Source organism: Sturnira hondurensis, unplaced genomic scaffold, assembly GCF_014824575.4.
Source record: "Sturnira hondurensis isolate 20B ecotype Veracruz unplaced genomic scaffold, ASM1482457v3 Scaffold0007406, whole genome shotgun sequence".
Classification (NCBI taxonomy): Eukaryota; Metazoa; Chordata; class Mammalia; order Chiroptera; family Phyllostomidae; genus Sturnira; species Sturnira hondurensis.
In genome coordinates this window covers 17910954-18019062 of record NW_028080037.1, presented here as the reverse complement: position 1 = coordinate 18019062, position 108109 = coordinate 17910954, and the positions used below count along the sequence as shown (strand labels likewise).

Below are 108109 nucleotides of genomic sequence, written 5' to 3'. Positions count from 1 at the left end.
CTAACGACCTAAATGCCTTATATCTTCCGTGCTGGTGGCAGCAAAAAATGTCCCCAGTGAGTTAGTGTTGGTCACCAGTTGTGCTAAAAGAGCAAATGGCTGGCCAAAGGGTGCAGAGGGGAGGACTCAGCCCACCTCCCGGGGGCCACAATCACAGTACAAGCTCTGAGGCGCTCGTTTCAGGTGCAGTAATGCTCATGCTCCCCTTCAGCCCAACGTTCTGGGAACAACAGTCCTCACGTTTACAGTGCTTCTTGATGCGCTATAAAGACTACATCACAATTACCCATGTTTCCAAGGCTTCCATTGCGGAAAGCAGTTGCCTGAGCAAGTGGCCAATACGGTGAGAGGCTTGTGAGTCTCGCATCACAGCACACCTGGCCCTTGAGGGCCAGAGGAGAAAGGCAGGTACTGTGTGCCCTTGGGGCCCTTCAGCTAAACCACTTGCAAATGCCCCATTTATAAATGACTGAGGGGGGAAAGCTCAAGAACGCGTTAGAGGTGCCCCAGAGCTCTGTTTTCAGAAGTTCCCATGTGAGGTGAAGGCCCACAAGCTGTGTCTCATCCCCTAGACAGACTCTCCCAGGATTCAACTTACTCTAGTCCTACCTATCAGCTCTTCCCAGACCCAATTTCGACAAAGACTCACAGAAAAAAGGAGATGACCCAAGTCTGAACCAGACCCAGGAGCTCATGGGTTGATGGGGGTGAGGCTATTGTTGGTGGAGGAAAGCCACACATCAGTGAGGATACAGTTTGCCCAAATGGCCTAGAGACAGCTGAGGGGTTCACCAGCTGTCTATCACAAGCCTTCACTGAGCACATCACACAGTGCCCCCTGCTGGCCACCAAGCCCACATCCTCCAGGCTCTGTGCTAGCACTAAGCACATGGACAGTGTCCTTTTTGTACTGTAACTATTCCTGGTGTCATTGTCCAAGACAACAGAGTGAGGAGAGGCCTCAGTCGGTCCACCACTGGAACAGTAATGCTCTCACACTGGGATTTTTTAATCTTTTAAAAAAGGATTTTATTTATTTATAGGGAAAGGGGAAGGGAGAGAGAAACAGAGGAAAAGAAACATCAGTGTATGGTTGCCTCTCACATGGCCCCAACTGCGGGCCTGCCCTGCAACCCAGGCATGTGCCCTGACTGGGAATTGAACTAGCGACCCTTTGATTCACAGCCCATGCTCAATCCACTGAGCTACACCATCCAGGGCTGAATTTTGTATCTTGATAAAAACTGTTTTTGCCCAAAATGTCAATCTCTGGTTACTACCACCCTGCAACTCCAACTTTGCCTGCACATGTACGTGAAAAGACAGAAGAGTGCAAACCAGAACATACATATGGGGAAATAACACTGTGTGCATGTCAAGGGGTGCAGGGAAATGGAGCCAAAGAAACCTCAAAAACGTTGGTGTATAGGTTTGGATCTGTACAGTGAGTCAGGTGATCTCTTTGGCAGATTGCAAGAAAGGGCCCTCAGGTCAGAGGTCAGGGCAGGTGCCAAGGCCAAAGAAAGAGTAGAGGCTGGTCACTAGTGACCCTGGTGGTTGGCTACCTGAGGTCAGAGAGGTGGACCCTCTCAGCATGTGAATCCAGCTCTTCCAACTGGAATGCAAAAGGAAAATATAGAAAAATATATGTATCCCCTTAGTTAAACTTGGTATTCCTTTTTACCATTTTTAGTGGACGTTAATATGCCTATCTTTAATTTGCTACAAATATATTCACAATGATGTTACCTGTATACATTTGCCAGTCGTGTAAATCCCATCATTTTCACTCATATTATTTTCAGTACTCCTGAATAGCATACATTACTGTCACTTGGAACCCCACCCTTGTCTCCCCCAGGGGCAGTCAAGTGGTGTTCTCTGAGGTCCCCACAGGCAGGATGAGGACGGGGAGCTCAGGGTTTTGGTCTCATTCCCTCACTGGCCTGGAGTTCTGTGTGACCAGGGAGGGTGCTGTCCCACACTGAGCAGTAGTGCTCAGCCTCAGCATCAGGCTGGAGCCCAGAGATGGTTGGGGAGACCACACTGCCTCTCCTAGAGCCAGAGAATTGGCTATTATTATTATTATTATTCATTTGGAGATCCAAAGAAAGAATTTTGAACTACAGAAAACCACAGAACCAAGCTGCTTATTTTAAAACCAGTAAAACCTCAAGAAAAATGGAGTAGAGCTCCCAGATTTCTGCTAGAATTATTCAGGCTTCTGCTGAATAATTCATAGTTTATCACCTGACTCCACTAATGTCCCTCCTCAGGGGGACACAGATGCAAAGTCCCCAAAAGTGAGCAAAGTGCTTGCAGCTTTCTTAGGGTCCATCCAACTAGGAGTGGCCACACACCATCTATCCGTGGTTAGCCCCACAGCACCCCCTGCTGGTCCACGTGGAACTGCCTTAACTGGGTGACCAGAGGTGGCAGGAGATTGTGGTACCTGGCAGCTGTAGAAGGTGGTGCAGTGCAGAAGGCCAGACAGAGGAAACGAGAGAGAGACTTGGCCGGGATGGGGGAGGGATCTCTATGGGCTACCCTAGGGATTTGAGACTTTGTTTACTTGACATGGAAGACTTTAAACATGGCAGTAACGTTTTCAGGTTTTTATATTGGAAAGTTTTTGTTTAATGGCATAACTTAGAGAAACCCAGTGAGGGGAGAGGGTGGTTCTGTGTAAGTGTCCATGGCGTGGAAAGCAAGAGGAAAGGAGTTTGAAAAGCAGTTAGGAGTAGACTCTGCTCGGCTGTTGAGCACATGGATCTGGCAGGTGAGAAAGAAAAAGGGGCTCAACATCGCTAATTCTCAGGGAAACGCCCATCAAAGCCACCATGAGATATTACCCTATACCTGTTACGACGACTATTATCAAAAAGGCAAGACATACGTGTTGGTGAGAATGTAGAGAGAAGGAAGTTCTAGTGCCCTCTTGGTGGGCATGTAAATTGATACAGTCATTATGGAAAACAGTGTGGAGGATCCTCAAACCATTAGAAGTTGCCCTGGTTGGTGTGGCTCAGTGGGTTGAGAGCTGGCTTGTGAACCAAGTAGACTCTTGTTCAATTCCCAGTTAGGACACATGCCCGGATTGCAGGCCAGGTCCCCAGGGGAGGGTGTGTGAGAGGCAACCACACATTGATGTTTCTCCCCCTCTCTTTCTGTCTCCCTTCCCTTCCATCTAAAAATATATAAATACAATCTTTAAAAGAAAAAATTAGAAGTTGACCTACCATATGATTCAGTGATCCCATGTGAAGATACATACTTAAAGGCAACAAAATCAGTATCTTAAACATTTTTCTGCACTCCTGTGCTCGTAACAGCATCATTCACAATAGCCAAGGTATGAAAACAGTAAATGTGTGATGGCAGCTGAATGGGTGAAGAAAAAGTGGCAACATGCACATACACCATGCAATTTTATTAAGCCTTAAAAAAGCCCTTCCATTGTAAAAACATGAATAAAGCAAAAGGACATTATGCTAAGTGAAATAAGCCAGACACAGAAGGACAAATCCTGCACAATCTAATAGAGTCATCTCTCCCGAATCCTCACTCAACCTGGTCAAATCTTATAGACCCTGTCTTTCCACATGGTGACTACCCCACTCTCACCCCGCTTCTGGTCTTACACCCCTCATTCTCACACTCCACTTACACAATCACTGACCACTGGAGGGCCAGGGTCTCAGAGCTTCAGAGAAAAGGTTTACACTGCGGCGGTGGGGCGGGGGGGGGGGGGGGGGGGGGNTGGGGGGGGGGGGGGGGGGGGGGGGGGGGGCACGGAATATGAGACAGAAAACTGTACTTGAACAAGGATTAAATAAAAATAAAAAAATTTTTAAAAGAAAAGGTTTAAAGGCCCTGTGCCCAGGAGCTGGTGCTGGTAGTGTGCCCCGCCTGCTGGAGGCTGATTATACAAGGAAAGAGCCAGCCTGGGAACAGGGAAAGCACCGCCAGCAGCCATGGCCAGCACGTTAAGCCCCAGCACCATGACTGGGACCCCGAGCCCTCTTGAGATGTCAGAGCGCATCCAAAACACTGCTGACATCTCCGTCATTGTCGTCTACTTCGTGGTAGTGATGGCCCTTGGGCTGGGGGTACGTAGGAACCCAACATGGACTTAGGGAAGGCATGTGGCTTAGGGGTAAAACATCGAAGGGAGGAAAAGGCGTGATGTGACGAAGCAGAAAGAACATCAGCAGCTGTCACAGACTTCATGGCCCTTCTCTCAGAATCCTTTTCTTGTGTGTGACATCAGTAACGCTCACACTGAATTAGTTTCTTCTCCCAACAGGCCCCTTGTGTGAACGGGGCCAGCGCCGGGGAACTTCGGGCTTAACTTGCTCAGCGTCTCCAGCCTGAGGCCTGTTCTTTTTCCCATCTCGCTTCTTTTATTTTCCTGTGTTATTTGCTCACTCTCTAACCTAGTTGAGCTGGACACTCAGTTCCCTGGTGCTCATTCTTCCTTTTAGTGGTGCGTTTGGGGCTCCAGATGTTCTTCCCAGCACAGCTTCAGGGATAACCTCACGTTGTTTTCATAAATGAAACAAGCAGAGCAATTCTGGCAGAAGTTGAGAAACATAATTTCCTAAAGTCCCCAGGCTTCGCTCAAACCCAGATTTGGAGGCCCTTTAAAGATGGCTGCTAATCTCACAGTTTCCAGGAAAACGTGTCTGTCCTCAGGAGAGCCGGAGAAGGGCACTGCACCACGACCGCAGTATTGGGGCACCCTGGGTACATCGGCGGTGGTCTGACCTTCCCCATCTTCCCTCCTGCCCAGGCGATGCTGAAGACAAACCGGGGTACTGTCGGGGGGCTTCCTCCTGGCAGGTTGGGACATAGTCTGGTGGCCGGTGAGTGGTCAGAGTTTCCGGGAGATGAAGTTCCTGCGCATGTGTTGGAGCGTCGGATAAAGAAAACATTGGGCAGGCTGATCATTTCTGATGTGTATTGCTTGCCTGCCTGCTGGGGTCTCTCTTCCTAAGTCCCTGACCTCAGGGCTTTGCCCATCCCAGTAGAGGGCTGTGTGTGGCACCGGTTACGCCAGCAGGTGTAGCGGGGCATTTGAGAAGACCCTGCTCAGCTCTACTTCATATTTTTTCTCCCTGGTCCTCACCAAGAGCCTTCTGCCTTGGCTCCTTATGATCCACAGCATGTTCCCAATGACAATGGTGGTTCTCTGTTCCCACCCCTGAGCCAGTGCTGACCCTCTTGTTTGGATGAGCGTCCCACGCCCTCCTCTTCTCCTTCAACACTTAGCTTCATCCCTGCTTCGTCTGAGAAACCTCGCTCTGCACTCCAGCCCCAACGTCTAGTCCTTCGTTCTATGCAGTTGCGACAGTGGATGTGTATACCCTGTGATGGTGAAAGTGGGGTGCCTCTGTGACTCTTGCCCACTTTCTTGCTGGGTTCTGATGTCTGGGCCCCTTGGCAAGAGTCCCACTGCAGCAGAGGCTGTGTCATCTCCTCTGAACCCATGTAGTGTCAGTCTTGGAAGGGGTATACAGTGGGTGCTCAGTATATGCTTTCTTTGCAGATCTGCTGGCTAAATAATATGAAGGGAAGGGTACATGACCCAGCCTGGGTGGTTGAAGCAAACCAACTGCAAGCTCAAAGTGGATTTTAACTGGGGTGTCCAATCTGCATTGCCTTCTTTTTTTTTAATTTTTAGAATTTATTCTTTTTAAAATTTATGTATTTAATTGTTGTTCAAGTACAGTTGTCTGTCTTTTACTCCCATCCCAGCACACCCACCCCCAGTGCTCCCCGCCTGCCTCCCATTTCCACCCCCCTTAGTTTTTTTCCATATGTCCTTTATACTAATTCCTGTAAATCCATCCCCTTTTCCCTTGAAATTCCCTCCCATTTCCCCTCCGGTCACTGCCCACCTGTTCTGTATTTCAGTGTCTTTGGTTATATTTTGCTTGCTTATTTGTTTTGTTGTTTAGCTTCCTGTTAAAGGTGAGGTCATATGGTATTTGTCATTCACTGCCTGGCTTATTTCATTCAGCATAATGCTTTCCAGTTCCATCCATGCCATTGCAAAAGGTAGGAGCTCCTTCTTTCTTTCTGCTGCATAGAATTCCATTGTGTAAATGTACCACAGTTTTGGGGTCCATTCATTTACTGACGGGCACCTAGGTTGCTTCAAACTCTTGGCTATTATAAATTGTGCTGCTATGAACATTGTGGTGCATAGGTTCTTTTGGGTTGGTGTTTCAGGGTTCTTAGTATATAATCCTAGCAGTGGAATTGCTGGGTCAAAAGGCGGATTCGTTTTTAGTTTTCTTGGAAAATTCCATATTTTTTCCCATAGTGGTTGTACCAGTCTGCAATCCCACCAACCGTGAACTAGGGTTCCCTTTTCTCCACAACCTCTCTAACACTTGTTTGTTGCTTTGTTCATGATGGCCACTCTGACCGGTGTAAAGTGGTATCTCATCGTGGTTTTAATTTGCATCTNTTTACTGACGGGCACCTAGGTTGCTTCAAACTCTTGGCTATTGTAAATTGTGCTGCTCTGAACATTGGGGTGCATAGGTTCTTTTGGGTTGGTGTTTCAGGGTTCTTAGTATATAATCCTAGCAGTGGAATTGCTGGGTCAAAAGGCGGATTCATTTTTAGTTTTCTTGGAAAATTCCGTATTTTTTCCCATAGTGGTTGTACCAGTCTGCAATCCCACCAACCGTGAACTAGGGTTCCCTTTTCTCCACAACCTCTCTAACACTTGTTTGTTGCTTTGTTCATGATGGCCACTCTGACCGGTGTAAAGTGGTATCTCATCGTGGTTTTAATTTGCATCTCTCTGATAGCTAGTGATATTGAGCAACTCTTCATGTGTCTCTGGATCCTCTGTGTGTCCTCCTTGGAGAAGTGTCTGTTCAAGTTTTTTGCCCACTTTTTAATTGGGTTGCTTGTCTTCTTAGAGTGGAGTTGTGTAAGTTCTTTGTATATTTTGTAGATTAAACCTCTGTCTGAGGTATCATTGGCAACTATGTTTTCCCATACAGTTGGTTCTCTGTTTATTTTAATACTGTTTTATTTAGCCATGCAGAAGCTTTTTATTTTGATGAGATCCCATTTGTTTATTCTTTTGTTTATGTCCCTTGCTCTAGAGGACATATCAGTAAAAATGTTGCTGTGTGAAATATCTGAGATTTTCCTGCCAATATTCTCCTCTAGGACTTTAATTGTGTCACAGCTTATATTTAAGCCTTTTATCCACCTTAATTTTATTTTGATGTATGGTGTAAGTTGGTGCTCGAGTTTCATTTTTTTGCATGTAGCTGTCCAGTTCTCCCAACACTATTTGTTGAAGAGGCTATTTTCACTTTACTATTTTTACTTATTTTTATGTTACTGCTCCCTTTGTCAAATATTAATTGCTCATAGAGACTTGTGTTTATTTCTGGGCTCTCTGTTCTGTTCCATTGATCTATGTGCCTGTTTTTATGCCAATACCAGGCTGTTGTGATTACAGTGGCCTTGTAATACAGTTTGGTATCAGGTATAGTGATCCCTCCTACTTTGTTCTTCTCCTACTTTATTCGGGGTGGTTTATGGTTCCATATAAATTTTTGAAGTATTTGTTCTATGTCTGTGAAATATGCCATTGGCACTTTAATAGGTATTGCATTGAATCTGGAAATTGCTTTGGGTAGTATGGACATTTTGATTCTTCCAATTCATGAATACGGTATATGTTTCCATTTGTTTGTGTCTTCCTTGATTTCTTTCTTCAGTGTTGTGTAGTTTTCTGCATACAGGTCTTTTACCTCCTTGGTTAGATTTATTCCCAGATATTTTATTTTTGTTTTTGCTGTATCGAATGGGATTTTTTTCTTGATTTCTGCTTCTGCTGTTTCATTGTTGGTATACAAAAATGTCTTTGATTCCTGGATATTGACTTTGTATCCCACTGTTTTGCCAAATTCATTTATTAGTTCGAGCAGTTTTGGGGTAGAGTCTATAGGATTTTCCATGTACACTATCATGTTATCTGCAAACAGTGACAGTTTTGTTTCCTCCTTTCCGATTTGGTATTGCCTTCTTAGGACTGTTTTTACAAAACATTCAAGGCTTAACCAATCCCACAGCTGCAAATGAGATTCACCTTATCTTCGGCCCCAAATGCCTGCATGGCAAAGGCGATTTTACAGAGGGCTGAACAGATGGGAACAGAAGAATGGGCACTTCAGTGGCCCTGAATCCCACAATCCTGATCTGTCGGGACTAGTGGTCATCCGTGCCCACTGGAGAGATCTCTTTTGATCTCTGAGACTTTAGAACAGTAGACAATGTGATGGGAAGAGAAGTGTTTTAAAAGAGGGTCCTTAGGGCCAAAAGGATGAAGAGGAACTCCTTCCTACCCAAGTTTAGGGTCCTAGAGGTTGATTAAAGAGGCCGATGGGAGAGGTGGCAGTTCTGGGCCAAGAACAGGCTGAAATCAGAGCATTGAGGAGGTAGGTTAATACTCCTCTAAAGCAGGGGTCAGCAGGCTCTTCTATAAACTGCCAGGTTGTAAGCATTTTAGAGACATCTCTGCCTTTGTAGCTCAGAAGCAGCCACAGTCCACATGTAAAATCAGCGAGCATGGCTGCGCTCCAGTAAAACCACGTACAGACACTGAAATTTGAATTTTATATCATTTCACATCTCACAAAACAGTACTCCTGCTTAGATTTATTTTAACCATTCCAAAATGTTACACACACACATACATATATATATATAAATGTTATATAAGCATTTATATAATGTTATATATATATATATATATATATATATATATATATATATATATATATGCTTACCAACCATACAAAAACTTGATGGATGCAGCCTGCAGGTTGCAGTTTGCTGACTCCCGCCCTAAGGAGTAGTGATGGAAACACGTCAACTTTTACCTGCTTTGAAAAAGTCTGACTTGAGTCTCTTACCTCTCTGGTCTTGGTCTGTTCTCTTGGATTCCAGATGGGCGCCTCTCTCTTTGACAGTAATATTGGCAGTGGCCACTTTGTGGGGCTGGCTGGGACCAGAGCGGCTTCAGGAATTGTCATTGCCATGTTTGAATGTAATGTAAGTGACAGCAGAGGCTTTTTCCTTTAAATTTAAAAACAAAAACAAAACAAAACAAAACAAAACCTCTATTCGGTTACCTTTTTCTGGGATTCTGTGTAAGATAAACTCCTCTTTGGTATGATTTCTGTGTTTGTTTTAATGCAACCCTTCTTTGAACATCAGGGCCTTGCCTGTGTGGCCCCGTTCCGCCTGGGCCATGGCAGGCACGTCCCCCAACCTCTGAGGTTCTGCTCAAGCAGTTATTCCCACTGGGAATGCCACTTCTGTATGAGCCGATCCGCACTTCTGCTTGACCTCCTGGATCATTTTAGCTTTCACTTGTATCTCTTCTCCCTGGTCTACTACACTATGTGCCTGGCTCTAAATTAGATGCAGCAACAATAAAATGTAAAAGCAACAGTCCATTCTGTTGAGAAGTTTATATCCCAGAGGGAAAGACAGCTAGGCATTTGCTACAGTATAGATGGTCCTAGGAGCGAAGCAGGCCTGGAGTCTTGCGAGATCTCCCACAGGTCAGGCATCCATCCAAGGTGATGGGTAGGGCTTGGCACATGTTGAGGGAGCTTCCTGGTGCTGGTGCCAGGTGGCTGCATAGAAACTGACCAAGGGGGGATCTGACTCAGGAAGTGATGGCAGCAGTAGGTCCCAGACTTTATAACTGAGTTCTTAATCATTCTACTGCCATTTCGTCAGTAGGAGCTGTGTCCACTTAATTAGACTCTAAGTGTTTTTATTTTTTAAGGTATTTTATTTATTGTTAGACAGAGGGGAAAGGAGGGAGAAAAAGAGGAAGCAAAACATTAATGTGCAGTTGCCTCTCAAGAGCCCCCACTGTGGGACCTGGCCTGCAACCCAAGCATGTGCCCTGACTAGGAATAGAACTTTGACCCTTTGGTTCGAAAGCTGGTGCTCAATCCACTGAGCCACACCAGCCAGGGCTGGACTGGAAGTGTTTTAAAGACAGGGTCCATCTCCTCTCATGTCACTTATACCACCCCATCATCTAAGACTCAGCTGGGCACATGCCCTAAATACTTCTCGAGCTACCTAAGTTTTTACTGTTCTTTTCCTTTATCCTATATCATGTTTGCAAGTTCATGTGCCTGTGTATCAGTCAGAGGGAGATGCTTATGTGCAAGAAAACTGGATCATGATAATAGTGGGGACAGACCACCTCTGCACGGACTCTGGAAGTGACCTTGACTCACTACAAATCCCAGTGCCCCTCCCCCATTGCAGATTTTGCTCCTAGTTTTACTTCAGCAGTATCGGGGACCCCAGAATGGACCCAGCCTGCAGAGGCAGGGACAGAATGTCCCATGGCCCCAGTGGGTGCAATTAGAAGGCTGCCAAGAGCCTAGCTCTTTTAGCTTGTGACCTTGGGCTTTTGGTAATCTCAGCTTTTCCATTCGTAAGACAAGAATAACTTTGTCATACCTGCCTCACCTGTTTGTTGCGAGAGCAGCATGAGTGATATATATATATGAAGACTTTGTAAACATTAACATAAATGCAAGGTTATGCTATTATCATTGTTATAAATGGAAAGACTCAGGGAGCACTGGTAATATCCTGTACCGCCAAATTTTTTTTCATTGCATCACTCTGTATGTAATTCCTGCCACTCATGAATAATTCCTTTTGGCAAAGATTGTATGACCTGCCAGTAGTCCACCTGTCCTCAAGTCCTTCTCTTCTGTTCCTTTCTCACTATGCATTCTTTGTCACATCCTGAGCCCCAGGAAATGACAAACTCTGAAACATGAAAACAAAGGAAAGGAATCCACAGCTGTCTGCGAATGGATCCTAATTGGTGGAAGGTGACAGGATCCAAGCAAACCTGCAGCAGATCCTTGAAGAGCATTGTTCTGTTCAGTGTTGTTTCATCATAATGTTAATGAGAAAATATTTGACTCCTGGCAGGGTCACTGTCTGTGTAGAGTTTGCACATCCCCCTCCATATCAGTGTGGGTTTTCTCCGGGTGCTCCTTTCTCCCCCACCTCCCAAAGAGTTGAGGTGAATTGGTGTGTCTACCATGTCCCGGCCTGAGTGCGTGTGGATGGGTGGTGCATGTGCACCCTGCAATAGAAGGTGAACTGTGCAGGCCGGGGTCCTGTCCCACATCCTGAGCTGCTCGGAGAGGCTCTGTCCACCTGTGGCCTTGAACTGGAACAAGCAGGTTTGAAAATAATAATCTTACTTGTTTCTATTCATCTTTCTCTAATGTATGTATAGTTCACATTTATTTTAATGACCAGAAATATGCCATACTAACTGATCCCTTTTTTATATCAGTATGACCATGGGAAAATTGGTTTTGTTATATGTTATTTTCTTTCAAGGCACCTTTTCCAAGAACCTATCGGCAACCACATGTGAGGACTTGCCGTATTTGATTTTCACACTTCAAGCTCATGAAGTGACAAGGCCCACAAGCCAAGTCTCTCCAATGTCACACTCTCTTCTTCATTTCTTGTAGGCCCTGCTGCTGCTGCTGGTCCTGGGGTGGTTCTTTGTCCCCATGGACATCAAGGCAGGGGTGAGTAATCATGGGTGTTCTTGGCATACCAGTCAGGCAATTGTTCATTCGCTCATTCTTTCTGCTCAGCCATGAAACCTGGGGATACCATTGGTCCCAGCATTTCTGGGCTCGCATTGACAAAAGCCTACTAAGTGCTGCTAGACCCTACTAAGTGCTGCTAGACGTCTCTGGCAAATGGCTGCAGCCAGCTGTTCCCAGGCCATCACTGTGTGTCCCAACATTCTCACTGACTCATGGTGTTTTTCTTCATTCTAATTTTTGCTCTCCTGATGTTTGTAAAGTGCTTTCTTTTTTAAACGAGGTTAGAATACACCACAGCGAGGGTGGCTCTTCTTTTGCGTAGGTGTGGCCAGCTCACTGGGGCACTGCTCTGTCTCTCTGAGCCTTGCTCCCACATTTATTCCTTCTGCTGCCGGTGCTCAGACCATGGGTGCTGTATCCTGAAATAATCCCTGAGACAAGGTGCTTGGGGGCAAGCCTTCCGGTCATCTCTCTGCAGGTCATCATACATCCCCCATTTGCTCATCCCAGGTCCCTTCCAGCTCCAGGCTTGAACAAGGTTTGCTGGACGATGCTGTCTGTCCTTGGTAGGCAGACCTATAAAAATAATAACTAGAGCCACTTTAAAATAGGGTTGGAGTTGCCATCCCAAAGGAACTGCCTTTAAGCCTCAAACCTTTGGAATGTTAAGAGGGCAAAACAACCTTTGAATGGGGTCGAAAGCAACCCTGCATCCCTGAGAACTGTTTGCAAGGCTAAGAGGAGAGCAGGTGTTCTGACTGCTGCACTGATGGCTGTGGGGCAGAACATGGAAAACCTTGTGCATAACTGGATCACAATGTTAGCCTTCCTGCAGCAATAGACATGTCCCCTCCTACTGATGTAACTGTTCTCATTCCCTTTCTGATAAATACCTATTGCCTTTATCTCCTAATCTGAACATTATTTAATTTCTGCCTGAATCAGTAATCCCCAAATAATAATTTTATGATCTCTAATAAGTGTTTATTGCCTCTCACTTTGAAAGCCCTTTCATTTTTCTTTTTAAAAAGATGTTATTTACTTATTTTTAGAGAGAGGGGGAGGGAGGAAGAAAAAGAGGGAGAAGAACATCAAAGGGTTGCCTCTCACATGTCCCCAACTGGGGACCTGGCCCACAACCCAAGCACATGCCCTGACTCGGAATCAAACCAGCAACCTTTCAGTTTGCAAGCCAGCGCTCAATCCACTGAGCCACATCAGCCAGGGCAAAAGACCTTTTATTTTTAGGTTAACAGACCCATCCCACAGAACTCATGCATATGGTCTTGGGTGTGGCTTACAATCTTTCAGGGCGCCCTCACTGTTTCTGAGCCACCAAGAATTCTGCTTCTTGTTTTTGGTAATATTGTGTAAATATTTATGTAACATTCTTTTACACGGTGTAGGGGGGAGTATTAAATCACGAGCTCCGTCTGCCGTGATGCACCAGGAAGCTGCACCTTTCTGCCGTGCCTCGAAGTCAACCTCGTATTTCAGTACTGACAGCCTCAGGCTTTCCTCTAAGTGGGAATCTGACGTAAATCTCTTCTTTCCAGGGAAGAGAATCACGTAAACATACACCCAAATGTATATTTGCAATTTATTCAATGATCAATTTAGTATGTAACAATAATTGTGGCCTATTACTTACACGTAATGTTTTTACTAGACTGTCTCATTATTGGTGAAAACAATAAAAGTTATTTGTTGAGTGTTTACCATGCATTTGGTGGTGGTGTAGGTAGTTTACAGGAAAACCCTCCATTACGGATGAGAAAATGGAGGTGCAGAGAGATCATCACTTGCCAAATGTTACCCTTCTAGAACACACCCCCAGACTGTGTGATCCCAGCTTCTGTGTTCACTCCAGCCTTGCCGCTGTCTCGAGAGACTGTGCCTTTCTCACCTGGGATTTCCCGAGGGGCCACACGCAGGCTCACCTGCCCATAGGTGCCGAGTACATGTTGAATAACCCGAATGCGCTGGATCTGCCCATGCATCCCTGTCGATGCCTTTCTCTGCAGGTGATGACCATGCCGGGATATCTAAGGAAGCGGTTTGGTGGCAAACGACTCCAGATCTACCTCTCTGTCCTCTCCCTCTCCATCTGTGTGGTGCTGAGAATCTCAGTGAGTTCGGTGCTCCTGGCATTTTAGCTTCCCAGGTTCCCTCGGTGGGGCTGGAGGGCTAAGATCAGAGAGCTGGGGGTGTGTGTGGTCTCTCACTACAAACAGGGTCGAGCAATGTGCATGTCTCAAAGTACCTGGGGCGTTCCTACCAGGTTTTTATGGGGGAAAGCGGCTTCAGGGACCCTGCTCTGAGCACACAGAGTAAAAGACTTAACAGGTCATGAGAGGCTGCACAGTGTACACCCACCCTTTCCTTAAAGATATGAAAACATGAATGTACAGAAAGAACGAATGGGTTGTTCAAGTAGCACAGCCATTTATTAGTAAGAAAGAAGAGGGTTCTCTGATCCCCAGATCCTCCATTACACAATAACCTCTTCATTCTCTTTGTCTGTATTTTCATCTTCACCTTGATTATCTGACATGTGAACCAGCAGGAGTGTGCTTTGTATTATTATACTGATTTTTATACATATTTTATCTAAGACTGCCCCTACAAAACATGTCACAAATAAGTTTTTTTTATTAAACTCCTTGGAGATAATCATTGAGGAAAAAAGAAAGAAATTTGAAGATTCATCAACACCTGTAGAAAAGGAAGAAAGAGTCACACGTCTGCTTTTCAAGTATCAGTGACTAATAAAACAGTCCCCTCAAGTTCACAGTCTAGGTGGTTCCTGAGGGAAGAAGCTGAGCCCCACTATTGCCCTTCTGTTGACCTGAGTCATTGCTGGAAGTAAACCAGATTTAGATTACATGGCATGAGCCTTCCTAAGACAACGTGAGCATTTTCCAGCACTTGCTGTATATTGTCGAGCACCATGCCAGGGGTAACAAAGATTTCTGCACACTAGGAGTCCACCATAGGGTAAAGGAGGTAAGAATTTAACCATGAAGTTGTTAGCACTTCATGATAATATCTGCAAATGAATTAAATGTGAACTTGAATAGAGTGTGTGGAGAAGCATAGGAGGTATGCTATGGATGCCCAGGAAAGGGGGCATTTTCAGCTGGGTGGAAATGGGAGTCATCCTCATGGGGTCCTGGGGGAAATTAAACAATCCCCCCAGGACAGGAGGGAGGAGAGGCCAAGGGGAACAGGGCAGCTTGCGATGATCCACAAGTGGGTGGGATTCCGTGATCTCCCAGTCCTCCTCTGGCTCCGACCTCTGCAGCCTTATGGTCCTAAAGAGCGTGCACCAGGTGCTACAGCAGGATGTGAGTGGCTGAAGGGTCCCCACAGGGTGCAGCCTCCTGTGGTGGAAGGATCCTGGCAGTGGGAAGCAGATGGCCTGATGGGGAGCAGAATGGAGGTGCAGGGAAGGCCGAGGGCACATTAGTGACTAACCAAACATGCAGGGTCTGTGGTTGGCTGGCAACATACAGTAGCAGGAGGAGTCCATTCTCACCTACAAGGTTATTGTAGGTTCTAAGTGATATTGGTAATGATTAATCTCATGTTCAGCCGTCTGTGCCCCGCTCCACTCTGATAACAGATTGCGTCCTGGTTACTTATTAAACAGACAATTATGAGCAGTTAGGACAGGACAGCTTTCATGGTCCTCCCCTGCCCCAGGTTTGGAAAAAAATAATCTTTTTTTTAAAGATTTTATTCATTTATTTATCTTTAGAGGGGAAGGAGAGGGAGAGAAACATCAATGTATGGTTGCCTTTCGCGCATCCCCTGCTGGGAGTTGGCCTGCAGGGAACCGGCCTGCAACCCAGGCATGTGCCCTGACTGGGAATTGAACCGCGATCCTCTGGTTCACAGGCCCGGGAAAAAAATAATCTTGTTCACTGATTCTCAACCTCTAATAATACATGTATTGAGAATCATTGTAGAGATGGAGCACCTTTACTCCTAAATATTACGGTCTGTATGCTTTAAAGATACAGCTATTCTTTTAGAAAACTGCACTGTGAATTTTTAAACCCAGGAAATTAACTTTGATACAAACTAATATGTAACCTACAAACCTTGTTTGGATATCGACAATTGTCCCAATGTCCTTCAAGAGCAAAAGAATATCCTGGATCATGAAATGCTTCTCTTTTTAGAAATATTTTATAATCATTGAAAATGTAATTAATTCCTTTGAACTGCACATGATAAAATAGTTCAAGTGGCAAGTTTTATTTTATACATATATGTGTATGTTTTCACAATTAGAAAGTCATTAGTAATATAAGCTATTTACATATAATTTCAAAACCATCATAGCCTATATAGTACTTAATTGCACTATATAAAGAAACAAAAGTCAAGGAATTCATAATAAGATACTATGTCTTAATGTGTAAGTGACTAGGCATGAATACACAAGTCCTAGTGCCCCCTCCCCACCACCACCGCGATCATAACAACTGTAATGCAGAGAGATGCAGGTACGATTCACGGCAACTCAAATACAGTAAGTGACATCACAGTAGGGGATATCTTTTCTGAAAAGCTAAGTAATTTTTTAGTAAATATCCAGCTTTGTAAAAAATACAGTCTTCCTTCCGTGTCCACAGTAGTTACACTCCTTGAAAACAGTGATGACCAAGTTGCAGGAAGTACTTTGTGTCTGTCACAGAGTTAAGTTGTGGCTCAGAGGCTTTTCACCAAAACGCATGTCTGGTGAGACGGTAAAACGACAAGTTTTATTTCAAACGTTAGGGTGGAAAAATCTACCCTGTCCTGCGATACCTCTTCTAAACCCAAGTTCTACAGAGAAACCTGCTTCAAATTCTCCTGGTTCTGCATCTTGCCCCCTTACCATTTCCCCTCACCTCGCCCCAGCTTTCCTGCCGCTTAGATTCCATGGTCCACCAGCACATAGTCTCAGTCAGTCTCTTTCCCCGTCTCTCCTTCCATGGAGCTCCCCGAGCAAAACTCCAGCCCTGGTTAAGTGCAGTCTCCCGCTTGACACTGCGCCCACACCCAGGGATATTGCTTCTGTGTTTCTAACCAACCTGCTGTTTCTCAGGTTTTGGGTTTGGTTTGGTTTGGTTTTGTGGTTTTGATGCAGAGCCCTTGGGGATCAGAGTTGAAGGAACAGATCCAAGTGGGGCCAGCACCAGTTGTGTTGAAAACTCAGAGGAACTGGGAAGCACATTCTGGGGACCCAGGGACCAGACAGAGCTGAGTGGACACAATCTTGCAGCATAAAATCCTTCTGCAGAACTCTCTCTGACCTCTAAACCTCAACCAGTAATCCTTTTGTCAGTGGGTTTTTATGATATATTCCCCCTTGGTTCTGTCAATGACTGTTTCAAACCCTCCACAACTTTTTTAGCTCCTGGACCTTTGCCTATTATCAGAAATCCTCATCTCCCTCTTTACCTAGAAAATATAGGCATGAACAGTTAATCCCCCCAACCATTTGCATAATCTGCATTTGTTTTATTCTTCTCTTCCAAAGAGGAGGAGTCAAAGGTCAACCCTCAACCTGTGCCCCTTTTAAAGATTTTTTTATTATTTATTTTTAGACAGAGGGAAGGAGAGGGAGAAAGAGAGGGAGAGAAACATCAATGTGTGGTTGCCTCTCCCGTGCCCCCCACTTGGGGACCTGGCCTGCAACCCAGGCATGTGCCCTGACTGGGAATCGAACCAGCAACACTTTGGTTCATAGGTCGGCATTCAATCCACTGAGCCACACCAGCCAGGGCAACCTGTGCCTATTCTTGATCTCATCTCTTCTCAATGTCTCTGGTTATTTGCTTCATAATTATTTCCCTCTTCCTGTCATCATGTTTTACCTCTTCCTTTCTACCCTCCTAAGCATGCTCAAGTATCTTCCTAACAATAACCATGGTCTACTCTGTGACTCTTCCATTTACTACTCTAGTTCTTACCATTGTTTCTCTACTGACCATGATGCAAGAGTAATCCACACAAGCTGTAGTGTAGCTGCTTCTCATTTTCCAAGCACTCAGTCCTCATTCCTCTCTGTGGTCATCTGAGGATAAGATCAGGAGTTCATAACTGGACTGCAGAGGAGATACGCATAGCTATGGAATATGCTGGTGGAAAGCTGTCTGTGAAGAGGTAAGCAATGCAGCACAGGCTTCTTTTCCATCCTCATTTTTCCCTTTGTAGTCGGACATCTTTTCTGGAGCCACCTTCATCAAGCTGGCCCTGGGACTGGACCTTTACCTGGCGATCTTCATTCTCTTGGCTATCACTGCTGTCTACACAATCACTGATGAGTCCACTGTATGTTTAGCTCAGTCATGCTATCTTCTGCTCGTGTCACCACCCCCCTTCCCCATAATTAGCCACCTCAGTGTTCACCTGGTCAGTGCCAAGGTAAGGATATTCCTTTATTCTCCCTCTGAGAATCAGGCACAGCCTAGAAACACAACCAGAGCAAAAGTAACAGAATCCTCAATACTAGGTATGAACACTTGGATTAAGGATAATGATGTGGTAGGTGAGGCAAGGAAAGAAACACTAACTTGGCTCACCTATGTGTTCAGTACCCAAATGGCATTTGGAATCCTGTGTACAATACCCATGGGAAGTGAGGATGAAATAGCATCTCAGACATGAATCTGGTAAATCCAAGGCAGGGCCCAAAGGAGTGCAGGATACCTGAGCGTTGTGGTGGGCTCTGAATGGCAGAATCAGAAATGGAGGCTGGAACAGTGGGTTGGTTGTTCCAAGACTGTATATGGCAACAGTCCAAACAGATCTTCCTGAACCAGATACTTTGGTGTAGTGTTCATGTACACTAACGTATGGAAATTAAACCACTTCAGCTCAGTTGGAAAAAATAACGAAAAAATAAAAGCTCAAACAATCAAGAGAGTTATGGAGCCATTCTCTTGTGTTGAGCGTTTGTTTCCAACTGTTCAGGGCATGAATCTCCTATTTTCAGGATCAATCTTGTTTTCCCATGACTCTCTCAGAAAGGAAATATCTTGTTCACTAAGAGTCTAGTGAGTCTAAAGCTCAAAGAGAAGTTGGTGGTGGTGATGATGGTAGAACAACATTGCAGAAAAACACAAGTCAACAATAATACCTCGTATTCAACTAATGAAACAATGACCTGTTCCAACACTAAAACAAAATGGCTTCTTCTGATTTTTTGAGAGCAGGTATATACTGTGCTGAGTAGAGCAAATTGAGGGATTGTTACGGGAAATGTTCATGATATTAAAACATTGCTGTTTCCCCTACTTAACAGTCAAAAACTCACACAAAGATAGAACTCCACTATAACTCACAAAACTTTGAGTCAAGGAAGGAAAGGAAGGAAGGAAGACAGAAGGATCAGGTGAGAGACATACCTTGTCAGAAGATAATAATGCCGAGAGGAGCTTGTGGCCCAGCCAGAAGCTTCCCTTATGTCCTCTGCTGAGTCATTTCCAGGGTTCAGGTAGAAGAGCACCTAAAGGTGAAGGCAAGTAGGCAAGGGCACCTGAGTAAAATATCCTTGTTCTTTTTTTTTCTCTCCCTAGGGGGCTTGGCCTCGGTTATTTACACAGACACCCTCCAGGCCTTCACCATGCGGATAGGTTCTTTCATTCTCATGGGGTTTGGTAAGTGACGACTGTGTGAGCAGAGCCCTGGGGCTAGAAACCAGGGCACTTGTTTCTGTTCAGCCTGTCTACTCTTTACTGCTGCCTCCCAGTTCCACCTGGTCGTATTTTCCCGTCACTTTTATCATTCACATCATCTAAACGAATGCCTACTTTCCTTCTTGCTGTACTATCTCAGCACGAAGAAATGAGGGAAAAGTACTGAACTTCCTTTAAAAAAATATTGCTCAGGTAAATTATCTTGCTTAATCTTCATATCTTTGTCTTCAGAATGGATAAAATTAGTATCATCATTGATACTAACTTTACAAAAATATCGGTGTGTTGAATTCAATGCACGGAAACCCTTCATTTACATAAAATCTTCATACAACACAACACTAATTATTAGGAAAAATTAAGATAACTGAATATAAACTTTAATATAACTGCTTTGCTTTGGATGGAAATTCTTTAAGTACATTGCTCACTCTACTGCTAGAGCATATAAAAAAAAGGTTAGGTTTTCCTTCATAACTTTCACTTATTTAGTATCATCACTTGGTTCTCTGGAGTAAGTCATACCAGCAAGCACCACTGATGACTCTCATTTACAGCTTGCTAGCTTTTGTTTTCTTTTCTTATGGCATTTGTTTATTTTTTGCATAGGAAATACACGCACACAGTAGAAAGGATACAGGATCAAATGTCTCTTTATCCTTCCCCTGTCCTGCAGCCACCCTACTCCCTCTACTCAAGCTGCTCTGTGTTCAATTTTGCAGAGGCGTGCACCAAATCACAGAGCTTGAAAATATGTGAAGCAAAAGCTGATACAACTGCAAAGACAACAAATTCACGACGAGACATGGATGCCATTAGTCACATATGGCTACTTATATTTAAATTAATTAAAATTAAAAATCAAGTTCTTTATTTGCCTAGCCATATTTCAAGTGCTGGGTATAAGGCTAGCAATTTCCATAACACACAGCACAGACATAGAACAGGTCGTTGCAAAAAGTTCTGCTGCCCAGGGCTGCTCCAGAGGCAACAGCTGGGACCAATTCCTTATGAACTTCCTATTTAGTTAGCCAGAACTTCTGTGCTCTACTTTTTCATAGTTCTTTGGTTGCTGGCCTCAGTGAGGCAGTGCCTAGCGCCAGCCTCTCTAAGTGTCACTTATTTCATCCTTAGGATGAGAATGGGGGAGTCTCTCACTTCCTAGGCTCTCTCTTGTGTTTTTGTTACAAACCATGTTCCTCTTACTGGAACAATTTCCTTGTATTGTCGGTACCCTCCTCTTGGCTGAGTTCCTGACTCGCTCGTTCATTTTCCGCGTACTCCCCATTCCACATTGGCATATACAAGCACACTGGTGCTCAATTAAATAAATAAATAATGGAGAAGCAAATTAATGTCAACTTTAACCCTCCAGCTGCATGTATGAATTGTGCATCTTTTGAACCTGGGCTCATCTTTCTAGGGTTTCCCTCCACTACAGTTCTCTTCTGTACCCATCCAGCCCTTCCATACCCCCCAGCAGCTGAGTCTCTTCATTTCCCTTCACCGCACATAATCCAATTTCTGCTCATCATTCCAATATTTTAATTACAATGTAGGTAGAATATAGCATTAGTCAGAAAATCTGACTAAGCATAAAGTCAGACCAGCCAGGATCTGTGTCAGGAAGAAAGGCCATTGCTTCCTGGCCCCGTCAGAGGAGTTGGGACTTCCTGAGGGTTGATTTTGTTAGGCTCACTCTGTTGGCTCGCCTTCAGGTTTGTTTCTGCTCTGAGGGTTATGAGACATCAACAGCAGTCTGTCAGATTGCAGTTTTATTCTTACTACGAGGGTAGCTACTAAATCAAATTTTTCAAGAGCACCATAACAAGAAAAGTTAAAGGGTGATTCGCTTTACGAACTTTATGAGAGTCAATCTGATAGTCAGTGCCCATGCAAGTACTAGGAGGACACGAGTCCTGAGGGAAGGACACTGAGAATAGGCCTGGGCTGATGGGAGGTGCTTGAGTACCTCCCTCATAATCGAGTAATTGTGAAAACTGGGAGTCTTACATTTCTATAAAACATTTTATTTTATCCAATGCCTTCCCAGCATTTGCCAAGTTGGAGGTTATGAGAGTTTTACAAGAAGTATATGAATGCCATCCCATCCATAGTCCAAGGGGACAACCTGACCATTAGCCCCAGCTGCTACACTCCTCGGGCAGACTCCTTCCATATTTTCTGAGATGCTGTCACTGGGGACATTCCATGGCCAGGAATAATATTTGGAATGACCATTGTAGTGGTGTGGTACTGGTGCACTGATCAGGTAAAGTGTGTGTGTGTGTGTGTGTATTGTGAATATGTGTATATTGTTCTTTTTGTTCTCCTAGAAAATCATACAGTTTCTATTTTGTATACACACACAGACACACACACACACAACATTTAAAAAGTCAAACACCTCTACAAAGCTAATTGTGCAAAATAGCTGTCTGGTGTACCTCTCTTTACCCTGTTTCTTGTCCCTCAAAGGTAAACACTGTTGGCTCCCTCAGTTACTTACTTTGGTATGTATTTCCATTCCCTAAACCCTGGGATTCAGTGTACTCTCTGTGAGGCATTGCCATGAATGACACCTTGGAGCTTTATTTATTTAGAAATAAACGCTTTCAGATGCTAGGCAGACCCATTAAATCAGAACTTGCTTGTGAACTTAATCCCCAGATTACTCAAATAAATGCTTATATTGCTACCTCTCGACTTACCAGTTTTAGAATTTTTTTTAAAGATCTTATTTATTTATCTTTAAAGGAGAAGGGAAGGAAAGAGGGAGAGAAATATCAATGTATGGTTGCCTCTCATGGGTCCCCTACCAGGAACTGCCCTGCAACCCAGGCATGTGCCCTGACTGGGAAACGAACTGCAATCCTTTGGTTCACGGGGCCCACAATCAATCCACTGAGCTATGTGAGGCAGGGCTAGAATTTTTTTTAAATATATTTTATTGATTATGCCATTACAGTTGTCCCATTTCCCCCCTTCATTCCCCTCCAGCCTGCACACCCTCTCCTACCCACATTCCCCTGCTTTAGTTCATGTCCATGTGTCTTAAGTTCTTTAGCTTCTACATTTCCCACACTACTCTTGCCCTCCCCCCTCTATTTTCTGCCCACCATCTATACTACTTATTCTCTGTACCTTCTCCCCACTCTTTCCTCCTCCCACTCCCCTGTTGCTAACCCTCCAGGTGATCTCCATTTCTGTTGTTCTGTTCCTGTTCTAGTTATTTCTTTAGTTTGTTTTTATTTTAGGTGTGGTTGTTAGTAGTTGTAAGTTTGCTGTCATTTTACTATACATGTTTTTTATCTTCTTTTTCTTAGATAAGTCCCTTTAACATTTCATATAATAAGGGCTTGGTGATGATGAACTCCTTGAACTTGACCTTATCTGAGAAGCACTTTATCTGCCCTTCCATTCTAAATGGAAGCTTTGCTGGGTAGAGCAATCTTGGATGTAGGTCCTTGCCTTTTCATGATGTGGAATACTTCTTTCCAGCCCCTTCTTGCCTGTAAGTTCTCTTTTGAGAAATCCACTGACAATCTGATGGGAACTCCTTTGTAGGTGACTGTCCCCTTATTTCTTGCTGCTTCTAGGATTCTCTCCCTCATTTTAATCTTGGATAATGTAATTATGATGTGCCTTGGTGTGTTCCTCTTTGGGCCCACCTTCTTTGAGACTCTCTGAGCTTCCTGGACTTCCTGGAAGTCTAATTTCTTTGCCAGATTGGGGAAGTTCTCCTTTACTATTTGTTCGAATAAGTTTTCCACTTATTGCTCTTCCTCTTTCCCTTCTGGTACCCATTTAATTTGGATGTTGGGATGTTTAAAGATGTCCTGGAGGTTCCTAAGCCTCTCCTCATTTTTTAAAATTCTTCTTTCTTCATTCTGTTCTGTTTGGTTGTTTCTTTCTTCCTTCTGGCCCACTCCCTTGATTTGAGTCCCAGTTTCCTTTCCATCACTATTGGTTTCCTGTGCATTTTTCTTCATTTCACTTAGTGCAGCCTTCATTGTTCATCTAATTTGTGACTAAAATCAACCAGTTCTGTGAGCATCGTGATCACCAGTGTTTTGAACTGTGCATGTGATAGGTTGGCTAGGTCTTGGTCGCTTAGACGTATTGGCTCTGGAGTTTTCAGCTGTTCTTCTGCTTGAGCCATAATGTTTTGGTCTGGTCGCTCCTGATACATATGAGGACAGAGCCGTAGGTGTTCACTAGGGTGGGGAAACCCAAGTTGCTGGGTTGTGATGCTGTATGTAGGGGTGGGGCCAGAGAGGAAACAATGGCACTTTGTTCCGCTTTCTGTTGCACCTCAGTCCCTTCCACTGCTTCACCCAAGCAAACTGGGCCTTACTGGTGCTGATTCCATGTGGGTGGGCTTGTGTACATTCTAGGACCCCGTGAGTCTCTCCAACAAACTCTCCTGTGAGGCTGGGAGTCTCTCCCTGCGCCTCAACCCCACATGTATTTTCAATCAACATTTTGAGGCTTTATTTCCCAGTGCTAGGACCCTACGTTGCACAATCTGTCTTGCTCCCCAGTTATCTGCATGAATGTGGGACTGCTGCCAGGTCAGCCAGCTACCTTGCTCATGGTGCTCCACTCCTCAATCACCGCCTCACTGGGTCTGCCCATTGCGACCTCACACCCGGGGTCTACCAGCTGCTGCCTGGACACTCAGAGTCTTCCCGGTGCTGTCTTGCATGCCCAAGGTGCTTTGCATGCCCAGTGTCACTGCTTCCAGTGCTGCAACCTCTCTCCACTCAGCTGCCCAACTCCGCCCCGCCTACCAGTCTGGATGAATGTGTCTATTTTATCTCTTTGGTTGTCGAACTTCCATACATTCAATTTTCTCTCAGTTTTGGTTGTTATTTTGTTTCTAAATTGTTGTTGACCTTAGTATGGTTCTTTGAGGAGGTACAGTATGTCTACCTATGCCTCCATCTTGGCCAGAAGTCTGATTTTCTTTTTATAATAAACTGATTTTTCTCAACATATTTACCAAAGAATGTATACTTTCACCATTGATTTGTGGAACCATCTTTATTATTCTTATAGGCTTTTAAAAAAGATTTTATTTATTCACTTTTAGAGAGGGGAAGGGAGGGAGAAAGAGAGGGAGAGAAACATCAGTGTGTGCTTGCTTCTCATGTGCCCTCTACTGGGGACCTGGCCTGGAACCCAGGCATGTGCCCTGGGAATCAAACCAGCAACCCTTTGATTCACAGGCCAGCACTCAGTCCACTGAACCACACCAGCCAGAGCCATCCTTATTATTTATATGTTGCCTCTGACCACCTGACTTCCCTTCTACAAGTGATGTCACATTCACCCTGAGTTCTGATGCCTGACCCTGCTTGTCTGCTCACAGGACACCCTCCTCACCTCTAATTTGTATTGTCCCTCCAACTGTCTGCTTCTAGCCCTCTGTCTAAAAACATCGCCTGCTCCCCCAGCACTAAATGACACAGCTGCTACCCCTAACAGATTTGTCTCTCCAAAGAGAATTAAGCAGAAAAAGACATCCTAATTTTCTAACATTTCTAGAAAAGAAAAATATCAAGAAGTTATTCTGGCATTAAGGATACAAACCCTGATTTGCTAGAAAATTCTTTGAAAATTATGCTAGAAAATTCTTTGTTAGTCAAGAGATTGTACAACTTAAGTACAAACAAATTATGTAAATTAATTTTCCCAAGACCATTGCATTTGATTCATAGGTCGATGAGGTCCTCAGAATACTTTGTCGTCTGATGAATGTCTCTGAATTCTCTTCTGATGGATGCTTGACTCTGGTGTTTCTATGGCAATATTCTTGATTTCCCAAAAGGGCAACTGTTCCTTAACAGTAGAGAGACACTGATGAGTATGTAGCTTATTTAGTGCCTAAAATATTAAAGGCACAACTTACACAACTTGTTGCAAGAATCAGTAGTGAACACTTTGAACCTGGAGGAGCATATAGCCATTGTTGTAATGCAGCCTGGAAGCTATAGACATATTTTAATAGTAATGATGTGTATTGAATTCTATGTATCAGGAGTCTTTTATACACATCATACCAAATGTTCAGGATATTATATAACAGGTAATCTTATGTAGAGATGAGAAACCTGAAACTCGCAGAACTCAAATACTCATGTGAGAGAGCAGGGGTTTGTTATTTTCCTCCAAAGCTCATTATTCTCCAGTCATCATCCCATTTGTTACTGTAACATTAATTCCTGAAAAGAGGCACTCCTTTTCTTTGAACTCATGCTCTGATTGTCTCACCTTGGGGTGGTGTTTCCCTGGCAGGTCATCGTGCAGCACTGCCTCTCAGGCAAGGACATGTCTCACGTGCAGGCCGGCTGCATCATGTGCGGGTACCTGAAGCTGCTGCCCATGTTCCTCATGGTGATGCCCGGAATGATCAGCCGCATCCTGTACACAGGCAAGTACCCAAATCCACCAATGCTCATTTTTTTATACTTGACTCACAAATAGCTATTTTTAAGATGTATTAAAACCTTCATAACTAGAAAACACATTATGTAGGGAAGTAAAAACAAAATTCCAAATGAAAATTACAGATTGTGTTAGAGGGTCAAATGCAAAAAAAAATAGAGAATCCCCCATTTGACATTCTGTTCTCTTACCCCTTTTCTCCTGCATGCCTGTCTTTTTGTGGGCATTTGAGTCTGTTTAGTCCTGTTGTCATGAGAGACTTGGACTGACACAAGTCTCGAGGATGATGCAGGGGGATGAGAAAGAACTGGGGGGCTATGCATTAGGTGGGCTGTGGTGGGCCTGCCCAGGACGTCACCACCTGAGAAGGTCTTGGCAGTGCCCTGTCACTTGTTGGTCCCTCTAAGATGACTGGAGAACTGTACCCACCTTTACAAATTTGGAATTGGGTTGTTGGGGATACTTCCATTTCTGAGTCAGGTGAGAGTAACTACTAATTTTTGAAAATCTTCCTTAAAAACTCTGGCATGAAGAGTGAAGGAAATATAGTAGGATATTTCTTGGCTAATCAAGACCTCTGGGTTTTAGGGGACAATCCATCAGATAATACTGAATTTGCTTCATGTTTTCCCGAATGGGCATTACTTATTTAGCTGAAAACTTGTTAAGATAAATATCAAGTGACCAATATCCCTTCTTATTGCAACATTGTAGGGTTGTCTATACCAATAAAGAATGTACAGATATTCAACAAATAGGCAGTGGCCAAAGATATTATTGTACACTATACCAATACTTGGGGAAAATGCTAAAGTTATTATGTTAGATATAAAAAGCAGATTGTAAAACATTATCTCAACAATTATTACTATACTTATGCAAAAAAGGCATTTCTTTCTGAAAAAGGATTAGAAAGGAATAAAAAAGTAAAAGAAACTAATGTGCTAAGGTGTTAGTATTCAGGGTGATTTTTATATCCATTTTTGCTATTTGTTTTTATAATGTGGTTTTAGCAAAAATATCTCCAAGATAATGTGCAACTACCCCATGAATGAGACATTATTCCACATGGGGCAGTCACTCCAACAACATCACAAGTGACACCTCTTCCTTGATGTGGGAAAAGGACATTGGGCTAAATGATTGGACACAGGACTAACTTCCTGAGTGGCAGTGGTGTTAGTGGTGGTGGTAGTGGTGGTGGTAGTGGTGGTGGTATTGGTGGTGGTGGTGGTGGTGATGTTGTTGTTGTTGGTGGTGGTGGTGGTGTTGGCTGTGGTTGTAGTGGTGGTGGTAGTGGTGGTGGTTGTCTTTGTGGTGGTGGCGGTGTTGATGGTGGTGGTGGTGGTGTTTTATCTCTGGAGTGCTATGCTCCCAGGAGGATTTATGTTCTTGTGCCTTTTCTGGAGGTTGGAATCATCTCCCTCTGTTGGCTCTAATGCTCTCTAGCAGGGCCCTGCCCCCTAGGTCAGTGCAAGGGGAGCTACAGCTGTGAGACACTTAGAAAGTTGTATTCTGGGCAAAGAGGAACTGGGCTGACTGTGTGAATTTCAAAGTTCAACCTCCAATTTCCAGGCAAAAGTCTTTCCTCTAACCCATGATCTTATAACTTGTCTTTACGAGTATGTCCAGTGGTTGTGGATCTTGGCTGTTTGGGCCCCACTCACTAAACCCAATTTATCTGAATTCCTCTTCAGACAAGGTGGCCTGTGTTGTACCTTCTGAATGTGTGAAATAGTGTGGTGTTGAAGTTGGCTGCAGTAACTATGCCTACCCAATGCTGGTGATGGAACTAATGCCTGATGGTAAGAAAACGTTCATGCTCAGATAAGTGGATAAAGAAAGTGCAATGATAGATGATAGACAGACAGACAGATAGATAGATAGATAGATAGATAGATAGATAGATAATAGATAGACAGATGATACATAGATAGAGTATAGACCACGAAACTTTCTTCACCCTCAAAAAAGAAGGAAATCCTGCCATTTGCAGCAATATAGGTAAGCCTAGAGAACATTATGCATGTGAAATGAGCCAGACACAGAAAGACAAATACTGTTTGACATCACTTAGGTGTGGAATCTAAATAAATGGAGACGTGGAATGGTGGTTGCCAGGGGCTGGGGGGAAATAGGAAGATGCTGGTCACAGGGTATCCACTCTCAGTTATACCATGGGTAAGTTCTGGAGACTCACTGTGCAGCATGGAGACGATCACTAATAATGATGTCCCATAGATTTGAAATTTGCTGAGAGAATCGATCTTAAGTATTCTCACAACAAAACAAGATAACAGAAACTCTGTGAGGTGATGAATATGTTAATTCACTTGATTGTGGTCATCATTTCAGTGTCCATATATATATATATCAAAACATCACGTCGTATACCTTAAATACATACTGTTGTTACTTATTGATCCTACTTCAATAGAGCTGGGGGTGGGAGAGAAATATTCATGCTGGGACTGCCTCAGAGGCCTGGTCTGTAAATGGGCCAGAAGGAAGGGTTATGGTATAATCCCTAATACTTCTTACTTCCATTAATTCCATTGTCTTCATCAGACATTTCTTGAGCACCTTCTATAGGCTACCAGTTCCGTGCTGGGCCTGGGGATTACAGAGATGGACCAAGTATAATTCCTATTAGAAGAATCCTTACTCCTTGAAATTCAAGATTCTCTTCCAAAACAATCAAGATAATTTATGATGGCCATCAATGATGGGTCATCGATGATGGCTTTGTCAATAAAAGAGCTTCATAGCCCCAAGCAAACAACCAAACAAAATAGAAACAGATTCATAGATACAGAGAACATACTGATGGTTGCCAGAGAGGGTGGGGGTTGAGGGAGTGGGTGAAAAAGGTGAGGGGATTGAGAAGTACAGATTGGTAGTTACAAAATAGTCAGAGGGATGTAAAGTACAGCATAGGGAATATAGTCAATATTATTGTAATAACTTTGAATGGTGCCAGGTGGGTCCTGGAAATATCAGGGGAGCACTTTGTGAAATATATGATTGCCTGACCACTGTGCTATATACCCGGAACTAATACAAAATAATATTGAATATAAATTGTAATTTAAAAATTAAAAAAGATTTGCATAGTCATAAACTTACAAACTCAGAGGATTAGAGGTTAATTGTTTATCCTTGTTTTCTTTAGACCAGTGATATGCAAATAATAGAGCTCAATTTATTTAACTTCCAACTATTTATTGAGTGCCTTCTGTGTGCCAGAAACTGCCCTGGTGCTTAGAAAACATTAGTGAAGGAGGCACAAGGTCCCCTATCTTTGGAACTCACATTCTAGTTTCATGAAATAGAAAATAAGGCACACGTATGAAGTAAGTAAGTTACTAGGATGCAGAACATGATCTGCTGTGATCAGAAAGAGAGCCTGTCATGGGGTTCAGGAATGACATAGTGACTTTGTACCACAGGCCCCCCCATTAGAGGACAGCTGACCCTTCTGTGACCTTTCTTCTCCCTGACACAAGAGCCTTTTCAGGGGGAAGGGAGCACAACCCACGAGTGACATCACCCACCCACCCATTCCACACTTTGACCTAGGATGTTTACTGATATTTACTGAGAGGAAGAGGAAACTAAAGGATCAAGTTGCTATAATACCTCAATACCTGCTATAATACCTTTGCTTGTCCCACCAGACTTCGACTTCAGAACCACCTGCTAGGCTTTTCCCTCTTCAGTTTCCTAAGCCTCCAGGAAGCTAACAGTCCCTCCAGAACAAAAGGTCCACATTTAGGTGCCAGCAAATATCTCTAAGTTTATATGTAGAACTAAAATTCTGTACTGGATTATTATCAAATCACCAGCAAATACACAGAAAATGCTGCATGGTGGAATGTATTGATAGGCACACCAGTAAATGTTCCAGGTGACACTTTGTCCTTTGAATGACTCTCTAGTTTGGCAAGGTAGCCATAGATCATGTCATCCAATTTCCAACCAGTGATCATATCCTCTTCAGTCCCCAGGGCTGCGAGGCCTGATGCTGTCAGTCATGTTGGCTTCCCTCATGAGCTCCCTGACCTCCATCTTCAACAGCGCCAGCACCCTCTTCACCATGGACCTCTACACCAAGATTTGGAAGCAGGCATTGGAGAAAGAGCTCCTTATAGCTGGACGGTGAGAGAATCCTGGTTTCTGTCTAAAAGTTGCTCTGGGAAAGTGGAGATATGGAAGTGGAATAGAGTCTCCTCATCTTCAAGTTCAGAGAAACTAGTCATCAAGTTCTAGAGTGGGTAAAGGACATTTGGTCCAACTTTATCCCTTTCCAGATACAAAATTTGGGGCCATGACTTTCAATGAAATAGTTGCTTTTTCAGACTTTCAAATGCTTTTGATTGTCTCTTATTCCTCTCCTCACACCTTCTCCCAGCCACATCTTCATGAAATTTCATCAGTGTTTTTCATGGTGTATAAAGTTTCCACCTTCTGTCAAATTAGGGACATCTGCACACTACTAAAGAGGAGTTTGCCAACTGTGTTTACTAGACAATGGGGTGTCTCCCTGGCCGGATAGCTCAGTTTGCTGAGCACTGTCTCATACACTAAAGGGTTGCAGGTTCAATTCCCAGTCAGGGCACATACCTAGGCTGCAGGTTCCATCCTCAGTCCAGGCACGTATGGGAGGCAATCAATTGTTGTTTCTCTCACATTTCTCTCTCCCCCACTCTCTGTCTCTCTCTCCACCCCCTTCTTCTTTCTTTAAAATCAACAAACATATCCTTGGGCAAATAATATGTTATTTTATTTGATACCCCATTTTTAATGGGGTATCAAAAGAAACTAATCACCTATTTAAAAGACCATGCTCTGTTGAAGACAGTAACAATTGCTTTGGTAAATTAACCACTTGGAGAAATTCCAAGGACTCAGTTGGTCTAGACCTTGACTCTTCTGGATAAATGCTACAGGAGAGGAAAGCCAGTAAGGCATCTGTGGTCCTGCAGCAGAGAAAGTGTTGGACAGAATTCAGCAGGCCTAAGCTGCGGTAGCCACTAATAAGTATACAAACCTGGGTATGAAACCCCCTTTAAGTTTCAATGAACAGTTAATGAGTTTTTCTTTTCCTCTTTCTTATTAAATGCCTACTATCTCTCAGAATGCGAATATGAAAAAGAACATATATATGAAAAATAATTTCATGTCTCATGGAATTTACACCCTCATGGGGCGAATAGACAAGAAATATATTCTGTACTCGACAACAAGAAGTACTAGGAAAAAATTAAACCAGTATTAAAGAACGTGGCTACTTAAGACAGGTGCTCAGGGAGCCCTCTCTGAGGAGGTGACACTCGAGCAAAGCCCCGAGGAAAGTGTGGAGGGAGCCCCTTGGCCCAGTTTGAGGGACAGTGCATGCCGCATTCCTCCACAGTTACATGCGTGCTGTGTGGGGACAGGAGGTGAGGGTGGCACAGGAAGAGCAAGTACGGGAGTGAGCGACAAAAAACAAGGTCAGAAAGGCCATGGGAGGTGAGATCATGCAGGGCCATTCCAGCCATAACAGAACTTTGGGTTTTATTCTGAATGTGACAGAAAACAACCGAAGATAAGAGAGCAAAGGAGACACACAATTTTCTTTCCAATGACGATGACAATAATGATAGTAGGTGCTATTTATTGAATCTTTATTGTGTTCTAGGCACTGGGCTTGAGCTTCCCATGGTTCATCACATTTAGTTACTGCAAGGTTGCAGATGTTTTGGAAAAAAGCTTAAATGGGACACTTGTGCCTTGGTCTTCTGCCCAAATGCTTGTTCCCTGGTTCTCCCAGCTCCCACCGATGTGTTTCAAGTGAGCACGGACAAGTGATGACCTTCCACAGAGAATCCAGTGACTTACTATCATTTGTTTTCTCACATGACCAGCAGAGAAGAAGACTGTGCAGTTTAGTCAGCCATGCTCCCTGGCCCCCAGGAGCCTCTCACAGATTTTCACTGTGTATCAATATTTTTTATTTTATTTATTTATCTTTAGAGGGCAAGGGAAAGAGAGAGGGAGAGAAATATCAATGTGTGGTTGCCTCTCGTGCATCCCCTGCTGGGAACTGGCCTGCAACCCAAGCATGTGCCCTGACTGGGAATCGAACTGGGATCCTTTGTTTCACAGGCCTGCGCTCAACCCACTGAGCTACACCAGCCAGGGCTGTGTATCAATATTTTAACCAGTTTTTTCCACCTGCCAAAGTATTCAAATAGTGAAATGCACAAACTAGCATTCCTGGCCAATTCGCTCAGCATTCTGGAAGAGAGGATATTTTTATTCTAAAGTGTGCAAACTGACTCATTCTCTCTCAAGCTAGGGGGGGAAAGAGACCAAAATAGGAGTTGACTTTCTTTATTGTACAAGTAATTACTTAGAAATAGTGTGTGTTTCTTCTAATTGATATAGCCCATACATTGCATTAGAATTATTAACCAAATGTTGACATTTGAAATCTTTTTTATAAATGGATTCTTTATAAACTGATCTCATATTTGAAGCTTTTATGACTAATTATAAGGCAAGCAATTGCACTATTGCCATTTTACTGATGAATAACCATTAAGCATGACACAACATGAGGACAACCAATGAATGACCTCAAGAATGAATCCAAGAACTAAAGCACAATGGAAGTACCAATAATGCTTTTGTTTAATATTTAAATCATTTTGTTTTCTTCCCAGGCTATTTATCATTCTATTAATTGTCACCAGCATCTTGTGGGTCCCATTCATACAAATGTCTCAAAATGAACAGCTGTTTCATTACATAGAAGCAATTTCTAGCTACCTTGGGCCTCCCATTGCTGCTGTCTTCCTGCTTGCCATCTTCTGTAAAAGAGTCAATGAACAGGTAAGTGAAAATGGGGAAACTTTTTTCTGCTGCAGTGAGAGAAGAAATATGTCTTTCACCCGTGCATTCTTTCCACCCAAATTGTACAATTCAAGGCCCATCTCTGTTTCAGCTGTGGTCAGCCACAATTCCTGAGTTTCACCAAAGTGTGTTAATACAGGGTCCAGCACAAATAATTCCCCTTTTTATTACAAAGTCATAAGCATGTAATTCTGTAACATAATACCACACTCAAGCACACCATATGACATTTTAGGTGAAATATTTAAATTAAAACTATAAATTATTGCCCTGGCTGGTGTGTCTCAGTGGATTGAGTGCCAGCCTGGGAACTGCAAGGTCACCAGTTTGATTCCCAGTTAAAGGACATGCTTGGGTTTCAGGTCAGGTGCCCAATAGGGGGTGCTCAAGAGGCAACCACACATTGATGTTTCTCTTCCTCTCTTTCTCCCTCCCTTCCTCCTCTCTAAAAATATATAAACAAAATCTTTTTTAAAATCTTTTTTAAAAATCTGTAAATTATTACACCCATATTATTACCCTACCAACCACACTCGAGGAGGCCTTGCTCCTGCCGGACCCTGGATGCAGTGCGCAGTCACTGCACAGTCTTTGTGTTTCTTACAAAATACACACAGTCATGGCACAGTGCCAAGGAACACAAGTTTGGGGGTAATACTGCCAGGATCCAATCATGGTCCTTTCACGTAATGCCATTGTGATCCTAAACAAACCATTTGACTCTCCGTGAAGTGAAGATAATCATAGTATCTATCCTATAGGATTGCTGTAAGGGTTTTAAAATAATTTTTTACATGTGAAGTCCTTAGAAGAAAACCTACCTCACTAGTAATGGTTCAAAACACATTAATTTCTTTTACAATATATATAATTAATTGATTATTATGGCCTGTGTACATTCAATGCCTTAATTGTTCCCAAGTTTTGCAGGCGATTGCAGTTCCATTCCCAGTCAGGGCACATGCCTGGGTTGCAGGCCAGTTCCCAGCAGGGGACTTGCGAGAAGCAACCATACATTGATATTTCTCTCCTTCTCTCCTTCCTTTCCCCTCTAAAGATAAATAAATAAAATTTTAAAAAATGACATATCAAACCATAGATTTTTTAAACCACTTCATTAAAGTATAATTCACATATCTTAAAATGCATCTATTTAAATGTACAGTTCAAACAGAAGTATAGATACATAGAATAAACTGGCAGCAGTCAGAGGAGAGGGGTGCTGGGGGACTGAGTAAAAAAAAGTGAATGGATTAACTGAAGTATATCTATATGCAACACATATGCACTGACGACAGTCTGGTGATGGCCAGGGGCAGAGGGAGGTGGAAGTGGGCAACGAGGGGGTCAATAGGGCAGGAAAGAGACTTGACTTTGGGTGGTGAGTACATGACACTGTGTGCAGATGATGTTTTACTGAGTTCTACACTGGAAACCAGTATGGCTTTTTCTGTTTTTTAAATATTTTATTGTTTATGCTATGACAATTTTCTCACTTTTCCCCTTCATGATTTTATTAACCAATGCCACCCCAACAAATTCGATGAAAAATAAATAAGCAAATAAGTAAATAACAAAGTGCAGAGTTCAGTGTATTTTAGACAGTCACAGTTGTGCGACATTACCACAATCTAATTTTAGATAGTAACATCAATTTATGTATTGGCACTTGTATACGTATCTTTCTCTATGCCTCTGTGGTTTTGATATTCTAGATGACAATTATCTGTATGTAGGGTTATATAGGACCCAGCAAAAACAATGCCCCTTTTTTATTACAAAATCTTTTGTTACAAAATCATAGGCATGTAATTCTGTTACATAACAATAGCACATTCAAACACACCATATGACATTTTAGGCGAAATGTTCTAATGAAAACTACAAATTATTATACCCATATTATTACCCTGCCAACCACACTCAAGCTGTTGTTACTGCTGCCAGACCCTGTATATAGGTTTAAAACACTGTTTTAGAAGTAAATCAACAAGTTAAAATGTTTTTAAATATATTTGATTGATTATACCATTACAGTTGTTCTATTCCCTCCTTTCATTCCCCTCCATCCTGCACACACCCTCCCCCACCATTCCCCCCTTTAGTTTATGACCACGTGTCTCAAGTTCTTTAGATTCTATATTTCCCCTACTATTCTTGCCCTCCCCCTATCTATTTTTTACCTACCATCTATGCTACTTATTTTCTGAACCTACTCCCCCTTTCTCCTCCTCCCACTCCCCTGTTGCTAACCCTCCATGTGTTCTTCATTTCTATGGTTCCACTCCTGATCTAGCTGTCCTCTTGGTTTGCTTTTGTTTAAGGTGTGGTTGTTAATAACTGTGTATTGTCCTTTCACGGTTCATATTTTTTATCTTATTTTTCTTAGATAAGAAAAATGTTAAGTCCCTTTAACATTTCATATAATAAGGGCTTGGTGATGATGAACTCCTTGAATTTTATCTTATCTGAGAAGCACTTTATCTGCCCTTCCATTCTAAATGAAAGCTTTGCTGGATAGAGCAATCTTGGATGCAGGTCTTTGGATTTCATGACTTGGAATACTTCTTTCCAGCCCCTTCTTGTCTGTAAGGTCTCTTTTGAGAAATCTGCTGACAATCTGATGGGAACTCCTTTGTAGGTGACTGTCCCCTTATCTCTTGCTGCTTCTAGAATTCTCTCCTTCATTTTCATCTTGGCTAATGTAATTATGATGTGCCTTGGTGTGTTCCTTCTTGTCCAACTGTTTGGGACTCTCTGAGCTTCCTGGATTTCCTGGAAGTCTATTTCCTTTGCCAGACTGGGGAAGTTCTCCTTTATTATTTGTTCAAATAAGTTTTCCACTCGTGGCTGTTCCTCTTCCTCTTCTGGTACCCATTTAATTTGGATGTTGGAATGTTTAAAGATGTCCTGGAGGTTCCTAAGCCTCTCCTCATTTTTTTGAATTCTTGTTTCTTCATTCTTTTCTGGTTGAATGTTTTGTTCTTCCTTCTGGTCCATTCCATTGATTTGAATCCCAGTTTCCTTTCCATCACTCTTGGTTTCCTGTGCATTTCCCTTCATTTCAATTAGTTTAGCCTTCATATGCTCCTCTAATTTGTGACTATAATCAACTAGTTCTGTGAGCATCCTGATCACCAGTGTTTTGAACTGTGCGTCTGAGAGGTTTGCTATTTCTTAGTCTCTTAGAGCTATCAGCTCTGGGGCTTTGAGTTCTTCTTGAGCCATGTTTTGGACTGTTCATGCCTGTTACATATGAGGAGCGGAGCCCTAGGTATTCACCAGGGCGGGGCAACTCAGTTGCTGGGTTGTGACGCTGTATGTGGGGGCGGGGTCACAGGAAAGCAATGGTGGTCCCCTCTGCTGCCTCCCACCGCCAGGGCCCTCGTGGTTCATCCCACTGTGCACGAATGTGCAACCGCAGTCAGCCCGCTGCCTTGTGCCCTCACTGGGTTCGACTCTGGGGCCTGCTCGGTCCCTCTCACTGCTCACTTCTCTGCTGGTTTATCTGCGCGCGAATGTGTGACCAGGGTCGGCCTGCTGCCCTGCGCCCTCACTGGGTCCGCCCGATGCTACCCTGGCTGCCTGGGCGCCTGGGGTCTGGGGATCTTTCCTGCCTAACCCTGCTCTGCTGCTGGTTCCGCCCCTCTTACCGGTCTGGTTGAAAGGTTCATTGTTGTCGGACTTCCATATAGTTCAATTTTCTGTTCTTTGGCTGTGTCTTTTTTTACTAAACCTTGTTGTATTCACACTTGGTTGTGGGAGAAGGTACAGTGTTTCCACCTATGCCTCCATCTTGGCAGAAATTCCTAAAATGTTTTTTAATAAAGCACATAAGAAACATCCACCTATGATATTGTTATGAAATTTTAAATAATGCTTTGGTCTATAGAATTAACTATAATGCTCTCCACTGGCAACCCTTCTCTCCCATCTACTCCCACTAACATTCAGAATAACTGTGAGCATGAAGCTTATGTTAAAGCAATTTTTCTAGTCTTGTGTACCTGTATGAACATACACAGATTTCTACATAGTGCAATCTTAATTTATGTGCTGTTCCATGACTGGCTTTTTCATATAGAGTTTATTTTGGATATCTTTGCCTATTAGCACATAGAGGTATCCCCCCTCCCTCTTCTTAATAGTCACACACTATTTCACAAAATCATTTATCATAATTTGACCATTTTCCTCTGAGAAACTTTCACATTGTTTTCAGTTACTTGCTATTACCAACAACATTTGACTGACATAATGTATATTCACCTTTTGGCACATCGAGATAGTTTTATTTTCTTTAAAGATTGTTTCCTAGAAATAAATACTGGGTCAGGCAGTAAGAACATTTACTTTTCTAATAAAATCTAAAAATATATGTTCCAAAAAGGATTCATCAATTTATCTTCTCACTATCAAAATATGAAAGTTCCTGTTTACTCACATACTTAATTACAGGGTACATTATAAACCTCAAGTAGCATTTGTCAATTCGATGACTGGAAAATAACTTTATTTTATAATTTGTGTTTCTCCAGCTATTACTGAGATTCTATGGTTTCAGAGCACCACTTTGTTGCATTCCATAAGTTTTAGTGTGTTATGTTTCTGTCTGCGTTTGTTCCAAGATACTTTTTGTCTGTTTAATAATAACCAATTTCCCAGACAATATTCCCTCTTCTGTATTATCCACAGAATAGGACCAATACCTCTCATATTGCTCTTGTATCATGAAATTGAAATTTTGTTTCAAGGTATTTTTTTATTTCCTTCATATTTCAAGATTTTTCTTACTTCCCTTTTGATTTCATCTTTTACCCATTGGTTGTTCAGGGAGGGGTGCATGGTTTGATTCCACATATTTGTGAATTTTCCAATCTTATCCCATTAATTTCTATTTTCATACCACTGTGGTTGGAAAAGATACCTGGTATAATTTAAATATTTTTAAATTTGCTGAAACTCGTTTTGTGACCTAATGTGTAATCTGTCCTAGAGATTGTTCCATGCATGCTCGAGAAGAACGTGTACTCTGCTGCTGTTGGGTGGAATGTTTCTGTACATGTCTGTTAAGTCCATTTTGCATAAAGTGTTACTCAAGTCCAGTTTTTCCTAACTGATTTCTGATTTGGATGACCTCTCCATCGCTAAAAGTGGGGTACTGAGTTCTTTATTATTATTGTATTTTTGTCTATTACTTCCTTCAGATCTGTTAACATTACTTAATATATTTAGGTCCTCTGATGATATGTGCATACCTATTTACCATTGCTATATCCTCTTATTGAAGCGACCCCTTTATTATTATATAATGACCTTCTTTGCTTCTTGTCATGGTTTTTGACTTAGTTTATTTATCTCATACTAGTATATCTACCCTGCTCTCTTTTGGCTCCAATCTGTATGGAATATATTTTTCCATCCCTTTACTTTCAGCCTATATGTGACCTTGAAGCCAAAGTGAATCTCTTGTAGGCAGCATATTAGTTGGGTCTTGTATTTTTATCCATTCAGCCACTCTATGCTTGTTAATCAAAGGCATAGAGTGGCTGAATGGATTTAAAACACAGAGGCATAAATTTAATGTAAATTTAACCCATTTACATTGGAAGTGAAAACTACAGGCATACTGGCAGCTGTGAGGGCCCTGGCTGCCAGTGTGTTCTACCATGGCTACTGGGTCTTGCTGCCGTTGCCACAAAGTGAAACCCAGTGCCAGGGGTCAGGCTGGGGCCTCCTGCTGCACAGCTGTAAGGGCTAGCAGCAGGTGAGCCCTGTGGTGCAGGCCAGTGGCAGAACACAGAGCCAGAGCCAGCCCTGGATTTTCTTCCTTTTCCTGTCATGCCTTTGCAGGTGTCTGGATGGGATAAAACAAAAGCAGCTTCTTCATGCAGTGCCTTAGGGCACTGTATGACTGAGGCAGCTGGTCACTCCCCCCACTCTCCCATCCCCAGGAAGTGAGCTCTTTCCGGCTGTGGAGTTCCCTGTTGTCACTGAGCAATGTCAACCTGGGGGAATGGGATAATGCAGGCAAAAGGAAGCTGTTCTTCCATTCCTTTCTGTGCAATTACTCTCAGGTTTTATGTTCCACTCTGTGGCCGACATTTCAAGTAGACCCCAGAGATCTCCCAGAGGTTTTTTGCTCATGGTTAGCTGTCTAACTATTGATTCTAATGAGGGGACTGGAGGTTAGGTTCTCCTATCCCGCCACCTTGATGATGTTACCTTTCCCTCTTCTGTTTATTTTTCTTCATTTTTCTCTTTTCCTAAAATGTGACAATGTCAATTGTCCTGTATTCGAGTTCACTGATTCTCTCTTCTGCCCACTCAAATTTGTTGTTGAGCCTCTCTGGTGAATTCCCCATTTTGGCTATTGTGCTTTGCAGCTTCAGAATTTTCATTCGGCTTCTTTTTATAATTTTTATACCTTAATTGATATTCTTTTTGTTTATACATTGTTTTCATGGTTTCCTTTAGCTTTTGTCCATGTGTTCCTCGAGCTCTTAGAGCATATTTAAGGCGATTGTTTTAAACTTTAGATTTATAATTCCAATGTACAGTCTTCCTCAGAGACAGTTTCTGTCCATTTGTTTTTTTCCCTTGAATGGGTTATAATTTCCTGTTTCTTTGTATGTCTTGGGATATTTTTTACAAAGAGTGGACACTTGACTATTTTATTGTGATAACTCTGTCAATCAGATCCTCCCCCTTTCCTGTTCTTTTTCTCTCTTATTGGTTGTTGAAGGCTGTAGCAATTCATTTATTCAGTAATTTTCTCAAACTACTATTGCAAAGACCTTATTCTTTGCTGATGTAGCCACAGAGAACTCTATTCTTTAGCCTGTGTCCCTCTGTTCCTCAGATACTGTTTTTTTATTTTATATTTATTGATTTTAGAGACAGAGAGAGGAAGGAGGAAAAGAGAGAGAGAGAAACATCAATTTGTTTTTCCACTTACTTATGCATTCATTGGTTGCTTCTTGTATGTGCCCCAACCAGAGACCAAACCTGCAATCTTGGCATATCGGGATGATGCTCCAACTAACTGAGCTACCCAGCCATGGCCTCAGATACCGTTTTGATAGTGATTTCCTCAAACACCAGGGCCTCTCCTAGTCTTTGCAAACTGACCCTGTTCTGGAGCTCTCCTTCAGCTCCTAGGCAGCCTTACACTGAGCCTAGGGATCAGACCAAGAGGAAAGCTTAAGGTCTTCTCAGGTTTTTTCTGAGTATGTGTCTTGCACGTGATTTTCTAGATGCCTCAGTATATATGGTTGCTTGTGGGTATCCTTATTTCCCAAAGACACTTTCTCCAGATTTTGCCTCAGGCAGTCTATTCTTGTATGTTTTTACTGTAATCTTTTGCTTCAGGTGTCTGAGTCTTGCTAGTTTGGCTTTCAGTGTCCTCAAACTTGTCCAGTCTGAGTTCAGAGTTAGGTGAAAGAGAGAGGAGCACCTTGTGTCAATTACCAGTGTACCCTCCAGACTGATTAGAACAGGGATACACGATAGCTTGTGAATATGATTTGCTGTGCTCCTCCTGGAATCAGGACTATGGTCCAACACTGGGAACACAGGCCACCCCTGTGTTTAAGACCGCTGACACCTTATGGCTGCTACTGCTTTAAGATGACCACCATGCAAGGGAGAGGGTAACAGTCACTGTTTTGGTGAGAGGCATCATTCTGTAGTGACTTCTTCTTGATTTGGCAGTTTGGTCAGTTGCTAAAAACTTTTGACTGATGTCTAGACTTCTCACAAAATCAGTGTTGACAGCGTCTGACAGGGGATGAGAGCCTAGAGTTGCCCACTCCACCATTTGTCTGATGTCACTATTTTTATGGTGTTCTGATTTTCTCTGAAGATTTTTTATATCTTTTGTCCATCTTTTTTCCTAATGATTTCCTTATTTTTCTTATTGATTCACAGAAATCCTTTGAATACTCAAAATACCAATCACTTACTTTCTTCTTACCACTCCTCCTTTCATGTTCTGCCTACTCTTTGTCTGGAGCCCCAATGAGATGGGTGTTGGACTTCTTGGATCACATCTTTTGAGTTTTATTTCACAATTTCCATCACTTCACCTCTTCCAAGCACATTTTAGGAGAATTGCTGAAATCCATATTTCCATCCACTAAGTTCTGTCCATTCGGCTATTTATCCCATCATTCAAGTATTTTATTTTAACAAGTTAAAATTTCCTTGTTGACATCTTTGGGTACACAGTAGAGTGTTTTAGAACCCTGAAGTCAGGAGCTGAAGCTCTTCTGTCCTCCTGAAGGCCCTCCTTGAGCAAAGCCACCAACTTCCCTGAACCTTCACTTTCATCTGAAACCAGAATAGGAGAGCTTAACTCACATATTCAAATGTGATAACCTTGTAACATTTTTTAATCTTAATAAATAGGTGCTCATAGATGTTGATCTCTCACTTGTCCACATTCTGCCCCATTAAAGGTCTTCAGAATTGAAGGAGAAATGGTCTATCACTTTTGGAAGGCTGCCATGGGAAATTACATGACAGAGAGGAGAGATTGTCAACCTTTAGCCTATAAACATTGAGGTCTTTATCTCAGGTAAAACCCTGAATCTCTCTCTGAACCTTGATTTCTTCCAGATGTAATGCAGACTTCACTGAATTGCTATAAAGATTCAGTGAGGTCCTTTAACATTACCTAAAAGGCCTGGCCCAGAGAAGGTGCCCAATAAATGTTACTGATTTGTCTTTCCTCACGCCACCCCATTTGCAAAAATTCCACCTGTGCAAATGACTTTAGGGCCAGTATATATATGATACATGATGAGTGACAAACATAAAATAAAATAAAATGTAAGCAGGCAAAGTGTCAGGCCTTGGACATCTGGGTGGGGGTGAGGTCAGAACTCAGCAGATGGGCCCAGAAGGTCAGCAGGATGGAATTTTTTTGTGCTTTGGCATTGTGATGCGACTTAGACATACCTAGATGCCTTTGGTTTCAGAAAAAACTTTTGGTCCTGAGTCATCACTAAAAATCTCAAAATGGGGCCTAGGAAAGAGGTTTCTCCAGTTCTACTTGCCTTGATAATGAAATGAAGCCTATTTGGAAATTAATTCTAACTAGTTGTTTTCCAAGTGGGCTCCCCCAACCAGCAGCATCAAAATGGTCTGCAAACTTGTTAGAAATGCAAATTCTCAGGCCCTACTCCAGACCTACCTATTCAAAAACTCTGAGGGTGAATTCCAACAATTGGTGTTTAAATAGAGCTATAGCATGCAAATCACTGTTCTAAGCCCTTTGATTCTGAAATGCATCTGTATGTGCTGCCAGCACTCATGTGCAAAGAAGGTCCCTTTACCAGATGACACTTGCCACCAGTTTTCCCAGCATGGGATGAATTGCATCAAACCATCTGTTCTTTGGGATGCTCTTAAGACTACAAAAACTGGCTGAGTCAGGGATGCAACGTGGGGCAGTCAGACTGAGCAACACTCACCTGCATCCTCTAGAACCAGTCCAACAATGCTGCCCAATGAACCTCACCCACCCCTCCCTAATCCCGCCCCCACTGACGCACCAATGCAATGGTACCTCATTCAAAGTTTCATTTACCTAAATCCAATCTGAATGTTAGAAGTTTTCTTGGAGGCAGGGGTGATGTTAAGCAATCTCTCTTCTTCACCTAAGCACATAGGTGCTTTTCTCCCAGGGTTTGTTTTGTGACACAGGACAGGCTGCAGCACATCCTATAGGAAACGGTGAGTGACTTCAGCACCAGCAAAGAGTGGGTTCTAGTGAGTTCCAGAGGTAAAAGTTTCTCTAGGTAAACACCAGAGCCTGGCTCACCTATATAGAACATGTCAAAGATCCCAGGACCAGCTTTACTTGGCAGGATAGGAGGTCTGTGTTTTCCTTTTGAGAGTCATCTATATTTAAAGAAGCTTGTTTTGCTTAATCGGGCATGACTTTTTTCAGCTGTATAAACTGAGCATTAATAAGCAATCACTCTGCCCCATAACACCCATCTTCCATTTAAAGAAAAGAAGAGCTCTTTCCTGCACCCTGAAATTATTCTAGTACAGTTTATCGCTTACTGGTTCCTGGTTACCCACGTGGCTCAGTCTATCCTAACAGGATATTATACATTGAAGGTAGAGCTACTCACCTCATGTTTACTAGAGATTTTTGAAATCGAAAGTATTTCAAAACTTTCCTACCTTTTTTTCATGTTGCTATATTCTATATTCTACTCTCAACTGTCTTGGTGCCTGCTTTCTAATTACACCAACTAAACCTCACCACGGACATGGTTGGTATTTGTCTGGAATGTCTAGAGAAAAGGCAACGTGGATGTTATAGCTTTTAATGTTTATTTTTCTCAAAGTACAAGAATACATTTTAATTAAGGGACTAACTGCAACTTAATATAACATCTGTATGGCCTCTCTCATGTATGTATCTCCCATCCCCTTGTCCAAGTGACCTCATCACACCCAGAGGAGTTAGGGAGACACTATGAGCACCAAGGTTCCCACTTGTTAAACAGAAAAACACACAGTTGGGACAACATAATTTACCACAATATACATGATGAGTCATTGGCAAAGCTAGACACAGAACCCAGGACAAACTTGATACTTTGTGCCCACTCCATCCATCAGCATCAACCCTCTCCCTCTATGCTCTCAAAACTCAAAAATACCACAAACTCCACACAAAACTGAATACACTGAGCAACGCTAGCCACCTGAAATTCTCTACTTTTCCATCTTCTCTCCCTAGCATAAGAGGAATATAAGGGCACCTCAAACACATCTCTGGGTTTCCTTCCCTGAGAACAAGTCACTTCTTCACCTGCTGAACCAAGTTCACATGCAGGAACCACTCAGCTCCTCAGAGCCTCAGACCCCACCCTTTCTAAGCTAGCCTGAAGTCAGTCAACACGGCCATCCTGAGAGTTTCTCTACTTTAATGAGAATATATTACAATATGATTAAGGTTTCACAGGTAGATCTGAAAGAATGCTATTTAGCTCGTTAAATTTAAAAGATTTCTCTCTAGGAAACAAACAAATTCAATTACAAATACACTCCCTTCAGCTAAAAGTGTTGAGCACTACCACATGGAGCAGAGACCATGATCCCTGACCTTGGTCAGGGGACAGTCATCAATCTGACAACTGAAATGAGCAGGGTCTACAGCCACCTGCACTCATGGGGAGGAGGGTCTCAGGCTAATAGTTTCAGTATTTGAGGAGAGCAGGGCGGCTTGGTGAGGACAGATGCCACAAGAGGCACACTTGCTCCATGACGTGACACAGAGTCGACTTCTGAGCCCGTATGTCAACATCCACACCAGGAGGAAGAGTGGCCTCTGAGAGGTGCATGACAGTCACCATGCAAGTGCTGTGTGCAGCCACAAGAGAAGTTAACTGAAAACAAAGTATGTTTATAAATAATGCCCACACTCTTCATTCAGTCCACCAACACCACTGAGTGGTGCAAACATTCCAGGCACAGCGAACGCCACCTTGAGTGAGATCTAAGGCTAACCGTAGTGGACACTTCTAAGGAGCCCAGCAAATGAGGAACCCCCAGTGGACACTTCCAAGCAGCCCAGCAAATCCTCATGGCTCCAGATTATCTCCCCCACCCCCCACTTACTGGCCTTGGGATCTGTTGACAGTTTGCTTGGTTTCATTGTTCTTGACCAACTGACCACTTTTGAAAGATTGCCATGTAGCTGGTTTGTTGTCTTCTCTGACCTTCCAAAATGACCAAAAAATATGTCTCTCTTATAATAGCCATTGGCTTTTTCCATTTGGCTTTTTGCTGCTTTGGGGTAAGTACTACTCTCGGGTCCTGTTCTCTCCTTCAAAGAGCAAATGCCCAGAGAGAGACCCCATCTAGCTCCCATCCTTAGCTTCAAAGGGTTTATCAGTATAACAGGTTGATTTTTCTTGTGCCAAAAAAATTTGACAGGGATATGATGAGGAGTAAAATTTTTCTTTAAAAATATTGAGGAGGATCAAATAGGGCAAGTGGCAGGAACCAAGGGGGCACAGCTCTGAAAAATGACATTCAAGGGTCACAAACAATGTTGACATGCTGAGTCTCCCTGAGACAGATGTGCGTCAGGCGTCCTGGGCCTTCTGTCCCATGGACTGCCTCTTCCTGAATGAGTGGACTTTTCTTCTGTGGCTCTGATACGTATACCTGACTATATCACACTGGCCTCAAATACATAAGTTAACAGCAAATTAATCACTTTTATCCAGCTATCTTATAATTATACATGTGTGCATTTGTCAACTGGTCAAAATGTACAACTGGCTGGTTTCCCTTCAATACCACAGAAAGGGACAAAGGGGAGGCAAAACAAACAGCCCGGCCTTTAGGAGAGCAGTCTGCAGCAAAAGGCAGGATTCAGGCGAAATACGCATGGCAGAAGACGGCCACGGCCAGCAGGATGATGGCATTGATGTTCATGATCGTCCTCCACAAAGGCTTCTCGGAGGTGTCCATCATCATCTGCTTCATGGCTTCCTCCTCCTCCTTGGTCATCTTGGGGCCCTGCGGCTGGTCGAGGCCGCAAAACAGGTCATAGGCCTTCCTGCAGCATCCTTTTTTCTTCTCAGGATATTCTGTGTTGGAGAAAAGGAATAAAAGAATGGTTGGATACAGCAGTGGGAGGAACAAGAAGAAGTTTCCCAGGGGCCGGGGGGATGTCGTATCACGGAACAGCTGCCATTCGTCAGATGCTTCCCAATTTTCTTTATTCACAGGAATGGACATGGTACAAAATGTCCGAGTCCACTGAGTTAATTACGAGATGGTATTAACAGATGGATTCTACAGCCTTATGGTCAACCAGCGTACATTTATCTCTACCAAACCCAATGCAAAACATGTTTTCATTTAGAATCATTAGAAGCAAACAGGGAATGAGAGTTTCTGGCAGACAGATGTTAACAATGGGCTGAGCGCTGTAACACCTCTGAAACATCTGAACAGTTCTGTTTGCTACATCGCTGAGAAGCAGTGAGAATTTCATAACTCCCGAGTTCATGGGTTACTCCTGGGAATCCCAAGGCTTTGCAACTGGTCTAGCCGTGTAGTAAGAACCAGTCTGAACAGGGCAGCAGTGATGACACCTCAGAACTCCAGAGCTGATGCTGCATATCAACACTGCTGAATCAAATCATCCAACCGGCCTGCCACTCAAAGCGGATGCCCGCCAAGGGGACTGATTCTCTCCTCTGCCCAGGTATGGCCTTGCAGCTAGACAGACCAGAGGTGGAGTGCCAGGTCCGTAACTCACTAGATATGCGATGAAGCCCACTGTGTTTTCAGCACCATGGCAAGGATCACTGCTCTCCACTCTCCCGTTCTTACGGCACAGAATTTTAGAACTGGAAAGAACCTTCGTAGTGATCAAACACATACGTGTGTCCGAACTGGGACAAAAACCCAGTTTAATGACCTTGTTAATTCACCTCTCATTCTCTGTATCTGTCAAACTGAATAAATAATGGCTTCTTCGTTATGAGATTGAATAAGAGACCACCCAGTACAAAGTAGGTGCCAAGAAGTGTGAGCCTCCTTGTAGTCTCTCTTTTCACTCTCACACATGTAAGAAAGAGATGGACAAGCCTCCTTGTACCCCTGTACGTTGATCCACTTCACCAAAACAGGAGAATGGCAAAGGCTCAGTGACCAGCCCAAGTTAGAAACTCAGGCTTATTTTGGCCATGGAAAAGTTGATGGGCCCTGGCTAAGTAGCTCCATTGGCTAGAGCATCCTCCCAATGCACCAAGGTTCCAGATGTGATCCCCAGTCAGGGCACATACAGCAAGCAAGCAATGGATGTATGGGATGTATGGGACAACAAGCCAACCTCTCCCTCCCTCCTTCTCTTTCTCCAAAACTCAATTTAAAAAATTTTTTAACGTTAGGTAGCTTTGAGGAAGTCTCCATATCTCATTTACTCATCTTTAAAATTGGAAGAATCATACCTGCATTGTCTGCTGTAAAAAGTCTGATGCAGCACCAAAACTAAATGCTACACTAAAGTATTCGTAATTCAAATACATTATGACGGCATCGTTATCTGCCACGAGGATGGTGGTCATGGTGACAATGCTATAGAGGTGAATTCTCATACTGCTGTCTCTTGGACAATGGTGAAGGTGACACCCATTGTCTATGAAAGCCCTCTAGAGAGCTTTAGTTTATTGCACTTCAAGGGCAGGGTGATCACTATGATTTCACCATGAGTTCACCCAGAAACAACAGAATTCCAGTACTGCCATGAGCTTCAGAAATCACTCCGCCTATTCTCTCCCAGTGGGGGAGTCCCTTATAGGCATCCCTGACACATGCATATTGCTGCTCACCTCTTTTCAAACAAACTCGGAAAACTTTTCCTTAGTGGCAAACAAAATGCTACAAGTATAGCCAATTCTATTATGGAATATGATTTCCTTCAGTGTTTTCAACAGTGCTATGAAGTATAAGCTATCATTTACAATACTTTTATACGATGAGCTTGAGCTTTAGAAAAATGAAATAATGTGCCCAGGGCAGTGGGTAGAGAAGTTAGGAGTCAATCTAAGTTCTTCCTGAATCCAAATCCCACACTCTGTCTCTACGCCATCCTGCCTCTTTACTTTGAGTTAAAATGGGATGAGTTCTATCCAACCGAGTCTTAACTCTGGTACAAACAACAAACAAGCAAACAAACAAACAAAAACCCTAATCTCTTTTTCCACATTCAAACATTCAAAATACTCCCCCTGCATGTTCCTTGAAAATCTATGATAGTCTCACTCAACCTGGGGACGTTTCTGGAAGTGGAAGAAGTGGGGGGCATGTTCATGCCAGCCTTGCTCCAGGAAGGCAGGCAGGTGCTGCCGTTTTCAGCACCAGGGTCAGCTGCCTAGGGCTCCAGGCAAAGCCTCTCCCTTCCAGGGCATCAATTTACATGTTTAACCCTGGCTGGTGTAGCTCAGTGGATTGAGCTCGGGCCTGCGACTCAGACGATCGTGGTTCGATTCCCAGTCAGGGCACATGCCTGGGTTGCAGGCCAGTTCCCTGCAGGCCAACTCCCAGCAGGGGACGCATGAAAGGCAACCATACATTGATGTTTCTCTCCCTCTCTCCTTCCCTTCCCCTCTAAAGATAAATAAATAAAATCTTTAAAAAAAATTTACATGTTTAAAATAAGGTGATAAAACCAAATGTCCTCAGGGCCCTTTCCAGAGCTAGGATTCTGTGATATTCCTGATGGCCAGATTCAGAATTTGTTCGGCTGGACCTGTGCTCCCTTCAGATGGAGCGACGAGACCTTCTGCCTCACACCAAGTAAAGAGCACATGACCTTGAGCTCCCACATCACCGTACGTCACACACCTCCACCACCATCTCCATGTAGGAAAGAAAAGGTACAACACAGAAGCTGAGGAAAGCGTATGTCTGTGATCAGGATGAATCTCTGAACACGGACTAGGAGTTATCTCACGGGACTTCGCCAGAGAAATTTGGTTTTCTCAATCTGATGTGGTAAGGCAGTGGGACATAGGATCCCTGAGCCTCTATCCCACCCCCTGATGTCATCGGACAAGCCACCGCTTTGATCCCATCTGCTTTCAGTTCACAGGCTATGTCAGAAGAGTGTTGACTCTTTCCTTGTCCCTGGCCATGCCCCCAATCAAGTCACGGTGGCAAATTCCTCACCCACCCTTAATCACTGGGCACTGGAAACTGAGGGGTGAGGGAGCAGGAATGATTCTCTACCTCCCCCTGGCCCTTGACCAAGCTTCAGACTGAATACCCCCAAACCCATTTATTCATCTCAGACACACCCCACCCTGCTTTCTGCTCCCCCTGGGAGAGAGATCTGCACTTTGATAAAGGCATTTAGTGAGGTCTTCAGTAAAATGGTCTCGCTGGTGTAGGAGTAGCTTGTTAGGGCTTGGGAACAGCCTCTGAGTCATGAGTCACCTATTTCAAGAGTCTCATCTGGGGCTTCGCGGATGTTTTCCTCTCCTGCGTCTAGGTCAATACGCTCCTCTTTGCTGTTGCGCAGGGACCAACACAGGCGGTAGAGCTGCAGAGAAAGCAGAACAGGCTAGCAGAAAGTTCCAAACAGTCTCAGGCCAAGACGTTGGGAAAACAAAGAGATATGCTTCAAGAAGGAGAAAGGACCGTGGCCTCTCAGCACCAATACGAACATATATAACAGTTCAGATCCATAGCATTGTATCTAAATATGTCAGGAACTCAGATGTAAATCATACACCTGTAAACACTCACCCATGTGCTTTATGCATATTCTGAGGCTAAGAGACTGCCTTGAGCACAGAAATGTTTTGAATGAATAAACTCTTGGTACATATGATAAATGAACTTGTTTCTTTTTGCACCAGTTCTGGGAAACAAAATAAGACATCCATCGGTCCAGACCAGCAATGTAAGACAATGTTTTTGTGCTATGTGTTTGTCATATTATGGGGAGAGAATTTATAGAACCATGGGCCATTTGCAACAGGAAAGAATTGGAGGCAGAGTCTCTACTGACATGAAACCAGAAACCTGAAGAATGAACCAGTGCATTGTGTTCATCCCAACCACACCCTCTTCAGTGACCACTTTGCTTTCTCCACGCAAGAGGAATCCTGAAGCCCAAATGTGCTTGAGGATGCAACGCTTCCAAAGCTGGAGATGTCAGGAAGAATTACTACAACAGAAAGCTTGTGATAGATGCAGCGAGTAAACATGGTGGTCCTGCTGCTATAAAAGCAATTTTTCTTTGACATTAAGTTTGCTCCACAGTTTTGAATGTTTGGCAATGAGGCTGAAGATCTCTTATGGATTTCTTGAGTCCCTATATTTAGGGAGGTGTAATGGGCTAACAAAACCCTTTGTCTTTCTCTATGGACAAATATAACTGGGTTAACTCTCTCTCTCTGTTCCTTGGAAACTGGAAAAGGTAGAATGCCAGGTGTATCGGGTTACCAGAATGTATAGCGTGTAGTAAAAAAAAAAAGAAGAAGAAGAAGAACAAGCCTACAAGCAATCATCTTCATCTGCAGTAGGAGGGCTGTGAATATACCCTATACCGAGAGCGACATCTAGAGCCAAAGAAGAGTATTGCCAATTTTGAAGTCTTGAGTCAATTAGACTTCAGTATTGTTTGAACTTTCCTGAATTCTATGAGCCACTATTTAGAGGCTTAAGAGGGAAAGTTAAAGGGTAAATCACACTTCAGATTTCCCTGAGTGTGGTGATTTTTGTAACTAGGTATGTCTCTTGCTGGGACGTCTGGAACTTCTAACCTTGGAGCTGTTACAAGAAATACAAGTTCCTGTGTGGGACATGTGCTTCCAAGCCAGGGTGGCCACTGTGCTGCCCATGTGATCTCATACGCCTGCACCTGAGCTGTCACTTGGGGAGCATGATTCAGAGACGAGCCCCTGGACGGAAACGTAGAGTGCTTGAGCACTCCTGCCGAAGACACATGATTGACACTGCCCTGCCGTCATCCCGAGCTTCCTATCCTGTATCGGTCTACAGCACCCCACTGGCAAGTGTGGACTGTTTCGTCACACGAGTGTGCAACGTCTAGTTGAGCTGAGGGCAGCTAAGACGGGTGTGCAGCGTGCATGTGAGACAAGGGCAGGACAGGTCTCCCAAGTGGATACTCACGTGCTTGTCCTCAATGGGCTTGGTGAGGAGGGAGACAACCAGGATGATGATGACAGAAATGGTAAAGAGGATGATGGCAAAGTACAGGTAGTGCACGCCACAGATAATCGTGGGACAGTTGCTGGGTTCCACACAGCTCCCGGTGTTGTAAACAAACTGAGCGATCATACGGGCCGCCCCAATCAGAAATCCTATGATCAGTCCCCAAAAGGCTCCCTGTGAAAGAAAACCTGGGGTCACCAAGTGCTGAACACATGAAACAGCTGTGCACTCCTGAGGGACAGAGGCAGAAGAATAAAGGTGAGAGAAACCATAGGCCTCCTTCAGGTTCCAGGCCACCTGAAGCCCACACACCAGAATGGCTGGGAAGGTTACGTCAGGCCTTGGGTGTGTGTCATGTCGGTCATGTTTCAGTGACATGAGTTCACCTGGGTCACAAGACAAGGATTCATGAGACAATGGGGTAAAGTATCTAATAACCGGTGAGAGTACCAACCCAATGCCTTACTTCCAAAAATTCTCTTTAACTTTAAAAATAACCTGAATCTCTACCCGCAGCTACTATTATCATTAGTCTCCAGATTTAGACACATTTAGATGTAAAGTAACTGTGAAAGAATTCATATTCCTCAAAGACATGGAAAAGGTAATGGGTCTTTTGGAGACAGAGAAGAAGAACTTTTCCGTCAGCCTCTTTTATGAATTCAAAGTCACTGTTTTTAATTTGAGAATGTAAAATTCTTCTATGTGTTTTTACATTAGATTTTGGGTTTGCATATTAAAAATATGAAAGCCACCCTGGCTGATATAGCTCAGTAGATTGAGCGCGGGCCTGTGAACCAGAGGATCGCAGTTCGATTCCCAGTCAGGGCACATGCCTGGGTTGCAGGCCGGTTCCCTGCAGGCCAACTCCCAGCAGGGGACGCACGAAAGGCAACCATACATTGATGTTTCTCTCCCTCTCCTTCCCCTCTAAAGATAAATAAATAAATAAAATCTTTTAAAAAAATATGAAAGCCTTTAAGAGACTAAAAATATTGGGGGTGATTTTTTAGGGTTTTCTTTTTCAACCCATTCTTTCCTTTTCTTTCTCCCTTTCTTTCTTTCTTTCTTTCTTTCTTTCCTTCCTTCCTTCCTTCCTTCCTTCCTTCCTTCCTTCCTTCCTTCTTTCCTTCCTTATTTCTCTTTCTCTCTTTCTCTCTGTACCTTTCTTATCAGGCTCTACCCACAAGACCAGGCCGAATCTGGAAGCCAAATTTTCAAAGGACCAATGACAAAGTAGTGTGAGCTCATAGAAGAGGGACCAAAAAGAGCCTTCGTGATTCTGTCAAGCATTGATCTGAACAGCTCCTTTGTTAGCCATTGGTCTTCCCACGCTTTATATTCCACGGGCACTAAACCACCAGCTCTTCTTTAAACGTATTGTGTATGTTTCAGTCCCAGGTCTTTGAACAGGTCATTCCCTCTACCTAGGAGAGCAAGGCTCTTCCCTTCCTGGTAACCTGGTCCTAACCTGAATGTCCCCTCTCCTCCGCAGACAGAGCTGGGTGGGCACACCTTCCTTGCTGTGGCTGCAGCACAGTGGACACACCCCCAGGCCAGCACTGACCACACTGCTGTGTAAGTACAGTCACTTCTCAGCCTCCTCATCTGAACTCGGTGCTGGCCCAGAGAAGAAACTTCTCCCTTTGTGTTGCGAGTGCCTCACCCTATGTCTGGCATCAGGAAGCGTCTGCTAGATGAATGAATGAACAAGGAGAAAAGAAAAGATGTTTCCCATTTATCCTCGGTATATTTATCTGGTCATATAAATGATTTCCTGACTTTACTTTGTGTGAACAGTATCAATAAAACCTGCTAAGGCTTTCCTTCTTTTCTGGCAATTAGCCTCTTCCTGTTCTTTTAATCTTTGTTCTCAAGAGGTGCTTGAAAAATCTGGGAGCCTTTGACATTTTCCTCAAGACTTAGAGTCACCCCTCAACACACAGTGCCTGACCAGTCCTGAGAATCACTTTGCAGCCTCTGTGTGCTGCTCTCTGAAGATTCTGGGTCAGGGTTTCTCACCCTCATCTCTGGACACCGGGGCAGGATACTTCATTGTTGGGGTGGGGGCTGTCTTGCATATTATAGAATGTTAGCAGTAACCCTGGGGTCCACCCACTAGATACCAATAATATTCCCCAATCATAACAATCAAGACGTCGCCATATGTCCCCCAGAGGAGGGCAGAATCATCCCTCTCCCCCATTGGGGACTTCTACAGTCTATCCCATTTCTTAGCCTTATTTTTTTGAAAGCCCTGGCCCATTGCTAAATTAAATCTGCTTGTGGACCACCGCAATACCCAGCTAACCTTCTAGCCTCGTGTTCCTAACTTGTATTTTAGAAGTCTCCCAGTGAACCAGCCTCAGCCAATCGCTACTGAAACTCATGCCTTTGTGTGCCCACTTCTCTTAACTTGCCAAGATCACTTTCAGGTTCAATTCTGATCTCCCAGAGGTCTTTATCTGTGCACCCGATTTTGTGTAACAAGCAAATCTGGACTATTTTCCTAATAACAAATGTCGAATGAAGAGAGGTACATGTGGTGATTTATGGACCTCATAACTGGGACACTCCAGTGAGGTATTTCCCGGGTGTGTATTTGTTTCTGTCCCACTGGGAGAAAGGGGTCATCTCCACCCAAACATAGGTCACCATTTACATTGTTTCAGACAACGAGCTAACATAGTCAGCACCCCCACAGCTTCCTGGCACCAGCCCCCAGGCATGTAGACGGCTGGACACAGAGACAGCCGGGCAACACCCCAATCAGAAGCCATGTCCAAAGGAATCATTTTCACAGTGCTTCAGAACCTGCAAAGGCACCCCATTGGTGACCCAAACTCTTTAGCCTGGCTTTCAAGGGGGCATTGCCTACTCTACACTTAACATCTCTCCTCAACTGTGCCTTCTACTATCCACACACACTAATTCTCTCTCCAGCCAGGTGAGATTCCTCACGGTCTCTCGCCCTCTGCCCTGTCCTCCCACCTCTACCTCCATGTTCTGGTCAGTGTGGTTCTCTCTGCCTTGAATGCCCTCTCTTCCCTCCCATGTTAATGCAGTCTCAGCCCATGTTAATGCAGCCTCTCTAGGAATCCCTCCATACCAATATTTTGTGCCACCTTTTACCCCTCAATTGTTATGCTGTTTTGTGTATAAAGTGCATGAGCACCCTCACTGGGCTCTGGAGAGCGCTGGCTGGAAAGCAGAGCTCACTGCAGAACCCGCAGAGGTAGCCTGTGCTAGGACTTCCTCTTCAGCTGCTTGCCAGGGGCTGCAAAATTCCCAGGGAGAACCATGTTGTTGGGGGAAAAAATCACCAAGATTGGATGGAAAGTGTACATCATTAGCTAGGAATTGGTTTAGAAACTGCAGTAAGAAGGAGAGGGGAGCCCAGGAGAGCGTGAACCCGTGACAGCCACATGGCTCTTGGAAGCATTCATGTACACACCCACAGCAACGCATCCATTCCACCTTGAGATATATGGGAAAACCCCTCCCACAGGGAATAAGCAAGTCCAGGTGGGCCTTTCTGTGCCAGAATGGCCTTTCTGGCCTCACATGAATGATGCTTACCGGCTCAGTGATTCTCTTACAGAAAATTGCAAGCAGGAAGACAGCGGCGATGGGTGGTCCCAAGTAACTCGTAACGGACTGGATATAATCGAAGAGCTGCCCATTTTGTGCTGACTGCACAATGGGCACCCAGGCAATGCTGATGCCAATTAGCACCAGGATGAACACTCTGAAATCAAAGCCCCCAAGAGAGTGTCAATAAATATACATAGCTGTATATCTAACACATAAATAACTAGCAAATACATATGCATATTATGACCACCGCAAGGAAACATAAGTAGCAAATTCACTCTAGAGGCCCTTTTTCTTCCATATTCTGCCTCCTTGGGAGAGGTATCTGTACCTATGAGTAAGTGAAATGCACTTGACTTCCAGTGGTAACCTAAACCAGTCACTACTGTGAGGGAGGCCCACTCTAAGAAGCAGTACAGTATAGAAACACAGATGTGAACTTTGTGTCCAGGCAGTCCTGGATTCAAATGTTTATTTTCTCTGTGTACAGAGGACACTTTGCTTTACCTCTCAGAGCCTCAGTTTCTCCATCTGTAGTCTGGGAATACTATAAATAAGCTTACAAGGTTGGAATAAGGATTAGCTGTAGTTAAAAAATAGTAGGCAAGTAGTAAGCACTCAATACACGATAAAGACTATAAATATTATTTTCTTCTCCTTCTCTTTGCCCTTCTCCTCCTGCTTCTGCATAATAAAGTGAAAATCATAAGCCAAGAAGAGTTTCTAAAGGAACAGTCTGGACACAAAGGAATACTACAGATATTTCTCTCTCTCCTCTGATTGAGTTTCTGTCAAACCCCGAAAAGACTGGAGGGTCCCCAAACAAGTCCTCTTACTGGTACTCTTGATTTAATGAGAAAGAAGACTGTTGATTTCTTTGCCTCAATTACCTGAATTTAAGGCCAAAAAAGGTCTGAAAATAAAGTTCACAAAACACCGTTTTCACTCATATATTTCTTTCTCTGGAATGCTATTCCCACCACTCTCCACTTACCCAAACCCAACCCAGCATTGTGGACTCAGTTAAGAGTCTTCCTCACCCAGGAGCCTTCTCCAATTGCATGTCACGCTCACCTCTCGCTTCTCTGAGCCCTCGATCACTCTTACAGTCCCCACAGTGAAGTGTGGGATTATTTCACGTAACTGTAAGTTTGTGTGGTCAGGGAAGAGCCCCGGGCAGCAGTCATCCTTGTAAGTCCCAGTACAACCTCAGGGCCAAAGGTCTGGCTCTGAGCAAAGTAACAAAATGGCTCTCTTCCCATGCTGCATCTCGAGCCTCATAAATAATAGAAAAAGCCCGTAAACTCCTTTCTAAGGGAAAATTAGTCAGGGTGATGGTGTTGCACCTTGTGAAGCAAAGTAGTAGACTCTCACCTTGTCACCTGAGAGTGACCTGTCAGTTTTCCTTTGCCCTAATCTTGGTCATGAGAACAACAAAGAGCCCTTACCCTTCCTGCACTCACTGGGGACCCTTCCCTGGACTGACTTCTCAGGGACTTGTTCCAGCTGCCCTACTGCCCTGTGGAGAGATGTATCAGAGCTCCTGCTAGTCCTCTATTCAGGCCACCTGATCACGGATAATCATGATAAAGAGCACACCCAACCCACATGCCTACTTACTACTTTCCATACCCTGCCGTGTCCACTAGTCCATTGATAATAACAAAAGTGCATGTAGCCCAGTGCTTTAGATTTTACAGAGCGTGTTCCCAAGCTCAGTATCACTTGACCCACACAGTGGCCTTGCACAATGTTGCAGCAAAGGATCATGTCACTGGAGGCATCTGGGCCTCAAAGACGGCCAGTAAGGAGAGCCTCAGTGCGGAGGGCTGAGGCGGGCAGCATGGGGCGGTGTCGAGGACCCTGGACAAAGACTCAGTTGGGGTTCCAGTCATGGCTCTGCCATTGTCCCAGCTGCCTAGATTTAGGCAGGATAACCCTCATTTTCCTCATTGATAACTTGAGGTTTAGATGAGATGATTTCTGACATCACTTCTCACGCCAGAGGGGCATTGTTTGATGATCTCCAATTTAAAGCTGACACCACTGGAGGCCAAATATAACTAGTCACAGAGGTTACTCCCATTCTCCCCATCCATCTCCCAGCCTTCTCTAGCTTGATGGCACCTCTGTAGTTATTCAAGCTGCATTTACCTTCCTGCAATCATAAGCTCTTTCTCCGACGCCTGCTTCCGAATCTTGGTGTAGAGGTCTATGGTGAAGAGGGTGCTGGCGCTGTTGAAGATGGAGGTCAGGGAGCTCATGAGGGAAGCCAACATGACTGACAGCATCAGGCCTCGCAGCCCTGGAGGAGAAGGAGGTAAGGAGTGGTGCACACAGCATTTCAGCTCTTTTGTACTGGAACATGTGAGGACTCAGCGTTTGTTTGCCTTCTGAAACCACACCATGGTTGGTCTTTGACTGATGTCTCCAGAAAGACTAGACATTTTCAAGAATGGATTGTGGCCTTATATTATATTGTAAACCCCCAGCAGTCAACAAAGAGGTAGGGACAAAAGATATATGAGGTTAACACCTTGCAGTTGATTGATGATGGTGTGTGTGTGTTTCCACCTAAGGGCACTTTTATGAGATCTCTCATCCAAAAGATTCATAATATAGCATAAATGTTTAAATCAGGATTCAAGAAAGTGAAAAGACAATCCAAAGAATGAATGAAAATATTTGCAAAACATATATCTAATATGGATCTAGTATATGGAATATATATAGAACTCCTATAACTCAATAATAAAAAGACAATTCATTTACAAATGGCCAAAGGATTGAAATAGACACTTCTCAAAAAAAAAATAAACAAGTAGTTAATAATCACATGAAAAAATGCTCAACATCAAGGACATTTACATCAAAACCACAATGAGATACTCCTTTGCAACTCCTAGGGTGGTTATAAGAATTTTTTTAAAAAGGACAGATAATAACAAGTGTGGGTGGATATGTGGAGAAACAGAAATCCTCATATATTCCCAGCAGTAATATAAAATGATCCAGCCACTGTGGTAAACAGTCTTGCAGTTCCTCAAATAGTTGAGCACTGAGTAACCATATGACCCATCAACTCCACTCCTGGGTATCTACCCAAGAGAAATGAAAGCATGTGTCCACACAAAAATGGGTACACGAATGTTCACACCAATATTATTTATAATAGCTAAAAAGTGGAAACAACACAATGTCCATCCACTGATTAATGGATAAAAAATAATGTAGAGTATCCATGCAACGGAATCTTATTCATTAATAGAGAGGAATGAAGTACTGATACATGCTACAGCCTGGATGAACCCTGAGAACATTATGCTCTGTGGAAGAAGCCAGACACTAAAGAACACTGCATGATCCCACTTCTATGAAATGTCCAGATTAAGTCCAGTGTAAGCAAACCCACAGGAACAGAGAGGAGAATAACGGTTTCCAAGGGTGAGGGGGCTGGACTGAAGTGTGGGGTGATGGCCAAGGGACACAGGATTTCCGTGGAGGGAGACAAAAAATACTTTTTAATTGATGGTAGGGATGGTTGCTCAACTCTGGGAATATAATGTTAGAAAACCATTCATTGTTTACGCTGAGAAGATCATATGGTTTGAGAATTACAGCTCAGTAAAGTTGTCTGGAGAGAGAAAAGACAAAGCTCTGTGTCCAGCTAACCCAGGAAAGTCACGCTGACCCATGGGCCTCATTTCTCGGTGGGGTAATAGAGGAGGTGACCCTACACCTGCCCAATCAGAATAAAAAATTGCCGTTTTCAAAATTTTCCCGGTCGTGAAAAGCAAGGTTGGTTGTAATCTCTACTACTTTTTTCACACCAAAGGGAGCACGGGGTTGTCCTGATGAGGCTGGAAGGCCAGGCCAGGCTGCGGCCCACCATTGGGAGGACAGACTCAGAATTAAAAGTAAACTTAGGGCTCACTTAGGCCTGCCATCTCCCTACTACACAAATCCCTGCCACGTTCTCTCTGCCCAAACCCTCCAGCAACAGGAAACCCACCACCCCACGGGGAGCCTGCTCCCCCCTCGGCAACCCTGACCCACCTGACAACTGCCTCCCAAGAGCCTCGGACACAGCCCTGCAGCCAGGCCTCTCTGTCTTGCACCACATACAGAACCAAGTCCCCACCCAGGGCCTGTCTGCTGACCCAAAGAACCAGCAGAAACCCTTCACAGAGGCCAGTGTAATCCAGGCCAGAACTCTAAAAGAGTCATGTGACTCATACTAATTGCCACCTTAATTAATAAGCAGCCCGGCTAAGTGGAATAGTTAACTATTACCCCCATGTTTATAGAATCTGAATCCAAATGCTCTGCCCAAAATCATGCATCCAGTCTGAGGTTTAAAAAAAAATTTTTTAAGACCATCTCAAATTCCTCAATTCCAGCCGTGAGCCAGGTACACAAGCCAGACCCTGAGTTTCTGTGTGGCTTAGAAAAGTCACTTTCCTGCCCCTGGCTGGTATAGCTCAGTGAATTGAGCACAGGCCTGCGAACCAGAGGATCGTGGTTCAATTCCCAGTCTGGGCACATGCCTGGGTTGCAGGCCAGTTCCCTGCAGGCCAACTCCCAGCAGGGGATGCACAAAAAGCAACCATACATTGATGTTTCTCTCCCTCTCTCCTTCCCTTCTAAAGGTAAATAAATAAATTAAATTAAATTAATTTAAAAAAAAGTCACTTTCCTTCTGTGGACCTCAGTTTAAAAAATATTAAAATTTTTTAATATTAGCTGTAAAATTAAGAACTTTGATCGGGTGATCTCTACATTTCCTTTCAGCAATAAAATTTTATAGAAATCTACTCTAATTTTCCCAATCAATATCTTTGGGTTTTTTGATTTCCTGAGACTGCCCCCAACCTAACTAACTTTGCATCTCTTGAGCTAGAATTTGATTTCTCTTCAATATGAAACATGAAAAGTAACCCCATAGGTCTCCTCAAAACTCTTCCTAATCTGGACTCTATGTCCTCCATCTTCTGAGATAACACATTCTCTACCGTGAGAAACCCCTTTGTATCCCATCTAGCAACTCCCTCAAACGTCCTCATTCTAGAGCCAAAACCACCCCCCACCTTTCTCTCCATGGTTTTTCTCGGAACAGTGTAGCAATCAGTCCACCCTCCAGGTAAACCTCCACTTAGTTCAAGNCTCTTCAATATGAAATATGAAAAATATCCCCATAGGTCTCCTCAAAACTCTTCCTAATCTGGACTCTATGTCCTCCATCTTCTGAGATAACACATTCTCTACCGTGAGAAACTCCTTTGTATCCCATCTAGCAACTCCCTCAAACGTCCTCATTCTAGAGCCAAAACCACCCCCCACCTTTCTCTCCATGGTTTTTCTCGGAACAGTGTAGCAATCAGTCCACCCTCCAGGTAAACCTCCACTTAGTTCAAGCCATCACGTCAGTGTCTGCTAAGCCTCAAAAGACCTTCCGGACGAGCACGGAAAAGCTGTGTTTATCCCTAACACGTTTTCAGATCACCTCTTTCCCAAGCCTGACTGATGGACAGGTGCCAGCTCTGAGAGCCAACCCAAGCCCTACATGTCCTTCCTGCCAAAGGAAGACACGTTCAAACACTGGGGCCACCTGGAGTGAGGCCTTCCCTACTGACTTCCAGGCTTGGAAATGGCTTTGCCCAGAAGGCCCAGAGAGTCCGCAGAAAGCCCAAGCCCAGTCAGCCGCCCAAGAGACACAACCAGTGGGGACAAATCTCACCATTGGGCATGAGCTCCACCACCATGGTCGGGTAGGCAATGTTGGTACAGCCCACCTTGGTGCCACAATACTTCTCACATTCCGAGGGGATGACGCAGGCCACTTTGTCTGGAGAGAGATGACGAGCCGTGTCAGCAGGCAGACATCGGGAAATGCTTTCAAGATTCCCTTTCTCAAAACAAGGCTTCAAAGAAGACATTCCTGTCTGAGGCCCTGAAATATTCTCACAAAGAGTGGAGCTCCTGGCTGAGCCCTTCACTACCATGCCCTCGCCCTGCTGGCCCTGACCCTCCCCGAGCTGTGGCTGGGGAGAAAAGGCAGCTCCTACACAGAAGAGACAGAACCAAAGAAAAGCTTAGAGTGGGAAGGGAGGGGACACACTCCTTGGACTTCAGCCAGCCACCCTGCGGCTCAGGAGTAACTATTGTCTCATTTGCCCGAAGATCACAGTAATGGACAGACAATGGTATGCAGACTGACTATGGAAGTTGTGGAGAAGGAGGACGAGGAAAGAGGAGGTGGAGCAGGAGGGAGAGGAGGAGGAAAGGAAGAAGCAGGGAGCTACAGGGCTTTAGAAGTAACGCGGAGTCAGAGATGAGAGAGAGTGGCCGCTGAGTCCAGCAGAAGGCGTCACCTGTGTACAGGATGCGGCTGATCATTCCAGTCATCACTATGAGGAACATGGGCAGCAGCTTCAGGTACCCGCACATGATGCAGCCGGCCTTCACGTGAGTCATGTTTTTGGCTGAGAGGCAGCGCTGCACGATGACCTGCCAGGGGAAGCCCAGTGAGGGAGGGGTGCAGGTCACGACACCATCTGGCCATCCCAGCTCCCCTCCCCCGCATCTTGGGTCCTTGGCCTGGCACTGCAATGTTGCCAAGGCTCAGCGACCCCCAGACCACGTGCGCCCTGCCCTGCCTTCCCCAACTCCACAAGCCACAGACAGCCAGGAGTCCCTTCAACACCCTAGGTAAGACCCTGCCTTCCCTGCATGTCCAGGGTGGATACCTGATCGGTGCACCAGTACCACAGGGCGAGGATGGACATCCCAAAGATGACCCCGGGCCACGGCAGGTCTCCCTTGAGGGGATCTCGAAAGATGTGGAAGGAGTCATCCCTCGGGGTGTAGCACTCCTTTTTGATGGTGATGTTTCCATAGGAAATCATGGTTGGAACGGCGTTCATATACTTTTCCATGAAGGGACCATACCCTCCCACTTCGTGAAAAGCTGGAAAATACCGGCAACAAAAATTAACATCCCAGAATTCTCTTCTCCTCACAGCAGTTTTCTCCTGTGGATGCCTGAGAGACTGAGAGGAGCTGACCCACAACCAGAGCCCTCACTGTGTGGTCTTGGGCGAGTCACTTGCCCATTCTGGGCTTTGGCTTTCTCATCCATTGTCAACCCTGCCCAGCCCCCCTCAGGGGCTACTGAGGATCCAAGGCAACAACCTGTGAAAGGGCTCCAACCATGAACATCTTTACAAAGGGAAGCGGTTCAAATTACTAAGAGAGAGACCTTGGTTTTGAACCAGGTTCAAAAACTCTGATTTTTCCCTCAGCCCCTACCATCGGCAGTGGCCTTTGGGACCCCAGACACAGCCTTAGAGACACGCAGACCAGGCCCGACCCCCACTGGTCCCAGCTGTGGGGTGGGATGGACAGAGAATGAGGGAGGGGTCTGGAGCTCTGCCGCCTGACGACTGTGTCCTTGTAGTAGGCCTTCCAGTCCCTGCCCTGCAGACCCCTGAGGGACCGCTGGGGAGAATTCAATGGATTTTATATGATATATAATAAAATGTATTTTATACCCTCCCATAATGAGCACCTCTAACTCTAAGGTTTCTAGTCTTGTCTTTAGGATTTTACAGACAAAATTTCACCAAATTAGGGGGTGGAGGGGTCAACATAGAATGGCTGATTTTTTAAAATTTTCTCCAAGAAGGACATAAATGAGAAAAGTATCCCTTCCTATCTTCAACTCATACAAGAAAGGAAATTTAACATCAAAATGTAGGCAAGATTCAGTCTGCAATTTAAGATACAACATAGTTAGTCTGATGGATGTTTAGTCTTATCCTTTCTTTGCCCAGTTTCATCATCACAGGCCCACAGTAGGGACCACTGGCCCCAACTGTCTAGAGAGGACAGTAGGGAACACAGGTGTCGTCTGGGCCAGGCCCCACTCAGATACCCAGGGCCAAGGAAGGTGCCCTCCATACACCCTCAGCGATGGCCAGTCTGGGCTGTACCACTCCCCTGGGGAAGGCAGGCAGGGAGGCTGGACTCGGTTCTCCTCCCTGGACCTCCGTCCCTGCCTCCCCACCTCCTCAGCCTGCCGCAGCCCCACTTACCAAACCCAGTCAGAATGAGAGATCCCACCAGCATGATCCCCGTCTGCAGGGTATCTGTGTAAATCACCGCAGCCAGGCCCCCTGTGTGGACAAGGAGACAAAGTGTCTGGCTTCAGGCAGGAGAGCAACCAGCCAGCCTACCTCCTGTCCCCACTGCTACCCCCTCCATCCGCACACCTGTAAGCATGGCCCCCGGGCACCCACCCACACTCTCTCCCTTCCTCCTCTTGTCCTGTTACAGCAGTCCGCTGCCCAGCAAGATCCCACATGGCTCTCCACGGATGAACTGGGAAGGCGGCAGAAAGGGGAAAGTCATCTCAGAGTTTAAGGAGGAAGAGCTTGATGAGACCGTTTTAAGCTAGGAGATGGCTCCTCAGAGGTAAGCAATAGCACCTTTCCCAAGAGAAGGCAGGGGAGAGCAAACAGCTGACATCTCTACCAGAGGGCTGGGATGAGACCAAATCCACACATTCGGAGGGCTACTTGTACACCGACCCTGTTCCCAGACCACCCAAGTACTTCTTGTCACCAAAGCTACCGGGCTCCAGCTGAGCAGCAGGTTCCATCACTGACCCTGGTCCCCTGACTTGGGCAGAGTAACACCTCTACCAAGGGGTCCCCAGCTGTTCCTCAGGTCATCAGCTTCTCCAGTCTTCCGCTAACATCTTCTTGCATGTGTTAGTCCCTCCTTCTCCCCCAGAGTGCCTACCAGTCCCTGTCACATCAAACCCATGGCCTCTGCCTGGCTCCCAAGACCCCTGCCCTGTGACCTCGTTTGAATTATCAGGACTTATCACACCCCCCCACACACACACACCTCCCACTGACCACCCTCCTGCTAAACCCACCTGCTGCTCACCCTGCCCCTGCCCCTGCCCCTGCCCCTGCCCCATGTGTTGCCCATTCCTGCCTCTACACCTTGCTCCCACCTGTCCCTGCACCTGGTACTCCCCTGACTCTCCCAATTTATCTAGGTTCTCTCCACAGTCTCCAAAGCTAAGCCCTGCCCCACCTCCTGGGAGAATCTGTCTTGACTATTCCAGCCAACACTGGAGTTTTCTGGGAAAATCTATACATAACTCGTTAGGGTCTGTGATTTGGGACCCAGCAAATACCCCATCCTCAAACTGTTTCCTGGGTGAATCTCTCCTACTCAAGAGAAGCAGCCTTGTTGCCTACTTCTTTTCATTCTTCCCTGGTGCCTAACCCGGGGCTGGGCTAGAGCCAAGTCATTTGAATGGACTCACCTGTGATTGTGTAAAGGCTAGTGATTACCAATAAGACAAAGATAGCCAGGTACAGATCCAGGCCCAAGGCCAAGTTGATGAATATGGCCCCAGAGAAGATGTCTGCCTGGAAGGAGAGGAGAGGAGAGGTGAGTAAGGGATGAGCAAGACCAGCTGGCTGCAAGGCCAGGTAATGAACTTGAAGGGGTGCTCAGAAGCTGTCCCCTGAGTAGCATTAATGCCTGTGATTTCTAGGGTCCAATGTTGGCCCACACCCCCCTTCCCTTAAGCTGAAATGCCACAATTAAATAGTCATATATTTTTCCCCAGTTAAGAACATGAAAGACAAGTACTGCACGATTCCATGTATATGAGTATCTAAAATAGATTCATAAACCTGAAGACTGAAATGGTGGTTACCAGATGCTGGGGCGAGGCCGAAATGGGGAGTTATTGATTACAGACACTGAGTTGCCGTGAAGTAAGGTGAACAAGCTCTAGAGAGCTGCTATAAAACACTGTTCACAGAAGTCGACAACAAGGCATTGTACACAAAATCTGCCGAGAGGATAGATCCCACGCAAAGTGCTCCTCCCGCAAAAAATAAATATAAATGGATACAAATGCCAGAGAGACATGCTCTATTCCTAAGTTTTCCAATAAGCTTTACCTAAGATGACAAGAGCTTTTTCGTGAAAAGAAAAGGATCCTGTGGTCAGAGATGGTCTGCGAAATGCTGGATTAACCAAGTTAAGGCAGTTTCTTGACCACACAACTCCTCTGAGCCTTTCACCATGCCGCCCCTTGGTCACGGACGCTTCACAAACCTATTTCACCACAGAACTCAGTTTGTCAAGGAACAACTATTGACACCTTGAGGTCCCTCTCAGCTCACCTGAGGGCTGCTGCGCTAAGCTGTTATCCACTGTGTACACCTTAGTGTTCGAAGGTTTATCAGATCTATTTCCACAGCAAGTTTCTTGCGAGGGAAAGCCCAGCCCCACCCCAGAGTGCAGAGAAACTTCAGCAGAATCAAAATTGTATCTCTCCAACCCAGACAGACTTCATCTTGACCCTAACACAACCAGAACATCACCAAGAACCTCTTGCTTAGCTGTCTTGGTGCTAGGTGGTTCGATCTAGATTAGCTCATATAACTTGAGGGTGAATTGTCCCCTTTTCACCCCTGAATTCACCAGTTCTTGATACAATTCTTTTTCTCTTCACTGCTTCCCTTAGTCCCATAAACAAGCCTGGCTGGATAGTGCTGATTTCAACCAACAGATGGCGCCAGAGTCACGCAAAATAAATTTTCCTGGCTTCTCAAATTACTACCAGGAAGGGAAGGATTAAGGAGTGACGAAGGTGAATCTTTTGTTTTCAGATCTCTCGGTAGGAAAGAAATTAGACTTCCCCTAAATGCAATGCTCAAGCTGTTTCATTGCATAAAACCTAATACACTTCAGGGCACATGAAGGGACTCCCATTAAGAGCCCTGGGAAATGGTACCCTTGCTTCTTCTCTATTCTTATCCCCCTCTATCAGGGCCCTCCAGTGACAAGATCCCTATTCCCTGGCTCTTCGTTGTCTGAGAGCTTGTCTCCCGCCAACGACAAGCCTATGTGTGAATATGTGACCTCCTCCCCCAAGATTGACCTCCTGAAGACCTTTGCCTTGGGTCCCCTACAGATTCTCTAGGCCCAGGAGACCCAATGGCATTGTATTTCCTGGCAGAGGAGAACAGCCAGAAGCAGGAGCTAGGGGGAGACATGGTGACTTAGAAAGAGGGCTGGTGATGCAAGGACCTGGATTTTAACCCCAGCGCTGCCGCTATCACCTTGAGGGGCTGGATAAAACATTGCAGCTCTCCACGACGCAGGGTTCCCGTCTTTAAGTGGGGCTCCTGATCCTCAGTGGTCGGGAGAGGGAAAGTCCTGCCGTCAAGGAAAGTACGTCCTTCCCAGGCCCTGGAGCTGTTCTGCCCTGCTCTCCGAAGCAGCCTTGCTACGGGGGATGGAAATGGCCACTCCTTTCTGAAACCTACTCACTGGGCCACTTGAAATTGTGATGAGCATCGTAAGGCCTGTCCCTCCCCTCCCAGGCCTCCATATCATCTCATACAGTTACTTTCCTTGAAGGGCCCCATCCGCTGATTACAATGGAATGCAGGTGAGTATGATTCAGTAGATGAGCGAATAAGCGAAGTGAGCAAAAATATATATCTACATTACAAGGCTACCCCTGCCTTTAAAATGCCCTCGTTTGGTTTACTTTCCAGATTTATTAATTTGTAACATTTTATAACGACACATCACAGTGGACTGGGATATTCCTATTCATATTCGTTCGTCTTGCTGTTATTAGTCACAAATAAACAGCACACGACTCCTAAGATAAGCTATCAACAGTCTGTCTCCCATCCAAGTACTAACAACCACACCTAAAACAAAAGCAAACTAAGCAGACAGCTAGATCAGGAGCAGAACCATAGAAATGAAGAACACATGGAGGGTTAGCAACAGGGGAGTGGGAGGAGGAAAAGGGGGGAGAAGGTACAGAAAATAGCATAGACAGTAGGTAGAAAACAGATAGGGGGAGGGCAAGAATAATAGGGGAAATACAGAATCTAAAGAACTTGAGACACGTGGTCATAAATTAAAGGGGGGAATGGTGGGGGCAGGGGGTGTGCAGGGTGGAGGGGAATGAAGGGGGGAATACAACAACTGTAATGGTATAATCAATAAAATATATTTTTAAAAAAAGAAAATAGACAGGGGGAGGGCAAGAATACTATGGGAAATACAGAATCTAAAGAACTTGTGACACATGGACATAAACTAAAGAGGTGGGGAATGGTGGGGGAGGGGTGCAAGGTGGAGGGGAATGAAGGAGGGAATGGACAACTGAAATAGCATAATCAATAAAATATATATTTAAAAAACAGTCTGTAAACACTTCTGAGAAGTGTTGGGCTAACAGAAATCTTGTTTTCATAATACTCTATTTCCTGGGCAAATAAACAATTCTAACAAAAAACTGCCTCATGAGTAGAAAAAAAACTAAGACAGATTTCTCTCCAGTGAGTCACTCCTAACTTCAGGGATGAATTCTTTCCATCCCTAGGACCCCAAAAGCCACCAGGAATGCCTGGGGATACCGTGGCCAAACTCACATTCGCCTGGGTGCTCTGACATCAGTATTCAAACCTGCTAGGTGCCCAAACTTTAGCTACTACTTCATAGAGTGTTTTTCCTCCATATCCAGGTGATTTTAAGTTTCCCAAGAGCTTTTAGACACATGCATTGCTCGTGTTCTCAAACTAAAGTGATGTGCTGGAACAGGCAAACTGGCTCCGCTTTTCAGAGGAAAGAAACAAGTTGATGACTTGTTCAAGGAATCCAGAGTTTCTCATTCCATGCCCAATGACCTTCCAACAACATGAAGAGCTGAGGGTCTTCCTTTCTGGAATATATTTCTGCAGAGGGCAAGGTCTTCTTTAATGCAAAAAAAAATTACTTACTTTTAAAATAAAATAATATATATATATGGTTGAAAAACAAACAGCACAGACTTCCGCCAAGATGGAGGCATAGGTGGAAACACTGTGCCTTCTCTCACAACCAAGTTTGAATACAACAAAGGTTTGGAGAACAAAGACACAGCCAAAGGACAGAAAATTGAATTATACGAAAGTCCGACTACATCTAACCATTCAACGGGGATGGTAAGAGGGGCAGAGCCAGCAGCAGAGCAGGGTCAGGCAGGAAAGATCCCCCGACCTAGGCGCACAAGTGGCCCAGACCCAGTCAGGGTGTGGGGCAGACTGACTTCAGTCGCACATTCGCGCACAGTGAGACGGACTACGCAGGCCCCAGGGGGCGAGGGCTGACGGCGGTGGGACACTCAAGTGCAATGGGACGAAACACATGGGCCCCGTGATGGTGGCAGCTGCGGCACTGGTGGGGGCCACGGCGGCAGGCAGCAGGCGGCAGACGAGACGCCATTGTTCCTCTTTGACCCCACCCCCACATACAATGTCACAACCCAGCGACTTAGTTGCCCTGCGCTAGTGAACAACTTAGGGCTCCGTCTGATCCTGCTAAGGAACAGGCATGAACAACCCAAAAGATGGCACAAGAAGAACTCAAAGTCCCAGAGCCAATAACTGTCAGCGACCGAGAAATTGCCAGCCTCTCAGAAACACAATTCAAAACACTGTTTATCAGGATGCTCACAGAACTGGTTGATTATAGTCACAAATTAGAGGAACATATGAAGGCTAAACTAATTGAAATGAAGGGAGATGTCCAGGAAACCAATAGCGATGGAAAGGAAACTGGGACTCGAATCAATGGACTGGACCAGAAGGAAGAACAAAACATCCAACGAGAAAGGAATGAAGAAATGAGAATTCAAAACAATGAGGAGAGGCTTAGGAACCTCCAGGACATCTTTAAACGTTCCAACATCCAGATTATAGGGGTACCAGAAGGGGGAAAGAAACAGCCACAAGTGGAAAACTTATTTGAACAAATAATAAAGGAGAACTTCTCCAGTCTGGCAAAGGAAATAGACTTCCAGGAAATCCAGGAAGCTCAGAGAGTCCCAAAGAAGTTGGACCCAAGAAGGAACACACCAAGGCACATCATAATTACATTAGCCAAGACTAAAATGAAGCAGAGAATCCTAGAAGCAGCAAGAGATAAGGGGACAGTCACCTACAAAGGAGTACCCATCAGACTGTCAGCGGATTTCTCAAAAGAGACCTTACAGGCAAGAAGGGGCTGGAAAGAAGTATTCCAAGTCATGAAATCCAAAGACCTACATCCAAGCTTGCTTTATCCAGCAAAACTTTCACTTAGAATGGAAGGACAGATAAAGTGCTTCTCAGACAAGGTCAAGTTCAAGGAGTTCATCATCACCAAGCCCTTATTATATGAAATGTTAAAGGGACTTATCTAAGAAAAAAGAAGATGAAAAATATGAACAGTGAAAGGACAGCAAACTTACAGTTACTAACAACCACACCTAAAACAAAAGCAAACCAAGAGGACAGCTAGATCAGGAGTGGAACCATAGAAATGAAGAACACATGGAGGGTTAGCAACAGGGGAGTGGGAGGAGGAGAAGGGGGGAGAAGGTACAGAAAATAGCATAGATGGTAGGTAGAAAAGAGATAGGGGGGAGGGCGAGAATAGTGGGGGAAATATAGAATCTAAAGAACTTGAGACACGTGGTTATAAACTAAGTGGGGCAGAATGGTGGGGGAGGGAGTGTGCGGGTGGAGGGGAATGAAGGGGGGGAATAGAACAACTGTAATGGTATAATCAATAAAATATATATATAAAAAAATAAAATAAGATAAAATAAATGGAAAGAATAACAGATTCTTGGGTTATAGGGCTTAACATGAAAAATGTAAATGCATCTAGAAATGAACAAAATCCTAATCGGAATGATTTTTAAAATCATTAGGGGAAATGACATCATTATCAATTTTTTTAATGCAGCATAAAGCTACAGTCATTAAGAATATGGTATTGACACAGAAATAGGCAAACACATCAATGGAACAAGATGTAAAGTCCAGAAACAATGAGTATGAGTGAGAAACTGAGTGCGTGTGTGTGTGTGTGTGTGTGTGTGTGTGTGTGTGTAATGGTGATATGCTAAAGTCAAAGAGCATTGCAAGTCAACAGAGAAAATGTAGGCCAGAAGAAGCAGCCTCAGGCTTTGAGAGGCCCCCCAGAGGTGAGCCCTACCCAGGCGGGTGAGCAGAGTGCAGTACTGGGACCACAGGCAGCTCAGCCTCCCAGTGGACCTGCCTTGGACATGCTTGGCCAGAATGATCTGGATCAGCACCACTCAACAGAAATACAGGATGAGTCTCTGGACCCTCTGTATGTCCTCCTCGGAGAAGTGTCTGTTCAAGTCCTTTGCCCATTTTTTAATTGGGTTGCTCATCTTCCTAAAGTGGAGTCATATGGGTTCTTTATATATTTTGGAGACAAAACCCTTGTCTGAGGTATCGTCGGCAAATATGTTTTCCCATACGGTTGGTTCTCTCTTTTATATACATTTTATTGATTATGCCATTACAGTTGTTCCATTTCCCCCTCCTTTCATTTCTCTCCACCCTACACACCCCCTCCACCCTTCCCCCCCCTTTAGTTCATGTCCACATGTCACAAGTTCTTGAGCTTCTACATTTCCCATACTATTCTTGCTGTCCACCCTGTCTATTTTCTACCTACTGTCTATGCTACTTATTCTCTGTACCTTCTCCCCCCTTCTCCTCCTCCCACTCTCCTGTTGCTAACCCTCCTTGTGATCTCCATTTCTATGGTTCCACTCCTGATCTAGCTGTCCGCTTAGGTTGCTTTTGTTTTAGGTGTGGTTGTTATTAACTGTGAGTTCACTGTCCTTTCACTGTTCATACTTTTTATCTTCTTTTTCTTAGATAAGTCCCTTTAACATTTCATATAATAAAGGCTTGGTGATGATGAACTCCTTGAATTTGACCTTATCTGAGAAGCACTTTATCTGTCCTTCTGTTCTAAATGAAAGCTTTGCTGGATAAAGCAATCTTGGATGTAGGTCTTTGGATTTCATGACTTGGAATACTTCTTTCCAGCCCCTTCTTGCCTGTAAGGTCTCTTTTGAAAAATCCGCTGACAGTCTGATGGGAACTCCTTTGTGGTGACTGTCCCCTTATCTCTTGCTGCTTCTAGGATTCTCTTCTTCATTTTAGTCTTGGCTAATGTAATGATGATGTGCCTTGGTGTGTTCCTCCTTGGGTCCAAATTCTTTGGGACTCTGAACTTCCTGGATTTCCTGGAAGTCTATTTTCTTTGCCAGACTGGGGAAGTTCTCCTTTATTATTTGTTCAAATAAGAGTTCCACTTGTTGCTCTTCCTCTTAATAAAGAAAAAGAAAAGAAAGGGAGGGAGGGAGGAAGGAGGGAAGGAAATTTCCCCAATGCTGCTAAACAGAACCGGCTTGAAGTGAAATAGAAAATTACGGTCCTCCTGACCAGGAGCCACCAAACTTTTTCTGTAAAGGGTCAAATAATAAATGTGTTAGCCTATATAGACCACACAGTCTCTGCCCGGCCTGCTCAGTTCTGCCTCGGAGGCACGAAAGCAGCCATAGACAAGATATCAACAAGTGGGTGTGGCTGTGTTCTGATAAAACTTTATTCACAAAACAGGAAGTTGAATTTAGCCCAAGAGCTTTGTTCCCATCACTTTGAAGGTTTGGCTGAACACCTTCCATGGGACTCACGGGGAACAATAAAAATACAGGCCCAGTTGGAAAAACATCTTAGGATAACAGTCTCTGGCTGCCAGCCTTGGCAGGTTGTTTCATCTCAACCCTGATGCTCCGAGACGCTGTGACTTTACACACATGTGTTTTCTGTCCTTTCTGGTCCCAGTTGTATCTGAGCACCTGGTGAATTCTACCTGCCAATGATGTTTGAGATGGAGAGCCCCATTGCTCCAATTTCTCTTTCCATTTGGGAAAGTAAATGGTGCAATTGATGAGCATTCAAACTGTAAGCAAAAGCCAAAGCTCTTATTCTCACCCAGCAATCCAAAGTGGACACTGAAGCTGCTGTAAAAGTTTATTGCAGTCATGCCCTGTGACAACAGCCCCAGGAAACAGAGACAGGGACATCGGTCGCCACACGTAATCCATAAAATCGGAGGCTTTATCTCAAGTGACTGCACATTTGAATACAATGTATGATGCCCTGATTCTGGACAGAACAAAGTGATTCTCAGATCTCGATAGGTCAGAGTTCTTAGGCAGAGCCAATAAAACTCAGAGGAGCACGTGGGGGAATAATCAGGTTTGGGCCTCAGCGCCCAGAGGGATGTTGCCACAAGACAGCAGCCACAGTCACGGCCCCACGGCACTGCTGCTCAGTGGCCTGGGTCACATCTGAGCCCTGCACCTGACATACCTTTTGGTTTTCTCTGGCACCAATTACATACCCACTGGATGCCCACCTCCTCCCCAAGCCCTCCTAGCAGGTCCCTGGTTATTCACTGACTCAACAAGATTCCCACAAGGCTACTCTTCTCTCCCATCACAAATTCTCTGTGTCTGTCCACACACACAATAAAATTGACTAACATTTATGTGCAATGTAAATATTTGACTTCCTTACTGTTAACTAACAATTTTTATTTTTTTGTCCATGAACTCTGAACTCCTGTGTATTTTCATCTGAGTGTCTGGCGGGTTGACATCAGCATAAACCTTTCAAAGATCAATTTGACCCATGGGCTTTATGACCCATGGTCAATCTAAAGTCAGAGAAATTTATAAAGACAAAGCCTTGCCTATCTGACCCTTTCCCGTCCCTTCCCTGGTGCCTGAACGTCCCTCCTTCAGCTCATGTTCTCTCCTCGTGGGCCTCTCAGAAACGCTGTAATATTGGAAGGTCATTTAACTGGCTACCTTCACTTTTCCGGAGACCTTCAGCTTTTTCCTACTCTGTACTAGAGACTGAAAGACTTAGAAGGCAAGGAGTAGGGGCAGAGGTTTTATAACGTCAAAAGCTTTGGATTCAGTATTGAGAGTCCCTGCTTCTCATCCTAGTCCTGCTCCTGTTTAACCCCGCAAAGTCCCCTCCCCAGTCAGAACCTCAGCTTCCCCATCTGTAAAATGAAAGTGTCGGCTTAGGACCAGGCAGTCCACCCCGTTCTCCCATCCTTCACCTCCATTCCATGCAAGCACGGAGGAGAACTGTGTGGAGAGCACAGACTTTGGGCTGAAGACACCCAAGAGTCAGTCTTGGCTTTGCCGTGCACCAGCTGTGTGATTTGGGACAAAGAACCTAACTTCTCTGAGACTCAGTTTTCTCTTCCAGGAAATGGAAAATAAAATTAAAACCCCCCGTTCCCATGCAACACTCTTATGAGAAATGGAAAGAGAATAAGAAAGGCCCCGATTGGAAGCTAAGTAGGGACTGGCACTGAAGAAAAGGCAGCTACCATCCTTCTTGTACGTTCCTCGGGGGATTGCTGCCTCTGGGGAGCAAGAGCAGGCAGGACCCAGGGCCAGGCCTCCAGTGAGGAGCCCCAGAAATCACAGGGAGAGGCAGCAGCCTACGCCAAGTACTATTTAAAAGCAGAACTCCAAGAAAGCTGACTGCTACCCTTAGTGGGCGCCATCAGGACCTGAGCAGAAGGAGGCTGCCCCTCAGCTACCTGGGAGCACCCACATCCAGGGAGGTTTAATCAGTAACTCGAGCAGTAAGTGAGGTGATGGGGCAGGCGGGGAGCGAGGCTGGGCCCTTCAATTATTTGTGTGACCATCCCTGTAGCAGCTTTGAGGACAAAAAGTGCCCTTTCCATGGCAACGGCACTCCGCTGACTCCGCTGTTTGAACTGTGGACTTGGACAGCCTGCTCCTGAGAGGAGGAGTCCAGGTGCCATTCTCTCTTTGTTCACGGAACAGGTCCCACCTCACAAGCTAAACCCAGGAACTGTTCCCTGACCAACTTCCCAGAAGTTCAGGGTGACCTCCCTACCCTCCCTCCTTACACTTTTTTCCCTCCTCTTACATTGCTGCCCTTCCCCCTCAGGAAGACTGATTTTCCTGCCCCTCCCAGTACTTCCCAGTGCAGTCTCTGCATATTGATATCTTACCAAATAAGACAGTAACTAGAAACTAACCCGGAAGGAGGGAAAGAAAGAGTGAAAAGGGCGGACACATCACCCTGGCAGGGAAAGCACCAAGACAGCAAGCAGGGCAGTAGCGAGAGTTTGAAGCAGGAAACTGGACACAGAGGGAGCAGCAACCCTGGGCATCAGTCCCAACTCCAAGACAAAGCCCCATCGACCCTAAGGGTGAGAACAGGTTTTCAGTGAGTTGTGTAGAAAACATACGTGCAAGACCTGTCGACGAGGAAAGAGTAGACTTCAAAAATGGGGCTGGTAAAACTGGATATCCACGTCAAAAAGGTAAAGTGGAACCCCTACCTCACATCGTGTGCAAAAAATTAACTCAAAATGAATCAGAGACCTAATGCAGGAGCTAAGACTATAAAACACTGAGGAGCAAACATAAGAGTCAATCTTCAGGACCTTAGCTTTGTGAATGGGTTTTTTTGGTGTCACAGGACTGGTGAATTCAATGATCACATAAGCATGCGCAACAAAAATGAAAGTAGATAAAATCAACTTCATCAAGATTTAAAAACTCCGTGCATCGAAGGACACTATCAAGAAAGCGAAAAGACAGCCTACAGAATGGAAGAAAATATATGCAAATTATGCATCTGATAAGGGTCTCCTACTATCCACAATACATAAAAACACTTTGAACTCAACAGCGAAGAAGACAGACAACCCATGGAGAAAAGGGAACCCTCATGCACTGTTGGTGGGAATGCAGGTAGGGGACTCCATCATGGAAAACAGTATGGAGGTTCCTCAGAAAATTACAAATAGAACTGCCTTATAACCCAGCGATTCCACTGCTGGGTATATATTCAAAGAAACCAAAAGCACTACTTCAAAAGTATATGTGCATCCCTATGTTCATTGCAGCATTATTTACACTAACCAAGATATGGAAGCAGCCCAAGCACCCACCAACAGACAAGTCAATAGAATGGAATATTACTCAGCCACAGCAAAGAGTGAAAGCTTACCATTTGCAACAGTGTGGATGGACCTGGAGGGTCTTACACTAAGTGAACTGTCAGACAGCAAAAGACAATTCCCATATATTTCCCTTATATGTGGAATCTAAAGAACAAATAAATGAACAAACGAAACAGAAACAGACTGACAGAGAACAGACTGAAGGTTGCCAGAGTGAGGAGGGTTGTAGGCCTGGGCTAAATGACAGGGAGAGCAGCCCCAGAGGTCAAGTTCAGAGAGAGTAGGGATCGCCCAGACAGTTAGTGACTAGAGGCCCAGCGGGCTGGTTCCAAGCACATAAAAGAAGTCTGGCACGGAGAAAAGGACGGAGAGCTGGAGCCAGAGGTCTGGGCCTATTCCTGATTCAGGATCCTGAGCAGGTACTTTCCATCCCAAGGGTTTTGTTTCTCCATCCATAAAGAAAGAGGGAGAATCTCTCTTGAGATGGTCACTGACTGCTCATGTTTAAGTGCATCAGAAATGTCACTGGAAGCCAGATTCTGACCCTGAGAGGGCACAAAGCCACCGCTACATCTACATTTGGGGTCAGCCCTCAGACATCCCTGGCTCCCTTTTAATCTTCTATTAAGAGCAGCTTTCCTTGAACCTTCTTGAACCTGTTTATGTTTTGGACCTTCCCCGTGGTAGAGGATAAGGAGTTCCATGTGTTGGCTCCTTGGTGCACGAAATAGGACTTCACCCTGAGGAGCAAGAAGGCTTAAGGGACCGAATTAATAGAAAAGTATAGTGCTACCCTTTGGTGGGGCATCAGTGCCCAGCCTCACCAGGCAGTGGACTCACCGAGATCTTGGTGAAAATGCAGAGCAACAGGGACAGAACGGACAGGTAGACCTGGATCCGGTTGCCTCCAAATCGCTTCCTCAGGTACTCTGGCATCGTCACCACCTGCACGGGAAGGAAGGGAGGTCACTGCGGCCACAGTGGCCAGAAGGCCCAAAGCAAGCAGAAGAGTGGCATCTACCAGGGTGCCCGAGGCTTAACCCCTGTTGGTCAGAGAAGTCTGTGAGGTGTCCAGGTGGTCGTACTTCAGCCATTTGCTCATCTCAGTCCCACAGGCCTTACTGCAGAGGTAGCTGCGTGTTATCCCAGGACATAGAAGGTGCCTTATTAACACTTTTTAAAATAAATACATGACTGCAGATAACCAAGACAGCAGATCTTTGCCCTGGAGAAGGTGGGGGTGGATAGATCAATATTCCTATGTACAGCGCTGCCTGCACACAACGCATAACGACAGTAGCAGCTTTTCAATGCACCAAACAAGGTGGCCAGGCTGGTTGCATGCTTCACTTTGCCCTGCACGCAGCCCTCGCCATGGAATGCACCTGCAGGCCTGCTCAACTGTGCTCCCAGGTCCTTTCTGCAAGTGTCAACCATGCTCTGTCTTGTTCCCTCAGCCCAGAACCCGTGGTCTCCTGGGATTAGACATGTGCCAGCAGTAGCCTCCAGAAGTTGCAGTCTGCCCTGTGTGTCTTCCATGTTGCTTTCAGTGGACTTCTACGTAGGAGTTACTCATTATAACTCACTGAAGCGAGGGTACCAAAGCTGCCTTAGGTAAAAGGTCATAGAGTTTTCTCTGAGAGCTGGAGCATGCATTTGATAGTTGAGTACCAGCTGCATGCTCAGCAAAGAAATCTACAGATGTGCATAAATGGAGGGGAACTGTGACCCTTCCAGGGGCAGAGGCACATGGTTTTATATCATAAGCAAATGCAGGACAGTGCCTTGTAAATACACACCCAGCATAAGAGGTCACGATGCTTCAGAAAGCTCTGAACAGAGCGAGACTGTTTAGGAGGAGCAAGCCACGGCTTAGTGGATCCATTTAAAGTCGCTAGGAGCAATCAGGAACCTTACAACCTGGAAACACAAGCCAAGGCTCAGGCTTTCTCTGCCATTCATCCTGATAAGTCTCCTCTGCCTTTCAGGGGGACCAAGCACTTATGTGTGTATGTGCATGTGTCCATCAGTCCACAGTAGATGGAACGACAGGTAACTTACCCCAGCCTTGATGTAAATAGGGACAAACAACCAGCCCAGCACAATCATAAAAACCAGGGCCTAAAACCAAAAAAGAAATGGAGTCAGATCATGCTGCTTGGAGGTCCCCCAGTGGCTGCAGAATAATTGCCCAGCGGTTTCTCTTTGGGCCCTGAGGACAACTCAGGGCAGGCGGAGGAGCCCCAGGGAATGGTAGCTGAGCAACGCAGAGGGGACCCCTCGTCCAGTGACCTCACAACCATTTTTCCTCTTCTCTGGTTTACAAAAAGTAAACTACCACTTAGGGACCTTTTAAAAAATAAATAATTATCATAACAGAAATCTGGTGATAAGCATTTCCAAACCTCCAATATGGCTGAAAGGGCAGAGGAGTGCTTGGCTTGTTAAGAGAAGAAAGAAACGCTATCTCTCTAACAGCGGTGGTTTTCTCACACTACTCTAGTAGAAGGAACGTGGGACCCTGGGGCCCCTCCCTCACCTGCGGCGCAGGGTGGCCAGAAGAGGTTCCCTAACATCTACAGCATCTCCCTCTGAGCACAGATTGAACTGCCTGACTGCTAAAGCTCCTTCCACAGTGTTTCTGATGTTACTCACATTCCATTCAAAGGCCCCAATGGCGATGCCTGAAGCTGCTCCCGTCCCAGCCAGCCCCACGAAGTGGTCACTTCCGATGTTGCTGGCAAAGAGAGAAGCTCCAATCTGGAAACACAAAAATAAAGTACGGTGAGGACTCTGTGCTCCTTGAGGACACTCACGGGTAAACCAAGAGAGAAGAGAAGAGAAGAAAGAGCAGAAGAAGGCCAGGAACTTGATTGTGCTGGAGTCTATCAGGACTGCTGGTTCTGAAGGTGGTTATGGGGACTTGGGTATTAATACTGAAGAGGAAAAGGAAAGGATTAAGGAAGAGCCAACAGGCTGTAATCCAAAATCAGATCGTCTGTGAGTCCTGTGTGAGCCCAATGCACCAGAGTGTAGGAGACATAGGAAGCCCCACAGCCTACCGGGCCTTTCCTAGAAGTCTCCCAAGAAGCTGTGGGCTCAGGAGCAGGGCCTGTGCCAATCATCTCGGTGTCCTCCAGCACTCCTGGCTTGGGGCTTTGATGGATATAGGTTCTCAGTAAATAGGGGCAGTTTGATAAAGGTACCACTTGAAAGGAAGCCTCTTGGCCTCAGTCCTGTCGCCTGTCAGAGAAGGGAGGCAGTGATGGGAAGGCACTGGAGGGTTTCAGGCAGAGCAGGGACAGAACCTAATTTGCTTTTAAAGGTTGCTCTCAAGGGTGTGGAAAATGTCGTGTTGGGGACAAGGGACAAGAGAGAAACCATGTGGGAGGCTGTGGCTGTATCTGGGTGAACAAGAACAGTGACCTGGTCTTGGGTGGTAGCAGCAGAGACAAAGACAATCGTAGAGATGGGGGTCTATTATAGAAACAGTTAAGGGGCCTTGTTGATGGATCAAATGTGGAAAATGAGAGAGTAATCAAGGGTAACTCCTAGATTTGGTACTTGAATAACTGGGGGAACACTACTTATTAAGAAAAGGAAACTGCATACTCTGATTATTGCTATTTAAGAGTTTTAATCTTTGCCCTGGCTGGTGTAGCTCAATGGATTGAGCACGGGCTGAAAACCAAAGAGTCACCAGTTCGATTCCCAGTCAGGGCACATGCCTGGGTTGCAGGCCAGGTCCCCAGTGTGGGCCACATGAGAGGCAATCACACATTGATGTTTCTCTCCCTCTCTCTCCCTCCCTTCCCCCTCTCTAAAGATAAATAAATAAATAAATAAATAAATATATATATATATATATATATATATATATATATATATATATATATAAAGAATTTTAATCTTTGGTCATCTGTACTTTAAAGTGTGTTGTATAATGTAGACATGCTTGCCTTTGTTAAAAGAACTGGACTCATTAAATTTTGCCAAAGAAGTAAATTACTATCACCTCTGACTATTAGTGGAATCTTCATGGTGTGAAAAGTTCTATTGGCCCAGACTGCATCTTGTCTTCCTTATAACATAAACATTAAAATGCTTTGTTTGCTTCAAGAAGAAAGAGCAAGAGGAGGAGAGAAGGGAGCAAAAGAGGGAGATGGAGGAGAAGGAGAAACTGGGAGGAAAGCAGGCTGTTCAGAGATCCACTTTTTTCTCCTCAAAGCTTGATGGGGATCACAGTCCACTTTTCATCAAAATTCCCTTATTCGTGCAGCCTGCCTGTCCTGACCCATTATCTTATCACTTATCATCTCTCACTTAATAAATTATTAAGCCTAATATACTATTAAGGGCATAATTACCAGCAATGATTAACTACATTAGATTAACTAATGTTAACTAAGTTCAAGAAGTCCTTGCCAAGTCCTGGCTGGTGTAGCTCAGTGGACTGAGTGCGGGCCTAGGAACCAAACAACCACTGTTCAATTCCCAGTAAGGGCACATGCCTGGGTTGCAGGCCAATTCCTCACAGAGAATACATGAGAGGCAACCATACATTGATATTTCTCTACCTCTCTCCTTCCCTTCCCTTCTAAAGATAAATAAATAAAATCTTAAAAAAAAAAAGAAGTCCTCTCCAACATCCCCCCGAAGGGAGTATTGGACTCTAAACTGTTGTAGGCTTTTCTGAGGTACCTCCTCACATTCCACCAGATGGACTGGAGGCCAGAAGATCTTTGGGGGTACCACATGAATGGGGTCCAGATTCAGTTCACCATCAGGAGCAGGGTTGTCCTCCCAGTTGCTCACCTTGACCTCATCATGGACTCCCTCCTTTTGCCCCACGACCTGCACTCAATCATTTACCAAACCCTGCCTGCCTTCAAAATGTCATGGGAATCTAGCACTCTTTATATTGCCCTTGCTGGCTGTCATTATGCCTCAACAGGACCATGGCATTAGGCATCTAGATGATCTCCAGTCGCCGCCCCCCCCCCACCCACATGGCCAGCTATGTCCCCAAAGCACAACTCCAATCACATCACTTCCCTGTTCAGAGACCCTCCCAGACCCAAATGGACTTGCCAAGCAACCTCTTTGGCAACTCCTTAAAGACACAGTCCCTAAGAATTCAGCAAGTTTTCAGTTAAAANCAGGACCATGGCATTAGGCATCTAGATGATCTCCAGTCGCCGCCCCCCCCACCCACATGGCCAGCTATGTCCCCAAAGCACAACTCCAATCACATCACTTCCCTGTTCAGAGACCCTCCCAGACCCAAATGGACTTGCCAAGCAACCTCTTTGGCAACTCCTTAAAGACACAGTCCCTAAGAATTCAGCAAGTTTTCAGTTAAAATCTCATCCAGTGATATGGTAGCATGAGCTTCTCAATTAGAGTTGGTAGGCTTTCTTGATCTCACTATCTGGGTGATCATAACATCTACGAGCTTCAATCTGCTCTCATGACAGCCTTGTGCAGGAGTCAAATGAGATCGTGAATCAGTAATGATGACACTCAGCCAGCCCTCAATCAGTGTCCTTTCTCCCCCCCAAGAGGACATTCATTTCACCCTCAAGGGCAATTTACAAGAACTACTACAGCAAACACTATTTTGGTCTGAATGATGCTCCCTCAAAATTTGAACGATGAAACCCTAATCCCCTGTGTGACTGTATTTGGAGATAGGAGTAATTAGGGTTAAATTAGGTCATAAGGGAGAGTCCCTGATCTGGTAGGACTGGTCCATGTGTACACAGAGAAAAGGACATGTGAGTGCCAAGAGGGAAGGCAGCCAGCCATCTATCAGCCAGGAAGACAGGTCTCGCCAGAAACCTGCCCTAAGAGCACCCTGATTTTGGATGTATAGCCTCCAGAACTATGAAACAAAATACCTTTCTGTTGTTTAAGCCAGACAGTCTGAGATCTTTTGTTACAGCAGCCCATGCAAGCTAATACAGACACCTTTGCTTTATCACCTGCTCTCCCACGCCAGGTTTTCACACTGCCCTTCCTCTCACTGGAGCTCATTAACAATGCTTTCATCACTTTGATTTCCCAAACCCTCGCTCAGGTTTATGCCCAATTGGGAATGATGTCCCAACCGGGGAGTCACCCAGCAATGTGTTCTTCTCTGTAATTTTAGTCCCACGTTCCTTCTGAGCACAGACTTGTAGACTTCACCTAAAATTTCCCCAGCTTGATCTTGCTGCTGACACTTCCTTCCACGCCTTCCTCCTCCCCTAAGGGGGCTCAGGAAACCATTACAAGTATCAAGATGGTTTTGCTTTCTCTGTGCAAGATGAGCTGGATCTAACCAAACCCAAGAGATGGGAGAGCATTGTAACTGGAAACTAACATGACGTCACAAGGCATAAGGCAGAAAGACTATGTTTTCCTTCGACTTTAGGGAATTCACAATCACATTCTACTGCCTGCATTTCCTATCTTAGAAAGTTGGCAGGAAAGGAAACATGAAGAAATTATAGAATCATAGAACCTTCTAGAGTCGGATGAACCCACAGATGTCACAGCTTGATGTTCAGCTTCTGGATGCTTACAGAGAACGCCTCACCTTATAAGGCAGCTGAATCCAAATGGAACAACTCTAATGGTTAAAATGTCCATCTTTATATTGATCTGAAATCAGTGAGCCCTACTTATGCCCTCTGGGGAGACACAGAACTAGTTAAATTTCTCTTCCACAAGCTAGCCCTCCCAATTTCTGAGGACAGGGGTGGTACCCACTTCCCAATCTTCTCCATCCTAAGCTTCCTCTTCCAATGTGTCTGCTCCTCACTGTCTATGGACTTAAACCTCACCATCCTTGTTGCTCTGCTGTCCTCAGCCCCAGCTGTCCCCTGGTGGGCCTCAGATCCAAGTGGACCACTCCAGACATGAGCTATTTAAAACATACCAGGCTATACTTCTTGACTTCCTATCTGGTTGTAATATCAAGTGGTTTCAAATCCTCTTTTAAACCTGCAACTCAGCCCTGGGGCTTTGGCAGTGGTGAGGACTAAGCCCATCCCTCTCATTCCCATCAGAGAATCTGCCTCTGAGTGATTGTGACCATGCAATAGGAAAAGATTTCCTCTCATGGCAAGTTAGACTCCTGATCACACTAATTTGGTTTGCCTTAACAACACAATGACTCTATCACTGAAAATTTTTTCACTTCAGTCCTTCCAGGGTTCGGCACAAATTCGATGTTTTCCTGTGAGCCTTCTCTGAAGGGACAATTACTTAAACCACCAAGGAACACATCTGGCCAAATTAATTTCTTTCTACCAACTACTGAGGTCAGAAGTCAGAAGCTAACAGGGGCTGCGTTTACCTCTTAAACCAAAGGCGGACGTGATTCTATGTAATGATCACTCCCTCAGTGCTAAACCCAGCTCTAGAAATGGGCTCTCTGAACCACAGCTATTCACAGAGTGTTCTGCGAGCCAGGAGCGTCAGCTTCACCTGGGAGTTTGTGAGAAATGCAAATCCTCAGTCCCCATCCCAGACCTAGTAATTCAGAGTCACCAGCTCTCCGGGTGACTTCTTCTGCACCATAAAGTTTGAGAAGCCTGTCTAGACTGTATTGAAAGTTGCTGTTCTTGCCTTCATCTTGTTTTGACCTCTCTTCCAGAGCAGAAGCACAATAACTAGCTACAAAATTGGGAGGCTAGGGTGTGGGGGATCACATGTTTGGGTGAAAGAGTCTTTCTCTCCAAAATCCCCTATCTAATCTCCAGAGTTTTAAGACCATTAACAATTTAAAGGGCAACAATTCCAGAGCTGTTTCAGATTTACTCTCAGCCTGAGGCCTAAGAATAAAGCAAGTGCGGAAGTTATCTGTTTATTTGGGAGACAAGAATGCAGAAAAAAACATAAAAATGTCACTGAGCCCTGGCTGGTGAGGCTCAGTGGATTGAGCACCAGCCTGCAAACTGAAGGGCAGCCAATTCCGTTTCTGGTCAGGCACACACCTGGGTTGTGGGCCAGGTCCCTGGTTAAGGGTGTGGGAGAGGCAACCAATTGATGTACCTCTCACATATTGATGTTTCTCTCCCTCTTTTCCCTTCTCTCTAAAAATAAATACATAAAATCTTTTTAAAACATTTAAAATTTTTAATATAAAAAAAGAAATTGTCATTGAACACTACCTAACTAAACTTACGTTTTGTGTGACAGGAAATAGAAATTAGACATGTTAGCCCAGACATCTGATGTTAGAATTATCTTGGAAATGATTAAGGTCAACCTTCCATTCTCAAAGGGAAACAAGAGCCCAGAGGAAAAACGGTGATTCAAGTTTACACACTAATTTTGTTTTTACTTCCATACACTCAGGAAGGTAAGATAGCACATGCATACTGAGGACCACTAACCCAGGAGTCGAGAATTGCCCAAGTCAGCGGACAACAGACATGTGTGTCTTCCTAGCTACCAATGGATTTGACAAAAGCACCCTGTATCACACTTGAAAGCGTAATTAATGGCATGGACCCCCTCTTCTTCCCCTCCTTCTAAGTACATAAGGAGGCCTGTGACCTGGTTCTAACCTTGGTTCTGCCAGAGCAAATTATGTGACTGTGAGCCAATCACATTACTGCCTTGACCCTCAGTTTCCTCCACTATAAACGTATACAGGCTTTAATGAGGTATCAGTATGAGAACCTTTCAAGAAAGTTTTGCCCCACATGGGCATGTGATGCTGAAAAAATATTGATGATGCTGCTTTCACACAGCCCATGCTTGTATAGAGTGCCCTGAATTTCCCTGAAGAGTCAGAAGGCTCGTTTTCCCTTGGAGGGAGCAAGACCCCCACAATTCAAATGGCAAATGCACTCAGCCAATTTCAGAAAACTGCTTTCTTGTTTCACAGGCCATATAACACCCAGAATGGCCAGAGCTCTAGAGATGGCTTCTGCTTCCAGCTCTGTCTCCCCTTTTAAGAAAGGGACAGAGGGTGACTAACTATTATAGAGGATCCTTGAAGCTGGGCACTTTCTTCACCTCGACTTATTTCAATCTCACACAGCCTGTGAGATGGGTATTAGTCTCATCTGAATTTTACAGGTGAGAAAACCGAGGACCAGAAAAGTGACATGATTTCCACAAGGCCTTGCAGCCCGACACGACAACATCCAAGGGTCCAAAGGGGAGGCCATGGGCACTGTGCTGACTTTCATCCTTCCCCAGGCATCCTCCTCTGAACTCCCATGAAGGGGCACGGTCCAGTCAGGACCCCAACCCTCTCCTTGTAAACTCAGGAATAGCGTGTGCATGTCTGCATCATGCTTGTATTTCAGATTCCTCCCTTCTCCTCTGGGGATCTGGTCTTTAATCTGAATTAACATTTTTGATTCCCTTCCTAAGGTATCTTTTTATGGGAGAAGTTTGACCCTTGCCATCTCTTAGGGAATCACACTTCCTGGATTTGGGACAAAGGAGAAGATGGGGCTTGTATATTCAGACAATTTTATTTCCAGGACTGTGGTAAATATTTAGACACAGGCTTTGCTCCAGACTCATCATAATCTCTGTTTACTCTACATCAGCTCATGTCCCACCCTGGACAATGGGCACCTTTCACTCATTAGCTTCACCCACACCTCTCCTTGGTCCAACAACCAAAAAGGCAGGAAATCAGGAAACCACTGCCAAAGCTGGCATTTTCCCACAGGTTATTTACATAAAAGGCAGATAAGGGTTTCTGTTGGCATTTACAGGTCAAGGAGGCTGGAGACCATCCTTCTTACCAATTCAGATGAGCTCGTCTTTGCAATCATCAACAACCTGAGGTGCCTGATCGATATGCACCCTCTCTGCCCCACACTGGCTCCCTTCCAGTTCCTCAAGTGTCCCAAACTCTTCCACCTCAGGCCTCTGACCCTCTGTTCCTTTTGGTTAGATTGCTCTTCCCACCATTTTCACGTGACTGCCTCCTTCTGGTCCTTCAGTCTCCATCTAATTGCTCAGCCCTCAGTAAGGCCTTCCCTGACCATCTTCCATAGGTCAAAAAGAACCCTTCCCTCTCATCCATGGCTCACATATATTTCCTGCTTAACATTTACCATTACGTGTAATTTTTTATATATTTTATAAGAACATCTGTCACACACACACACAAACACATATATCTATACCTAATACCCACCTAACAGATTGTGGCGCATAGTAGGTAATCAACATGTACACGTAGAATGAAGTGCTAACTATCTACTGTTCCAGTAGATTTACACGTATTAACTAATTTATTCTTCAGAACAGCTCTACCAGGTGGGCACCATGATCTCTATTTTTCACCTGAGAAAACTAAGCCACAGAGAGGTAAAGTCACACAGCTAAGAATGGGTGACTCTGAAAGTTCAAACCAAGGCAGCCTGGCTCCAGAGTCCGTGCTCTTAACTCCAACTCTCAATCACCTCCCTAATATGAAGTTTACCCCAGAAGACACATAGAGCTTCAGCCAACTCAAAACGCCCTTGCCCATGGTAGACGGTGAAAGCCCAGATGCATTTCCAACACAAACAACCCAAAGACGTCATCTTAGCCAGTAGTTTCAGCACTCTCCTGACTTCAAACAAATAGGAATATTTCTTACACAATCGTGCACTGCATAATGGTGCTTGGTCAATGACAGACCGCCTAGACCTTGTTGGTCCCATAAGATTATAGCAATAATGAAGCTGAAAAATTCCTGTTGCCTGGTGACGTTGTAGCTGTCCTAATGTCATAGCTTGATGCATTACTCGCAAGTTTGTGGCGATGCTGGTGTAAACAAACCCAGGGCACTGCAGTTGGGTAAAAGTATAGTACACACAATTATGTACAGTATGTAATACTTGACAAAATAATAAATACCTGTTACTGTTTATGTATTACTACACTATACTTTTTATCATTATTTTAGAGTGTACTTTTTCTACTTAGAAAAAAACTTTGCTGTAAAACAGTATGCCATGCTATGCCAGCAGCAGCGTCATCCATCGTCTGTTTACCTTCTCTCTTGATTGCATCATTTTCTTTTGTGCTGGATTTAATCTCGTGTTGTTTTATTAACTTGGTGTAGCCTAAGTGTACAGTGTTTATAAAGTCACAGCAATATACGGCAACGTCCTGGGCCTTCACATTCACTCACCACTCACTCACTGACTGACCCAGGGTAACTTCCATCCCTACAAGCTCCATTCTTGGTAAGTGTCCTTATACAGGTGTACCATTTTTTATCTTTTACACCCTATTTTTATATTCCTTTTCTATGTTTAGATACACAAATCCATACTGTTGTGTTACCATTGCCTGCTGCGTTCATTCAGTGGCATGCTGCACTGGCTTGTAGCCTAGGAGCAATTAGACTATAGCATATAATTTAGGTGTGTGGTGAGCTATACCATCTAGGCTTGTGTGAGTGCACTGTATGATGTTCGTATGACAAAATCGCCTGATGACGCATTTCTAGGAGCACATCCCCTCGTCAAGCAGAGTGTGGCTGTAATTTACTTTTTGTTCTCTCTTTCTGTGGCAGTGCTGGTTGATGTGTTGGAAGATAATGGGAGGGCAGCCAGAGGGAAAGGAGAAGGCCAGAACTTAGGTACTAACTAGGTGACAGGAGCTTGGCTCCACACCAGTCAGCTGTTGCCTAGGAACACAAAGAGAACATGGGATGGTGATGGCTGTGTGTTAATTAAAGAGGCTCTGAGGAAGAGACTAAGCCATAAGGAATGGAAGGGAAATGGTTCCATCATAGAAAGAAGGAAGGAGGGACAAAAGGGTGGAGCAAGGGAGGGAGGGAGAGAAAGGATTAGGGGGAGAGGAGGAGGGAAGAGGAGCAGAAGGGAGAAAGAGAAGGAGAAAGAAGGGGAAGAGAAGAAAGAGGAGGAGGTGGTACAATAGAAGAAGAGGGAGAGGAGGAACCTAGAGGGAATAGGTCATTCGAGAGCAAGGCAGCAACTGGCCGATTAACCAAATAGACACGTATCTGTGGGAACTGACAAGCGTTGCAAAAGCTTGATTCAAACTGAAAAAAAAAAGTCAAATGTTTTAGATAGTGAAGAATTATGGCCATACCAGACTCTACCAAGCAGTTCAATGGAGACTGAAACTGGGCACTCTAATTCAGACCAGGCTTGCATTTCCAATTTTACTACCATGGGGAAAAAACTAAAGGAAAAACTTTCTCTGCATGTAGAAGCAGAGATGGGGAGCACTGCTAGGGGCCAGCTTTCGCTTGGACCTAGTACCTTCCTAACCTCCTGAGTTCTTACCACTGCCTATGTGCTGTGTGGCCGCTGCCCCTGAAAATGGAATATAGACTGTTACAGGTAACATCAACCACGAGGCCAGCATGAGGGTCAAGGGACAAGTCCCTCACCTCCCTTCCATTTATTTAATTCAAATATATTTGTCTCGTACCTATTCGATGCAAGGCCCTGGACTAGGTGTTGGGAGAAAGATTTTTAAAAGAGGGAGATTAAGAAAAACACAGGCTTGGCCCTGGGGTAAAAGGAAGGACACATGGCTACATGCAAGTGGAAAGCAATCAGAGCAGGAAGAGAGCAATCAGACCCGGACTTGGCAGTCACCTCTACCCAGGCTCACGAATGCCAAGAACATGTTGGTCTTCTGTCTTATGTCTTCCTGAGCCTTGTTCCCTTGGTGAGCTCTCCTCCTCTTCCTTGTCCATTCACCTTATTCCCGTTCTTCCCTTCCTTCATGAGTTCCCACCTAGGTCTTAGGCCCACAAGGCTATTCCAGATCACCCAGTGGCCACTCTGGTAGCATCCTATGTGGCTGAACTTTAACCAAATTGTTAGATTTTAGACACTTAAAGACGATCAGATACATTTTACTCAAGAGAGTTAAAGAAATGTGAGATGCTGTCCTCTTCCCTTGGAGAAAATTCCATCAGGGTCTCTGGTCAGCCCTAAATGAAGGAATTTTCAGATCAACCTTAGACCTTACCTACTGTTCTCATAGATTTTCATCTCAAAGGATAAGGAGAAAGAGACCTGCATAACTAGAAAAGCAAGGAGAAGTCCTAGCTCTGGCGTTATCTTGTGTGAACTTGGCCAACCCACGGGGTTAATCATCATTCCTGCTGGGTCACTGAAGATTCGATCAGATAGGTGATCTGACGGTCCTTTAAAAAATCCCAGTTGAAAAAAAGATGAGCAAGAGCTAAACCAGAGAGTTTACTGGAGGCCAGGCACTGTTCCGAGACACACGTGTCCTTACAACGTCAAGTAGGTAGTACTATTATCCCTGTCACAGAGATAACAAACATAAGGCACCTGGGTGTGTAGTAGCTCATCCAGGGTAACACAGTTAGTAAGGGGCAGGAGGGCTGGATTTGAACCCAAGAAGCCTGACTTCAGAGCCTAGGACTAAACAAGGGGTCAGCAAATGGTGGTAAATGGGCCATATCTGGTCTTCCACATGTTTTTGTAAATAAAATTTTATTTGGAACATAGCCACACCTATCCACTTATGTATTATCATGGCTGCTTTCATGCTAGCCACAGAGTTGAGTAGTTGTGATAGAAATCACATAGCCTCCAAAAATATTTACCATCTGTCTCTTTTCAGAGAAGTTTTCAACCCTTACCCTAAACTACTCTGATTCTCTCTTCTATGATAATTTTCTGATAAAAAAGGAAGGACCAAAACTGTGGGGATTGGAAGACACACACAAATTCCATTTTCAAGACCTTCCCTGGAGGTGAATTGACCAGCATACCCACACCCATTTCCCTTATGTTTGTCCCTTCCTCTGTGGTATGGAATCAGAATTTTATGCCTGGGAGAGTCTTTGAGATCCTCAATCTAACTGTCTCCCATTACAGAAGAGACCCTCTGAGACTCAGAGTGGCCCAATGTCACAAAACTGGGACAAGCCACATCCTTTGGTCGCTGTGAGGTCTCCGCTGGGACAAGCCACAACTTTGGTCGCTGTGAGGTCCCCACTGCCTTTGGAGAGTTGACTTATGTGTTGAAGGGGTTGCGGAAGGGTTGACTCAGCCCCATTGTAGCCACTGCTCCTATAGAGCTGCCTCTGGTATACATGATCCAGCTCTCCTCCAAAACCATAGTCCTCCAATGGGCTGTGTACCCGAGGCCCTGTCTCTCTGAGAAGTTTCTGGTACCACCTGCCAAGGAGTGGGAAATTTCCCCTTTCAAGCCTGCATTCTGCTTTCACTTCTCTACATCCCCCAAATAATCGTTACAACACAGCGCACAGGCAGCTGTCTGTTAAAGGTGCCAAACCACAGTGCCACTGAAAAAGGGGATCCTAGGCCACAAACCAGCGCCTTCCCCCCACCCACCCACCCACCCACCATTACAAAAGGTATAGCTTCACAGTTTCGTGTTACTTAGTTGGCTTGGCTGGCCTCAGCTTGACTCAGGCTGAGTCACCGTGGGCCTACCTGACTAACTCCCTGTACAAGCTGACTCCTCTTGTAACCCAGCCCTGGAGTCCTTGCTCCTCCTCTCCAGTTGTCCCTCACTTCTATCCCCAGGCCTAGGCACAAGCTGTTTTTCTCACTGGGCCTTATTAACTTCTTTAGGAATAGCTTACAACCCCTCCATCCAAAGTCCCCAAGACCCCCAGGAATGTTTCCAATGGGCCTCTCCTCTGTCCAATCTCTTTTCAGACTTTACAAACTCTGATTCCCTCCTGCTTTTTTCATGGGTGACTACCCAAGCTCTCCAGGTCTAGGGTGTATCAATCAAGGTCAACTCAAGTTCTCCCTTCTTAAAATCCTCTTTGACTCTCTTTCCAAAGCTCCTCTGGTTGCTCACTCCTCCTAAAGCACAAAGTAGGGAACAAATGCTGGTGAAGGGGGCAAAGGGTAACCTGGAGGGTTTCTGCCTCAGTCAAGAGGCTGAGAGAGATGTCAGCTTCAGAGGCCCTGTGGCCCTGTGGCCCTGTGAGGTTCTCCATGGGCCAGCGCATTGGAGAACTGGTATCAGTTATAAACTTCCAGGCCAACAGACAGACTTGAACTGACTTTGTATTTTGATGCCAAGGGAAATTTAGACGTATAGATTTAACACAGTTTAAACTATTTTTCAGTTTTGGAGAGGAAGTACTTACATTTGCACTTGCTTGCACACCAGGTTTTCCTTTCAAGCATGTAGCACAATAACGTTTTTCAACCATTTTAAATTTTAGACTAGAAATCACCATGCTTATTTCTCTTCTAAATTAGCAGTTTTTAAACTTTGTAAGTTAGCAGAACCTGTGGTCAAACAAAATCTTAGTAGACTTCCTTTTTATAAAATAAATAAATAAATATTGAGTTACTGGGGAAGAGGGAAAGGGCTGCCCCTGAGGCTTTCTGCAGCACCTAAAGGTTGTAGTGGACATATTTTCAAAAACCTCTACTTGAGAATATAACCGTCCTTCACTAAATCTAAAACACGGGCTATTATAAGACATGCCATGTAGTATAAAGAAAGAAAAACACCTTGCTACTTCAATATGCATGCCTCTGATTGATCGTAACACACAAGCCAATTTCAAAAATGTTAAAACATGGTCAGTGTGTAGCTGGACTTGATTATTTACAATACTTTAAATAAATATACACATAAATCATGTTCATCATGTTCCCTTAGTCATGCAGTCAATCTGAAAGTTAAATTTAAGTGAAGCGGCAACACTAACTTGATGTAAATGTTACCTTCCATTTACTGTGCATGGCTAAGTGCTGTGCACCAGGCAAACGCCAGCTGAAGGGGTCTCCACATCATGATGTTTCCATTCACTGAGCACTTGCCAAGCACAGTGCTGAGTGCTATAGATGCATGGTCTCGTTGAATCCCGATACGAACCCTCCCAAGCAGGTATTATTCTGCTATTTTATAGAGGGAGAATTTGAAGCTCAGGGAAGTTCACCAATCTGCCCAAAGTCACACAATGAGTAAATGGATCAGGTCAGATATTCTGATGTCAAAGCCCATGCACATTCTACTTTCTAGAGTATTCTAGAAAAGTCTAGAGTCGGGAGTGACTTAGAGGTCACGGTTCCCCATTTGAGAATCTCCCTTCCCAGCTTCCCTGACAGATGGTGCTGCTTCAGTAAGTCTGACCAGATAGAGCAGTCTACACAAACCAGTGATTATCAAAGCTGCCCAACCATCAAAAATAAGTAGGAAGCTTTTAAAAATGCATATTCTTAGGGCCCTTTTTTAAGGTGTTTTTTGTTTTGTTTTGTTTTGTTTTGAAGTAGGTCTGGAATGCAGCCCTGGAATCTGTATCTTTAGAAAGCACACCCAGGTGATTCTGATACATGGGCAGGTTTAGAAACCATTGCTACAAGCCTGTGACGCCTTAGATGAAAATTAAGAAGAGCTGAATTACAGCCTCATCAAGGAAGCAGTGGCTTCTGCACAAAAGAAGGATGCAATGTTTCTCTGTTGGGTAGAATAATTCAATTCTAGACACGAGTAAGGAAAACCACTCACCGAAAACCCCACATGAAACACTGAACCCTGCCTGCTTTGGGTGGGGCTAATTCCTCTTACCAAACAACTCTCAGCCCAGACCCACACCTGGGCACTAGCAGGAAGAGAGGCATCATTGCTGGTTGAGGCGTGAGGTGTTCCCAGGTCTAGACCAAATGTAGAGTACATAAGGGTGTTTCTGTCCCATCCTTCCCCCATCATTGGCTTCCCCAAGACCCAGAGGCTGGAAGCTAACGTCTTATCCCTATTAAATCAGCACTAAAACTTCTGCATGAAGAGATATAAGTTTCCTGTCATCATGAGGGAGGGCATTAAAAGCAGGGAAAAGGGGAGAACTTAGGCTGGATGGGCACTTAGCAGGCTTATTGTAGGGGACACTGAAGCATTAGACGGGGTGGAGATACACCGTTTTCAGAATAACTAGAGTAAACTTCAAGGTCCTATTTAGCTATCTAATTCAGCAAATCTCAAGTCCACTAAGATTTCAAGCCAGGCTTGGCTCTGAAACCTGGAGAGTGGCTCCGTCCAACAGAACTTTCTACAATGATGGAAATGTTCTATATCTGTACTGTCCAATATGCAGCAATTAAGCACTTGAAATATGGCTAGTGTGATTTAGGGGGGAGGGGGAGTTTAACGTTACCTCATTTTAATTTCAGTCTAAGTAGCCAGTGTGATTACTGGCTATCATATTGGACCACACAGTCCTAGAGGGACTATCCCAGCCTTGTCTTGCACTCTGTGATCCAAGCTGCCTGTTCAATGCCAGCTTTTAGGAAAACGCCAAAGTTCAAAGCATGAGAATACAAAAGCCCTGACAAAGAACAGGCAGGAGGCATCGGAATATGTGTCCCTCTCCCCACACACACAGTGTCAGGAGAGACCACCATGAGAGACCCACCACGGAAATCAGCCTCTGCCCAGTATTCTTGGCCACCTTAAGGATAAAGCAAAAATGACTTCAGGGGTAATCCAAACAATTGCGAAGAACCCAATGATTAAAACTCATCTCAAAACAACAAGCCAAAGCCCAAATGCAGCATGCTGCCCTCATAACTTTTCTCTGCTATGCATGACAGTGACTTCACTTGCTTTACTTTCTCATTTCTCTTCTTCTAACCAGCCTCTTCTTATCGTATTTATGCTTCATTACCCGCTTTTTCACCAGCCAGGCTTACTTGTATCCTAAGCCCAAGGAATTACATGATTTAGCCAAATTGGTCAACCAGTCATTTGGATGAGAAATCTGGATGCAAAGGGTCATTGGGCTAAACCGACAAACCAACCAGGGCCCTGTGCGGTAGGATGGAAGGGACCTCCCAGCTTCTCTTTGGTCCATGCACATGTCTTTTGATTGGGATAGTTCTGCCCTCATATAAGTGTCTGGGAAAGAGGTTCTTAAGTAGACAAAATCCAAAATCCACTAAGAGATGGAGAAAACCGTAATTGGGAACAGTAGGGGCCCCTCTTCTACCCATTCAACAGGTATGCCCCTAAAGCCTCCGTGCATCGGGCACTGCATGAGGCCCCCACAGTAGGACAGATAATGCCTTTCTTCCATGGGAGTTAAAGTAGCAAAAGGTAGCAAACAGCTGTTTATTGAGTTTCTACCTCATAAGAGGTGTCCGTCCACACCTCATAACACTCCTGGAAAGTAACTCTTACCATCTTCATTTTATAGATACAGAAGTGGAAGCTCCAATTTGTCCTAACTTTCCTTGGTCTGTGTGCTCTTTCTGCTTTTCTTCTCTGCCCACGTGTGCATTCTCTTCCTCTATCTCTTGAAGGATTCCAAACACTCTTTTAAGGCTATTCCCTTATCAGAAGACAGTGAGGGTGCCCAGGAGATCTGGTGAGCCAGAGACCAATCACCAGGATCTAAGGCAGAAAGGAGGAATCCCCACTGCCCCAACCCAAGAAGAAGGTGGCCTCCTACAGGGAATATCGTAGTTAAGCAAACAGTATTTCAGAAAAAACTTACCGGCCACCACACCATACTCCGTCCTGCCAGGAAGAAGCCTCCAACGGTCCCACGATTAGTGGAAAACATAGCCTGAGGAGGAAAGGGTCAAAAGTTTAATAGAAAACTAGAACAGGGTGACCATGCCAGCCAGAAGGACATACCTCCCCATATACTCACACTTCCTTCTCCCAACTTCACGTGCTGCCTTGGAGCGCCAGTGTGCTCAGACGGAGCAGGCAGGGACTAACACATGACCGACTAGGAGACCAAGGCTCACAAAGTTTAAATACTAACTCTGCAGTGAGCTTATGGTGTGACTTTGAACGAATCACTCCACCTGAATCTCTCTGCAAGGGGAACTGGAAATGTTTATGGCTTTTTTCACAAGCATACTCAAAGTGCCTGGTAAAACATCACAGTTTTTGAGAGCACCACTCAGTATGTGTAATACATCTCAATAATGCTGAAGAAAAGGAAGGAAGGAAGGAAGGAAGGAAGGAAGGAAGGAAGGAAGGAAGGGAATGCATAGCAATCATACTAAATATTACATAAAAGATTAAGCATTCAAACTCAACTCAAAACTATCCTCTTTGAGGATGTAGGTAGGAGTTGACCAGAAACACTACTTTTCAATGTATTCTGAATACCATGAAATAATTATTATCATGAATACAGAGGAAGGAGGAGGTTCCTTCTCACTGGGGTGTCAGGAAAGGATTCACAGAGAGGGCAGCATTGCAGCAAGTTTTGAAGAAAGGGGCGTTTGCTAGTCAGAGAAAAGAAGGAAAGGACATTTCAGACTTCAGGAGCAGCACGATGATGACCCAGACGTAGAGCTGCACCACTGTGACGAGGAGAGAAAAGTGAATAATGTCATCTGCTGGACCTGGTTAAGGTGTATGGATGGGGAGAGTGGGGAGAAGTGAAGACAGACCACAGACCCTCAAATGCCAGGCTAAAAAGTATAGGCTTTATTCCATAGACAGTAGGGAGCCACTGANAAAGGGGCGTTTGCTAGTCAGAGAAAAGAAGGAAAGGACATTTCAGACTTCAGGAGCAGCACGATGATGACCCAGAAGTAGAGCTACCACTGTGACGAGGAGAGAAAAGTGAATAATGTCATCTGATGGACCTGGTTAAGGTGTATGGACGGGGAGAGTGGGGAGAAGTGAAGACAGACCACAGACCCTCAAATGCCAGGCTAAAAAGTATAGGCTTTATTCCATAGACAGTAGGGAGCCACTGAAGGTTGATGAGAGAAGAATGACTTGCATATCCAATACATGACCACCAAGCCCCTCTCACAGTTCCTTGGGATGTTGCCTCTGAACCTTCAGATATTTCCTGGTCCAGCTCAGGCCCAGGCCCAGTCCTCTAGCAGTAAAGGAGGACACTGTGTCTGCTCTGGCCTCCTTTCCCTTTACTTTCTCTGTGTCAATGACCTTCCCTTAGCTGAAGCTTGCTAATCTCCCTAAAAATGCCAATGGATGATAATAGCCCTGTCAGAGGTGTTTATGTTTTCATAGGGACCTCTGAGGCTGAAGAGTATCACTGGTCCAAAGGCATTAACCTCTGATGGTGATATTTCCAGCACTTAGGAACCCACCATTCATTCACTCAAACATGTCTGCTACAGATAGCACATTGCTGCATGCTCAGTCTGCAAAGATGTACTAGACTGAGTCCTTCAGGGAGCAGGACCATTAATGCATCCACGCAATCAGTGTAGACCTGGTGCATACCCCTTTGCGCTAGGCAGTGCCAGGGAGAGCACAGCGCAGATATTTCTGGACTCCTGGCAGGGTCCTCTCTCCCACAGGACATACACTTGGGGCCTCTGTTGTGGTTTTTCTGGGAAGAGCCAAAAAAACAGCAGAACCAAGGAGCAGACAAGGTAGCTAAGGCTGAAACAGAAATAAGTCCAAAGAACTCAGGCTCCAGCAGCTGGCCAGGGAAAAACCATTCTGAAGTTGAAGAATGCTGACACCCCCAGGCAGGGTTGGAAGAAGAATGGAGTTGGAATCCACACACAATATTTCCAAGCTGGTCTTCGACACGAAGAGCATAGAGGACAAAGATGAGGCCAGAGGCTAGGGTGGGGTGTTGGAAGAATTCAGGAGCGGCTGTGCTGGGGACAGATAAAATGTGAGGAGAGGTTATACCTATATCCAGCCTTTTCCTCTCTAGAATATTCACCCCCTCCTTCCCAAAAGCACAGACCCTGCATAACCACCCTTCAAGGACTCTCCAAATACCACCTTCACCATGAAGCCTCACCTGACACGCCCCCACAGAACCTTCTCCTCCCCTCCTTGAACAAACATACGCTCTCTTTCTTGTGAACTTCTAGACACCTCCATCTATACCTCATACATGCCTCTTATCACCTTTTTTACTTTATATTATATTATGAATTTTCTTTCCAGTTTTATCGAGGCATCTTAACAAGTAAAAATTGTATATATTTAAGGTGTACAATGTGATGTTCTGATATAGATATTCATTACCAGAAGATAGGGAGTGAGGGAAGTGGAGAGGTGTTGGTCAAAGCTACAAAGTTTCAGTTATAAGAGGATTAACTTCTGGAGCTCTGATGTCCAGCGTGGTAACTGTAGTTTGTAATACTGCACGGTGCAGCTAAACTGGCCAAAAGAGTAAATATTAAGTGTTCTCAATACACCAAAATAGATAGATAGATAGATAGATAGATAGATAGACAGACCATGTGAGGTAATGGATGTGTTACTTAGTTTGATTGTGGTAATTATTTTACAAATATTTAAACCCTCATAATGCTTAGTATAATGCCATGTGCATAGTGCACTTCAGTAAAAAGTTAAATGAATGGGATTCTCAATTCTCTCAGGCTCCATTCTTTCCCCTTTACCCACCCTTAACACTTTATGGAAATGAGCAACACTCCACCCCCTACCCCGCCCCATTCTAGGCAGGCATTCTGAAGACAGGCTGTCAGCAGCATTCAGTAGGTGCTTCTTGGGGCATGCATGGCAGCTTAGGTACACTGACTCCTTTCTCCCTGCTGTTCACTCCCTACAAACAGAAACACGCTAACTCCATGAGCACCGGACACTCAAAGGAAAACTCTAAAATTCCAGACCTCACTCTGTAACTTATGGCATTAAATTTGCCCATGGACCCTGCAACTGGAAGAGAACGATTTCACTACTGCAAGGAGCAGGAGCTAAAGAAGTGCCATTATTGACCCACATGGGTTTTTTTTCCCTCAATGGAATAATAATATCACTGAGCAAAAGGAATGCTCTTGAGACCTTTGCAGCTTGAGAAAATGGGGATGTTGGGCCTGGAGAAGGGAAGACTCAGGTATGGCCTATAGCCTCTGACACATAAAGTGGGACAGACTCACTCAGTGTGGCCAACATAAGGCACAGCCAGACACAGTGGGAGAAACTCTAAGACATCTGATCTGAGCTCAGAACAAACAAAAATTTCCTCGCTGTCAGAGATGTCCAGAGGTGGAAACAGGGCCACTGGGAAGAGTTTTTGCTGCAAGTATTCTAGTGAAGTGCTGGCAACTTGTCAAGATGATTTTGTCAAGTGGCTTAAAGAAGAGACTCAAGCATAGGTTGGAGATCAACTGTAGGCCCTCACTTTGTGAAAATATGTGAGGGAAGATGAAATTCAGTACCCCCAGGACACTGCCACAGCAATGCAAGGGATGGTAAGGACCCTGGAGAGGATAAAATAGTGTCCCAGAAATAAAATAGTGTTTTAGGAAAGAGGCACCATGAGATAATGCAAAGAGCATTGCCTGTGGAACCTTAAGACCTGAGTTCTAGTCCCAGCTCTGATGCTGATTCATCTGAGTGATTTCTGGTCACCCTCTCTGACCCTCAGCTGAAAATGGAAATGTTGGGCTCCCCAGTGGCCTGCTACTCAGGCATCCAAGGATGTTATTCGTGCAAATGATCACATAAGGACTTCTGGCCAAGATGGAGGCATAGATAGACACACTTTGCCTCCTCGAACAACCATAAGAAGGATCACAACTAACCTCAAAACAAAAAGCAACGAGAACTGCAAGAAAATTGAACCATATGGAAGCCAAATAACCAAGGATTTAAAGAAGAAATATTCATCCAGATGGGTAGGAGGGGTGGAGACAGGGTGCAGGGGCAGAGGAGACATGGTGTGGTGGCGGCAAGGTGGCCAGTGGAACAGACAGTCCCACATTCATGTGCGGCAGATAAAAACTGGGGGGACACCTAGGGAGCAAGTAATCCCAGTCCCAGGCCAGACTGCGCAGCTCAGAGTTCCAGCGTAGGGAAATAAAACCTCATAACTTCTGGATGTTAAAAACCAGTGAGGGGTGGGGAGGCAGAAGAAACTGCCGGTCCCTCAGGAGAGTCCATTTAAAGGACCTGCATGATCCTAGAGTGTCCACAAACCCACCCACTCTGAGATTAAGCACCAGGGCAGTAGCTAGAAGGGCACCAGTCACACAGAGGAAGTGGGGGAAGTGACTGAAAACAGGGCAAGAGCCAAGCAAGCAGCATTTTTCCCTCTCTGAATCCTCCCTCACATACAGTGCCATAAAGCAGTGAAGGAAGAGGGTTGCCCCACCCCGGGGAATACTTAAGGTGCCACCCCTTACAAGTAACAGGTAGGCCAAAACAGGGAGTCAAAGCAGCTCTACCTAACACACAGAAACAAACACAGAGAAGTTGCCAAATTGAGGAGACAAAGAAATATGACCCAAATGAAAGAACAGATCAAAACTCCAGAAAAAGCCCTGACTGGTGTGGCTTAGTGAATTAACTCTGACTGCGAACCAAAGGGTCACCAGTTGGGTTCCTAGTCAGGGCACATGCCTGGGTTGCAGGCCTAGTCCCCAGTAGGGGGTGCATGAGAAGCAACCACACATGATGTTTCTCTCCCTCTCTTCTCTCTGTCTATAAATAAATAAATAAATCTTTAAAAAGGAAAAACTCCATAAAAAGAACTCAGTGAAACAGAGCTAGCCAACCTATCAGATGCAGAGTTCAAAACACTGGTGATTAGGATGCTCTGAGAACTCAGTGAATACGGCAAACACATAAGGGAAGAGATAAAGGCTACATTAAGTGAAATAAAGAAAAATCCACAGAGAACCAACAGTGAAGGGAAGAAGCTGGAGTTCCAATCAACAAGTTGGAACATGAGGAAGAAATAAACAGTCAACCAGTACATAATGAAGAAACAAGAATTCAAAAAAATGAGGAGAGGATGAGAAGACTCTGGAGCATCTCCAGACATGCTAACATCCAACTCATGAGGGTGCCAGAAGGAAAAGAGGAAGAGCAAGAAATTAAACACTTATTTGAAAAAATAATGAAAGAAAATTTTCCTAATCTGGCAAAGGAAATAGACATACAAGTCCAAGAAGCACAGACAGTCCCAAACAAGTTGGACCCAAAGAGGGTGACACCAAAATATGTCATAATTAAAATACCAAAGGTAAAAGACAACGAGAGAATCTTAAAAGTAGCTAGAGAAGAGAATTACCTACAAAGGAATTCTCATAAGACTGTCGGCAGATCTCTCAAAAGAAACTTTACAGACAAGAGGGGCTGGCAAGAAATATTCAAGGTCATGAAAAGCAAGGACCTACAACCTAGTTCAATCTATCCAGCATAGCTATCATTTAGAATAGAAGGGCCGACAAAGTGCTTCCCAGACAAGATAAAGCTAAAGGAGTTTATCATCACCAAGCCCTTATTATACGAAATGTTAAAGGGATTTAGTTAAGAAAAAGAAGAGGATCAAAATCATGAACAGTAAAATGACAACAAACTCACAACTATCAACTGAATTAAATAAACAAATAAATAAATAAAAACTAACTAAGCAAACAATTACAGCAGGAACAGAATCATAGAAATGGAGATCACATGGAGAGTTATCAGCAGGGATGGGGGAGGAGGAGAATGGCGGGGGAAACTACAGGGATTAAGAAGCATAAGTGGTAGGCACAAAATAGATGGGGGCGATGTTAAGAATAGTATAGGAAATAGAAAGCCAAAGAACTTATATGCATGACCATGGACATGAACTAAGTTGGGGAGCATTGCTTGAGGGAAGAGAGGTACCTGGCAGAGAGGGTCAAAGGGGGAACAATTGGGAAAATCGTAATAGCATAATTAATAAAATGTATTTTTTAATAATTAATTAATTAATTAAATAGCTAGGCCCTCAAAAGAAAACAAAATGGTCACATAAGGCAGGGGCCAGTAAATGTTTCCTGTGAATAAAAAGAGCCAGATAGTAAATATGTTTTGTGGGATACATATGAGATCCACCATATATTCTTCTTGTTTTGTTTTGTTTTTTACAACCTCTTAAAAGTGTCAAAACCATTCTTGACTGTGGGCCACACAAAACAGGCTGTGAGCCAGATTTGGTCAATGGGTCATAGTTAACGACCCTTGGCATAAAGGGCTTAAGGATGGTTTAATGAAATGTTCCAAAAAGAATAAAGTAGGAGAATCAGCCTAAAAGCATACAAAATCCCCCCAAGAAACAAGCTGAGAGATAATGAAAGAAAAAATGGAAACACACAATTAACCTCGAGTAACATGGGGTTACCAACCCCCATGAACTTGAAACCCACATGTAACTTCTGACTCTTCAAATGCTTACCCACGGTCATCCCTCGATATCCATGAAAGATTTGGTAAGAGAAGCCCTGTGGATACCAAACCCACAGAAGCTCAAGTCCCTTATACACAATGGCATAGGACAATGCACACAGTCAGCCCTCTAGGTCTGCGAGTTCCTAACCAAGGATTGAAAATAGTTTGCTATCCCTGGTCAGGTGAATCCACAGACGTGAAACCCCAGGGTACAGAGGGTCAACCTAGTAGTTACTGGGAAAAGTCTGCATATAAGTAGACCCACAGAGTTCAAGCCCTAGTTGTTCAAGGGTCAACTGTACACCAAAGAATAAGCTCAGGCCTCAATATGACTGGATGAAGTAGTGTTGGAAGAGGACAAAACAGAATGAAGTACTGTTAGAAGAGATGGGGGTGGGGACAGAGGGACATTAGCTGTGTCTCTTCGAAGCACAGGAAGCACAGTGGGGCTGGCTCACTCTGTCTCTGCAGCCGGGAGACCATGCAGGAGTCAGGATGCCTGACCCTGAACCAAGCCATTCTTGACACCCCAAGAGAAAGAAAGGGGGATGTAAACCGGAAGAAATTCAACCCACTAAATGATCAGGGTCCAGAGGGGGAAGGTTAAATGTGGACAGATACTAGCAGACTCATTAAAGAGCGCTTAACAGGTCAAGGGATTCTGACTCACGGATATTTGAAAAGAATAAACACCATCATCATCAGGACTGGCAGGGCTAAATAAAATGAGATTTCTTAAGGGAATGGAGATGATCAGTGATTGTCTGGCAAATAGGCAATACAACACATCGAACAAACGATGGATTCACCTCTGGCCTCCAGAGGTGACAAGCTGTGGAGGGGCGGAAGGAGGAAGGCAGGCCAGGCAGCAAAGTGTCTGGTGCCCTGGAAAAGACACCTGAGTTCCAGGAATCACAGCCACATGGGGCTTCAATTTCTTCTTCAGTAAAATGGGGACTAATATTCCTGCCCTCTCTGCCTCACAGCTTTTTGTCAGGATGTCCTAGCCAGCTGGCCACTTTTGTCCATTTTACTTAAAAGGACAAAAAATAATTCAGGGCCTGGATCACCCCTCGAGGGCAAATAATCATAGTATTTTTCAAGATTTCTAGCATTCATAATGAGCTTTCAGACTCAGCTCTGCTGGTCCTCACAAAAACCTGGGGAAGTCCTAAGGATAAGTAACATTGTGCCCATTTCACACTTGAGTAAACTGAGGCTGAGGCAGGCTATCCTGGGTCACGTGCCTGAAACCACGTGGAAGCCCTTACTAAACTTGAGAGCCAAGCTTCTAATTGGACACCTCTGGGAAGCTGAAGGTTTAGAGGAAGAGCCAGCCACACCAAGCCCTTGTGACAGTTGGGGAGGCTTTTAGTGACATCTGGTTTCTTCAATTACTTAAAAACAAAACAACTTCACTTTATCCCTAAAAAATTTCCATGGCCATGGAAGAGTTAATGTCCACCCTCCTCTCCTCCTGGTCTGCCACTCTCCACTAAAGCCTTCCAGAGTAGCTGGAACTTTTGCGAATTTAAAACACCTCTTCTGGTTGTTGGGTGTGCCAGTCTGTCACAAGTGAAATTTCCATGTCTCGGGCTTCTAAGAACAAGTTTCTCTGGTTTGGTGTGTCCCCAGAGTCCCAAAGGGGAGCCACGGGGCATTTCCCTCTTCCCAGTGCCCGGCCACCTCCAGACTTCCTCCCCCTCCTCCTCTACTCCGCTTTCCCAACTCCCACTCGCTCCACCCCTGGGATCCCATGGCACAAGGCCTTTGGGCCAGCCTTTCTCAGGAGGGGAACACGGAAAGGCCCCGTCTGTAGGCTGCCCTACAGCACCTGCGACTGGCAGAAGCCTGTGCCCTTCCCCACCTACACCATTTTTTTTCCACCCGAACCTGGATGACCAAGAGGCTCCAGGACAGTACTGACCTCCTCCCAAGCGTGGGAACCTTCCCTGCAACTGCAGGCTGGCCCTCTCCTGCCCCTCACACCCTGTCCCCATCTCTCGCCCTCCTTCTCTGCTCACGGTCCCGAGTGCCCATGTTCCGGGCTGGCCAGCGCCCAGCTCACTTCTGCTCATCCTTACTTGCCTCCTCACTTCACACCGAGCCCCCCGACTTCCTCTCTTAAGTGCTTCCAAGCCATTTCCACTCCCGCTCCACATACCTTTAAGGCCATCCTCCCGACCCTCCTCGCAGTTCACCCAGGCCTTTGCTCCTCCGTGCGCCCCTCTCGTCCTGTCCCTCCCGGTGGCCCTCGCTCCTTCCGTCTGCGAGTGTCCCAGGGCCCCTACATACCCACAACCCGACAGCCATCACCACCACGAAATACAGGACGATGATAGAGATGTCAGGCGCATTCCGGATGAGCTCATAGGTCGCAAGGGGCGCCGCGGTCGCAGTGGTCGCGGGGCTCCAGGTGCTATTTTCCATGGCAGCGGCGTTGAGCTGTGCCTACCACCGAGGCCTCTCGCTCCTTACAAGGCCTTCGGGTTAATGATCAGCCTCAGAGGAGGGCACGCGCGAAGTCGCGGTAGTCTGGGCGGCGGTGGGAGACCCCTGCGCTGCGCGCGCCGTCGGGAGCACCTCTGCAGCAGCTCGGGACGCAAACACGGGACGAGCAGTGCGTTCCACGGCACGCGGCAGGCGGCTGCGGGCCGGCAGATAAAGCCATTTGCCAGCGGGGAGGAGCCGAACAGAGGGCGGTGCCCACCTGTCAAAAAGGCCCGCAGTGCTCCTGCAGCGGGCATCCGACGGATCTCCGGAACTGCCGCCCGCCACTCCCGAGCAGAGAGCGGGAGCGGCTCCATTGAAGAACCAGGCTACCTGGGGCCAAGTGCCCAGTGGCTTCAAGACACCTGTCACCTGCCCTTGGAGCAGTCCCAGGCCCTCTGTGAACTTTGCTTCCCCACATATAAAATGGGTGCCGGACTGGCTGTTTCCAGGAAGCAGCCAAGTTCTTGGTCTCCACGGAGAACATTCTGGGGTAGACAGAGAGTTGTTGGATGTTGCTGGTAAAAGCTGAGCACAATTGTAACCTCTTGGCCAAAGGAGGACCACCAGATGACTACCCACCCACCCACAGTTTTATCTCCCCCTCCACAGCCTGCAGCCTTCAGGGACACTGTTACCGCACCCTAAGGAGAGGGAAACTGAGATGTGGAAAGGGGATCCTACGAAGAGCTATTTTCTTGCCCTGTGCTTCACCCAATAATGCAATTTGGTGCCCTTCTCAGGCGGGCAGGAGGAAAGATACCAGGGAATCCTTGCCAAGGAGCTCGTCAAACCTTGACCCTTCCTGGGGGCTCAACCCATTTGGAAGCACATAGGCAGGGTTCAGACCAGAGACGGCTGAGAAGGGGAGGCATGACTCACCCAAGACCACACTGTGAGCCCATGATAAATGTGGTTCTGCAGTCCAGGCCAGGGCAAGCCCAGTTCAGAGGACAGCTGGGAGATGCTTTCAGGCACTGATGCTGGAGGCCACAGAGCAGTCTCTTTTGGAGGGAGGGAGGAGGAGGGATCTTTAGTAGGGTTATGAGGTACAGGTGAGGAAGGGGAAGGGCCACACAAACCCTGCCAGGATGCTGTTCTGCCTCAGGCTCCCCCTGCACACCACCAGACAACCACCCACGGCCCAAATGCCACTAGCCTGCTCCTTCGCACTTGGCAGCCTCTGAGGTCCCTCCTCTCCTCCCTCATCAGTGCTTCATCTTCCTGCTGAGGCTGCAGTCTACCATTTTCCCCATCAAACCCCCAAGACTGTAAACTGTATAAGGATTCAATGTCCAGGGCCCATCTGAATGCCCGACCACAGGGAGCAGGAATTCTCCTTCCAGGGAGCCTGGCATCAGGGGTTCTTCTCCCTGGATGCCTCCAAGCTCCTCCACCACGGATGCCTCCTCAGAGTGGAGCATCTAACTCCCTATCATCGTGTCCACTTGTCCAGCATTCAGCTAAGTGTTTCAACCTGGCTCTGGGCCAAGCATGGCCCCTGCTTTCAAGGGACTTCAGGTCTGATCTGGAAGTGAAACCCTCCACAGGAAAAACCCAGCCCTCTACCTCCAGCTGCAGGCAGCCAGCCCTGCCAAGTTCAAAAGTGAAGTCTATGGAAATGAGCAAATCCAGAAAGGGAGCAGGAGTGACGCCTGGAAGTGCTAACAGATCTCAAAGGAGGGACGTCCTTTGATCTTTCTAGGACAGCAGAGCATGGATGCCCAGAGAAGGAAGGGGTGGTGGCCAGGGGAACCCAAAAGTGCCGGTCGTTCGTTCACTCACTAAAGGAAATGAATGAATAACAAAAGCAGCTTCTGTGTGCCTCGACAGGGGAGCCAAGCCTGGGGCCACAGCAGTGAATGAGACCCCAGGGTTCTTCCCCTCACAGGGCTCCCAGCCCAGTGGAGGAGACAGACTGTCATCGAAGATGAGACAAATACCTATCACATAGCCTTTTGCTATGTGCCCCAAATGTCTGGCAAGGATTTTAACCTGGGGATGAGTGAGGTTAGAGGGAGATGTGGGAAAGCTCTGGTTTGAGAGGGACCCTGAAAGAGAAGGAGCAAGCCAGGTAAGGTGGGAGTGAGGGATGTACCAGGAAAGGGCAAGTTGGGGGAGGGGGAGGGCTGTCCACAATATATAGGGAGGGACCAGTGGGGTGAAAAATAAAAAATAAGCCCTGGCTAATGTAGCTCAGTGGATTGAGCATGGGCCTGTGAAGCAAAGGATCGAGGTTCGATTCCCAGTCAGGGCACATGCCTGGGTTGCAGGCTGATTCCCTGCAGGCCAGTTCCCAGCAGGGGACGCACAAAAGGCAACCATACATTGATGTTTCTCTCCCTCTCTCCTTCCCCTCTAAAGATAAATAAATATAAATTTATGAAAAAAATAAAATCATGTCATCAGCAAGTAACTTCCCACATGGTCATCCCTAGGTTGTGTGAGGCCCTTTTGCAATTTCTCTTCCTCAGCGGTCTCTTCTAACAGGACATTTGAAATTCAAGAAAACAGTTGGGGGGGGGTCCCCATAGAAAGTTAAAACTAGAACTACCACAGGATCCAGCAATCCCACTCCTGGAGACATATCCAAAGAAAATGAAATCGGTATCTCAAAGCGATCTCAGCCCTCCCACGTTCACTGAAGTATTATTCACAATATAGTCAAGATACAGAAAGAACTTAAGTGTCCGTCAATAGATGAATGAATAAAGAAAATGTGTCATATATATATATATAAAATGGGAAATTATTCATTCATAAAAGAGAATGAAACCCTGCCATTTTTGACACCCCCTGTAGGGCCAGACACAGAACAAGAAATGCTGTATGAAGTACAATGTTAAAAAGCCACTCGTAAACCACAGACTAGGATGGTGGTTACCAGGGGCTGAGGGTGAAGGAAGTGAGTTGTTGGTCAAGAGTACAAACTGCCAGGTAAGTTCTGGGGATCCAATGCACAGCATGGTGATTATAGGTAACAATACCATGGTGTACATGAATATTGCTAGGAGAGTAGCTCTTAAATGTTGTCAGCAAAAAAGAAAAATACACACAATGGTAACTAGGGGAGGTGATGGGTGCCTGTTAACTTGATTGGGATAACTGTTTCACACTGCAGGCATATATTAAATCATCACATTGTACACCTTTTAAAAACCATGTGGGCAAACTAATTTCTTTAAGAATTACTTTTCCTGAACAGACGCCTCCAGGGGAATATGGTATGATGCACCACCTGCCCCCAGCAACTGGCCAGAGCTGCCAGGTCACTGTTCATGGATAAGGACCCTGTTGACCCCTCTCCTGCCCTCACTGGTGCCAAGCAAAACCAGGGTCACTAAAGGGGCCCTTACCACGTGAACCCCAGAGAAGGAAGAAAGTTGGCCAATAGCCAGGCCATGAGAGAAGACGAGGCTGATAGGAAAAAAGACAGACATGAAAGCAAGAAGCAGACCGCAGATGAGCCTACACAGGTTCACAATCTATAGTCAGACCAAAGGCCTAAGTTTGAAAAGCCAGCTATCTACAGCAGTTAAACCAGACTGTTGGGAGAAAAATAAATATTCAAATGTCTCTGAGGTCCCTAAGCTAATATCTACCGGTGGCAGCAGTGTGCCCAGGATTTGGAGGGTAATGACTTATCACTCAGTGGGAATTTTCCTGTAGAACCTTCTCTGTCTCCCTCCACACTACTCATCGGCCCAGGTCCTACAGGAGCCCCACCTGGGCCTGCCAGCCTGGGAGCTACCCGCCCCGCCAGCAGGCTCCTAATGCACAGGCCCACCTCTCACTGGCCAAACTGAGTCCTTTGCAAACTGCGCTCTTCTTAGCTAGGTAACCTGGAAACAAGCTGTCTGACTTTGGGGGCCTCAGTGTCCTCACTTACAAATTGAAGATAGTAATAGTTATCGAAAATGAGAGAACATAGGGAATGCGTTTCAGTGCATGGCCAAGCACACATTCGGTGCCCAATGAAATGTTAACTTTGATCTTCATCGTCATCGCCTTACCTAGACCACAAGATATGGGGCCCCAAGCTGGGGCCCTGCCCGCACAGATACAAAAACGAAAACATAGACTGTGTGTTGGACAAGTGGAACAACTTTAACCTTCACAATGAGCCCCCGTTGTCATCCCCGTTTTGTGGAGGAGAGCCTTCAGACTCACAAGAGTTATGGAACTTGCCAGAAGGCCAGGCTGTTACTCAACCTCATGTAGGTCTAATACCAAAGCCTATATTTTAACCCCTGGTGCAGAGAGCAGGGAGAGAATGGAACACAGAAAAGTAAGTGAGTCTTAGCCCTGATTCCAAGCCTACACTCCAGCCAGCCCCTCTCTATTCTTCCCCACACCTCACCCCTGGCCCAGCGCTGGGCTGCCTGGAGGTGCAAGGCATTTCAGTGAGTCATTCATTCTAACAGGAGCAGGCAAAATTCAGCAGCATTACAGGCACCATCTCCTGCCAAGTGCCCTGGTTTTCTGAAAATCCAGAGACCAGGATGGAAGCAGGTAGAGTAGGAAGAGTTAACTGTCACTCAGGTCCTGAAGAAGGCAGCCCTCTGAGAGCTCAGTGTGACCCTCACCCAGCATGTTCCAACTCCCCCTCTGAGATGAGACAAAGCAGCAGCTCCTTTGCCCACCTCCACCTATTCCCCACCCCTGGTCCCTCTGGCTAACACCACACTCTTGTCTGGGTCTATGTGATACACATGCATGTTTTTTGCTTACTCTCTTCACACTGTTTCATGCATCCCCCCAAACCCCTCCCCTCTGACAGCTGTCAGTCTGTTCCACGTATCTATGCCTCTGTTTCCATTTTGTTTTGTCAGTTTATTTTGTTCATTAGATTCCACATGTAAGTGAGGTCGTATTAAAATACATATATGAAATACTAAAATATGTTAATATATGTAATCTATATCATATTAAAATATATGTGAAAATCAAATAGAAAAAAAGAAGCAGCTTCTGGCAGAAAGTAGCCAGAGGCCTGAAGGCATTGGCTGAGGAACTCACAAGCACTCTTACCTGCTAACCTCACCCCCCACAGAGCCAATTACCACTCATCCATCACCTACTACTGAGGCTGGGATTCCAGGAACACAAAAAACAGGCTCAGAAATCCTTAGGTCCCCGAAAGACCCACAAAGTTAACAGTGGACATGGAAAGGCATCTGTGTATCCAGGAAACACCTGGGGAACATTTGTTGCAGCATCAGGGGGACAAAGGGATCGAGACAAATGTAGTCCCTGCCCTTCAGAATCTTCAATTCCATGCACATGCTTATTGGATGTGGGGTTGGTTTCCTTTTGAGGTGGTGAAGACATTTTGGGACGGGATAGACATGGCAGTTTCATACGTTAGATGCCACTGGGTTCTTTCGCTTACAAATGGTTTGTTTTATGTGAATTTCACCGCAATTTTTTAAAAAATGCACAAAGCAACAAGCCAGAGATAATAAGATTTTAATTCCCCACCAGATACATTCTCCCTAACCTACTAGCAGATCCAAAAGTTTTCCCAAGTTTCATTCATTTATTCAACAAGTCACTTGAGAAGAATGAAAAGGCAAGTTTATTTCACCATCAAAGAGTAATCTCTCCCATCTTATGACTGGTCCTGAAAATTCTACATTGAGAACTTTCTTTCTTTCTTTCCTTCTTTCCTTCTTTCTTTCTCTCTTTCTCTCTTTCTTTCTCTCAGAGTATGCACTCTACACCAGCCACTGTGGGTATGAACAAGAATGAGACACAGTCTCTGCAATGAACACGCAGGGGCAGCCATCACTCCAACATCCTGACCTCATTTCCTCTGGACATGTCCCCGGGAGCAAAATGGCTGCATTGTATGGCAGCTCTAGTTTTCATTGTGGAGCACCCTCCACGCTGTTCTCATGGTGGCTGTATCAATTTATATTCCCACAAGCAGTGCAGGAGGTGCCCTTTTCTCCACAGCCTGGCCTGCACTTGTTCTGTCTTTTTAATAATAGTCATTCCAACAGGTATAAGGGGATATTTCACAATGCTTTCGATTTGCATTTGCCCGAGGATTAGTAATCTTGAGAACCTTTTCATGTGCCCATTAGTTCCTCATATAGTGTATGAGTTCTTTATATTCTTTGGATATTAAGAAACGGTCATGAGCCCTGGCTGGTGTAGCTCAGTGGATTGAGCCCGGGTCTGCAAACCAAAGGATCGCGGTTCGATTCCCAGTCAGGGCACATGCCTGGGTTGCAGGCCAGTTCCCGGCAGGGGATGCACAAGAAGCAACCATACATTGATGTTTCTCTTCTTCTCTCCTTCCCTCCCCCTCTAAAGATAAATAAATTTAAAAATATATTTTAAAAATGCGGACTTTACTGTAGAAAATATCTTAAAAAAAAAAAGAAAAGAAACGGTCGTGACATGCCCTGGCTGGTTTGGCTCAGTGAGTTGGGTGTCATCCCACAGAACAAAAGGTCACCGGTTTGGTTCCTGGTCAGGGCACATGCCTGGGTCACGGGTTCAGTCCCCAGTTGGGGTGTATGGGGGAAGCAACCAACTGATCTTTCTCTCCCTCTTCCTCCTTCCACTATC

General features: G+C 45.0%; 2 protein-coding genes across 2 annotated transcripts; one reads left to right on the top strand and one right to left on the bottom strand.

The window, feature by feature from the left end:
- The first annotated feature begins 3983 nt into the window (after window positions 1-3983).
- LOC118991344 (solute carrier family 5 member 4-like) lies at window positions 3984-38891 on the top strand. Its single transcript, XM_037052608.1, is given in 16 exon segments — window positions 3984-4109; window positions 4793-4822; window positions 4824-4865; window positions 8986-9090; window positions 11574-11633; window positions 13682-13786; window positions 17868-17971; window positions 19230-19316; window positions 21405-21433; window positions 21436-21623; window positions 25652-25787; window positions 27499-27606; window positions 29809-29959; window positions 32509-32677; window positions 38418-38440; window positions 38831-38891. Coding segments are annotated over 16 exon segments (1506 nt in total). The 5' UTR covers window positions 3984-4001.
- Window positions 38892-43031: 4140 nt separating this feature from the next.
- On the bottom strand, window positions 43032-101693 carry SLC5A1 (solute carrier family 5 member 1). The gene is made up of 15 exons (XM_037052590.1): window positions 101336-101693; window positions 92409-92480; window positions 76613-76717; window positions 76019-76078; window positions 74798-74902; window positions 63360-63465; window positions 62113-62193; window positions 60766-60986; window positions 60391-60526; window positions 59757-59864; window positions 56174-56324; window positions 54005-54173; window positions 50384-50599; window positions 48680-48785; window positions 43032-45321 (listed from the first exon to the last, which is right to left on the bottom strand). The coding sequence occupies exons 1-15, from the start codon at window positions 101468-101470 to the stop codon at window positions 45104-45106; spliced, it is 1989 nt and encodes a 662-aa protein (XP_036908485.1). The 5' UTR covers window positions 101471-101693; the 3' UTR covers window positions 43032-45103.
- Between the last annotated feature and the right edge of the window lie 6416 nt (window positions 101694-108109).

Coding starts and splice junctions, on each gene's coding strand:
- SLC5A1 (XM_037052590.1), bottom strand. CDS start 101,470: ATGGAAAATAGCACCTGGAGCCCCGCGACCACTGCGACCGCGGCGCCC. Junction 76,718..92,408: donor GGAGTATGGTGTGGTGGCCG/GTAAGTTTTTTC, acceptor TTGTGTTTCCAG/ATTGGAGCTTCTCTCTTTGC. Junction 63,466..74,797: donor GCATTTTCACCAAGATCTCG/GTGAGTCCACTG, acceptor CTCTCCTTCCAG/GCAGACATCTTCTCTGGGGC.